Source organism: Eleutherodactylus coqui, chromosome 8 (assembly GCF_035609145.1).
Source record: "Eleutherodactylus coqui strain aEleCoq1 chromosome 8, aEleCoq1.hap1, whole genome shotgun sequence".
Taxonomy (NCBI): domain Eukaryota; kingdom Metazoa; phylum Chordata; class Amphibia; order Anura; family Eleutherodactylidae; genus Eleutherodactylus; species Eleutherodactylus coqui.
The window spans coordinates 105,193,740-105,337,918 of NC_089844.1; the positions used below are offsets into that span (position 1 = coordinate 105,193,740).

At 45.0% G+C, this 144,179-nt stretch overlaps 2 protein-coding genes across 3 annotated transcripts in view; one reads left to right on the forward strand and one right to left on the reverse strand.

Annotated features, from left to right (window-relative positions):
- LITAFD (LITAF domain containing) overlaps window positions 1-24,582 on the forward strand; it is a 25,709-nt gene extending 1,127 nt beyond the window's left edge. The window contains exons 2-5 of the mRNA XM_066576164.1: window positions 12,867-12,938; window positions 15,335-15,394; window positions 20,737-20,899; window positions 24,246-24,582. Coding sequence (XP_066432261.1) covers window positions 12,884-12,938; window positions 15,335-15,394; window positions 20,737-20,899; window positions 24,246-24,354 — 387 coding nt within the window. The 5' untranslated portion in view covers window positions 12,867-12,883 and the 3' untranslated portion in view covers window positions 24,355-24,582. The remainder of the gene's footprint in view (window positions 1-12,866; window positions 12,939-15,334; window positions 15,395-20,736; window positions 20,900-24,245) is intronic.
- Window positions 24,583-47,022: 22,440 nt separating this feature from the next.
- On the reverse strand, window positions 47,023-114,599 carry USP7 (ubiquitin specific peptidase 7). 2 transcript variants are annotated; one of them, XM_066576167.1, is made up of 31 exons: window positions 113,949-114,599; window positions 92,221-92,325; window positions 89,337-89,535; window positions 86,777-86,915; window positions 84,564-84,652; window positions 78,733-78,841; window positions 75,917-76,047; window positions 74,318-74,372; window positions 73,411-73,491; window positions 73,242-73,332; window positions 70,722-70,804; window positions 69,555-69,664; window positions 68,975-69,131; window positions 68,164-68,308; window positions 67,385-67,515; window positions 64,851-64,985; window positions 63,377-63,478; window positions 62,221-62,326; window positions 61,831-61,923; window positions 61,677-61,744; window positions 60,310-60,410; window positions 58,475-58,628; window positions 55,624-55,691; window positions 55,213-55,321; window positions 54,763-54,840; window positions 53,984-54,084; window positions 53,178-53,277; window positions 51,357-51,476; window positions 51,126-51,197; window positions 50,835-50,925; window positions 47,023-48,396 (listed from the first exon to the last, which is right to left on the reverse strand). In XM_066576167.1, the coding sequence occupies exons 1-31, from the start codon at window positions 114,022-114,024 to the stop codon at window positions 48,290-48,292; spliced, it is 3,306 nt and encodes a 1,101-aa protein (XP_066432264.1). In that variant the 5' UTR covers window positions 114,025-114,599; the 3' UTR covers window positions 47,023-48,289. The 2 variants fall into 2 exon arrangements, with proteins under 2 accessions (XP_066432264.1, XP_066432262.1); XM_066576165.1 differs by having other exon boundaries at window positions 62,215-62,326.
- Between the last annotated feature and the right edge of the window lie 29,580 nt (window positions 114,600-144,179).

A 144,179-nucleotide genomic window follows, 5' to 3' on the forward strand; every position in this document is an offset into this window, starting at 1 on the left:
ATATTAACAACTACAGGGAGATATATTTCTTTAAATTAAGTCCTGGCAATCATATAGGGATTTACAGTATGTCTGTTGATAAGACTGTTTTCACATCTGCATTGTAACCTCTGGCCGAAGATTCTATCACAGTTCTGGCTTAGAATACCTGGCAGCTGAGTGGAAACTGAACGGACCCCATTATAGTCAATATGGTTTGATTGGCACCAGAGGCGTAACTTGAAGCTTCTGGGCCCCAATGCAAAACCTGTAACAGGGCCCTCAACTATAATGGTTTATTCATAGTACTGGGCTCCCTATATGGAGAAGAGAGGCCTTATGGGCCCCCTAAGGGTCCTGGGCCCGGGTGCAACCGCATCCCCTGCATCCTCTATAGGTACGCCAGTGATTGGCATTGTTCGGCTCTGTCCTGAGATGGATCCGGTCAGCCATGGAAATTCAACATTTCTGTTCCCTGAACAGAGCAGAAAAGCAGAGTCCCAAGTTCAGGGGTGAAATCACCATTATTTATTTATGACTACTAGCCTTACACTTTATTTTCAGCTCAGAATTAAATTACATAACAGCAAATAGTCAGTTGGAGCCATAAACAAATATGATTGCACTGAACATTTGTTAATGCATTCCTATTTGTTATCCTGGAAGGCCAGCAGCTATAAGAAATAACCCAGCATTAGGGCTCATTCACACGGGTGTATGTAGTTTAGGTGCATGAAAATTGCACCATTTTCACAGCATGTACATGTGCATATTAAGTGCATATTTGGTGCTTTTTTTGTGCACATATTCACAACAGTTTTCAAGCACACAGAAAAAAACACGAAGTTGAATACATTTTTTTTTACACTGTCTCCTGGTTTAATGCATAAAATAACATAGAATATGCATGTGAGGGTGTATTTACACGAGCGTATATCGGTCGGCATTTTCACGGCCGGCCAATATACGCTTCAATCTAAGCAGTCCCCCTTCCCTCCCCCTCACCGGCTCTCTGCCTCTCTCCTCCACTCTGGCGTTTGCAATGGGAGGGGACGGGACAGGGGTAGAGCTCCGTTCCACTTTGTCCCGCCCATTCCCATTGCTGACTGCGAACAAGGGGCGGGAGCTTAGCATTGCAAACCGCTCAGAGGGGAGGAGAGAGACAGAGAGCCGGTAAGGGGGAGGGAAGGGGGGACTGCTCAGATGGAAGCGTATATTGGCCGGCCGTGACAATGCCGGTCGATATACGCTCGTGTAAATAAGCCCTAACATGCATATTCACTGTTAGTTTTTAACACTCCCATAGAATTGAATGGGCGATTCGGTAATACAGACTAAAACAGGAGATGCTGCAATTTTTTTCAAGTGTGTGAAAAATGCATGTCAGAATATGCCAATGGTACTAACCAATGTTGTTCTATGTTGTCCGTATTATGTCCGTAAAAATTTGAATGCAAAACGGCCGTAAAGTATGCCCGTGTGAATGAGCCCTTTTAGGTGTAGTATTAGATATGGAGTGGCTGCAGGTGCAGGAGTAAAAGTGGGAGCGACTGTAATCAGCAGCAAGAGTTAATTATAAGTTGTAACAATAAGGGAGACACATTTGCTTATGGAAGGAAAATGGGCCATCATTCAGCAGCAGTGATGGAGCAAGGTAGGTTGTTGATTGGGCAATAGATGTACAAATCCTTGTATGCATACAGGGGCGTATGCATATTACTTCATGAGGGAGGGGCACCAAACCAAAGCTTTGCCCCACATCAAAGTATTCCTACAGGAAAGAGATCCAAAAATGCTTTGTCCAGAAGAACCCAGTTGTTGTCTTCAGTACCCCACCATATACTTTTAAGCACTGATAACTTAGGGTAACTTCACACATCGCGTGATGCAAAAGTGAGTGAAAATGCATAATTATGGAACCAATGATTTTCAATGGTTTGATTCCCATTTGCGACGTTTTCACTTACATGATGTTCTGTGGCAAAAAAAAAAATCGCAGCATGTCCTATCTTTTTGCGATATCGCCCATTGTCCTCAATGGGGCTGTATATTTATAGTGGACATTGGAGATGAGGTTATAGGGGGTTGTCCGACTTGGAAAATCTCAGTACAACCACTTCCTAATGCACTAAGATAACAAACCCACAAATACTTGCCCCCCCCCCCCATCACACACACCTTTTCGCTGTGAGACGTGCTAATGCCCGGTCCCCCGCTCTGGTTTGTATTCACAGTTGCAATTCTACAACATGCAAAACTACATATCTTAAAGAAACTAAATACCGTATGCTGAACAATATTTTAAGATAAGCATAACATTTGGACCTTATAGCCTCCTGTCCATGGGCGATATGTCATTGCATTATCCGCAGCGATAATCCAGCCGTGGGTAAGGCAGTGAACGCTTTCCATAGACTTAAAGTCCACGAGCGGAAAATCATAGCGACTCTCTGCTCGTGGGATTCAAATCGCGGCATGCTGCGATTTGCCGCGAGTTTCTGCGGTCAGCCTATCTATCAAATAGGCTCACCGCAGAGACCTGTCAGTTCTCCCCCCTGCTCCCCCGTGGCGGAATATTGCTAGCAATATTCCGCCTAGACCTTGGACAGGCAGCCTATCTGAAACCAACTGTAAAACGAGCACACCCATCTCATAAAACTAGCCAGTTTAATATGTAACCTTTTCTGTATCACCTGGTTATTGGAGCCTTGTACATTTTACTGCAAAGTTATAGTATACAGTATTTATACTTTTATGGAAAATTTGTTGAAGAAGTCATTTTTGACTATAGATCATATCACTATGATGATTCATTAATGTGGGAATGTACTATGTGTACTGGAAATGTACAGGGCACAGAGGAGGGGATTTTCTCTTGAAGAGGAAGTTAGCCCCCTACTATTAAAAATACAGAGGGCTTATTAGCATGTGAAAGTAATAAGCTGAATATACAGTTTCCAGTTAAGTTGTTTTTCATCTCAGAGATACTACACCTATCAAACAGAAGAATAAACACCTATACATTTATGTGAGTTTTTAGAGTATGTTCACTTTTACAACTACCATATTTTTCGCTTTATAAGACGCACCTGATGATAAGACGCACCTGGGTTTTAGAGGAGGAGGCAGTGAGGGAAGTATTACAAGAGGAATAAAGAGCAGTATTACCCCCTTAAAAATTAAGTATATTCCACTCGTCAACCTGCCATTCAGGATCCAGGCACAGCTGAGTGTAGATGTAATGGTGATCTAATTACTTGTCACCCATCTTTCCAGGAGCTCTAAATGCCAATTTTGACTAGTTATAGCAATGTATGTGGTATAAATGCTTGCATAACTCTGCAGTTGGTGTTCAGGATTCTGGAAGAACTGAGTGACAATGTAAGGATGATTCTATTACTTGTCACCCAACTTTTCAGGAGCCCTGCTGGCATGTCTCATTATGATGGGGTATACATTTCAGTACAACTGGGCACCAATTATCTGTACCTACAGACGGCTCTCCTCCCCTGGAAAGGACCCCACAGCTGTATGATAATGATCGTATGTCCGCTCCATAACAGGGGAGAAGAGCTGCTTATAGGTACAGCTGATTGGTGGAGGCGGGGGGGGGGGGGCAGCGGCAGTTCTCACCAGAGCTCACCAATCAGCTGTACATAGGGGCAGCTCTCCTCCCCTGCTCTGGAGCCGACATTCAATCCTTATCACACAGTTGCCAGCTCTATAGCAGGGGAGGAGAGATACACATACGAACAGCTGATTGGTGAGCACAGGAGGGAACTGCTGCTGCTCCCCCATCCCACCAATCAGCTGTTCGTATGGGTGGCTCTCCTCCCCTGCTATGGATGCGATCCTGGCCGGCAGCTGTGTGATAAGGATGTGTGATCCTTTTCACACAGTTGCTGGTCGAGTCCGAATTTCGGCATGTTCGTTTTATAAGACGCACAAACTCCCCACCACCACCACTTTGGTGGAAAAAAAGCGAAAAATACACTAATTGTTTTGTTAATCTAATATTAATTAAATAAAAATGACTCAAATTTTGCAAATAGTCATCCCTGAAGGAGTTTTCCGAGTTACAGAACATTAGTGGAAGTGGGGAAATGAGTTGCATTAATAAAACCAAAACACCAATACTCACCTCCCCTCTGCTGTGCTGCTCCGCTGACTCCACTCCCATCCTCTGGTGCCTTGTTTACTTGCTCTGCAGTGGTCACATGGGTTGCTCATGCACATAACCGCAGTAGCCAATAGGAGGCCCAACAAGGATGTCATCAGTGATGTCCCATATACCTATGTGACAGGTTAACAGGACTTCATCAGGCCAGAAGACCTGGTGATGTCAGATGAGGGGGCAGTGAAGCGATGCCCCAGTGAGTATATTGATTGTATTTAGTTTTGGGCACTTTGTAGTCTCTGGGAAATTCATGGGTGTTCCTAGCAGCAATTTGTAGATAATCTAAAAATGTCCAGACTCTCCTGTTGGCACCACCAACCCAGACAGAACATAGGCAAGCAGTTCGAGATTGAGAGAGAAGGATCCAGGAAGAAGAGTTTCAATATTGCACTACACTATATAGTTCTGAAAGATCTGCATGCTGTCATGTGGGGCAAGATATAAGTCAGCCCCATTGACTAGGGAGTGCCAGGAAGCTTGTCACCTTGACTGAAGAAACAAGGACCACCTAGCTAGTTATGGAAAAAAAAAACATGCCACATTTTTTATTTTGGAATAATCTTACCAATTATTAATTACTTCAAATAATATATGCGGTGAGACAAACTCTGTAATATAATGTGACCAACCCCTTCAACTGCACACACAAAGGGAAAGCAAGTGGAAATCCTACAGCATTTTAAAGTTCTTTTCCTCTATGCTCAAAGCTTATAAGCAGAAAACCTTCTTATCACGTTTGAGGCTGTTCATATGTGACGGATTTGCTGTAGATTTTCCACAGTGGCAAAATCTATAGCAGATCTACACCAAATGCTGTAGGGGTTTTGGTGTGGATTCGTTATGGAATACACTATTTCAATTGATGGGGTGAAATCCACAGTGAATCTGCACCAAAATTTGCACCATTTGTGTGGATTGCTGCTGTGCTAATTTTGAATAGTGCTCAGAATGTCGTAAAACATAAAAGTTACACTTCTGATCCCTCATGGCTCCCTTTCCATCAGTGCCCAGTCAATCACCGCTCTCTACTTCCTGCCCCAGCAATGACAGCCCAACATAGAGGCATTTGATCACCGCAGCCAATTACAGCATTCTGAGTGATTTTCAAATTAATTTTCTTTCTAGGACAACCCCTTTAAGTCAACATCATGGCAGTGCTTGGGTGATACTGGACTGTAAGGGCTCTGTCACAAGAACATTTTTTACCGCGTACTACACATGCGGGTTTCTAACGTGTAGTACGCAGTAACTAACTTTACATTACTTTCAACGGTGCCTCGCTTGCACAGCGCCCGAAATGTGCGTACAAAAAAGAATGCAACATGCACTATCTTGGCACATGACCATATTACATGACCATACATGGCAAGATAGTGTATGGGGATTTGTTGACACGCAGCAGTACCCAATGTATTGCATACTGCTGCCTACTCCCCACGCGGGGAGATACACGCACGGTGAGCATGGTAAAACACTTGTGTGAGAGAGCCCTAAGTGTCCTAGTAGGAACTTGTTTAGGTTAAGGCTATGCCTTAGTTACTAGAGCTGCAACCTTAGTCCTCTGTTCTTACAACATATCCTTTTTTTTCATGTGAGGTTTTGATGTAATTTATCTGTAATTGGTTAGACCAATCGTTTTATAGCTGAAGTGCTATTAAGTTGTAACTTTTATAATCATGCTAAAAATAAGTTTTATAAAGCTCTATTGCGTAGTTGCTGTACCTTGTTAAGCACATACCAGAGATTACATGCACCTGACTCACAGGAAGAAAGGAGGAGGTGTGGCTAAGATGATAGGCTAAGTAATATAGAAATTTATCAACGGAAGAGCAAATAACACAAGGTGGTCAGGAAACATTTGCAGGTTTCTCAACTGAGCCAATACCCCTTTTAAGGGTGGCCCTAAACATTAGATGTATATCAAACAAACCGGCCAACTTCAGCAGATCCGGCTAATAATTTAATGTGCATAGTGCCTTCCCGACTTTACCGCAATGGCAAGTGTTGGGGGAGATAAAGGTCGATCCTTTTGTTCTCAGGGAGATAAGCTGCTGCCAGAGGTGTCAGGCAATGGCTCTCTCCCCACACCACACACAGAGCACACGCATACTTGGATGAGCTTAGCGTGCATTTGTATGGTTGTAAAGATAGCTGTTGGTCGAACCATCAGCTACCTTTATCTATTGTAGATACATACTGTATGTGAACTGTAAAATGGTGTTCATAGGTGAAACATATACAATAAACTTTTCTCTTTGTAGTTCTTTAAGGGGTTGTCCAATTGCCAGACAGTACTGCCTATGAAGCTCCAACTGAGTTGAGATAACAAAAGGAACAGTACTTACCTCTCTATTGCGGGTTTCAGCTCTGTAGCCCCAGTGTTAGAATTATAGAATGGTAGTGTTGGAAGGGACCTCCAGGGTCATCGGGTCCAACCCCCTGCTCAGTGCAGGATTCACTAAATCATCCCAGACAGATATTTGTCCAGCCTTTGTTTGAACACTTCCATTGAAGGAGAACTCACCACCTCCCGTGGTAACCAGTTCCACTCATTGATCACCCTCACTGTCAGAAAGGTTTTTCTAATATCTAATCTGTGTCTCCTCCCTTTCAGTTTCATCCCATTGATTCTAGTGTTTACTTGTACAAATGAGAATAGGGCTGATCCCTCTGCACTGTGACAACCCTTGAGATATTTGTAGATAGCTATTAAAACTCAGCTCAGCCTTCTTTTTTGTTAGTTGTGGAAAACAATGTCACCGAAAGACAACTGATCGCTGCAGCCAATTAGAGGCTGCAACATCACTCACTGCCCATTCTCCTGGCATCAGTTGCTCACATCCTGAGTACCATGATGTCAGGAGTTCAGAACAGTGACACTACAACCTCTGATTTGCTGCAGTGGTCAGGTGACTTACGGTGATGTCATCTTCCACAACACATATCGGGAGGACAACGGGGCAACAGAGCTGGATATCCACAGCAAAAGAGAGGTAAGTATGGCTCTTTTGTTGCTTTTTTTAGCACAATTAGAGCTATTGGGGTAATGTTGTACTGTAACCAGATAACTCCTTTAAGCCTCATTTTCTACACTTTATTGTATTCAGATTTTAAGGGTGAGAACATAACAGGAAAAACTTTGTAAAGCAATGACTAAGGGCTTAAACACTTAGTTGTGATTTTGTTCTATTTTGCCGCCGTGAAAATCATTGATTTCAATGGTTTCTTTTTCACTAGCGGGATTCTCACACAATATTACTACGTGCAAGAAAAGATAGGACTTGCCCTATAGCTTTTCTATGTGCGAGAAAGATACAGCAGCACCTATCTTCCCGTGTTTAAAAGCGCAGAGTTTGAATAGTCAAAGCTAAAAACACTGGTTCATGCAGTAATAGACTCCATAGCGGTGAGCGTGTTAGCTCATGCGCCCATCTGTTTAAACCCCAAAACTGACCATACACCTTAGCCAGCTGACAGCTATTCCTTCCCCAATACACATGCACACATAGCAATAGAGGTAAGTCACTGACAGACCCCTCTGGCAGCGGATCATCTTTCTTGAGAACAAAAGATGTTGGAAAATCGGGACAGCGCCATACATATTAGATAGTTCGGCTGACATTCCTCTAATTTTTATGGCCACCTTTTCACCTACATACAAAAGTTGTTTTACAGGCCTTAGTCACACGGGCGTTTTTTGCCGCGACTTGCGGATCGCATGACGGATGCGCATCCGCAAATCGCGTGACCGGGGCTGAAAAATCGCCCGAAAAAACTGCTCCTAGGCACGTTTCAATAGAAACGGGCCGGAGCTGTCCAGCGCATTGAATTCAATGGAGCCGGCAATACAGCCGGCTCCATTGAAAGCAATGCGCTGCAGGCGATCGCGGGATGAATTGTCGGGAAGGGCTTAAATATATAAGCCCTTCCCGACAATTCATCGTGCGATCGCCGGCAGCCCATTGCTTTCAATGGAGCCGGCTGTATTACTGGCTCCATTGAATTCAATGGGCAAACATCGTTCTTCTCTGCACAGCTGTTACAGCTGTGGCAGAGAAGAATGATTTGTCTTCTATATGTTCTCAATGGGGTCGGCGCTGCTGCCGCCAGCCCCATTGAGCGCATATACAGAAGAGAACAGGAATCGCAGATCGCAGATAGGTGCGATCTGCGATTTCTGTTCTATAATTTATCGGACGAGCGCATAAAAAGCGCTCATGTGTCCGATACCATTGCAAAGCAATGGTTTTATAAAGTCGTCGGACGCATGCGCATGTGCAAATCGCGCGAAAAAACGCCCGTCTGACTAAGGCCACAGAGTATCTGGCACTTTGTTGACTTTTCATTTGTTTGTACACTCCATTGTTCAGAGTTATTAGTCAAACCATGACTCCCATGGAATTTCCTCTTTCTGTAGTATGTCAATTAAAACTGGAACATTTGAGCATTGACATTTAGAACGTCACACGCAGAAATAAAGGTCACTAAGAAAATATAAGTTCTAATACAACAAGCAGATTTTGGTATTGTGCAATTGGTAAAAACAATAAGAAGCTTTATATTCAAATATGATTAGATGAAGTCCTCAAGCACTAAAGCTGCCCATAGAGAGTAGGTAAATGTCATCAAAAACTTGCCGTGTTCACCTGTGGCAATGTCTGAGGCCCTGACAATAATTACATCACCTGTACAAGACTAAGGAAACTTTGAAAACCTGGCCTGTTGGGGGGTCATGAGGACTGGAGTATGGGAAACACTTATTTAGTGTGCATGTGGGTCACCAGACTCTCCCTTGAGAGTAGATGTCAAGGGAAAGAACAATTGGGCATGTTGGATTTTAACATTCCTAATTCCTTGTCTGCAGAGCTACGCTACTGCTAGAGGGACCTAGAAGCTGCTTATTCCACTCTCCCCATTAAAAAACACGAGCGCATGGGCAAACAGATATCTTAAACGCACGGAGATACATGTTCTCAATTACTGACAGCAGAGATCGTTAACATTAATAGGAATCAAAGCACAGAGTAGATTAGAAAACCACATGTTATTTATTTCATATGATATGCTTTATTACTTAAAACTTGAAAACTTTCTTAAAGGGGTTGCCTGAGATTACAAAAAAAGCCTCAGTTTTTTTTTCACAGAAATAGTTCCACTCCTGGTCAAGGGAATATGACTGAATTATAATACTGGACGCAGATCATGGGGACAACTGATGCAGTTTCTTGAAAATAGCAAGCCCAATTTTCTAAGCCACCTGTTAAACATCAAATCTTCAGTATCACAAAGACACCAAAACGGGCGTAACTAAAGAGGATGCAGGGGATGCGGTTGCACCCAGGCCCAGGAGCCTTAGGGGGCCCATAAGGCCTCTCTTCTCCATATAGGGAACCCAGTACTATGAGTAAAGCATTATAGTTGGGGGCCCTGTTACAAGTTTTGCATTGGGGCCCGGGAGCTTTAAGTTACGCCTCTGCACCAAAACGTTTCCTGTACACAGTGAGGATCTCTGCTGTAACTGTATATGTATCTTTGTTGATTCAACTTGTTGTCCAATGAAATATTGCTTTGTTGCATTTCGTTGTGGGCGGCACCTAGATGAAACTATAACATGTCCATGTGCCGCCCGCACCGAAATAAAACTAAGTAATATTACATTTGAGTTGGTTGGGAGACGTGACCATTTGTTGTGTAAGGCTGTAAACTATCCTTTACATTTTTTATCTAAATTCCAGATATGTGTAACACAACCAAGAATACCACTCACACAATCAACCACAAATAGCAGAATTAAAATACATAGCAATAGCAAGGGGTTTTGACCACCTAATTATTTTTTGTTGTCCACTACTAATAAACACAGATTCATAAGGAGTAATGGGACTCAGTTTAGGAGAGAAGGCATTATCAACAGAGGCAAGCAGGATCAATATTGTGCTTGGTTGCCATAGGAGTAAAGGCATACATCCTGCATAGGAGGCCTCTATGCCAAGCAGGTGTTTACATATAATCAGGTCAACTAGGAGGCAAGTAGCTACTTTAGAGCTCATGCATATAGGAAAGCCTGTATGGCAGCATATGGAGTCCTTATGGGTCTGTGTTATTTTGCCTCTATACCTTGACTCGCCTTAGGATCCCTGGAGGATCCATAAGGGATCTTTCACACAGGACGGAATTAATCCACATGGACATTTCTGCATCACAATGTTATCCCTATGGGGCTTGAATTCTGCACCTGTTAAAATCCATGTCTTTACTTCAAAACCACAAGATTAAATTCTGCTGCAGAAAAGCTTTCTGCTGTGGAATTAAGGATGTCTTACGGAATTATTGTTGCAGATTTCTAACATACTGTAGATGTAATTCCGCAATTAAAGTCTCCGTAAAAAAAGCAAAACATTCCACAAGATGTTCCACATTTAAAAGCACAACAAAATCCAAACTAATTGACAAAATCCGCATCTACGCTGCGTCCTGCAAACAATTCCGTCCCATGTGAAAGGTTCCTTTAGACATACTCATAGTACTGTGTTGGCCTCATAGTAATAGATGTAATAGAAAATGTATAAAATAAATTAGCTTCTATCAACACATCATACAAAAAGCCCATATCAATTTTGACCAACAGATTTGAGTACAAACGATGCAGCATATGGAGCCTAGAGAAATAGTAGTTAGTGATCTAAAGTGTAATATGGGAAAAGAAGTGGGTAGGTGTATTTATGCACTCGTAGACACAGAGAGGAACAGATGGACCCGACTATTATACTACCTGCTCTTGGTGTTTGGCAGCTGAAGGTGGTTTAACAAGTTCAAACGTGTGATTAGACTTTCTTGTTATTTTCAGATAACAAAACATGTATTATGTTTCTTATAATGAGAAGTATATTAATAGATTAATTACATAATTGCACACTCGATACTGTTGAAAAGAATAGGTGTGTTAGGTCCAACCTACAAATTCTACAGTGTGGATCCAGGGTAAATAAATGAAAAAAAATTAAATCTCTAGATCAATGATCGATCTCTAGGAATCTAGTGCTTATAATTTAGGATATTATATCTTTGAGGAAAGGCAGCCAGACCCCTCTTGAACATATTCAACAAATCAATCATCCATAATATTACTGTTCTTACATCAAAGAATCCCGTCTATAATGATAGTGAAAGCTTTTTTCCTGTCGATGTACTGGATGCCCTCTTGTCATGGTTACAAGACTAGGTATAGAAAAATCATTAGAACGATCTATGTATTCTCCATTTCTATATTTGTATATAGCAATTATAGTAGATCTTCTCTGTATTCACTCATTCCAACCACCAAAAATGGATAAAAGTTATACAATACATTATATGCACCCCAAAATGGTGCTATTAAAAAAATACAACTTGTCCCCACACTGTCAGGCCAGGAAGTCAGCATCCGGTCTGTTAGTATGACTCTTTTGTTCAGTCAGTGCATGCGCACTCCTACGGTTCTCTATAGGAATATCAGGTTGACAAACCAGGTGCAAATCCTCCCAAGGTGACAATGATAAGTATAAAAAGTACATCGATGCTCTGAGTCCTCGACCACTTAGTTTATGGTGCTTATAGGATGTGATAAAAGTTTTGCAGCGCATTGTAAAAGTGATAAATCTGCATTGTTTAAAATACCTTGTTTCCTTAGGTCAATGCAATTTGTAGTTACTAACAATATCAATCCCAAAGAGGTAACAGTTACCCGCCCGTGGACATGAGGCCTAAAATGAATCGCTGACAGAAATGCTATATGTGTTGTCAATCAGTGATAGGATGGCTATCGGGTGTTGTCAGATGCTGATTGGTTGTTGTTATTTCTCATTTGTCTATTTATAATAAAATACAGAAGTTCTTTTTTTTAGAAGAACTCCAAACTGTGATTCAACCACAGCAGAGTTTTTCTCCAGCGCACTGTACAAATAATTAGACATACCTGATTGATAAGGCCACAATACCCTTTGAATATTAGCCAAATTGAACCAAATACTACGTACAGTGCCCCCATGGATGTGTTATTCAGAAATGCTGCAGCATTCTAGAATAAACACACCGAAAGTCTAACTTAGAATGTAGCTCTGAGTCAAATAGGCAGACCGTGCCGGCCTCTCCCCATCGGTGGCATGTTGACTGACAAGTCTCTCCATATACACAAAACAGGAGAGAGCTGTCACTCTGTATACTGTGGCGGGGATGAACTGGTGTGCTAAGCCCCCGTAACTCAGAGTTCCGTTCCCAAGTTAAATTTCAAAGTGTATTTACACTGAAATTACACTGGGGTCAATGGTGCTGCCCATCATTCGACCAGCATGAACCTGGTGACAGGTTTGCTTTAAAAGTTTTTTCCATTTCAAAAAATGATTGCATATTGCTAGGCTTGGTGGTGAGGGTCCAACTTCTGTGACCCCCATCAATCCTTTGAATAAAGGAGCCATAGCACAAAAGTTTTTGCAGCATAGTAGTGCTCTTGGTCACAAGCTGGGAAGAGCTGGGAAGAACAGTGAAGGGGCCGCAGCACTATATCATTGTTGAAGCCTCCAATTTTTTAGACTTGGTGCGAGTCCCGGAGATTGAACTTATCAGAAAGTGATGACATATCCTAGGAAAATGCAATCTATTTATGAGATGGGAAGCATAAGTAACCATGTAATTAGGATTTTTCATATGCTGATTTTTTTTTCTTCTTATGCAGGTAAAAAATAAATAATCATGCATACATCAGATAAGGGGTACCCATCATCCACTCCGGCTTACTCAGAACCAAGTAGGTTTACCAATGTTTAATGCTTCAAGTGTTTATGTAAGTTATAATGTATCACTCACATTTTAGAGGATGAAAAATATTTATTTGCAAAGTTGTAAGTACCAATAGCAGCAGTGGTAACATATTGGCTTCTCGGTCATTAAATGGGTTTTCACACTTTTAAATGTTTTTAACAGCTGAGCATGGTATAAGACATAAATACAAAAGAGGCAATATTCACCTTTCTTCAGGCCCCCAGGAAACTGCTTAGCGGCTCTAGTGGTCCTCCCATTATGTACCTCCGATGGAAGTCAGGTGACCACACTCCCATCCGGTATGTATTTCTAGCAGAAATCAAGTGGCCACTGCAGCCAATCAGAAGCCACAGTATCACTGCCCCGAACTCCTGGCATCATGGCGCTAATATTATGAGTGCTGCTGCAAGAAGAACAGGTGGTGACGCTGTGGCCTCTGATTGGCTGCAATGCTCACCTGACTTCCGCCAGACATACATACTGGGAGGATCATTGTAACCACTCAGCTGTTTCCTAGGGAGCTGAGGAGAGGTGAGGTTTTTTTTTGTCTTTTGTTGTTTTATGTTCTGCCCATGGAGTTCAGTCTATTATCTATTAAACTGTACACAATATTCCATGTGTGGTCTGACCAGTGACTTGTCAAGAGGAAGAACAATATTCTCATCACGTGCCCCTAGACCTCTTTTGATGTACCCCATAATTCTATGTGCCTTGGCAGCAGCTGCCTGACACTGGTTGCTCTAGTTGAGCTTAAAGTTAACTAAAATCCCCAATTCCTTTTCTTTGTCAGTGTTACCCAGTGGTTTCCCATTTAGGGTGTAATGGTGACATGTATTTTCCTGCCCATGTGCAGAACCTTACATTTATTAATGTTTAAACCTCATTTGCCACTTTTTTTTGCCCATGTCTCCAACTTAAGCATGCATGTGGAAACAAGGTGTTCTATTCATCTTGCATAGTAAGCAATCAAAGAAATGCACTTTTTGAAAAAGCTTGATTTTCAAATGCTTTATATCTTTATAGCAACACAAATACAGGTAATTCCATATATGTGCACCCAAGTGCTCACAATGATTCTTGACAAAGGTTGTACTCCAACTAGTCTCGGTAAAAACCTTGATAACACCCTAGAACTTTGGGGGGAACTCCCCCTTCTTCACCCCGTGCCCTTTTTTCTGCTTCCAACACAAACTGCAAGAGCTAACTGTCCACTTGCTGTCTAAGAGCTCAGTCAGACGGGCGTTTGTTTGATGCACATTTTTTTCGTGCAAAACTCAAACGCACTAAAATTCGCATGACCGTCACGCTGAATAAAAAAACGCACTTGGCTGTGTTTTTGCGCACATAAAGTGTGCTGCCCGCTATCCCCTGCTGCGGCTGTGACAGCTGCAACGGGGGATTCCTTGGATGTGCAAGTCCTGGATGCTGTCACATCCAGGGGTTTCACCTTGTGGTCAATGGGGCCGGCAGCAGCAGTGGTGGCCCCACTGACATACAAAGAAGATTGTGATCCTCTGCCACAGCTGTGACAGCTGTGGCCGAGGATTTCTCCATCTCCACGGGGAGTCCCTTCATCACTGAACACTGTGACAGCATTGTCACAGTGTCCAGTGACAAGGGGACTCCCCGCGAAGATGAAGAAATCCTCTGTGACAGCTGTCACAGCTGTGGCAGAGGACTGCAATGCTATCCCATTTGAATTCAATGGAGCCGGCACTACAGCTGGCTCCATTGAAAGCAGTGACATGCTGGTAGCCCCCCGTTGTGATTTTCAGGGAAGGGCTTTGAATATAAGCCCTTCCTTGAAAATCCTCCCTGAATGTGTAAAAAAATATATACTCGCCTCTCTGCCGCTGCCGTGGCTCAGGTGCGTCCAGCCGCGTCTTCTGCTGAACTGCTCTGAAGTGCTTTCAGCAGGCAGGGATTTTAAATCCCCGCCTGGTGATAAAGCTGCCTCTGATTGACTGAGCACTGTGACCAATCAGAAGCAGCACTCAGCCACTGAATGACAGCTGAGCGCTGCCTGTGATTGGTCCCTGTGCTCAGCCAATTAGAGGCAGCACTCAGCCATTCATTGAATTCAATGAATGGTTGAATTCAATGAATGGCTGAGCGCTGTCTAAGATTGGCTGAGCGCAGGGACCAATCACAGGCAGCGCTCAGCTGTCATTGAGTGACTGAGTGCTGCCTCTGACTAAAGCACTTCAAAGCAGTTCAGGAGAAGACGCGTCTGGAAGCACCTGAGCCACGGCAAATATATATATTTTATCATGTTACGATGATATTCCCATTTAATTCTTGCTTGGATACCTTGGAATCTTGTAGTTAATCCTTGCATATCCCAGTCTAAGTATCCTACTTTCGTATTTGTTTTTTATGCAGATTTTGGAGGAGCTTACCCACCGCCACCAGCATATGGAGGCGGAATGGCACAGCCCACAGGTATAATGCAATGATTATGTGCACATACATATTGTTTTATTAGGGAGGACCATATAATGTACTAAAAAACTTTATGGGTCGTTTCACATGGGTCGGAATTACAATGGAGGACTCAGTCAAATCCGCAGTTGCAGAATTCCGCACCAAAATCCGCAGGTCTAACTGCAGATTTTGATGCAGAATTTCAGGCAGGTTTTAGGCTATTTTCAATTCCGATTTAAAATCTGCAGGTAGCCTGCAGATTTTGGTGGGGAATTTACCTCGGCTCGCAGTGAGTCATGTGTGAAAAGTCCCTAACATTGTTTTTTTTATGGAATGTTAAAAAATGCAACTCCTCCATTGTTTGTTTTTGGGGTTTCCATCTTACAGCATTCACTGTGGTAAAAATCCCTAGTCAATTTTATTCCACCGTCCGTACCATTATGGAGGTATGAAATTTGTACAGTTTGTTATTTTTTTTTTGCAAAGTGTACCATTATTGGAGTAAATACGACTTTTTCATCACTTTTTATTTTATTTTTTGGGGAGTTGAGGTAACCAATAAACTCCATTGTGTTTTTTTAACCAGCATTCCCCATGAGGAATTAATAAAATGATAAAATGAACTTGAAAATGATTTAGAAATGCTTCAATACCAATTTTGTTCATTTGTTTATTGTTTTGATTTTTAATGTAATAAACAGAGAAAGAGTTTTTAACTTGTAATATTTGTTTTTTTAAATTTTTTTACATTTATTGCAATAATATGAAACAATAGTGAAAAGGAATTTGTGAACACCCACTCACTAATCGCATTACCTCCGCATTTTTGCTGCATGTACTCTTCAGTATCTTTTAGCTGTGGTATTATCGTGTTTTCTCCTTCATTGACTTGGATGGGAAAAAAACTCAGTATTGAGAAATCCATATAATGCACATATATTTTAATTAAATGTTTCTAAATAGGAGTTGATTGATGTTGTTAGATTCCAGCGCAGCCCCCCAGAGGTGGGGGTTGATTGAGCTAGCTGGGTGTGGATTTCTCCAGCCAGCCAGATCACTGGTTCTCATACCCCTGTGTGTTGGGTGCCTGTGTCTCCAGAGGTCCCCTTGTAAGGGGGAGGTAGTGTTAGGGTGTGCTGCTGATGCAGCATCCCATAGGGAGAGCCCGGACACCCGGCATATGTGGGGAGCTGGGAGGGTAAAGTTCTGACTTGTCACAGTGGAACTTACCAAGCTGCTTCCCGGAGGGACACATGCAACAAAGGCAAGAGTATCACTGCAGTCCACCTTGGACACCCCTAAGATAGGGAATACCCACCAAACTGGAGAACAGGGGGTAATTGTCGCACGTGACACCACCATTCCAACACTCACACCGGTATGACCCTCGGCGGATAAGTAATTCAACCACAGACAGTTCTTAAGTACTACGGGTCTCTGGGAATGGTCAGAGCGCAGTATAAACTTTACTTGAATAAAGAATAAACAATACAAGGCAGTTCAATTGTAGACTTCACTGTGCCGGCAAATGAATAGACTTCAGAACTAAGTACCTCCACATAGCTCTTACAGGCTCAAAGACGCACATGTGTGAACAAAGATTATTATCTTGTAGTACCTCCACCCAGCCTTGAAGATGCATGGGTGTGAAAAATGAAGGGTGTATCTCTACATGGTGATCCAGATTTCAGACAGCTGTGTAGGAAAATCAGAAGAGATAGATAGTACCTCTGCACTGGCCTTGAAGAAACACACATTAGAACTTACACATTCTCTCTCTCTCTCTCTCTTGGAGCTCACCCTCCTCACATCCAGCTCACATCCAGATTGGGAAATCTCTCCTTTTCCTCTATCTTCAACAGACAAGGGCTGAAGGTGCCCCCATGTGTTTCTGTGTTTTCTCTCTCCACTCCAAAAGATGGAACCTGCAACCACTTCCCGCTCTCAATCACTCACTTTTATAACCTCCTCTCATACTGCATGACATGACATACTTGATATATTTACATGCAGGCTTTGGATTTTATTTTAGGCTAACCTCTCAAGTGCTGCAGCTGTGCAACACACATACTGGAAATTACAGGATAGCTTTGCACAGTGCATCAACATAAGACATGCATGTATGACATTTATGGAGGGGACCAGAATGAAGTACTGGGATCTGTTGTTCTACATGGGTTTCCAGCAGTGCAGCCCCACAGGTCGGGGTTGATCGAGCTGGCTATGTGTGAATTTCTCCAGCCAGCCAATCACCACCAATCTGCTCTTCATATGCTAGAAGCTGCTGGGTTTATTGCTGTTTGGTCGGTGTGTTCAGTGTAAAAGTATTATGTTCCTGCGTGTTTGTGCAGGGTGCCGGACATGAGGTGCAGACAGCCCTGTTCATGGTGCATGGTGTTCAGTGTTCTATGCAAATCCCTGGCATGTTGGTGTAAGCTGCATTTAGTCCTGCTGTGTTTCATTTGTGATCTAGGTCTAGGTAGGTCCCTAGGTTCCAGTGCTCGGCCGTCCCTGTTGGGACAATTCCCACATACAGGCAGATTTCATGTGGAAGTTATCTCGTTAGATAAGGGACCCGAAAGACAATGAGGACCCTTGAAGTGGGCTCATAGTATCTTGGCCAACATATGAACCAATACCTCACATTGTATCTATTTACATCTGTTTATGCATCCGGGTATGCTTTGGTCATGTTTTGGGCGTTTGTCAGTCAGTGTGTTATGTATTTCCGGGAGTTATGTCTGCTGTTTCCGAGTTCCGCCAGAATTTGGCCGTTCGTGAGTATGAATGACCTAACAGATGTTGTGAGCCCCATAATCAGGTTAATTGATGTGTCCTCTACATACAGAGGAGTGACCTAGTAACTTTTAAGAGATACAGTTGCAGTCAAGTTTATTAACATTCCCCCCCATCCACATTGCAAATTAGGTTTATTTGCCAAATTTACAAGCTTTCGTGTGTTTGCAAAAAGACAATCAAGAAAAATTTTAATAGTTCAACATGATTAAGGTAACTGTGGTTTCTGCAAATTCAACGCAAAATGACACTTTTAATGATTACTGCAGCCTCAGAATTATTTAATGATCCCAAGCATACTTAGCATACTTGCCCAACTTCTGCATGCACTGGGATGAAATCTTGAGATGGGACAATCCCTTTGACCAGGACGTACCGAAATCACTCAAACAGTTCCCAAACTCTGTGCAAGTGGAACAAAGAACATAAACCACCACAGGTCACGTGTAAAATAACAAATGGAGAAGAGAACTTTCCCTATATGACTCAAAATGAGAGACCGTACCTGTCTATAGCAGATGTTCCATCCTAATAAGAACACACCCAACCCACATTCCGCAGCCACTCACTGTCTCTACCTGTGACAGAAGTAAACTACTAAGTATGAATACAACTACCACCAATACCCTTAGTACTTAGCTTGAGTTATTTACTAGACAGGTGCAAGAGATAGCAGAACACTCCCATAGACACTCCCACCAGTGCTAGAGAAAGCGAAGAGGAAAATACGAAACAGCTCTAGCAAAAGCTGACCTCCATAAACAAAAAACAAAACCTGCCGCGACACCCTTTAATCATAACTGACTCAGCGTTTTGCAGTGTACATCAGAGTTATACTTTGGGAGGATTTCCTGTCCTGAACATACCTCCTATGGATGCCTGTCACATCCGTCCACTTCTGTTGAGGAAACTAACCAACTGATTCAGAAATGGGAAAGAGACAAGCTCAATGATGTGAAGAACACAGGGGGTTTCTGAGTTAGGCCCCTTTCACATGGGCGACAAAATTGTGTGATTTTCTCGCGATGCAACAGTGCTACAAATCGCATGCATGTGAAGCCCGTGCTTTCCAATGAGTTCGTTCATATTAGTGATGTTTTGTAGGCTGCTACATTGCGAGGGAAAAAATACTGCCGCGATTTGCTATGTTTTGTAGCCCATATTTCCCTATGGAGCCTTCCTTTGTGTTTCACCACATCACACGGTTAACACTAAAATAACCCCTAGCTGCTTAAAAAAGAAAGAATACATCACCTAGCAGGTGTTGTCTGCTCAGCCGCAGGTCCTCGGCACACTAGCTTGTAGTTTCAGCCAATTCTTGCTGGTCAGGGGTTGGCTGTGCGATGGTTGTAATTGGTTCATCGAGCGTTGCAGTTATTGGCTGAGCCGCAGGGGTCAAGAACTAATCAGAGCCAGCGCTTCCTAGAGGCAGGATTTTTAAACCTTTGACCAGGAAGTGTTGCCTGAAAACTACAAGGAAGTGTTCTGGAGCTACAAAGAAGTGCGCCGGAGCAGACAGCGCCTGATAGGTGATGTATTGTTTTTTTAAAGGCAGATAGGGCTTATTTTCAAGGTAGGGCTTATATTTCAAGCCCCCCCGAAAATCCCGGCAAAAAAGACTTTGTAGTGACAAAAAATCTCGATATCGCTGCGAGAAAACACAGCGATACTTTACAGAAAACACATGCGATATTGCTGTCACTTGTGTGAAAGAGGCCTTTCAAGCCATGCAAGACAATACAACAGATGGTGGTAGAAATGGATGTGAAGCTTCGGATGAAAACCTGATCTGCTCAGAAAGGAGCTGCCAATAAAATGGAGCACCCACCCTGAAAGGGGTAACTCCATGCCTGGAACCTAAATTGAGTATGGAGGAGAGGGAATATATGGAAATAGAGTGGGACAAAATGACTAGTAAACTAACTGAGGTCAGAGTATGAAAATGACAATAATTAGAACCAGAGGAAGAAGCAGTCAGACAAGGTACAAAGTCCATAAAAAGAAGGCACTAAGAGAAATACTCAGAAGCACAAGGGTAAACATGTCAAACCACTGATCAGGGTTAGTATTCAGATATATACCCAGCATCCTCTGCGAAGTAAGCCACTGGTATAGGTATTTTTACTGGATGCCTTTATATGGAATAGCGCAGCAGACCACACTATTACATACTGTAGAAAAAAAGGTATAGCAATGTGTACTAATGTATACTTTTTTGGCCTCTAACTGGTGAATAGGGGGGCTATGCATGTTTTTGACATACAATATGCAGCTTTCACAAAGCATAAGACAACACAGCAGTGGAAAGATGCACTATTGTAGTCAAATGTGTAAGTAATGTAAACTTACCTTTTTCCTATCTGCTGCTTTCTTTTGTTCAAGCGATGCAGCGGTGAGGTTTTTCTAACCTAATAACATTTTTCTTGAACTGTCTATTGGCTGGTATAATGGGGTTGTAGCTTGGACTCAGCTTTAGTATTGCTGTTATTACCCTATCGCAATTATTATTTTTGCGTATGAAGATCTTGCGTATTTCTTATCTTTCTTTATCTTCTCTTGCCCAGTGATTATAAGTCCTCTAGCTACGACAGTAATCGTGAGAACATCATTCGGGGACACACCAGTATCTTGCACCTGTCCAGCCTGTCACCAGAACGTCGTGTCACGTGTAGAATATCAGGTTGGGTTGCTAACCTGGCTTATCTTTGGCATGCTTCTTTTTTTTGGGTAAGCACTAAAATGAAACCGTATCATAATTAATCTCGCATGGGTAATGAAAAAAGCAAGGCTGTGTTAAAAAAATGTGGGTTTAGTGTATATTTTAAGCTTAATCCAGGACTGCATCCAACAAAAAGAATAAGGCCTTCTTCACGCATTATAGCCTAATATGGATCCATCTGCCAATCTGCAGCGAAAAGCTGACATGTGCGGGTTTGTTTATATATGCAGTTGCCACGGATGTGCGCACGGGTTAGCTCTTTTTTAGTGGAGCTAGTCTATGTGTGGATTTTTTGACGCAGAATCCCACGTAGAACCCGCACCAAGCAGTGACGTGTCACTTTTTTTTTTTTTTGCACACAAATTTAAGATCTGGATACAGAAAAATATCTGCTCTGTGTAGATTGCGGTACTGATTCTTACGAAATGAATGGAACACTAATTTGTTGGATTTCCCCACGAATTTGATGCAGAATCAGAACATTTGTACTGAAGGTTACTAGAAGGTTAAGTACACTTAGATATTGAACTGTGTACAGGATTAAGAACTAAGCCCTTAAGGACCATGCATGGTAAATATACAGCGCTTGGTCCTGGACTTCAATCCAGGCCTATAGCAGAAGTACGGCACAGAATTTAAGCCTCTGCTCCTGCAATTCAACAGGAGCAGGTCGGGTTCTCAGCTGTCAGATACAGCCGAGGACCCAGAGGAGACAGGAGAAGTGGTATTTAACTGCTTCTGGCTTCTCCTTTCCAGGCACATAGTGCTCAATGAGCACTATGTTCTAAAAGAGTGAAAGTGGAAGTATTACTTCCACTATGCGACCCAGAGATCACAGGTGCCCTCTGTCACAGAAAAGCTGCAGGGTCCTATCAAACCATGATCATCTCTGTTAGTGACCATTGTCGCTAACAGAGCTGTTGTTACTACAGGGGGAGGGATGCCCCAGCTACAGTGGAAAAGTATGAAGTAAAAAAAAACTATGTGAATGTCCCCTGAGATCTTATATGACGTCAAGGGGAACAGAGATGGTTAAAAAAATAGTTAAATAAGTTTTTAAAAAAATTACGGAATACAATGAAAAAATATACACATGAAAAAGAAAATGACCCACCACAGATGCCACCCAAACCCGTCGCCATATGCGCCCTGTAATCCAAAACTATACAAATTATATATCAAAAGGTCCGAAACAAAATGAGGAACCCATTCCCATATTTTATTTTCGTGTAAATATACTCATTTTTAAAATAAACAACTATAAATTAAACAAAAAAAGAAGAAAAAAATGTCAGTGAAAAAAAAAAAAATAGCTCAATATATCACGGAAAAAAAACACAGCAAAAATAATTTGGATAGCTGAAGAAAAAAAAATTGAGCAGTAAAACCACCACATGGGTAAAATCCCTAAAAATTGTCCCGTCCTTTAGTACCAAAACACCCTGGCCCTTAAGAGGCTAAAGTTCCCTTTATACTGGATGAGTGTCGGGGCATTAGCGCCGAGCAGATGTCCCAGCGACCATTACTTCTGTGCTTTTTCACAGGAGTGATAGTCGTTTTGTGAATGGAGAAGGAGCGGCTGCGGATCATTCTGGCCTGCCTGCCTATAATCACAGTAAATAGGCAGACGTTCCAAAAATTTGAGTGACTCTTTTTTATATGAGGCAACAGTTGCTTGGTTATCAGGTGAGCTAAAAGCCAAGCGACTCCAACAAATGAGTGATTTGTCGCTCAGTGCCACGTCGACAGCTGCTTATGCATTGGAACGACTATTGCCCAAATTGGCTATTTCCAATGATAATTTGGGAAATAATTGCCCCATCCATTGAGAAAGAGTATGCATCTGCAGTGAAATATATCTCTAAATGATGATGTGAGTTCTCTCTACATTTTCCATTTAGTGTTTGTCATAAATATAATTTGTTAATTATTGTACATAATGCATTGATAAAAGAACAAAGAATACAAAAAAATTAACGAATGTCAATTATGCAGGTGGGACATGGAAAAATAGTCCAGCACCACAGCTGTCTAAAAGGAAAATATATCTTTGTTGCCCATAGCACTTAATCACAATGCAGTTGTGCAGTTATTGGTTGCTGTGTAGTCAGTTGGAAAAAAAAAGTTCAACTAAATCAACTGATTTTTCCGGCAAAGGGATATATGCGAGTGGTATTAGTCCAGAAGTGTGGGTGGAGACATAGGTTGGCCAGGCTGAGTTGCAAGGAACGCCCAGGTCATGCCCCAAGTTGCAAATTGGCTACCTTCACGGTGGTGTACAAGCGCCCAAATCTGAATAGCGATGGCAGCAGTGACCCGGCGGTGAACAACCTCCATCTTCCTCCTCCCTGGTCAAGCGGCTAAATCTGAAGGCGGCGGCGGGTGAGCTCTGGCTGTCTACGATCCAGCAGGGGACGGGAGCAGAGATGCGAGCGCGGCTCAGAGAGGTGGCATGGATGGTGAGAGTGGGACCGGTGGCGGCGAGGGACAGGAGCGGAGATGCGAGTGTGGCTCGGTGAGAGCAAGGCCAATGGGGAGAGTGACAGCGGGGGACGGAAGCGTGGCTCGGTGAGAAGGAGGCTGGTGGGGAGAGTGACAGTGGGACCAGTGGCGGTGGGGCATGCGAGCGGTGATGAGAGGCCAGTGGGGAGATGTGTCAGCTGTCAGGGGATGGCCGGTACATGTGTGTCTGGGGAGGTGTTTGTGCAGGAGCCAATCCCTAGCTGTGGGAGTGACCTGGACATTCCCTGTAACTCAGTCCGGCCAACGAATTTGTCTCCACCCATACTTCCAGTGGAGACATACTGCACTAGAACCTATGCAAGTGACGTGGCTTATTTCTCCATCCTGCATAGAATGTAGTATGGCAGCGTTTAGGCTGAACAATTATCGGCTAGAAAATTATTAAAACAAGCAAAACTGAACTATAATCGTTCAGTTTAAACGCGAGTGACGACTGAATGCAAATGAGAATGATGAGGTTTTCACTCGTCATTCACTTTCAGCCAGCATAAAAACCAATGCAGGTTCATTAACTCATTGTGCACTTTAAACACTGATCTTCAGTATTTCACATAGGGATGTGCACTGAACGACTAGCACATGAGAACTGCACGATTTTCAACAAGAATTGGGCAGTTTAATTACGCCACCTGGTGATGACATCATCAGCTCGTTTGCTCGGGCAAACAAGAATCGTGAGATTCTCGGCCTGTGTAAAAGGGGCATTACTGCCTATGACTTTATTACAATGTGTGTGACCAACAATATCCTCATAGAAATAAGTCCCTTCCAAGACCCAGACAGCTTGCCTTATATGAACTCTTGATTAATGTATTGTGCTTTCTTCCATAGTTGCTGGTTAGGATGCTGCCTGATTCCTTTCTGTGTGGACAGCTGTAAGGACGTTGATCATTTTTGCCCCAACTGCAATCATCACCTAGCAAAATACAAACGCCTTTGAATAAGACCACTCAACTGTGCCGAAAAAAAAGATATGCACTATTTGCTCCAGAAAGTTTTATTCCAGCACATGTATATATTCAGTATATAAATGATCACCTTGTATGGTCTACCAATAATAATTCATCTGATTTACTAATCATACGCTTTGTAGATTGAGTTTTTCCCATTGTTTGTATTTCTTTATACGTTCATTTGGACATTTGATCCAATTTTTATAAAGAATTATCTATAACAATGTTGTCAGGTTTCTTATTTTGTGTCTACTAAATCACTTGAGAATATTATTGAAGGTGTATTCTACATATAATTTACACAATGGGGTAATTTACAATTAGGAAAAAATGGGCCCTTTACAGATAATGCATAGGCTTAAGAGCATGGCTGTAATTGTAACTTTTATTACATGGATCCAAAAAGTGTTATCCATAGCCGCCTGTAGACCTACAGGGTATTTTCATGCACACTTGAAAAAAAAACTGAGAAAACGTTAGCTTTTCCTGCTTGCACCGAGTTTCCAATGCCGGAGAGTGCACATGGATGCCCCAGTGGACCATTGGAGATATACAATTGTATCCAAGTTTTCTTTATAAAAATCCCAGCACTCCTGTTAAAAATTAACTTGTATTCGTTGCATCATAAAAAATGTTCCAGGTAGTATTGCTTTTAAAAAGGTTTTTTTTTCATTCACTTGTATGCCGTGATTAAGAGCGGTAACACTGGAAACATGTAGGAGCTTTTATGATCACACTACCTGCATCAGGTTTATGATGCTATGAATTAAGGTTAATTTTTAACAGAAGTGGTGTGATTTTTCTAAAGAAAGTTTGGGCACCTTCATGCACCCCTAACCTTTTACAGAGGCACAGATCATTTTTTGTTTCAAGCTTTCGTTCTGGAAAAAATTTGAAAGCACTGGATGCTCTCTACAAAGGTGTCTTACCACTCAATGGACTACCTATAGGGCCCAAGTCCTTGTAGAGATAGGCCTGCTGCTAGCCAAATATAGTTATCCATTCCCCCTGTTACCATTTACATATAGTGTATTAATTTCTATAAAGCTGAGAATGAGGTAGCAGGAGTGGTGGTGGTGGGGGTTTGTGACAACTTGCCTTTTCTCCACGGGCATAGCTGGTAGAGCAGTGTTGCGAATTGCTCTGCCATGGTCATGGTATTTAGATCCAGGACTCAGGTTGTTGTCATTAGGTTTAGATGCCTAGTATCATAAAGAGATATACATAATGCTTTTATATTTTGTTCCTGAAACCAGTAAATCCTGCCAAATAGTGGTCTGCTTTCTTGGTATGTCTGGAAGGCCTATTTACCCAGAAATCCCAGTAAGTGGACTATTACAATTTACCTGCAGAGCTGTTAAGCATCGAAGATCCAGTAAGATCAACTGCTGTCCTGGGTGGTCAAGTGCATGTCCCAGGCTCCATTGTAACCTTTCACAACGCCCTCATGTAAGTTGTTACAAGGCACTCTGCATGAGCATGCCATGCTTGGTGCAGGGCATGTATCTCTCTGCTTTTGCCTGTTCTGCCCTCCTCTATTAGTCCTGAGTTGGGGCAGCTGGGCTGCGCCTTCCTGCAGTCCAACGGGTCATAAATTGTGAAGTACTAACTAGGTCAGGGAGTATTACTGGGGGCATTCTTACTGTGTTTGATGCACTACTTGGCGAATTCTTACTGTGAAGGGGGCATTGTTACTTTGAGGGGGCACTAATGGGCGCATTCTTACTGTATTTTTTTGGGGGGACACTAGGGGCACCTTTCTTGTGTTTGGCAGGGGGGGGGTGAAAATAATATAGGGAGCTGGGTCACAGGGAGACTTGTATAGGAGAGCACACAGATGGGACTTTGAAAAGAGTCAGATTTTCATGCACTGTGAGGACTTCAGCAGCGGGCACCGCAGGAACCAGGATGCGGGTGGGTATAAAAAAATACAGTTCCTAGCACCTCACCTAACAGCACCATAAGTTAGTTCATCAGCAACCACAGTAGGGAGCAGAGAGACATACGGTACGTAAGAAATCACTCTAAGATCTCCTTACTGTGTCCATAGACATATCCAAAGGATACCAGGCATTATACTAAGAGAGAGCGAGAAAAAAAAAGAGGGAGAGAGAGAGGAAGTTTAATTATGCCATTTTCAATTCTGCATCCAAATACGCAGGCATGGATTTTAGTGCGGAATTTACTTGAATGCTTCGTGCAGCTTATGCCATCTCCTGTGAAATGTCCGTGAAGTGTTATAGTTCACACTTTAAAGGCCCTTTTACACGCAAAGATAATCTTTCAAACGACTAAGGGCTTAGTCACATGGGCGCATCGGCGCCCCTGTGAATGAGCCCTTACTTCAGGAAGAAGACGGCTGCACTTCAGGACGGACGACTCCCCGCAGCGCCGAAGAAAAAAACACATGACCGGCAATGGAGCTGGTCACATGTTCTTTCTTCTGGCGCTGCAGAGAGATGTCCGTCCTGAAGTGCGGCCGTCTTCTTCCTGCAGTAACACGGCGCCGATACGCCCGTGTGACTAAGCCCTGAGATTGAAAAATGTTGCAATCTATTTGCATAAAGTGTTAATGGTCATTAACACTTTATCATCTTCATTTGCATGTAAAAAGGCCTCCAGGAGCTGTTTGCAGAGCTCAGTGTGTGATTAATCACACATCCAGCTGTGCAAACAGCTGCATTGTTCTGCTGGAGGCTGACTGCAGATTCCATTGTTATCCCCCAGCTACTATAAATATGCCTTGGGGGTAACAGCATGCAGTCTATTGATAGATAAATGTGTTTGCTTAATCTCTTAGTAGCTGAAGGATGGATTTTTTGCCTGCACAAGTCATTCGTAATTCCGCACACTGATGCTCTCAGCCATTGAAATGACAAGTTAATTTAATGAGTTCAAAATGTGCTCTTTATAGAACATTCTGCGGAATTTTTTGTGCCACTGAATTGCACATGCCAAATACGCACATGTGAACAAAACCATTGATATCAGTGGGCTCGATTTTCTGTGTATTGTAAACGTAATTTTTTTGCGCGCAAATGTGTTAGTGTGAATCCAGTTTTAGGCATAGAATGCAAATTATGATTTGAAATTGGATGCAAACTATTCCTACAGATGTCTCAAATTTTATAGATTACAATGGCAAGAAAAAGACAATTAACTAAAGAAGACAGACAATTATAACCCTTAGAGTGTAGGTCAGTCCTTCAAAGAAATTGCCAAGAAAGCCAAGTTGGCAGCCAGTACAGTTTCCTATACCATCAAAAGGTACTTGGAAACTGGAAGAAACTCTGACAGGAAGAGGTCTAGCATACCAAAGGCCACCACACAACCAGATGCCAAGTTTTTGGGAGTTAACAGTGTGAGTGATTGGCGCCCCACAGCTAAAAGTAAACGCGTTTCCATTTCAATTGTGAAGAGAAGACTTCTATCTGCAGGCTTGACAGGTAGAGTATAATTAAGAAGGCCACTGCTAAGATTTCAAAATAAAAGAGACTTCCCTGGGTGAAGCAGCATCTCCAGTAGACTACAGAAGAGTGGAAGAAGGTCTTATGGACTGATGAATCAAACATCTTTCGTACATCACGCAGTGTTTTTGGGTGCTGCCGAGTAGATGAAAGGATGGTTCCTGAGTGTGTGACAGCAACTGTTGAACATGGAGGAGGAAGCGTGATGGTCTGGAGCTCCTATTCTGGATCCAGAATTGGAAACTTGCACAGGGCGACTGGCACACTGGACAAAAAGAGCTGTCACAGTATTTTGATATGCCATGCAATGCCCTCTGGTGCACACATAGACGGTCAGGGGTTCATACTGCAACAAAAACAATGATTCAAAACATACTTCTAGGTTATGTCGAAACTACTTAGGAAGACAAGAAGAAGCTGATAGACTTCAAACAATGGAGTAGCCAGCATAATCTTCAGTCTTATACCCCATTGAGCTTGTTTGGGATGGACAAAATGGTGAAAGCAAAGCAACCTACAAGTGCAGCACATTTCTGGGAACTTCTGCAACAATGTTGGGAGGGAATTTCCGAACAATTTCTGAATGCAATTGTAGAAAGAATGCTTCAATTGTGTAAAGCTGTTATATCAGCTAGAGGTGGCTACTTTGAAGAGTCAAAAATCTGGATTTGATTTGGTGAAACAAAATTAATCCATTATCCTTATTCAACTTAACTTGTTTATTTGTTCGAAGCGTTCATTTCAAAGTATATTTGAGACATTAAAGTCCGTAAATATCAATAAAAACTGGAAAAATAGTGCACCTTCGTAGCCGTCATTCACCTCTCACATCAATAGCATGTGGTGCTCCACAGTTTCCACGTCGGTTATCACACAATGGTGCAATTTGCCCACTCAATATACATTTTCACCACAGCAGCTTGCGAACACTTTACAAACTGCACTCTTTGGTAACTTTGGCCCGAAAGCCAATAATCATTCATTTTTCCAACTCAGATACATCTTCCCTCTTACCCATGACAACAACGAATGATATGTGAGCAGATAGCCTATCACACACCTTATGGACTTCATGTCAAACATAGGAGGTGGTCATAATAATGTGACTCTACTGTGTACAACTCCTATGCAAACCTATGTGTTTCCATGATAAGAGACAACAAAGAAACACTATGTTCTCAACCTCAGTCATACTCTCCTCTGTCACTCCCCTACTTCTTGATAATCTACTGAATGCATGTTAGCATAAGGTTGTGACCGATGGAAGAAAATATAACTGCAGGATCAGATTCTATGATATTGGTTTGCTAGCTGTTACAATAGTGATTCATAGGTCTACATAGAACTGTAGACTTAAAATGGAAGGAAACATTTCATTAAGATTTAATTAAGGTCAATTTGCAAAGGTAATATACCCTTTAACCCCTTCTCCACTGCATCATGTAAATATACATCATAAACGGTGTATGCAACATGCTCAGTAGCCAAGTCTGCTCCATACCTGGCTATCAGCTGTTTTTGCACTAACTCCAATCATGGCAGTTAAATATTCAGATGCTACTGTCACACCTGACCGTGCATCTGAGCAGTCAGACAGAAAGAGTGGAACCTTCTCTGGTGCCTCATTGGCTCCTCTCAAGATGGAATTGTGGGATGCTGATGGGTTAGCATGGCAGCCTGGAGTAGTGAAGGCTCCTAGAGCTGAAATGCATGGATGCCTATTAAGTCCTGCCTGTGGCATGGCCTAATTCACTGAAACTTCCTACTTTTAAATTAGGAACCACGTTCATTCGCCTGTACAAAATTGTGGAAATTTTTAATTCTTCATCTTTCAAGTTGGAGTTCCTACAGGCCTTTAAAATCTCCAATGTTTTCCACCAATCTCTGCTTAAGGACTATTCACACGGGCGTATGCGTTTTTATGTTGAAAATGCATGAACGGGCGCACAAATCTAAGGTTTGTGCACCCGTTCTGACAGCACGGACATGATGCATATACGCCGAGCCCGCAATGTTGTTGGGCAGGGGAAGACAGTTTAGCTCTGCTAAGCTGTCTCCTCCTTTCCTCCACCTCACAAACTTTTTGCAAGGGAAGGGGGTGGGAAGGGGTGGCAGCGAGTGGGCTAAGCTCCCGCCCCCTCGGTGGCAGCCAGCAATGGAAGGGGGTAGGACAGGGTGGAAGCTTAGCAACTAGCTCACACCCCCTCTCATTGCAAACAGCCGGCAAGGGGCAAAGAGGAGAAGGGAAGAGGGTGGGAGTTTAGCTGCTAAACTCCCTCCCACCTCCCTTCTCTGTCAGCTGTCATAGGCTTCCATAGGAGTCTATGCAGCTGCTCGCAGCATAAAAGCGCTCAGCCGAAATGCACTATCTTGGCCACCCGGGCGCTTTTACGCTGCAGAAATACACCCATGTGAATTGATGCATTGTAAATCAGAGGGGCAGTGCATATCGGCCGGGCATAAAAATGATGATTGTCAGCTCAGCCAGTCAATCAGATTCTTCCTGGTGCTATTTAGTCTAGCTCATCTGAACACAGGTTGCTGGTTATACTACTTGTGTAGAGATCTGTGCCAGAGATCTTTTAGCAAAATTCCTAGTAACTTAGTGCTTTGTATTAGGGTTTTAGTCAACTTTGTATCTTAGGTTACTCAGCGCCTGTCTATATGCTGTCCATGGATATAGAAGGTGCCATCTGTACAAGAGACCCTGTTTCTTCCTTTCTCTTCTAAGCCTAGAGCTTAACACTGATGTCAGGTGGTTTCTCATTGGCTAACAGTCAAGTTTAATTTCACTAGTGCAGAGCCCAAGGCTGGTAAAATCCCAACACAAGTCCCTATACAAGAGTGGGAGGAGTCCAGGAAGTGCGGGAATGGAACAGAGGGGATAAAAGGAGTCAGTGAGCAGTTAGGCAGACTCAGCCAGGTGAGAGAGAGAAGAGGTTGCAGTTCAGTCATGTCAGAAAGGAGGAGTTACCAGTACTAGAGCAAGCCAGCAGTTCAACACATATTCCCTTTCAAGATCGAGCGCAGGTGTAAACCCGTTCCCTTGGCATCCCTCAGCTGAGAAAAAAAACCTTTCTGAGGTCTATCTTCATCAAACAGTGAGTCATAGCTACTAATACATTTAAAGCCAGGATTAGCCATTCAGCTACTTGTCCCTCTGCTTCATTCACACTTAACTAAAATCCAAATCAATCCTTCATCTAAAAGAGTTAGTGGGGAAATTGTCTACCCAAATCAGTTCAGGAAGAAAGTAAAGGAGATAGCATTGAAGTCAGGTCTTTAACAAATCAACATCTGTGTATCTTCTCATCATGTGCAATTGTCTGCCTAGTACTGCATCTGCGTTTATCTGTTCCAAGTGCTTATCCACAGTACTGTGAAACAAGTAGTATTTAAAATACCAAAAGTTAGTAAATCTGTACACTCCCAGATTTCTAAACCATTGCTGGACTCGACTCAGTTATTTCTTCGGCATACCACCCTGAGGGTCCAGACTGCGTGTTGGCGTCACCGTGACAAACTAGGCCTCCGGCCATACCTACTGAAGTAAGTTCTTTGGGGTGTTACACTGGGGTCACCCTTTTTGGGGCGGGTGCTCTGCTTGAGGGACTGGTCTGGTTTGGGCAGCTTTGGCTGTTTAGTTCATGAAATCATCCGTACCTTGATATACTCAGTTTTGCTTGGTTTGTCCTGTAAGACTCATGTTACAAGACACTGGTTAGACTCCATCTTCAAATCTGAAGCTTGCCACCTCTGGTTGTGCAAACTAAGCAATCCAGACATGACAGTTGATTGTTCACTGGAGACTGGAAGGCCTTGATACATACCAGACTCCAAGTTGTATATCTACTTTTCACAATGTACATGTGACTCACATTGTTCTGATATAACAGTGCATTTATACATGATTTACTAAAATCACTGACACTGATAATATTGATAATTATACTGCCAACGTCATTCAGACCATTATCTATGATGATATAACACACTGCACTTGCGAAACACAGAAGCCAACACCATCCATAATTTTGCAACTGCTTTATTATGAAAGAGTATTATATTTTACTTTTCCATGATATGACACATGAGATCATCCAAGTGCTCAAAGTCCACAATTACTCACAATCTGGGGATTTCAGAGATTGTAGGCTTGTAGGCACTTGAAATGCAATTTAGATTCACTGATGTCACATATAATACAAGTCACTCACACTACATCCATCACTCACCTTCATGTAACCAAAAGCAAAATGCATACATTCTAAGATACGCAACATGCAGAATCCTACAGACATGACAGAATACTATTGCTGAACACAAGCCATAACTTCTGTCACTTCTGCTTACTAATGGGGTTCTTTAGGAGAAAATTAAAATGAATCCTGACCAAGTTTAGCCGAATGGCTCTATATGGCCCTTGGCTCTGGGAAATCTTTAATTTCCACGATAAGGGGCTGACAGGTCTTTGCTGTTCACCCCTTGCTCCGCAACCAGAAGACCTCGGTAGTGTTTGGACTTAGATATTACAGGAGACTATAATGTGACCTGGTGTTTTTTTTTAATGTCAAATAAGGAAAATAGGAAAACCTGGAAAAACCAGTCTCTTCAATGCAGAAATCAGAATCGGCAATACAGCAAAGCAGTTTATTGGACTTTTAGCCTTCCGGTCTGCACAACGGAGTTGGCGGTGGCGTTGGCAATAGGTTCACTTAGGCCATACATGGGCCCCTCTACTCAAGCTATCTTCTTGTTACACTACCTGTTTCTTATCATCTTCAGGCAATCGGTATGGCAATTCATAGACCCCAGTGCTTCCGTGCTCCTTAGGCTAGCACTCTTTATTGGCCTCACCACAATGCTTTTGGATTCAGCAGTTTACTACTTGTGTCCCTACTTGCTATCTCCAAACTACTCTCTAAACTGACTGTGCTGGTCAGGACTACTGTATACTGTATTTTGTATCTCTTGGGTTTAGTGGTCAGTATTAGTGCATCTTGATGCCACCAGAAATACAGGTGGAGCCAACATACATGGAATTTGACAGGTGTTTGACGCCCCCGTTACTGATTGGGTGTCCTTCATTCTCCCCGTCCTGGCTCTCACAGGTCCTGTAGCCACCGCTGGAGTATATGATGCCGGCCCTGCTGTGCCTCTTCTTGGCTGCAGTCTCCCACCTTCTGCTGCTGTGATTATCCCCGGCGGATCAATGCCGCAGCTGCTGTGCCTCTTGCCATGCCTCTTGCCGGAAGCAGTGTCCCAGCTTCGCGCACCCCGCAGTTTTGATTGCTGCAGCACATGTTTTGCCTGTGTCCGCCACCAGTCTCCCAGATTACTTGCATGCCGGTGGTTCGTCAGTTCCTCCCGCTGGTGTCCTTACCTCGGGCGTTAGCTGTCCTGCTGCTGTGCACGTCGGCATTCTGAGCGAGGGAGGTAGCAGCGAGGCAGCCGACAACGGAGGAGCGCATTGTCAGCGCACCTCTGCGGGCTGGGCTGGTGAGTCCATTCAGCGGAGGAGTGGTGGAGAAGCGGCGGAGATCAATGGAAATGGTCTCTTTCTGGCCGGCCCACCGGTTACCACTCCATCGCACAGCAGCGCTGCTGAGTGCAGACTGACCGGTGTCACGTTCCTGCACCGCCTCATCCGCTGCCCAGCAGAGTGCAGACCAAGCGCTCTGACCTTCCTGCACGGCGTTGTCCGCTGCCCAGCACCGCTCAGAAGGCCCGAGAGGCGCCTCTCACTTTCCTCCACGGCGGCCGGCAGTGGCTACAGGATCTGTGAGGGAGAATGCAGGACAGCCAATCAGTAACAGGGGGCGTCAACCCCCTGTCAAACTCCTAGTATCTTGGCTCCACCTGTACTTCTGGTGGTGTCAAGATACACTAATACCCAAGTGGTCAGCATGATCTAATGGCTTTTTTGCACCAATGTTTTCTCTGTGATTTTGATATTTCCTTAACAACCTGCCCGTACTTCACCTGAGCCTACAAATACCACCGCCTTACAATATATTTATTATGCATATTAAACTGCATTAAATTGTAAATCACAAGCATATTGGAATAAAGTATCCAATGCAATACGGAAGGATTTTTTCCCTTCCTTTACAACACTACATGAAATCTAGGAAAGTTTCTTTGCTCTTCCAAAGTCTGCCGTACTTTGTGAACTTTCTACACTCACAGTATCATAAAATCTAATTAAACAAAGAGGTTGTAGGCAGCATTAACGTTAAACCCTTATGGGCTGGACTCCAACATAGAATGCATAAGCCACAAACCAAAAACCCGGACCTTCGTTCCTCAATATCATATATATATATATATATATATATCATAAAATCTGCCAGCTTTGTGTTAGCTAATGTTTCTCAACAGAATCCCAAAGATGACAGATCCCCTTTATAAAAGAAATTCCGTGTCAAAATCTGCACCGTTAGTGCCGTAGCATACTTCACCCCCTCAACTGAAAAGGTGAAATCAGATGCGGATCCACATCAAAATCAGCACCAAATAGTGTAGATTTGAACATGTACTTTTGAGCAGATCAGAACCAAAATCCACAAAGATTTTAATGGGAATCTGCACCAAAATCCACTATGTGTGAAGTACCCTTATCATTGGTTTCTACATTCTGAGCTCTTCATATGAGAACCAATTCTAAGTATATGTATGGATTATTGCTTTTGTGTGTTCTGGTGATCTGGATTTCATGACAATTTCATGATGATTTTTTCCCCAAAATACACAACATTGACTTGAAAGGATAGTAATAAACTGCCATCTAGTGGTAACAATTAGTATTCTTCAACATTGTTTTGTTTGTGCATCATCACCATCATTATCAACTGTAACTGACATAGAACAATGGACAATGCTCTTTTCATCTTTAGCATGCTGTAATTATTGCTCCTATGCAGATTCATCACGAAGCTTGTCTTTTAGTTGGATGGAATCAGCATTCTTCACAAGCTTATTGATTGTTATATGCTGCCACAGAAACAAAGCAGATTTTCTCTATACTGGTGAATGGAGTGCTCTACATTGAATTGGCCACTTTATTAAAGACGTCTATCTAGTGCATTTGACTTTATTTGACCTTCAGAACAGCAGTAATTCAATATGATATACGATTCCACTTGGTGTTAAAATCGTTCTGTGGGAATATTGGCCCTTACAGACAGTAGAGATCCTTTCAGTTGCTGCAAGTTAGATGGAGTTACTGAGATCCACTGAACAGCTGACAGGAAGGGTTCATCTAGTCATGCTGCTTGTACCAAATTCTGACCTTTCCATCAGCATGATGCAAGAGAATTATGGATCCATCTGACAAGCAATGTTTTCCTAATGCTCAGTGATCCAATTTTTGCGCTATTTTGCCCACTGCAGTGTAAAGGAGGAGGGGGGGATTAACGTAGGATAGTTAGGCCGCCTTCACACAGGTGCTAAAATCGTGTGACATTTGTGCACAAATATGAACCCCTATTCTTTTGAATGGGGTCACACACGAGCGATGTTTTCCCGCATGGCACCGCGATGCGATGCAGGAAACAAATCGTGGCACTATCTCTCTTGCTGCATGCTCTCGCATCGCAGCCCATGGTTTTGCTTCTTCCCTGTAGTGAATCAAGACTGTTTTGCCATGAAACCGCCTCATATCCCTGGGAAATTCACATAGTGGGGAGCGTGATATGGGGGTGGAATTTACGGTCACCTGTGTGAAGTTAGCCTTAGGGCTTATTCACAGGAGTGTATATACGCTGTCATATGAGCTGTCTTCCCCCTTCCCTCCCCTTCACCATCTCTCTGCCTCTCTCCTTCCCTCCCGCTGTTTGCAATGGGAGGGGACGGGGTTGGAGCTAAGCTCCGTCCCGCCCCCTCCCATTGCTGGCTGCGGGGAGGGAGCAGGAATTACATCTGCCTCCGCTCCGCCCCCTCCCATTGCAAACAGCCAGAGGGGAGGAGAGAGGCAGGGAGCCGCCAAGAGGGGGGAAGACAGCTCAGATTGTAGTATATATATCGACCAGCCGTGAAAATGGCAGCCGATATACGCTTCTGCGAATAAGCCCTCAGTCAACTGTAAGCCCTGCTAGAGTATAGTTGTTGGGATAATGTAGTACGTCTTTTGATGGTGGCCACTAAGGGGCTTTAATCTGCAGCGCCACGCTATGTTCTCTATGGAGCCTACTAGTTTATCGAATTGCACAAACTTGCGACTCCCGTGCGATGCGATAAAAATGCAGGTTACTATGGTGATGGATGGAAATCTCAAAAGTCAGGCTTTTCAGGCTCAGAGCTGAAGGGGGATTTCCCAGCAGTGTGGGGGTTGGTGCTCAGAGAAGGTATTTGTGTGAGGAGCAGACACTGACAAAATGGCACTTCCAGCTGCCAACAAAGAGCATTTGATTGTTGATGTGCGTGAGTGCCCCAGCGGGCACTACAAAACACACACAGCACTCTGTCCTGTCTGTATGCCATCCTTGGATGCAGAAGGTGCCGTCTGTGGGAGAGACCCTGTGTCTCCCCCTTCAGCTCTAAGCAATGAGCTCATCCCTGATGGCAGCTGGCCTCTAATTGGCTGACAGTCAAGTTTAATCTTACTGGTGCAGAGTCTAAGGGCAGGGAAGCAGCACCCCAAGAACAGGATAGTACCTTCTGTCCCTTAAATTCAAGATGTCGGTTGTTAGAGATAACCCCGATGGCAACCGGCCAACCACTAATGTCCCTGCAGATGTTGTTGCGCCAGCATATGCTGCTACACCAGTCATTGCGCTTGCAGAATCAACCCCAGTAGCTACCAACAGCGCTAGCTTTGTGCCGCTAACTATGCCCTATTGCCTAGGCGCACTATGGCTACCTAAATACAGTGGTGAGCTCAATACCCTTAGAGAATTCAGAGGGAAGATGGTAGCAGTGTTCCGCTTGTATGCACTAGCAATGGAGCAAAAGATAGAAATTCTCATGGGTCAGCTAGAGGGTCCCACTGCTAGGGAGGTCAAAACATGGCCGCATGAACACAAAACGTCTGTAGAAGATATTTTGGACAGGCTGCAGCCTATCTTTGATAAGCATACCCTGTCAGAGATAAAGAAACGGTTCTGTAATAAGAAGCAAAAGATTGGAGAGACTCAGAGTATGCACTGTCCCTGCAAGAGGACATACAGGCCGTAGTAAGGGTCGACCATAAGGAGGCCGCTGGTGCAGACCAGACTTTTAGGGAACAGTTCATTGAGGGCTCATTAACTCTCAGGAGCCAGTTGAAGATGCTGTCAGTGCAGCACCCCGATAGCAGATTTCTACAGTTCAAAGGATTGTCCATTACTATTCTGGGTACGGAGCCCCAGATCGCTGAGGGGGAGGAGCTTAAGACGGGGATGAATGTGTTGAGTGATGAGAGCTTGCCCCGCCCCCACAAGAGTGACGTATACAGACAGGCGGAACAATCTGGCAGTGATATGTCTGCTCCTCTGCTTGAGATGCAGAAACAGATGACTGAGCTAACCTGCAGTGTTGCCGCACTGTGCCAGAAAGTTAGTGAGCTAGAGAGCCCACACTTCAGGCTGTGGTCGCTACCACCTGAGCGCCAGTTAGCACCGGGACCGCATCGGTCGCTCGGAGGCTATCCACACCCCTCACGGTTATTCTGTGAACTGTGCCGCTTGAGTGGAAATGCGATAAATAATTGCAGAAATACCGTAACCCGGGAGGACAGACAATAGGTCCACACATTCCGGGTTAGAAGGGCATTTCTAAGTATGTCTGCCACCGTCCAGAAGAGATATTATATGTGGACAGTATGCCCCTGCCTGCACTCATTGATACAGGATCACAAGTCACTACTATCCACATACTATTTGACTTTGAGAAACATTGGTCCCCTGATGTTCTCAGCTGTCCGCCCAAACTGTTAATCAATGTTGTGGCGATAAATGGTCTACCCGTACATATAGTGGGGTACTGGGAACCGACTGTAATAGTGGGGAAGGCAGAAAAATGCACCAATCATCACACTGGGCATGAACATCCTTAAAAACTGCTATGCAGAGATGTTGGAAGCGCTGCAGAGTAATATGCCCGCAGCGTCCCAGGCTCAGCGACCTGTGCTGAAAAACACTATAAAAGCCCTCTCAGCTCAGCAGCGGTTTGCCAACCCGCAGGGCCCTGTGGGAAGAGCCCATGTGAAAGACGTCCGACTGGCTGTAGTCCCGCCGGAGTATGAGTTTGTTTTTTGGTGCCAGACCCGTCCAGGCTTATGAGGCTATAGTGGAGCCCATGCTAATAGATGGTCACCCATATTTAGTGGCTGCCCATTGCCTAGCTACTGTGACTGATGGGAAGGTGCTAGTCCACCTCATTAACATTAGGAATATCCCTGCACAGCTTAATAAGTATACTGCTGTGGCACAAGTGTCCCTACTGATGTGTTTTGCAAGTGAAACTAACAGTGTGTTGCAAGAGTCACAGTCAATACAGACAGTTTCCCCTCAGTCTCCCCCCTGGCTCTCTGAGCTACAGCTTGGAGATGCCCAGACATCTCTGAAACAGGTGCAGGGAATTAAGAATGTGGCGCTAGCAAAGAAAGATGCCTTCAGCAAACAAAGCCTTGATTTTGGCCAGGTCAAGGACCTCTGCCACTCCATTCCTCCCACTAATGGTCATGCACCAATTAAAGAGCGGTATAGACCTATCCCACCTTAATCCTACCAACAAGTCAAAAACACGATTCAAGAGATGAAGGACAATCATGTCATCCGGGAGAGCCATAGCCCGTGGGCTGCTCCCATAGTACTTGTGAAGAAAAAGGTTGGAGGCATACGCTTCTGTGTAGACTATAGAAAGCTTAATAATGTTACGCATAAGGATGCTTGTCCTCTCCCTCGCATTGAGGAGTCCCTGACAGCTTTAGGGTCTGACGCATATTTTTCCACTTTGGATCTGACCAGTGGATATTGGAAAGTGCCCATGAGTGAGGCAAATAGGAAAAAGACTGCCTTCACTACTCCTATGGGGCTGTTCAAATTCAATTGCATGCCCTTTGGCCTCTGCAACGACCCAGGCACTTTTCAAAGGCTCATGGAGAGGTGTGTAGGACATAAAAACATTGAGTCTATCCTACGATATTTGAATGACGTAATCATATATTCTAAGAATTATGAAGAGCATGTCCAGCACCTCAAGGAAGTATTTCAAACCCTTATTGACCATGGCCTAAAAATAAAACCCTCTAAGTGCCATTTACTGCAAACCAAAGTGCGTTATTTAGGATGCATTATTAGTGCTGATTTTACATTACACCAAGCCCACCAAAACTGCCAAACCAGTTCCCATAGTCGCCCAGCAGAACCAGAAGATGCTCTAAAAAAAAAATGGAACTGGCTACAGCAAGACAGTAGGACCTTTTGGAGATTTTCAAGAACATCTACTCACAGGAGCTATCCCCAAAAGCATATTGCGCAAAACCATGGATCCTGTGCTCCAACGGTTATGGAGACAAAGAAAGACTGTTCTTAAAGAAAAATGTGATTTACATAAGTTCTATTGACCCCGTATCAGGACATCGCCTGCATCAAATAGTCATTCCCCGCGGGGATGCCAATCAAGTCTTACTTTCCTATCATGACCAATCTAGACATTTCGGAGTCCACAAGACAGAGGCTGTCATTCCCGAACGATTTTATTGGATCAGCCTGAGGATTGATATTGAAAAATGGTGCCAAGAGTGCACAGTCTGTGAAACTAAAAGAAGAGCCCAACATGGCCAGAGAGCCACATTACATCCCATCGTCACAATCAAGCCCCTGCAAATTCTCGCCATTGAGCACCTAAAAATTGAGCCCAGTAAGTCCAGACACAGTTATGTACTCTCTTTAATTGATCACCGTACAAAATTTTCCGTTGCAGTCTCTGTCAAAGATCTCACTACCAGAACCACTGCTGCCATCGTATGGAAGCATTTTATCCTTAGCTACAGCTGTCCAGACCAAATTTTATCGGACAGAGGACCAGCGTTCGAGTCACAACTCTTCCAGGTGTTGTGACACATATGACTTCAAGAAACTTTGCACCACAGCATATCACCGCCAAGGCAATGGACTCTGTGAGAAGGCCAATCAAACCATATTGAAATTACTCAGAACTATCCCTCCTAAACAAAGAGAATATGGGCCCACATTACTCCCTGAACTCGGCTACACCTATAACAATACCCCACATTGCTCCACCGGATATACTCCCTATTATCTGATGTTTGGCCGCCAAGAAAGACTACCCTCAGATCTCAAGCTTGGAATTCAAGTAACAGATGATTACAATCCATTCCCCAAATCTGACTGGATCCAGGACCACCAAAGATGATTGCAAGAAGCTGAAGAAACTGTCAACACCCGTTTGGAAGAAAAAACAGAGGAAAACATGCTCATGCACCAGACCTACAAATTGAAGACCAGGTCTGGTTGAAAAAGGAATACCGTACAGGAAAATTAGATACCCGTTGGGAACTTACCCCTTACACAATTGTCACAGCTATCGCCCCAGAAAAAGGACTCTATCGCATAGCTCACCCTGATGGAAAAATCCAGGTCATCCACTGCAACAGCCTTAAGATTCCGACAGAGAAAAAGAAGAGGAAGTCATCCAACCTACTACCCCCCAATCTATCCAAGAATGTCCATCTCCTTTCAGTCTAGAGAATCAAGTACTGTGGCATTTGAATACTTTCTCCCGCTTAATGTACCAAGTACCATTGCCCAATTCTGTGGTTCAAGGAGAGCACCCAGAAAGGGTGTGGAGACTTACAAGGCTATGCATGCGCATCTGGCTAATATATGCAAATAAGGATGATGGGATAATACCTCTGCAGCGCCACCCAAAGGATGGCAACATTCCTTCAAATCCATTTACGACTCTTTAAACAAGCGATGCCCTTCCGTTCCCCCGACCCACTGACCTACTATGTGTCTCCATACACCTTCTGGTTGCTCTCCTTAAGGAGAAACACCACCCCTTCCGACCTACGTCACAGGCCCCCACCAGCTAAGCCAGAAACCTACTGCACTCTGAGGGGGCAAACATCCCGAAATAGCTATCTGTGTATGGATTTCTGGCGTAGTTTCCTATTCCCAATCTATTCTTCATGAGCAGTTAGCAAAGTGTACAGCTCTCCTGGTTTAAGGTTTTGAGGCAGAACTTGAAGGTGTGAATTTATTTTATATATTTAAAAAAAAAAAAAAAACCTGACCATAAGCAGGGCAGAGCACTTACTTACCTGCCTCAGAAACACACCCATCTCCTGGAATGCAAACTTAAATATGAAAGCCAATGCTGTATAGATTAGGGTAGAAGTCTATCAATCTTCCCGCATTTTAAAGTCAGAAAAACTATCGCCTAAAGCTCGTTAACCCCTTTGCGACCAGCTTATTTTGTACCTAAGGCCCAAGCATTTTTCATTGTCCCATGGAAAGAGCCATAACTTGTTAACATAGTCATATAAGGGCTTGTTTGTTGCAGGGCGAGTTGTGCTTTTTCTTAAATGGCAAACCTTTAGGGTACATGTGTGTTGGAGAACCTATTACATTTTTGGGGAGATATTGTGGGAACCCGCCCCACCCCTGAAATACCACCAGCGGTTTTAGGTTTTGTTTTTACAGTGTTTACTATTCAGCACGATTACTGCGATACCAAGTTTATAGTTTATTTTTACTATTTTAGCACAATTCAAAAATACATTTTTAAAGAAAAATAATGGATTGGCCAAGCCGTATTCTAAGACCCCCAACTTAATTTTTCTAGCAACAGAGTTTTGTGAGGTCTTATTTTTGTGGGAAGTTTAAATTGGCACCTTTTAGGGGTGAATGACATTTGCGGTTTTTGTTTTTTTTTATGTGCGAGTCATACTAAAGAAAAACAGAAATTGCGGCATTACTTTAAATTATTTTCACCATGCAAGATCAAATATTTTCATTACTTGGGTTCTTACAAATGTTAGAATAACTATTGTGTTGTCTTTTTTTGCCATTTTATCCATTTAAAAAAGGGTTTTTGTAAGGAAAAATGCAGATTAAAAAATCTACTTTATCTTTTGACACACTCGTCCCTCAAGGGGACCTGAAGATAGGCTGATGTCATAGGCTTAGTAGAATGTACTACATACGTGATGCAGTGTACTATTCTAGCGCTTGAACCATCACCTTAGACATGGTCATACGTTGGGTCTAATAGGCAGAGCGACAGCAGATTGTGGCATGAAGGGGTTAAACTGTCAGAATTCAAGGTTTCTCCATTCCCGTCCGTTAGAGCAGGAACCTGGCTGTCAGTAATCAGTCAAGCCATCACCTTAATAAGATCTATGTGCAGGTTTAATGCCCTAATTAGTCAGTAAAAAATGCATATTACCATTGGTAACAGGTTGAAATCTATTTCAGGACCAATGCAAACAAGAATGAACTTTCCAACTCCGTAAAAACTCACCTTATTAAATAGTATTTCATTAATATGCAATCCATACACCCAACCAGCATTACTTGTATGAAGAAGCAGTTCAGCATTTGCACTGCTACTCTATAGGAAGTATGGAAATCATCAGCAGCCCCAGTGGATGAAGCTCTGCTAGTTTGCGGATAGGTGATATCTTAAGGCATAACTCATTTAAATTTTTATTTAAACAGACCATTAAAGACTTGTGATATGTTTAATTAAAGGATCCTGGCTGCTGGCAATATTCTTGAACTGCTGCCCCCCTCCTATCCATCCTCAGAGTACGGAGTGAATCACACGACTCTACCATAGCTTCAGGGTAGGTACAGTTCATGAGAAGTGATTCATTAGTCATGGCCTTTATCCCTGCAATTACTTCAGTTCACTCGGCACTGTAATATCTATGGGTGGCTTTACATGGCACGACTAAGGTTTAAAAAAAATGGCTTGGAAGAGTAAATGCAAATGAGTTTAACTCTATATAAACTCAAGCTGCAGAAGAGCTAGGTGAAGAACTGCACACCCACCCGCTGATAACGTATTTTGTACAAGTCTTCAGCTGAACTGGAAGGGTAGCAGGTTAAGAGTGATTTTCTATTAAAAGCAGCCTGAATCTGTTACATTAGAGAGAATAAAAGGCTTAGTCACCCAAGTTAAATAACAATCGCACATTAATGGCTGGAATAGACAGCAGTTGGAAGTTTGGCTTACTGACTCCACAGCTATTTTTCCATACTCTGCCGCCTTCATAAATGGCTCATGTATAATTCGTAGTTTACCGGAGTAAAATGGTACAAACATGCTTAGTTTATATTTTGAAGCCAGAATTGGCACATGCAACCCTTCCACTTCTTTTAAATCAATGTGTTTTTGGACACTCTCTCTAGAGACACTTCAAATTGCTTGATTTCTGTGCTTGTATTATTTTGAAAGGCACTGCAGACTGGAGGACTCAAATCTTACCAACTTCCATCAGAGTGAGCGGACGGCTCCTCTCCTGTTGGGAGCATGCATTCACTACCGTTCCGCTGAATATTAGGCCTCCTTTACATGAACGTATGCGTTTTATAGTGTGACCCGCATGTGCTGTAAAATTGTGTGAAGAAAAAGCACGATCAAGTCCTGATCTTAATTAGCGTTTTCTCATCCAGGCACACGGCTGGGTGAGACATCTGCGTGTGTATGGAGGAGGGGGGCGCCGCAGTCTGTAAATCCCTTGACCAGCATAAATCCTCGAAATGACTTCTAATGCCTAAAGACAAACGTAAGCTTTTTCCTGTATTGGACGCAGCTAAACTCCCTCCCTTTCCCTTTTTTCCCCACAGCTCTCATAGGAGTCTATGGGAGCAGCTAGTGTATATTGTCAAAGGACAGGGCAAGACCTAGCTTTTCAAGCAGCATATAAATTCAGTCGCATAGGTTTTATTTTTTTTTCCAGTGCAACGTTTTTATGCAGCAACAATTGGACATCTGAACAAATACATTGGAAACCAATGCTTCAGATGGTTGCGATTTTTGGCCGACGTATAAATGCGGGTAATAGCCGCGTAAAACCGATCGTGTGAAAAAGGCCTTACAGATGGTTTTATGACACTACTGGGGGATGGAGGAGGAGATCAGAAAAACTGACAGCAGAGAAAGCTACTATTACAGAGGACTGCAATTCACTCCAGCTGAATTTTCTGCCCCTAGCAGTGAATAGACTAGCAGCTACTCCAATAGCTGTGCAGTATTGAGTGGGTGTGGTTATGCTACACACCTTCTGAAAGAGGGGAGCTGAGCTTGTGTTCCTTCATGAGAGAGAGAGACCAGCTAAACCATGCTATGAATGTCAGAGCCAGAAACGCAAATGTAAGCTACTGCAAACCAAGTATTAGGCTTAATGAATGCATAAGGAAAACTTAAAGGGGTTGTCCCGCGAAAGAAAGTGGGGTTCAGCACTTCTGTATGGCCATATTAAAGGAGATGTCCCGCGCCGAAACGGGTTTTTTTTTTTTTAAACCCCCCCCCCCGTTCGGCGCGAGACAACCCCGATGCAGGGGTTAAAAAAACCACCCGCACAGCGCTTACCTGAATCCCGGCGGTCCGGTGACTTCAATACTTACCGCTGAAGATGGCCGCCGGGATCCTCTATCTTCGTGGACCGCAGCTCTTCTGTGCGGTCCACTGCCGATTCCAGCCTCCTGATTGGCTGGAATCGGCACGTGACGGGGCGGAGCTACACGGAGCTACACGGAGCCCCATAGAGAACAGCAGAAGACCTGGACTGCGCAAGCGCGGCTAATTTGGCCATCGGAGGGCGAAAATTAGTCGGCACCATGGAGACGAGGACGCTAGCAACGGAGCAGGTAAGTAAAAAAACTTTTTATAACTTCTGTATGGCTCATAATTAATGCACAATGTATATTACAAAGTGCATTAATATGGCCATACAGAAGTGTATAGACCCACTTGCTGCCTCGGGACATCTCCTTTAATGCACTTTGTAATGTACATCGTGCATTAATTATGAGCCATACAGAAGTTATTCACTTACCTGTTCCGTTGCTAGCGTCCCTGTCGCCATGGTGCCGTCTAATTTCAGCGTCTAATCGCCTGATTAGACGCGCTTGCGCAGTCCGGTCTTCTCCCTGGTGAATGGGGCCGCTCGTGCCGGAGAGCTGGTCCTCGTAGCTCCGCCCCGTCACGTGTGCCGATTCCAGCCAATCAGGAGGCTGGAATCGGCAATGGACCGCACAGAGCCCACGGTGCACCATGGGAGAAGACCCGCGGTGCATCGTGGGTGAAGATCCCGGCGGCCATCTTAGTAAGGTAAGGAAGAAGTCGCCGCAGTGCGGGGATTCGGGTAAGTACTAAACGTTTTTTTTTTTTAACCCATGCATTGGGTTTGTCTTGCGCCGAACGGGGGGCCTATTGAATAAAAAAAAAAACTGTTTCGGCGCGGGACAACCCCTTTAATACAAAAAAATAAAAATAAAAGCGCATCTTTTTTTCTGTAGGGGTTGGTATATATTGATTTCAAATACAAATGTTGCTATAGCTTTTACAGCACTAAGCAGTATACTACTAGTGTATTTAAGGATGAACCATTTTATCTCGAAACATGTCACATACTAGTGGACAAGATTATAGAAACTTTAAAAAAAAGAAAAAAAGGACTTGACTCATAAATCCAACTTACCATAAAAGTATACCTCACTGGTAAAATTAAATGTAGAAATAAATTGTTCAATTTCCTGAATTCTAGCTCAATAACCAATCAACGAAAGTACATCCTCAATTTAATAAGGAGCTTTAATTGACAATATTACAAATTAGCAGAACTGTTTAGAGAGCCAATCAGGTATTATTGTGTTGTGGCAGGGAGCTTTTGTGCAGTAAGCTTGTAGAACATGGCAAAACGGCCAAGAAAAAAAAAAGTGTGAAAAGGGTGACTGAAAACCCAGGTAGTGCTGTAAAATAGTTTTGCGTTAACAAGACTAGACTTATGATAAAGCTTTTTTTTTTTTAAAATTAAAAAAAAAACATGCAAACTGGATATAGGACATCTAGTGGGTCAGAATCACCTGGAGTGACAAGACCAGAATCCCCCTATTCGGTAATGATGGCATAAAAGTATGTAAGGAAAAAATGAGGTTTACATTCTGCCTGCTTTATTGTTGTACATGTTTGACTCCTAACACCAATTTTGGCCACTGATGTATTTGCTGGATTCAATAAAGAGAAGTTGAGCTTTTATTCCTTGCCTTCGATCATATTTGTTACTTATATATAGTCACGTCACCCCAAGTTTTTATTCCGAAAAATTCTAGCACCTCCATCTTCCTTACATTGAAGCAACTTCCTAAACACTAGACTGTCCTATGAGCACACATTCACTGTAGCGGGACCCGCGCTACTTCTGCCAATCAAAGCAGCGCTCTGCCATCGTTTTTACTCTGTACTGGATACTTCTAATGGGAAGTCCCTGATAGCACGCTTTCACGCGATCATCTCGAAATAATCTCCATTACCACCACAGAACAGTCTATACTACTGACCAGTAGCTGAAGGGGCTTCAGTTAGGCAACATTCGGAAAAGGTGGCTGTCTGTACAAGCAGCACCCCCGACTCGTCCGCATGACAAAGAGTATCAGGACCCATGTCTGAGAACACGCCTGTATCCGACATGATAAACTGAACTGTGAAGGGACCAGTATGAAAGGGATGTCCTGCAGGAAGCAGACAGCTATGTACATTGCACAGTGGCCAAGGTTGGTACTGCAGGCCAACTCCTACTGAAGTGAACAGGACTCAGCCTGCAGTACCAACTCAGGCCAATGTGCACTATATGGAGCCGTTTGCTTCCTGCAGCAAAACCCCAATAAAGCACTAGGTGTTCGGACAGGGAGAACAATACGTTCTCAGGCAAAGCATTTGTAAACCCAATAAAGTAACCAATACCATGAAAATGCAGCAATTTCACTGCTAATCTTTAATTCTAAACTACAGAAGTTACAAAAATGTCTTGCTTGGCTCACACACTATTTTGCGTGGCTTTTTTCTTCTAACATTCCCCTATATTTACACCGGATGATAAACCCAGTCACAGAGAAAAAAAAATAGTTAAATCAAATACAGAAATGCAGACAAACCATTTCGGCAAAAAAAATGTTCCGGCTGATTCTGCAGAGCACTCCAAACAGCGTTCACATTGTATATCATTCACAGAAATATTTTTATAGAAAATTTTTATTCAACAGACAACATTTTCCAGCAAAAAAAGGCAATATACAGGTAGAGTTGTACACTGCTGCTAACAGGAGAAAAAGAAGAGACCAGGAAACAAAGTAAAATTCATTTTGAATTGCTGTAACCTATTTACCGCACTCAAACTAGACACGCTTCTGTCCTTATGTGTGATGGGGGTATAAAACCAAGAGATGGGGGTGAAAAAACAAAAAATTACAAAATAAAGCAAAAAAATAAAAAGATAGGAAAAACTGGAATAGGAAATAAAAACTACACACAAGAATATCAACATCAGTGAAAGACTGAGACTCAACCAACAATATGAACCTCCATGTGTTAATTTGTACATGATCATTAAATATACATTTTAGGTCTGTAGTTTTTGTACAAAGTTATCCTACTAAACACTAGTGAGCATGCCCTCTGTGCTCAAGGCGGTTAATGAAAATGGTGTTTTTTCGTTTTTTCAATCGATCTGCATTAACTATATATACACACACACACGTGGGTATACATAGAATTCATATTTCTTATATCCCACCCACCCCCACCCCCGGATGTCTTTCTACATTGTAAACAGACGGCAGGGAACAATCGACTTACTCCAAGCAATTCATGATTTCATCTGAAGGACAGCTTGACAAAATAGAAAGACACCTTTTGAAGCTATTGTGCGGTAGGTATTTTGACGACTGCCGAAGAAGTGCCAACAATGTACACAATGAAGTAGAGATTGCTATTTATTGAAGTGAGGGTTTCTGAATTTACAAATGCACAAGGATGGAAATTTAAAGGGAGGAGATTTGTGAGTGTAAACATAAGAGTTACTTGCTGCGATGACGGTAGAATAGGAACACCAGGGTTGGCGTGCAGCCGGCCATCTTATGCCTCATACAGTATATTCTAGGAACAAATTGGGCCAAATCCTTTTTTTTTTAAATGTGTGTTTTTACTAAATTTTACCCCACGTTCTCCTTTCTGCCTTGCTTTACAGTTACCATAAAATATTACATTGGCATTCAAGCTTTATAAAAACACCTTCATTTTCCTCAAAAAGGGCAGTCAATAGATACAGAGAAGCCAAACGGAACAGCCTCAACAAAATAAAATTAACATCAGCAGCAAATCTTCTTGCTGTAGACTTCAAATATAGTGCACGTGTACCAAAGTTCTAGCTTTGTTAGAAAGGTGCACACACACACACACATTTATATGTCCCTTGGTTTTGGATAAACTTGGTTACGGTGAGTCAGTTATGGATCTTAATTGCTTTCTCAAGGTACGTGTAGCGGCTTCTCTTTGGGGCTTTATTGAAGTGGTCAAGCCCTAGCCAAGGCCTTGGATGGGACATGTTGCCTAGAGAGAGTCGGAGACACAAGATTTACAGTCATGCAATGCAATACATTGATTTAATGGTAAACTAAAGCAGGGATAGGAGCGTACATCCGGTCCAGGGCATGTTCACACAACTCCTATTTGGAGGCAGGAAAGTCGCATTATGGATTTCAGAGTACAATCGGTGACAGAAACCAGCATGCTAAAGGGGTATTCCCATCTCAGCAATCACGCTTCATATAGTCTTATGTAGAATTAGTGAAGTTTACAAATACTGAGAAAATGGAGCAGAAAACCCCCAAAAACTACTATAGTTCACTTTTGTCCTTCAGGTTGTTGACATGTGGTTGCCACTGCTGCTGGCCAGACTTGAGCAGTGGCATCTCAGTGAGCAGCAGTCAGACCAGGTTCTCCGCAGTGCACACTTTGTGTGATCATGTGTATTAGCTTCCAGCTTCGGCCATTTCTGTCTCTATAGGGGACACATCTGACGCATCAAATTCTCTCTACTTGGGATGGAGCTTCAGACTTAGGACTCTCACACAAGCGTTTTCTCTTGCGGGCTGCAGGCATATCTCCCATGCGGGAAGTACACAATGCACTTGTCGTGTATGTGTGCGTCACCCACACGTGTAATGTGCAGTAAGAAAAAAATAATACGCTCATGTGAGAAAGCCCTGAGTACTGCAGAGCCCCTATCCAGGGCTGTCACAGCATGCAGCCAGCTCCAACACACAATGTTATCTGCATGCGTATACACAGATAACCGTGTGTACTTTGGCGCAAGGATAGGGAGGGATAGTAGAAACACAGAAGATGCCTTGCTTCACATTCCTCATCTCTGAGGCCGCCAGAGAAGGGGAACCTTTCACAAAAAGTGGTGGGCTGGGGTGGGAAGAGACAGGGAAACTTTGACAGTTATGTTCGCATCCAGCTTCTGCTTCTCTGTACTCCATTCCTCAAAACAGGGCAGACAACCCCTTTAACCCTTTCCAATCCACTGTCTGACGTCTAAAGACAGTATGATTTAAGGATGTACAGCTCCGATGTTTGAAGACGTCCATCAGGGTTCTCTTACTGTATATTGCCAGCCTCTCTGCTGTCAGAGCCTATCCAACGTGTCACCTCATGCAGTACTGGCTTTAGCCAGCATATAGCGCCGTTGTATAACAGCAGAAAAAGAGTAAGCCCCCTAGGAAAACCAGAATACAAATTGGATTGGAAAGGGTTAAGGCCCGTTTTATATGAGCATATTGCTCTGCAGTCTTCTATGCAGGTAACTACAGAAGATGTATTAACATAGCCTGCAGCTACTTTAAACAAAGGAACATTTTTCATCAGTATTACATCAGTTTTCCCCCGTCTGTATTATGGAGGTAACAATCTATGGGCATACAAATAGACATTTTACTAATGCATCAGGTGTTCTGGTCACACATTTAATGGTTGAAAACACCAACTGAAGTCTAAGGAGGACGATTAAAATAAGGATCCATGTGCGAGTAGTATTACAACTGTTTTTTGGGGCAGTCTTAAGTAGTTCAATATACTGCCCACAAGACAGGCTACCAGCATTACTGATGTAATCTATCTGTATAGCAGATGTTCACCAATGCGCCCATCTGAAACACTCCAACCTCCATTTAGGATTCTGCCAGTTTTCAACAGCATGGCGATAAATACTACACTGTTTGAGAATGAATGACAAGGGTGAAAACTCTCGCCCAGCCGACCACACCATGGCCTGATGTGGCAGACAAAAGTACACACGAACGGGTCGGATTCCGCGCGGGAACCAACAGCGGAATCTGGCCCCAACCGCAACCAGGAACCCTGTGTACCCGTCATCTTTCTTCATCTGTATTGCAGATGGCTGTGGTGGCTCGCTGAACAGAAGTCCAGAGGTTTTTTTTTGACTGGCTGGCGATAGATGGTAAGAATACCCTGTCGGACGTCTTCTGACATTGGAGCTGTACAAGCTTCAATTAGAATGTAGGAAGACGTCAGACAGTGGATTGGAAAGGGTTAAGACTTCTGTAGACAGGCATGAGGGCGAAGGTTTACTTTCATTAGTCTGCAGTTAGTTACTCAGTGAAAGTTTTACAAAAATGTAGGGAGGAAAAGAAAAGCTGAAGCATTCAGGTGAATGTCAGGTAGGTCATAACATGGCTATGAGATTACTTGAGTGGAATGGCGATCATGTTGTAGCCATTAGTCCGTATGCAAGCAGCTGAAACTGATCTGATGAGGCATGTTTAATTCTGGAAGGTTTTTCTAGGCGAGTGAGAAGTTTTATTGAGCTCCTAATCTGTTCACATTGGTTTTCATATTTCTAATAAACAACTTTGTCAAATGAATTCTACTTTTCTTCTGCTGCGTAATTCAGTAATATTCATTTTAGCGCAGACAGAAGGACCAGCGCAAGCAATCATTTACACGTGACTATCAAACATACTCACCAGGCTGGGGCTCAAAGTCCTTTAAATTCACTTCATAGTCCTCCTCATTTATGTACTGATGCCGGCCCATCATTACAATTGCAAACTTGAACTGTAACAAAGAAAACAAGAACTGAAGTTGCAGAATATCTTATTGTAGATCTACAGGATATTTAATGTCAAACATGCATCAGTGTAAAGAAATAATGCCAGGCACAGACTAGGACAGACAGTTAGCACAAAGAATTACTTGTTGGGTAAAGACAGATGCACCCAGCATCCCTGAAGACTGAATATTCTGACCTACAGTACCTTTTCAAACTCTTTTTCTTGGATTTCCAGCATGGCCTGAATCCTCTTCATCACCTCTCTGAACGGCTCACCCTAATGGCAAAGGACAAAAATAAAGAAATCTTTAGCCGGATGCCAATGTCACAAAGCAAGATATCTGCCAAAAGGCAGTCCACTAATAAATGTAAATAAGTGCCCCTAATGAGCCAACACTGCTGCACCAAGTATAATAATGGATCCCCTTCAGCATACCTGTTGTATCCTAAGCAAAAATGGAATCCCAAATGTGCCAAACACCTCCTTGTGAAAATGTGCCACGGTAATTAGCATTTCATTCTCTTTATCTATGTCCACCTGGTCCAAAGGTATCTCCTGAAATTGAATTAAAAATGTTAAATAACCTCAAGCTTTTCTGTTGTTAGAGGTTAGTGTATATTATAGGAGAAATCCATGCGCACGCTGCAGCACATCTGCCATGTGTGAACGTACCCAAGGTTAGGTTTATATGGGATGTGCTACTGATTTTCCACATGGAAAATCTATAGCACTTAGGCCTCATGTCCACGGGCCCGTACGGTTTCCCAGTGCAGAACCCCACAGCGGATTCCACCTGGCCTGCAGACATGAGGACAAAAAATACATTTTACTCACCTGTACGGATGCTGCGGGGCATCCCTCCGTCGCAGCCCGGATCATCTTCTACACGGCGGAAGCGCTTGGAACGCTGGCAACATGCCACACACATGCACAGGGTCGTCTTTGTTTTTTTTAAACTCTTGCTTTCCCACGGTGCGCAGCATGGACGCAGTGACAGCTGCATCTGTGCCGCGGTTTCGCACGGCTTCCATTGCCTTTAATGGAAGCTGTTCATGTGGGAAAACCACATAAAAATGGAGCATGCTGCGTTTTTTCCCGTGCGTGTGATCCGCACGCTGGGGGAAAAAAAAGACATCCGCAGGTATTTAAATACCTGCGGATGCCGAATGATAGTCTATGGGTAATATTGAGCTGCGGATCATCCATGTGGGAGAACCACGCAGATTCTGCAATTCAATTATGCCCGTGGACATGAGGCCTAACTCATTAAATCTCATTTACTCAGCTTATACTGTGTGTGCTTACAGGGCGGAATTCACCTCAAGCCACATCAAAAACCACAGCTTTTTGGCACTGATCTGCATGCGGTATTTGCTCTGTCAATGGGAAGAATCTGAAGGCAGAATTCAGATGCAGAAAATTTTTTTTTTTGCACCAAAAAGGGACATTAGTTCTCGAAGCGGAAATGCAATTTTCTACATTGGAATTCCAAATGTAGATTTTGCCCACTGACAGGGCAAATTCCGCAGCAGATCTGTGCCAAAAAGCCATGGATTTTGACACTGTTTTTGAGGTTAAGTTCGCCGTGGAAAATTCTGAAATTTTTTGTAAACGGAACTTTCTACAAACTTAACATGTCAGAGTGATGTGTCCAAAGCTTTCATTAGTTGGGGTCCTGCTGCTGAGAACCCTGCTGATCACTGAAACGAGGGGGCTGCAGAGCTCACCCAAGTGCTATGACCACTGCCTTCCGGCAGCTGAAGATGCCACACAGAGGTCTATGGAAAATGTATATAGACCTCTATACGCCTGCTTTTAGCTACTTAGAAGAGCCAGCAAGTAACGACGATAGCTATAGGAGCAGAGCGTTCGGGGGAGAGCTGCACCCCTCTTGTTTCAGCAGTCGGGGGTGAAGGGGGGATAGGATCATCCGCAGGACTCCCACTGATCTTACACATTTGTGACTTGTCAGAAGTTTTAAAATGCAATTACTCTAGTTAGCCTGATCTACATGGTGTGGAAAAAGTCTGCACTGAAACCACAGCAGATTTTAAATTCTCAGAATGTCAATTTACTGTGAATTTGAGTGCATATTTAACCCTATGAAATGCCAAGGGTGCAAATCCATGGTAAATCCACACCAAAATCCATGTAGGTGCAGATTTTTCTACAACAAACACAGGCTGTGTGAACATATCCTAAAGAAAGGGAGAATTTCTGGAAGAAAACAGTTTGATATAAAACAGCAGAAATTACCTCTATTCGAAATGTTCGACTTGTGGCAGGTGATAAGCACTCTAGTAGCTCCTCCTCCTGATGTACCCCAATTATCTTGTAGCTTACAATTTCTAGCAGCCTACGGAATAAAAATGGAAAGTATATAAGTCATCTGTCTGTGCTAGAGCGCTTACCTTCCTTAAAAAACTAATAAAGCCATGCGATACACAATACACTTTGATACTTCAGTGTAAATGCCAGGAGTCTAGATTAAGGACGGTCTCAAACACGTCATTTTCCAACGACGTTTGACAGTATTTTTTAAATGCACCCCATCATTGCAATGGGTAATGTAGTGCATCAAAAAGCGATGCAACACACTAATATAGAACAGATGGCGTTCGTTAGAAACGTTGTCCTAAAATGCTCTTCTGAAAAGCCCCATTGAAGTCATTGGAGGCTCAGTACAGCGTTTTTTGCAGGAGTTTTAAACGCCTGCTAAAACGCTGTAGAAAATGCCCGTGTGAGAGCAGTCTTAAGAGTAAACATGGATTGGCACTTGCACATCCGAAAACTGTATTGCTCCAAGGTCCCTCAGGTTTTTAAATTGATTACGTGTCTGATAAAGCACAGCTGGTTGAAAAAGCAACTCGCAAGCAGCAATAAGACCACATTCACTGGCACTTTATTGGATGCAGACAGGGCAGGCTGTGATCTTTGGCCATGTTGCACCTAAAGTCATCATGTTGCCCCTAGCCTTATTCTACTGTAGCGGTAGCAAACCTTCCCCCATGTGGCAATACCCTGTCTGCACCTTCTGCAAAAGAATGCACCAAGTCACTTACCTCAGTTTACCAGATCCCTTCTCAGAGAGTTCAACAGTTCTTTTACATTCGTCTAGAAGATCCCTTACACAACCGTGCTTGTCTGGGTATAGTGTTATTTCCTGTACAAAAGGTAAAGGTACTAAGAATGAATATAGTAATATACGGATTTATAACATACAAGATGAAAAGTTTGGCTCATGCAGCATAACTACTGTACTTGGTTTTCTCTTATTGCCACAGCATGTGAAGGGGTTTGGTAAAGTCTCTCACAAGCACTGTACTACACAAGTGTGCGCAGATGCATCTCATAGTAGACCTAAAGTAGGGGGTCAAACTAGTAGTTTTGAACTTTGATACGGGAAAACAATGGTCCACATTAAAACTTGCTTACAGATATTCTGGGTGCATTTTACTCTTATATGCAATGAGGCATTAACTATATGCACCAGAATTCATTTGTGGCATACGTATCAGTTTGTAACAGAGGGTGTGACAACAGCACGACAAAGATATAGATACATTCAGCGCTTTTTTGCAGATGACCCTTTTCTGGAAAACGGACTAGACTAAATGGCCGAAGGAGTCCATGGTACAAAAATGATTAAGAACTTCCATGCTAATGCATTGTGAACTATAATAAGTACACCTACATTTTCTTCCATTTTTAACCAGCCCACGTGTTGGACTCCCACTGATCATAAAGCACTGGTCGTATCTCAGAGATACCATACCATGTTGTAAGAAATATCCAACATTAATTCTGATAGTAGAATGATTAAGCCAATAAGAATGCTTACCTCTTCTCTAAATTGGCTATTCAGCCATATACATTTGAAGCTCCTCCTGTTTTCAAAGTCTGTAATTTTCATTTTAAGCTGAAAAGAAAGTATAAGTCACAAGAGTTGCCAGTGCTATAGACTAGCCAAGACTCTTCACTTGACTTTATTCAACCTAGCACTAGTTCCGCAGCCTATGTAGAATCCTGTAAGCCAGGCCAGGCCGAAACCACAGAGTCAATATGTGAAACCTCTTTGGTCTCAATTTCACATGACTGGGATGGATAATAGGAATTGGAGACCAAAGGAGGTCTCCATCTCAAATACTGACCCCTTTGACTCCACAAAGGTCCTGGTTTCCGTCCCTATGCAGTTTTCTGCAAGGGAGATGGATAGCATGGATATAACTAGTACTGGACTGAACAGTGCAATGTGAAAGAAGCCCACGTTGCCTTTTATATAAGAACATACCTGTTGATAGTAGAGTTTCTTGGGTTGCCTAGGCTTGAAGAATTGCAGAAGGTCCCGTAAAGTTCCTTCATAATTATGCCTAAGAGGGTTTCCAGGGCCATCCCTGTAACTAGAATTACCACCAAGTTTTACGTAACAGCACACAAGCATGTTAACTACAATTTCCTCATAATAGCATCCACATCAATCATTTGCTGAGCTGTGAAATTTCAACTTTGTTTACCTTGCTACATAAAATCTCCAACTACCGCTTACTAGATTACAGAAGCAAACACACAGGTTTCCCCAATTTACTAATTGCATCACATAAGGTAAAATGACTGTTGCAGTCTGCATTCATACCCGGTAAATGCACCTAGTCAATTGTGTCAACCATGGGCTAAATTCCAGCTTTGTGAACATCGCACTTACCCTTGAGATTTAAAAAACTGTAGAAGCATTGGGTCGGTGTTGAGCCTCTGTGCAACAGTCTTTGCAACCTGAAAAACAGTAATTATACTGAATATTTCATTTTTCACATTTTTAAACTAGGTCAGTGTCCCTAGAGAGACTTAAAGTTCGATGCCAGTAAGTGATTCTATATAATCACTAACGCTTAACAACATGAATCCAGTTATAAGGCTTTTCTGATGTGTCAGATATGTGAGGTGGAAAAAAAAATATGCAAGCTTTAACTAAAATTCACACATTTCCAAAAGGGAATCACACAGGAATGACAATGCAGAGATCTATGAAAAGATGCTAGAGAATGGTTATTTGATGGAGAAAACAATTATTTACTAAATCTGACTTATTAGGAGATGACAGAAAATTAAAAGGCCATGTTGCCAAGAACAGCTCCGAAGGAAATGGGCTGCAGTAATGAAAGGAGCAAAAACAAGGTTTCTTCCTCTTGCCACTGTATTGATGAGTGGATCTATTTTGTGAAAGATGGTGATTCTTTCTGCTTGTGGCTTCTGAGATAAATTTTGTCCAGGCAACTGCCAAAAAGACAACATCTGGTAACAGGAAGGCTTGTTAAATACCCTTTAAAGGGTCATCAGACCAACATTTAGCCACAGTGAGTGCGGAGGCATGAGCTAGGAGTCTGGCGACATCCAAGGAGGCCTCACAGATGAGTAGAGAGCTGAAGAGCAAGTTCAGCCAACTCCTCCGGGGGAGCACTGGATAGGATGCCTCAACGCACTTGTTTTGCCTATTCAAATGAACACCTACTAACCCACGTCTGACTCCACTCAGTCCTTTGCATGCACTCTCCCATGGACTTGTATAGAAGAGCAAGGGTATGGGACTCTGAAGAGAGTCAGATTTTCATGCCGCATGCCAACTATTCGCGAGAAACACCACTGAATCATAGGAGCAGGCAAATAAAAAAAAAAACAAAAAACCACCACCCAGCTCCTCCATCACCTCTGCTAACAGCACTACAACTTAGTTTAAGGTGCTGTGGGGACGTGCCAGGTTCCCTTTAACCACCTCTATGCGATTGTCCACCATGGTGGAAACTTTGGAGAAATGTTCCTCATCTAAGGTCAGAATCCAAAATGATGTCCTCAGAGTGAGAGCTGTCCCTAGAGGGAATAGCAGAGTAGGATGCTGTAACTGGAAGCAAGGTAAAGGAAGGTGGCACCAGAGTATGACCGAGCAATCTTGGAGACCTGGTTCTACCAGAACGACGCATGGAAGAAAAGATTCCTCATCCTCTGACCCTTCAGTCGGATTCTGGATAACTGTCCCACCCAGCATCTCCACAATGGACCTGGAGGCTTTCCTAAGGTCCAAAACTGGCAGTGGGTATCCCTGGGAGGGAGTCACTGGCTGGTCTGTCACGCTGTGAATCTTAGAAAATCCAAGGACTTCCAGGATCTTGAAGACTTGCAGCAGGAAGGTTTGCCTCCTGTGAGCACCAAGCTAAAACTGCTAGAGGAAGGGAATAGCTGGTAGAAGTTTAACTCTTTTGCTTAGTGTCTCCTCCTAGTGGCAGGAGCTATACCCGAGGTCCTAGCTGTGTCCCACAAAAACACAGCAGGGATAAAAAAAAAGACTTCTGAATGAGTTTTCTGCAGAGGAAGTGTAGTACTACATGCCAGTCATTCAGATTACTGCATGGCCAGCTGGCGTCTGCCAGAACACAAGCTGCTTATTCTCGCTCACAGAGCAGTGCAGAGCAAGAGACCTCCCTCTAAGTCCAATAAGACATGCAGACGGGTTGTCTTCATGACACAACGCCTTTACAGCTTTGCTCCTGGATTTGAAAATCCTACATTTTAAAAAGCAGCTCTCTGGGGAAGTTTTAGCAGTGCAGTTAATGTACTTCACTTCTGCTTTACGGTGACCATACATATGAGAAAGTAGTAAGTTGATGGTGAAACAACGGTTGAATCAACGATTGTCTGGTGCATAGAGGTAGCCACACACATTTTAGTCCATAGTGGCCGTTGCGATCATTCAAACCAGCCGTGCATGTTCAAGGTGATGACTGAAAAATCTTTCTTAAAAAAAACACTTCCAAAGAAGACCGGAAGAAAGATCTATCAGACAAACTGAAGCGCGGCCGACTTCTTTCCAGATGATTATTATCTGCGAATTCAAATGATTGTATGGTGCTAAATTTCACCTGAAAGGCAATCTATATTGTTCATTTTCATCAACTTTACCGTAACGTGTATTGGCACCTACAGTCATTAAATGTTGGCTGCCATCTGGTCTCAGGTAGCCCCCCCTGCTGTGGCTATCTGCATCTGTTGTATGACCGGAAGTTATTTTCCCTATTCATTCCAATGAAAGCAGCAATGTGAGTCACACAGGAACAAATAGAGAAAATGACTTCCTCTTGTAGGATTTGGTTAGTCATAGCATGGACGCCGGAATGGAGGGACTATTTTATGACTAAAGCAGCTGTTAATTACATTAGCTGCACTATTACATTGATTGAGTTTCCCCGGAGTGCTTCCTTAAGTACGCGGTTGCAGAGATCACCAAGTACCAATGTTACATCTTGCAATATTAGATGCCTCAGCTTAATAGTGCAATACGAATCAGTTGAGCGAACGTTCTCCGAGGCCTCCCTGTGCATCTGCATTCACTGGGTGTACCTTATATTGCGCATCAAGTTAAAGGGAATCTGTCACCGAGGCAGGCTCCGTTAACTATACTACTACAAAACACAGTGAGGTCTACTTTAAATAGATTCTTTAACCCCGAAGACATTGTTTCTAAGAAAGAAACTTTGCTTAAACATAGTAGCAAGCAAGATACATACATGAGAGTAATTCATCCTGTTAGACAGCGTAACAACAAATCCCGGATCATTAGGAATTGTCTTGTCGCAGAAGATTACATCAACACGGTGATAAAGGTCTCTGAAGTATTCTTTAGCCGTGGCCAGTTCACTGTTCTCATTCTCTGGGTCATCTCTAGACAGGAACAACAAAATGGTATCAAGAGAAGACAATTCTATTGAATATTTAACATTACAGATAGCATGTAGCGGCCATTTGTGCAAGTCAGCATTTCCTCACTTAATATATATATATATATATATATATATATATATATATATATATATATATATATATATATATATATATATATATATATATATATATATATATATATATATATATCACGAGTCGCAGAATTCAGCATCAAGAACACAACCCGAGTTCTAAATTGAATATCTTGAAGTTTCTTTTTAAGAGGGAATGTAGTTGATGGGAGGTCATTTTATTCTTTGCTTGAGCTGCAGCTGTAATCTGGAGAGGACTCATGGACTTCTAAGGAAGTGTGCTCTAGCCAGGATCTGTGAGTATCACTGTGAATGCTGGATCCCGTGTTATCTCATCACAGACAGGATTACAATAGAAGTAGACACCTCTATGTAGCGGGCTGCTGACAAGTGTCAGACAATTAGGTGCAGCAGTGGCCAGAGTGAGAAGTGCAAAGTTTTGATTTTTTTTTTTTTTTTTTTTAATCTAGGTAGTGATAGAATTACTTTAAATAGAAAATCAAAAAGAACTAGACAGCTGTGTGTCCAAGGACATGATGAAAATAACTTGTGAGGGTTAAACACCTAGAACCCTGTGGTTGGGGAATTAAAAGGGGTTGTCCAGTTATTAACTACTGATGACCTACTTGCAGAATAGGTTATTAATAGTAGATTCAGTGGAGGTTTGTCACCTGGAACCCTTGCTAATTAGATGTTCTCTGTGGAGGTGCTATTGTGCAGAAAGCAGATTTCTGCAGAAAGCAGACAGCTCCATTCCCACTGCAGTGGTCAGGCTTGGTATTACAGGTAATTCACTTCAATGGGATCCAAGCCTGGATCAGTGCGAACAGTGTGTTAAAAGTACTGCAATGCTGAAAAATAGAACAGACATTAACACACTTGTCTGAGAAGCCCCACTGAAATGAATGGAGGCCTAGTGCAGCGCTTAGCGGGGGTTGCAAACATGCGCTTAACGCTCTAAACGCCTCCGTGAATGGCTTGTAAATTTATAACTGAACAATCCCCTTTAAAATTAAAAAATTGTGTGTGTGTATAATATATATATATATATATATATATATATATATATATATATAAAATTCTATGTGTATACAGTTTCTGTCGACAGCTCATAGGGCTCTTCTACATCATGGAGCCATGCACCATGTCTAAAGAGTATACAAACCAACCTGTAGTAGCATCTGAGATATAAAGGTTGTGCTTGTGAAGCATAGCTTCCTATGGACTTGTTGACACTACAATGATAGCTAGCTGGTTCACACTGTCTACCCTGAGATTAAGTTCGAAAAGCTGAAGTCCATATTCGGACGGTACCAAGAACAAAACATGTTAAACAGAGACCAAAAGGTGCAATTCTCGGTCTCAAAGAACAAATATACCACATTTTTTTTCTTCAAATAGTCTCATTGGGAAACTTGAACACGTGTTGGCTTGTACAGCAGACTGCAATCCTGGTGTATTGCACCCATAGCGTCATCTTATTAACCCTAGCAATAGAAGCATGAAGACGGCAGGCCTAGAAGCCTTCACCAGGGTGACAGCTGACACTACAACCAATGTGGAAGAACACAAGCTGTAAATGTACTCACTTCTGGAATACTATAATGTCACCATCCATAAGCTCATCAAGTGCTTTATCAAGGGACACATCATAATCTTGAATGCGTTCAGTTAAATTCGGTTTGACTTCCTGCAATCAAACAACATTCATTACAAAAAAAAATCCCAGAACAGTTTCAGAGGCAGCTTGTACAGTTGAAGTTAATGATCTCCAAGGTAAAATGTAAAACTCATTGCAAGCTCATAATTTTTGGAAAGGTCTACAGATCTCGATAATGATTGGAACTACAAATAAAAGTGAAGAGTGATTTCCCCCCCCCCCCCTTTTAATCCACCTGAATGAACTACATTAGTACTGTATGTACTGGTCCCTAGAGGAGAAATGTGGTATTACAAGGCACACATTCAAATCAAAAGGAACAGTGTAATACACAGGGATATTGAGTTCTCCAAAGGGGGAAGCTGCTTGTCGCAGTAGCTTTCTGCTCTGGCTAATAGAGGAAGTGTCCCAAGAAACCTTTGGCTTTAATAGGGTGTATGGCTATGAGTTGCTCTAATGAGAACACCGGCAAACAGAAGTCCTGAGAAAAAGCCACTGCTAACTTACAAGCACGTGTGCCTCCTGTCCTACCGTCAGTGAATTGGACTGCTCTCACATTGGCATCAGTTTTTTAAATATCCAAAATATAATGGATTATAAAAGAATAAATCAATCAAGCCTCAGAATTAGGCAAAGGTGGGTATTGTGGCAACTGCAATAGGTTGTATGTTAAAAAAAACACACACAAAAAAAATTGTTTATTGCACCCTGGTGTTTAATTTAGTGAACTGCACCAACTGCAATATGTTGTATGTTAACCGACAAATGAGAAACTGTCAAATTCTCTCTTTCTATTGGAGGAATCAAGGTGATGGGGGCAAAATTAGAATGTTTGTCTCTCCTGGGAACCTATCACCTCCACAACAGCAACATAAACTAAGATGTGCTATTCAGGGAGGTGATGGGGAGCCGGGGGATGTACTCCTTATACTCCCCTGCTCCCCAATTCCTGCAGTGTAGGCCACTGAAGATCAGACTCCCTTCAGAGTGCCATGAGCGCACTCTCCCATGGAATTTCAGACTGCATGCAATCTTCAGCAGGAAACACTGTGGGAACTGGGAGAGTATAAAAAAACCATTAGCCCAGAACAGATCAACAAGGGTCCACACTGCCCAGATAGAAAATCAAAGGGGTTGCCCGAGACTTTCTGACTTTTTATATTGGGTAGAATAGCAGACACTGCAGTGTGAACAGCATATTAGCCAATGTCTGCTGGGGGCAGCGGTACACATTCTGGAGACTAAAACATTTGTTTGCTGCAGGAACATACTAGACATGGTAATCTGTTCTCTTACCTCATAGAGGATAAGGTTAGTTCCTTGCGGAAATCCAGCTCTCTCACACATAACTGGCAGTAGGTCTCCTGTGGGGTTCAAGAAACATTAGATGTAAGACTTCAAGACGGCATGCATATAATTATTTGGGACCCCCCACGTGAAGCCAACTTACGTATTTTACAGGAGATTGGGGTGTAGATATGCCCACAGTAATTTAGGCTCCGGCTTTTTGGATCGTACATTTTTAAAAAGAGCATAACATCGTCTGTGGGGAAAAAAGAAAGGCTTTAATGAGAATGAGCTCGATGCAGAAGTGTTCAGCTTTCTGCTGGAAATGAAAAAAGGAGAAAATAAATCAACTAATCTTATTACTAGGAAAGTAAATCATATAATCACAAATGTTCCAGGATGTAAGTGTACAGAAGACCGTTACTGGACCAATTAAAATCCAACCAGCAAAATACATCATTTTGTGGCACCTAGGATAAATAAGACCCAGTCCCCAAACCAAAAATGTTATATGTGGAAAGAGAAATATTTAGAGAGGATAGCCTACACTTACGATCTTTGTCAAACTTGGGAAGCGTCGCCCCACTAGCAGCCATTTCTGGATCTACAGTTTCCAAAAATATAGTCCACGGATTTTCATTATCACTCAGCTCAATCATCTACACGACAAATATAATGCAGAAATACAGCAAAAAACAAAGTTATTTTCAGTCGTATAACCAATGTCATATCATTTGCAAATAAAGCCAAGACAATGAAGTGATACACGAGGCTGTAGTCACACGGATGAGTGCCGTTTTAGGCATTGAAAAACTGACAGTTTTTCATGTGATTTTAATGTAGGTTTTTCTCTGTTCTACACTTTGTTTTGTTTCTCCCCTCCCCATGGGGTCCCCATTGTAACCTGCATTAAGAATGCATTGTATGCAAATCCCATGCATTTTTTCCTATACACTCCCATAGAAAATAGGCAATTCTTCAAAAACACTGCACAGATAGGAAATGCAGCAATTTATTTATTTTTTTTTAACTCAGACTGTCAGTGAGAAAGTTTGCTGGTGTGAATTAACCCACTCAAATAAATAGGTTATTTTCCAATGTATATCCTCCGAATAGAACAGAGCTTGCACAGGAAACATCGCCCGTGTGAATATACCCCAAGGTCAATTTACATGAAGGCATCGTCGTTTGGATCCAAACCGTGAAGAATGTGCATACAGAGAACACCTCATGTAGACAAGAAAACATTTACAGATTTAAAACAAACTATTCGCTGCTTCAGATGAGGGGTCCGACGCTGCACCCCGTTGATGAGCTGTTTGAAGGGGGTCGCAGCATTCACCTTTACCGTTTACCAGGCACATCTCGGGTTGCCGTGCCTCCAGTGATCAGTCAGACCCACCACTGATTGATCATATGCTGCTTTGATCATTCCCCAATGTCTGCAGCCAGATAACCCCTTTGGTACAGAGGCATATAATGCGCCTTCACATTTCAGTTTCAAAGTAACAGCATATAAAAAACAAACAATTATGCATATATTAAGAAAAAACAAACAAACACAGGCTTGACCTTACTGGATAACTGTGGACTTCTACAAGTCCATGATCTATCGAGACCATCAATAAGTTACAAAAATACTACACTAATTACATTCAGCAAATGAATCCAGGAGAGAAGCGAAGGCTCTCAATATATTGAATATTTACAGTTTTGCTGCAATCCGCTTCATAATCCAACATTGCTGGCCTTTTTGTTCCATTACTCCGAGCTTGCATGGGCCATAATCGAATCTGGTCCTGTGGAAATCCCTGTAAAGGGTTAAAAATAAAAGTATGCTTATTTCCTCTGAAATCAGACTATATATATATGCACTAAAAGGAAGAAAAGTCCCTAGACAGAACTTTAATGAGTGCAAATTGTAAAGAAGTGCGGGAGGAGGGGGGGGGGGGGCTGCAGATATTAGATGTAGTGCAGCCAAAATTGTTTCTTTTGTTGTTTCTGTGCATGTATATTTTCTCTCTCCATGCTTGCTCGCACTCGTGTGCTCTAACCCAGTGTCCCCTAACTCCAGTCCTCAGGGACCGCCAACAGGCCATGTTTTCAAGATTTCCTCAGTATTACACAGGTGATGTAATTATTGTCGCTGCCTCAGACATTGCCACAGATGTTCCTACCATAGGATATCCTGAAAACATGACCTGTTGGTGGTCCCTGAGGACTGGAGTTGGGGACCCCTGCTCTAACCTTTCCCAGACATGTGACATACATGTACTGAGCCTGCTTCGTATGCCCCAAGTGTTGGATGTGTTATACAGCTGACACCCACCCCCACCTGCAAAAGCAGACATTGGAGATATCTCCAATCCTGGCCATTTAACCCCTTGGATGCAGTGTTTCAACAAGCTCAGTGGGGTACCAGGGAGTTGTCATGGCAGTAGGGGCCTACTAAAGGATGCCAGGTCTGCCATCCTCTAATTACGCTGATAAGTATACTACCCTGCAATACAGAAGTACTGCAGTGTATTACAAGACAAAAGGCCAAATGTACAAAGCTCCTAGTGGGACTTAAAAAAAACAAACAAAAAAAACCAAAAAACTTCAACCATTCATCATGCAAAAACTATTGTCGTAGAATAAAATTTGGTATCATCACATAAGAGTCAACTATTAAAATAGAATTTTAGCTTGCGTGGCGAACACTGGGGTAGGTTGATCCCAAGCCAAAACTGCAGTTTGTGAGGCACCTTACCCCTCAAAGTTTGAATAAAACATACCCAAAATGATACTAGTAAAAAACTACACCAAAAAAGTCTTTCACAAGACCCCATTAATGAGGGGTGGCGGTGATCTTGGTCGCAGAATACAGCAACAAAAAGATTGTTGCATGCATTTTCTTCTTTAAATAAAAGTCTTATATAGCTTTTTTTACTTATTTTGTAAAAGGATGCAAGTCTGGCATCCCTGTGATAACGCTGAGCCACGGAATAAGGTGAACACGTCAAGGGCCCAAGCCCTTACAAAAGGCATTACCAGAGATCTACAGAAACCAGTCATTTCATTCAGTATTTGTCAGAGCGTCTGTCAGCTCGGCAGCCTGGATATGCTTTCTGACTAATCTGCCTTGAGATGTAATGCCAAGCTGGTAACAAGACACGGACATGCTCTGGCAGATTTCCTTACCATAGTTTGTGAGAGATTTTGAACAAATTCGGCAAGTGTGGAGTTTTTTAATACTTTAAACACAGTGTATTTAACCTTCTCCTCATCATACATGTCATTGCCCTGGTGACCGCAGAACTGGTCCTCTGCGACGATCTGAAAGAGTATAAAGGACTATTACATTTGGAACATTTTTATGCTCAGACGGGTTACAAAACAATAAATGGAGGGGGAAAAAAAATAAACCGTAGATTCCTAGTAGTTATGAAGTAAGATCAGCCAACACATTACAAATATATCTGATAGCATGAAAAACATACCTGTTATCCCCTACAAATGTCAGCTACTTTAAGGGTTTTTCTAGGAGCTTTCTATTAATGACCTGCCCTAAAAATTGGCCATCAATATCAGATCATTCTCAATATCAGATTGCCAACACTGCCGCCAAACCGTTCAAGAGGGCTGCAGCACTATAGCAAGCACTGCCTCTTTGATATTACGCTCAGTCACGTGGCCTTTGTGCATCCTAGATTCATTTAATTCAGTTGCAGGACCAGGCATGGCCACCACATAATGCAGTGTGTCATGTCTGGTGTACAATAAAGAAGGGCCCCCCCCCCCCAATGCACTGTAACCCCTTTAAACAGCGGATTGGATATGGCAGTCAGACACCCACTAATCTGATACGGATTATCCTAAAAGAACATGTCATTGACAGAAAACTCACGGAAAACTTCTCAAAGAAATTTGATTCTTCCAAAAAAAAAAAAAAAAATGGAATTGCCTTATATGTCTGGACAGACGGACCCGACTATGGATTACATGGACAGCTAATCACCTTTAGCTTCCTAAAACTACCACAGTGGGTCTAAAAAAAACAAACTGATAGGTCATCAATAAATAAGTGAACAACCCCTTTAAAAGGGGTTGTGCAGGTCTTTAAATTTCTTTCTACTGTCCTCAGGATAGGCCATCAGTAGTCCACCGCTCGGATCACCGGCAGTCAGCTGATTACTAGTTCCGCTGTCACTATGGTAAGTGAAGGAAGCAAACTGCGCTGACCATAGCACAGATGCCTATTTTGGTACTGCAGGCACAGTTCCTACTGATTCCAATGGGAGCTGCACATGGAATACTAACTCGGGCACGTTGTGCTGTGGTCAGCGTGATGGGCTTTATATAGTGCTTGCAATCAGCTCATTAGCAGAGATCAGAGTGGCAGACCCCCACCAATCTATTGATGACCTGTCCTGAAGATGTAGAGCAGAAAAAAAAAGTCCCTGAAACCCCTAAGTCTTGGATTACAAGGATTTCCTAGGAAGTAGGCTTGCAATACCATTTCTCAGGATAATGCCGGCTTTATGTCAGCATGGACACATTAGGACGACTATTCCTGCACAATGGAGTTACTACTATACAAGACTGCCAGAGTAGTAGGTTGTGAGCAGGAAGAGTCAACAGAACATGGTGAATTACCAAAATACCCAATGCCCTATAATCAGAAGTTGAGTTAAGATCTTACTGAGGTCCAGGTAGTAAAATATTGAATGACTTCTGTTGGTCACAATGATTCTTGAAGGCAGCAGCTGAATGACTGGCGCTGTACATTCAGAGCGCCACCTAGGCTGTCACACAATCAGCAAGATCTGTTCATTGGCACTGCGTTGTGGAAAAAAGCTGCAGAAGTCACCCAACTTTACAGAAGGATTTATGACGTTTTCCTTGCAAACAAAAATGCTGCCTCTAAAGCAAATGCAGATCATAAGCAAGCAGATTTTCACAAGTCTCAAGAATTCAGACAAACCATCTGAAGACTAGCACTTTATCGCATTAGGATTACGAATGACAATTTGACATTTGAAGAGCAACGCGCCAAATGTCCTGAAAATTCAAAGACCGGGAAAAAAGTTCAAATGGGTGCGCATCAGCAGGGAATGTAGCAACCAGACCCCGTAGTCTTTAATCCGTGCACATCAAAAAAACACATACACCAAATGCTTCTTTATATTAAACAGCATATTCAAAGAGACATGTAAGTGTTTGATGCCATACATTTTCTGATGTAGTCACAAAATAACCTTCACACATTACCACACAGGTGTCTGAGGGTAACTAGAAATGGGGCAAATACAACATTGAACTGAACAGCGCTTTCTTCACTGGTGTTTATGGAATGTGGAACCTCTAACGTCTTTGTGTAATGGCGCATACAGGAACATGAGTGCAAACTATGGCGATGACCAAACAAATGGTAAGAGATGAAGTGTAATGTCACATAAGTGTTTTCCCGGACTAAGATCAGAAGGTTTTATCCTCAGAAAGGGAGAAGACACAGATTAGATATTAGACAGTGAGGGTGATCAATGAGTGGAACATATTGCCACAGGAGGTGGAGAGTTCTCCTTTAATGGAAGTGTTCAAACAAAGGCTGGACAAATATCTGTCTGGGATTATTTAGTGATCCTGCACTGAGCAGGGGGTTGGACCCAATGACCCTGGAGGTCCCTTCCAGCTCCACCATTCTGGGATTCATATCCCTTAAGAAAACAGCCTACCTGAACCTGCATGTAGAGATGAGCTTCTTGGCGCTCTTTCCTTTTCTGAGCCTCTATACGCTTCTCTTCTTGTAGCCGCTCTACAAGCTGCTGAGGGATATCATGATCTGTGACAGCTTGTAAAACTTCATCTAAAAGACAAAAAACCTTTTCACCTTCAAATGCACCAAACGCAGAAATACAAAAATTTCACCAATCCCCATTTAAAGGGGTTGTCCCGTGAAAGCAAATGGGGTTATACACTTCTGTATGGCCATATTAATGCACTTTGTAATATACATCGTGCATTAAATATTGGCCATACAGAAGTTATACACTTACCCCCTCCGATGCTGGTGTCCCCGTCTCCATGGCGCCGACCGAAGCCTTCTCCTTCCATTAGACGCGCTTGCGCAGTTCGCTCTTCTGTTCTGTTGAATGGGGCCGCTCCGGCGTGCGCAGAAGACCTGTGCGGCGCGAGCATGCCGGAGCGGCCCCATTCAACAGAACAGAAGAGCGGACTGCGCAAGCGCGTCTAATGGAAGGAGAAGGCGGCTTTGGTCGGCGCCATGGAGACGGGGACGCCAGCACCGGAGGGGGCAAGTGTATAACTTCTGTATGGCTCATATTTAATACACGATGTATATTACAAAGTGCATTAATATGGCAATACAGAAGTGTATAGCCCCACTTGCTTTCAAGGGACAACCGCTTTAACTCCTAAAACTAGGTGACTATCTATGCCCAGCATCTATATTCAACACTACTTTTATATGTGAAAATGTCATATAGGCACTCACTCAGCTTGGATTCCCTGATGTACACCAGCATGTAGGCATTCGTACAGTGCCGTACAGACAAGTCATCATCATGACCTCCGTAGTTATGTTCAATAGCTTCCTCCTTTGTACATCTTGACACTACATCATCATCAAATTTACACCACTGCATGGGACAGGACAGAAGAAAAAAAAAAAAAAAAGTGTCAATATCAAAATAATCAAAAAGGGAATTAAAGGGATTATCGTACCAACAGAAGTTAACCCCTACCCGCAGGATGAGGGATAGTTTGCTGATTGGCGAAGCATTGAGTGCTACGGCTTCCACTGATCCTGAGAACTGGAGCTCAGAATGACCAAAAATAAATGTGGTCAATCAATACATGCTGCTGCTTCTTCCTTCATGTCAAAGGAAGTGCTAGAGATAGCAACCGAGTGCTTTACCTCTGTCCCCAGCACTCCCACTGAAATGAATGGGCATGGTATGTATTTGCAACCATTGCTGCATTTATTCCTGGACGATCTGGACCCCTGTTCTTGAAATCAGTGGAGGTCCCAGCGGTCTGACCCCCAACATAATCCCCCGTGGGACACACCAATCGTTCATTCTGCCATTGTAGTATGATACGAGGATACAATTCCCATAAAACTGTTCCTGACATGTCTTTGTGAATCCCATTTTTACAAGGTGCATTGCGATGGCAACAGTAATATTGCAATGTTTATCAGATCAGAGGCGATCCTTAACATTTATGAACTGATTATTAAGCTAAGCTGAATGCTTCCCGTATCGTAACTCATGCCATTTCCCCAAGTTTGGATTCACACGTACTTTGCCCTCTCCTTTAGGATTTAAATAAACAACGTAGTGTCCTCCATGGTTGTCTCCACTGTGCACCAACACAGCATGTAGTATGTAGTTAGCAGGGTCTTTGACATCAGGCTTTTGCAGGAATTCATCCAGTGGTAACTGTTCTGGAAACTCAAACCTGAAAAGCAACAAGAGATGTATAGTGGCAGAACCACCACTCAGCATTATACAGCTTTACTTCTACACTGGGAGTTCTTTATAGCAAATGTCAACCTTTGGATTGTTCCTGAGTGGTGGACTACAAATCCTGGAGACGCTGGCCGTTTTAGACAGACTGCGCCTGGGTCATACTTGGATTTTCAGCGTATGTGCGTGAACAGACCAACGTAAGCAACTGTGCATGCGTCAAATTCACAAGTCACCTGGAAAGCACGGCGTCACCAGCATACTCCTGTATTGCAGTGCATTATGCCCATCAGCCTAAACCCAACAGGTGGCTCATAGAAGTGAAGTGGCAAGGATAGCTGTTAACTGATCCTGACCATTATAACTTACACCCGCACCATATAGTTGACTGTGTGGAAAGGGGGTTATTCAATACCTGTCATTAATCTTGATGTTCTGGTCTGTCTGAGGATCATACATGAATCTCATTAGTTGAAGATGTAATACAGGTGGTAATGTTAAAAATTTTACACCTTTTTCTGCTTCCTGCAAATGGATAAAAAGAGACACAAATTAGCTACAAATATATGAAACACAGAGCTTATTTACATGGGTGTATGCAATGTTCGTCCGTGAAAAACGCACGTCTGAATACAGACCTATTGAAGTGGTGTATTCAGTCAGTAAAAAATCTGGACTAAGGACAGAAAATGCGCCTGTGTGAATTGGCCCTTAGAGGGGTTGTACCAGAATTATCTAGGATAGCTGATGAAACGCTGATCGATGGGAGTCTCATTGCCAAGAGCCCCACCGATTGAGGATGGTTGACTTGTATCCCCTTTTCTCGTCAGTGTGGGGATGCTTCTCCCACCCACAGTGATGTCACATCAAACGGAGCGATGGCAAAACATATGCCATTCCAGTAACTTTAAATGGAGCTAACAGAAATAGCTGAGCGGTTGTGTACTCCTCTTCTGGGAGTCTCATTGAAAATGAATGAGCGGCACTGCGAATGTGCAGCAGTTGTTCCATTCACTCTCCTCCTCACTGCAGGGGTTAAGGAAATAGGACCACCAATCTCAGGAAATATGGTTTCTCCACAGTGGTACCCCCACGATCAGACTTATCACCTATCCTATGGAACTTCTGAAGACTGATACTCAGCACCATCCAAAGCAGCGTAAATTGCTTCACATCTTGTGTCTTCAGGAAAGCCCTCAATGACTGCCATGCAGAATCATCAGGAAGCAGTACAGAAGCATCAAGGCTCGTCATCTAGTTACAACATTTCATATAAAAGCTGCTGACCGATATTACAATCTGTAACATCCTTCTAACTTGTTAAACTAGTGTTAAGAATCTGAATGCTGATCAAAGAAAGCTTTAAGATTGTAAGTTTCTTCCATCGGGCTCCTTCACACAGGTGGTGATCTGTCTCTAGAGACAATGATGTAACTCGTCGCCAAGGTAGCCATTGTAGTCAAGTATCATACAGGTCAGATCAGGGAGAACATGGTCTTAGAAATTCCTACCTCCCTCTGTGCAATAAATGTCAAGTCAGGAGAAGTAATGACGTCTTTGAGGAAGGTAATTATGAACTTACTTGCAAGCCGTGTTCCCCTGCATCATACTTGTTGTCACCATCTAGTTGCTCCACTGCAACATAGTCAATAAAGGATTCGAAGACTAGAGAAAACAGAGTCAATGCACATTAGAAGATCTAACAAAAATCATGTTAAAGAATACTGATAGCACTTCCGGTATATGCTCTCAGAACGGACCCCCCCCCCCCCCCCCCTTATCATGTTGGCACTGCGAAGTCCTCCCACCCTATCACAGAGGAATAGGAACAATGGTTTATAGTCTAAGCAAGGGTAATTTGCGTTAGGCTATCATATTGGCCAATGCTGAGCCAGCCATACCCACCCAACATCCCGATACACCCATTTTCACTTGTAAAGCAGCAGCTGAGCATTCATGACTAACCGTTCTAAGACTGGCGGTGTAGTGCCATGTATTCTCAGGATTTTCAAAACTTGAAACCTGCAATGTGTGGTCAATGGCAAAAACTAGCCGATACATCAAGCTTCTCAATGTCATACGAAACTAGGCCCACAATTAAGACCGTTCCATGTTTACACTCCAACAAGACTAATCAAACAAGCTAGTAGAAATCCTGTGAAAGCGCACCCTGTTGGTTATGATGGAGTGTGTTAACATTATACGGCTCAATAGAAGCAACCGAACACGTTGCCAAGAGCCGACCTAGGAGTAAGGATTCAGCTGGGGGAGCGGGACCCCAGGTCTCTGGTGTATAGCATTGTGACGTTCCTACCCACTCTTGCATAAGGAATCGCTGTACATGCTTTTGCCTTAGGTACAGAATATCAAACTTGTTCCATGTAGTTTGGATACTATTTTCAGGAATTGCGGTGTACATGTTTGCCTTATTTAAAAAGTTAAATATAAAATGCCCTGGTATTCTTTTACGGCTGGGTTCACACTTGCACCATCATTTCAGTTGTTCAGCTCCATCATAGGAGCTGAACAACGAAAATAACTAAAGTGCCGTTTCCAGCACATGAACACCGGGCACAGTGCTCAATGGACTCCATTGACCATAATGGTGATCAATGGGTTTTCATTAAGGCGTCTGACATTTTTCTGGACAGTAGTGCCATTAGCAGTAGCACAGTGCTCCACCATTTTTTTCCCAAAATTCTGTGCCAGATCTGTTTCAGAGGCTCTGAATGTAGCTTCTAATGCAAAAGGCAACAAAGCTTTAGGCTGGGTTAACACGGGGCAAAAATCTCGCAAAATGACCGCACCGAAAAATGGTGGAGTTCTTCACGGGATAAGCGCAGCTTCAAAACCCGCAGCCTTTAGCCGCGGGTTTTGAAGCGGCTTCACCGCCTGCATTTCCGCTGCAGCCATCTCTCTCCATAGAGAGAAGAGAGGGCGCTGCAGAAATATAAGAAGAATTGATATGCTGCGTCTTTGTTTTCCGCGCCACCTGTCAGTTTCCGCGCGGCTCGGCCGCAGTGTGTGGATGAGATTCTAGCAAAATCTCATCCACTTTGTTGGCTAATCCCGAGATTAGGAGCCGCGGACGGAATTACACTGGAAGTAGGATTACACTGAAAGTTAAAGGCCCATTTACATGGGATGAACTGTTGGGCAAACAATGCCCAACATCGGGTCCCAGTGATGCTCACTACTGTGCTAAAACACAGGAGCAAGTATTGCTGGCATCGCTCTGAGCACAGACAGCATGAAGGTGGGCAGCTGGGGAGCAGTCTCCCCCGCCCGCCTCCATTCACTCCAAGATAGTCCAAGAACGGTCAGTCGTCCAGGTTTCTGCATGCATCTACACGGGACGACTATCGTTCAAATACCCATGGGAGCGCAGGTATTTGACAGACTCTGAATGATAATCGTCCCGTGTAAAAAGGCCTTAACACCTATATGTAGGCAACACAGGACCCACCATTCACAGTAGGTGATAAGTGTGCCTATCGACTCATGTCTAGACAACAGAATACAGTTAAAAAAATTCTAGTCATAAAATTAAAATAAATTAGAAAAATGTAATGTTTCTCTATCTGGCTTTAATAAAACAAACATTTTTTGATTATCTAGTTTCTTTAAGCTACATCACTGGGATGTACCAATACATCCTAATGCGGTGCAGTGACTGCTTCTACAAAGTATTAGCACAGCCATTTGTAGGAAGACATTAGGATGGTAATTATGCCAAAGAAACAATTAGAAACCCTGCAATCAATCTAGTGGAATTACACAAGCTAAAAGGTTGAATACCAATAAAACTAAGGACAGTGTACATCCCCGTGTGCAAAACATCTACTTATACAAAAAGTGTTTCACAGCAAAAAAAATGAAAGCCCTTTCAGTGCAGCCCGAGTAGTTGTAGAGAGCGCCACTATGTGCTCTATATTTTATTATAGTGACCATATCGCTGTTACAATCTAACCCTCCAGTGATCATCTACTGAGGACCCAACTTGAGGATAAGTAATCAGTAGTGAAGTCCTGCAAAACCCCTTTCAACTAGTAAAAGATAAAAAGGAGGAAAAAGGAATAAAGTAGCCCCCACTTGTACTCACTGTTCTTCTTTCCTTTTATACTGAGCTGGATATCGTAATAGTCTTCTATCCTTTCAGACCGGTAGTCTACATGCTTACATTGGATGTAGGACTGAAACAGAGGGAAAGAAAGTCTTAACAACTCGGCAGTTACAGTTCTTCCCTCCGGTCAGTGACTTCAGACACGTACCACCATCTTTCCTCTGAATAGCTTTGGAATCGTCCCCTCTACACACGTTCCTTTCATTTTGTTTTCTACGTTATCCAGTAACTGCAAGACAGAAAAAAAAAATCTGTGATCGGCGAAGCCAAGTGATGCACCTTACACTTCACTAACACTATAGACCAGGCTTGTAAGAGCTACTAAATTGGATACACTGGGGCTTACTGTTCCAAATACACCGGTTTCTGCACAAATTATGCCAGAAAACTGTCGCACATGCTTTGTGCTACATTTACGGTGTTTTTAAACACTTTCAGACTGTTTTTCTTCAACCTGTCGAAAGCAGCGTGGCCTAAAGGCCACCAAAAACTACGCCACAATATTGGGAACCCTTTAAACCAAGCAAACCCCAGGATAAGTGTGTGGTATCTGGTCAAAGTCTCAGTCTGTTATGCTGTTGCATGCGTTCTTCCATGGAAACTGTCTATAGGAAGGGGGTAGGGGCTGCAAACAGACACTCCTGTCAGTTATAAGAGGAGATCAAAACTCATCCTCTTTACTATGTATATCTCTAGTCTGTAGCTTATGCAGAAAGCTATATATATAGAAGGTAATAATTAAACTTCTTCCCAGCAGGCAGAAATGGTATAGCCTCCTAGTTAATGCTGTGCTGATGCATCATGGGAATGATTAAAAGTGAATGTAAGAAAAGGTCACAATTAAGATGGTGCCTGATAAACATCAGACAGGGGCTGCAGTGCATGAAAGGGGCTGTACTATACAGAGGGGACCTGTAGAGCGAGACAGATGCAGGAGGAGGCACGGAAAAATGTGTTAGTCAGAGTTGCCTTTTAATATAAGCAGTTTGCAAAGGTTAGGCAGCAATTGGGAGGACATTGTGGCAGCCTCCACTGACAGGATGGGGATTACTTACCACTCTACATAGTTCTTGGACATCATGTTGCATGAAGCTATCTAAAGTCTCCCACCTAACAAGAAAAATAAGTAACAAAAGCAAGACTGTTTGATTTAAGGAAACACAACATCAGGCAATTAATTCTGGCTCTAGTGTAAAATGCAATCATCTAGTAAAAACGTTTATGCCATAAATGAATGTTTTATTCTAGGGACCACTATAGGATCACAGTGCCATGCTGACAAATTTAAGTATTGGACATGGTACTTTTTTTTGTCTTTAAACCCCTTCCCGCTATAGGACGTACAGTTACGTCCTGCGGGGTCGGGGTATGTATGAAGGCAGATCGCGGGGTGACCTATTGTCTAATCTAATGGGTTTCAGCTCCTTCCCACCAATGTAAAGATCTGGCTGCCGTCAGTGGATGGAAATATTCCTGTTTACATCCACAGTATGAAACCCCAGTACCCATCTCTCAGCTGAGCACACACAACTGTATGAAGCCTAGGCAATCCTCGGAGCTAGTTTCATCAGTGCATAATAAGCCTTTTGCACATCTTGATCACTTGCTATAATGAATCAAAATGTATCAAGCCAGCGAGGCAAGTATTGCCTAGACTAGATTCATCTAGTCCACAAGTCACCAAGAGTAAACAGATTTTGAAGGCAAGTATATTTGAAAACCACAGAACTTTTTATCCCAGGATCCTATTTTTACGTAGTCAGCCGCACTTTTGCCTGATAATCTGCTAGGTATTTTTTTTTGGTAAATTCCTTCTTTTTTTTTTAATTTACAAGTGCAGCAGTTTGAGTCCAACATTGGTTACATCTTATGAAACTTGTATCCACATTTTATATACAATACAGCTATCAGGGAGCGGATTTGGATCCTGTTTTATACCCTTTGTTACCCCCCTCCCAATACTCCACACTAGGAGTAACACGTTGTATTAAAATCTAATGCACATTACGGAGACAATAATTAGCCCGCTGCGTGGGGACGCAAGAATGTTTTATTCTAGTATCATTTTTGAAAATATCTTAATAAAACCCATTGAAACTAAAAAATACATGCATTTTAAGTTTTTTCCAAGGGTTACAGTAAGAAAAGGATAAGGAAAGATAGACTGGTTGGGCGTGTGTCTGCGTTGGGGTGAGTAAGAAAGGTAAGAAAGGGGGATTCCATGCCAGTTGAGAAGTCACACAACTTGAGGGTAAGCCTCCAGAGACACCAGAGGTACAGACACATATTGCATATATATATTATGGACATCAGACTCGTCACTAATTCTCCTTGACTGCAGTGGAAGGATGAGGAGTGGGGGTTCACTTTAGCCACCCACTGGTTGATTGTTGGAGCTAGAGGCTGAAGCCACATTAGGGGAATTAAGGATTTGGCTGCTGTAATGAGGTGAGTGATGAGGTTAGCCTTGGAGGGTCTATACCCTGGAGAGGGTATCTGCTAGGTCATTTTGATTACCTAGCACCTATTTAATACTCTTGTTTTTGTGCTAAAGCTCTTTTTGCATACTACTTGCATTTATACCAATTGCCTGTTTAGATTAGCCTAAACTGGTTCATAAAAACTATTATCTCAAGATATTACCAATTGCTTACCCAAAGGATTTTGTTAACTTTTTGGTTCCTACAGGTTTGTCACTGTGTTGTAATTCATAGAACACCCTCTGTAATGCTAGAGGGACACTCTTAGAGGAGTCATCTCCTTCCGTTGGCATCATGTATACAGCCTGCAAACAACAACATTTTTTCAACACTTGGATAACCTCTTTAAAGATAAGCATTTACACAAGTAGTCCCACAGGCTATAACACTGTTCACATGAGGCCCAATGTCCACAGGCAAACTTGACTTGCGAGATCCACAAATCAAGCCACCCGAGAAATGCATGGGCTTCCGCAAATTGATTAAAACATGCAAACTTGATGACCTTCTGGTTCGGACAACAAATCGTACTGTGCTCCATTTTGGTGCGGTTTCTACATGGACGGCTTTCATTGAAGTCAGTGGAAGCCGTCCAATTCATGGCACAACTGCAGCTAACACTGCAGACATGACGCTGATCCATGGGAAAGCAGGAGATTTAAAAAAGAAAAAAAATATTAAACTGCACTGCGCATGTCTGTCGGCGAGCCATGAGGACCATGCGCAGTAAAGCAAACCTGGGAGCAGAGGGATCTGCGCTGATGCCGCTGCCAGGGGAATGTAGGCAAGCATGAGTCACTGGCCACAAGCAGTGCGGGATCCCGGGCGTGCCGTGGACATAAGGCCTTAGTGTTATGGCATCCATTTATTAATATTGGGAAGAATTTCTTCTGCCGAGTTAACAGGTTTTTACCGATAATGCAGGTAGAATATGCAAGCTAAGAGTGCAAAAAAGACAGGCGTCAGCCATGCCTATTGCCCAGACAGTACTGTGTGTCTCAAGCACCACATTAAGGCTCCCACAGTAGGTCTGGTTGAGGATTACTAGCCTAATACTTGCACTTTAATTTTTCAACAATGTACAGAATATGCAATTTAAAACATATATTGCAAAAATGCTTGTATCAGGCTATTCTGCACATTTTCTGTGGAGAACTCCTTTTCAGCTAGAAGACAGTGCTGAGAAGTCGGTTCTCAGCTAACTCCATACGGAGCTCCAACTGCACATGCATTTCCAGTGCAGGCACAGGAGTTGGTAAAGATGGGTCTGCTTTTGGTTTTATTATATTTATATATAGATTTTCCCCATAGTTTCTTCTCCTGACGTTGTTTTAGACAAAACATTTCGTCTGTTGGCCATTGGCACTGTGAAGAAAAGCCGTACTGTGTTACAGACCGCTTGCCCCATGCACTGTCAGGGTGTCAGTGCATCATCACACCTTGATGCACCACAACCCAGACAATGCATGGGGTTCAGCATGGAACAGGCATGCTGTGAAGAGGTGCTGGGGATGAATGCAGGAAGGCTATAAGAGAGGCTACAACACTATGGGAAAGTTATAGAAAATTTAATAAAACAAAGGCAGACAGACCTTTTATTATACCGCTCTATGTAAGCTGCTGCGCCTGCACTAGAGATAAGTGCAGGCACAGCTGGAGCTCCCTGTTCAGCTAAGCAATTAGCTGCAAAAGGATTTCTCTGCAACGTCTTCTCCTAAGCTGCATAGCTGAATAGTGGTTTTCTATGAAAAATTACAGAATAGGCAAATAAAACCTATTGCAAAAATGCTTCTAAAATCGCCTATTCTATACATTTTTGAAAAACAAAATCCAAGTGCGGTTACTCCAACTTTGATGCAGTATAGAGATGAGCGAGCCTACTCGGCCACGCCCCTTTTTTGCCCGAGCGCCGCGATTTTCGAGTACTTTCGTACTCGGGCAAAAAGATTCGGGGGGCGCCGTGGGTGAGTGGGGGGGGGGGGGAGAGGGAGAGGGCTCCCCCCTGTTGCCCGCTGCTCCCCCCCGCGCCGCCACGCCTCCCCCCGAATCTTTTCACCCGAGTACTGAAGTACTCGAAAATCGCAGTGCTCGATCGAGTAATTACTCGAAACGAGTATACTCGCTCATCTCTAATGCAGTACTTATTTTCCAAAAGAGATCAGGAACGAAATAGGAACATTGTCATCTCATTTTAGGATCCCTAAAACTTACAAGATGCCAATCTCATATGGCAAATTAATCCAAGAAATATAAATAACTTTTGGATAGAAGATGAAAAAAAAACAACAAAAAAAACACCATTATGGAAAAAGGATGTACGCTAGTGAGGTATCTTTAAGGTTCCACCCCTCCCTATTTTCCTACCCTTCTTATCCCCCATTCTCCTGTAAAGTTGTTAACTGCATACAATGTATACTGATGTACATTAATCAATACATGCATGCATAGATCTGCTTTGTATACTTTGGAAATGCCAATAGAAATGTAGTTCTTTTTATTTTTTAATAAACAAGGACAAAACAAAAAATGTTTTGTGTGAGAAAAGACTGAAAGACAGCCATAGTGTAAACTAATGGCCCTTTTACACACGATTATTACTCAAATGCCACCTTTTGAGCAAAATCGTTTGTAAATGTGCGCCCATCATGCACTTACCGCGCACTTTTCGTCCATCGCTGACTTTAGGTCCACATGAAATCATTGTCCTTCAGGACGATAAGATAAGACAGACCGCATGCTGTGTTCTCCCCAGCCAGCGCTGATAACATTCTTTAACAGCTGCTGTGCCGCTGAATAGTGATATTTAGAGAACAGACCATCCGCTGTTCTCCAAATACATGCACATTCAGTACTAAAGGGCTGTTTAGCAACCTAGTACCTATGCAAAATGATTGCTCAGAACTATTAGTTTTTGACGAATTTTGAGCAATCGTCTGTGTGTGTAAATGCATCTTGACATTTATAGAAGGAAAACATCCCACATAACGTACCTTTCGGAGTTGGTTTGTGAAAAACAAGGTTTGCAGCAGACTGTTCATGTAACACGTGGCACCTTGATTCTTTAGTCCAACGTAACCAGTGTGCTTCTTTGAATCCCAGCTACAGAAAAGAAAAACAAAAAAGGAGTGAAGATTGAAAAATATGAACATATTACCAACACAAAAATGTGCCGATTAAGCAGTACAGTGGATACAAGCGTTTGTCTCCTAGGCCTCATGTCCACGGGCGGGTCGGATGCTGTGGGTGGGAGACCGCAGCGGAATCCCACCCTACCTGCAGCAAGCGGACATTACTTACCAGTTCTGATCATCTGCGTGGCTGTACGGGTCTTCCATCTTCTCTGCGAATATGGGCGAGCGTGCCGCTGCACGTGCAGTTTTTTTAACCTTAAATCTCCTAATTCCCCGCAGGATCTGCGGCCTGTCTGCATTGTCAGCTACAGGCGGATCGGACGGCTTCCATTGACATCAATGGAAGCCGTCCGTGCAGGAATCGCAGCAAAATGGAGGATGCTGTGATTTGTTTTCCGGACCAAAAGGTCCAAATATCAAATCTGCATGTTTAACTTGAGCTGCGGGGGCCCAGGATTGTCTATGGGCAGCTTGAACTGCGGATCAATTACGCCCAATAAAACAATAGGAATGATTTTTCATGCTTCACATACTTCTACACTTCTATATCCTTATGGTTATTAAAGGCTTCGACATTGATATCCTTAGGATACATCCTCAATAACAGATCGGTGGGGGTCCGACTCCTAGCACCACCACCACAAATTAGCTGTTTAAAGATGTTGCAGCACATCACTAAGTGCAAATGCTCAGGCCCCTTTATTATGTACCATGCACATTGCTGAAGATTGTAATGCAACTCCATCTCATTCACTTGAATAGAACTCAAATGCACAAAGACCAGGTAACCGATGGGTGAGACATCAGGCCGAGACACTCAGACCACAGCCTCTTCAAACAGCTTCACTGCCAGGGTGACAAGAGTCAGACCCCACTGATCCAACACTGATGGCCTATTCGAAGGCTAGGTAATCAGTAATAGAGTTTCATATAACTCCCTGACATTAACCCCTTAATGACATGGCCTATTTTGGTGTTGAGGACCAGACGATTTTTGGTATTTTTCCATCTCCATTCTTCAAAAGTCATAACTTTATTTTTCTGTCGACGCGGCCTTATAAGGGCTTGTTTTTTGCGTGGCGAGCTGTAGTTTTTATCGGTGCCACGTTTGGGTACATAGGCTAGATCGTAAAACTTTTATTATTTTTTTAATAACAGGGAGAGAAAACGCATCAATTCTGCCATAGATTTTTTTTTTACAGTGTTAATCATGCAGCATAAATGACACTAATTTTTTTCCGCGGGTCAGTAGTTACAACGATACCAAAATTCTTTTTTAGGTTTTTACACTTTTTTGCAATAAAAACCCTTTTGGAAATCTTTTTTTTCTCTATAGCTGCATTCAAAGTCCTGTAACTTTTATTTTTCTATGTACGGAGCTCTGTAAGGGCTTATTTTTTGCGAGACGAGCTGTAGTTTTTGTTGGTTCCATTTTGGGGAATGTACGGCCTTTTTGATCACTTTTATTGCATTTTGCCTCTGTTTTTTTAGCGTTTTTTGTTACGCTTTTTGCCGCACAAAATAAAAAGCGTGTTCAACCTTTTGTACACGTCGTTACGGACGTGTCAATATCCAATATGTGGGGTTTAATTTTTTTTTACATTTATGCTAATATTAGAAAAAAGCATAAAAAAAGGTTTTTTTACATTTTTCTTTTTTACACTATTTGAGTCCCTCTGAGGGACTTGCAGCACTGTGCCTATGATCGCTGTCATAAGGCATGGCAGAGCTACTGCTTTGCCATGCCCTATCGCTTATACAGCGATCATAGGCATAGGCAATACAGGCCAGTGCCTGGCGTCCTGTTGCCATGGTGACAGGCCGGGCTCTCGCGATGACATCGCAGCAGGGAAGGGGTTAACAGTGTGTGTGTGTGTGTGTGTGTGTGTGTGTGTGTGTGTGTGTGTGTGTGTGTGTGTGTGTGTGTGTGTGTGTGTGGGGGGGGCATCTCTGATGCCGCCCCGCTGTTGCAGCAGGACGACGGCTGTGACTGACAGCCGGCTCCCGCTGCGGGATAGCGCGGTATCTTATGTGATCTTGCGCTATCCCCAGGACATACCGGTACGTCCTGTTGCGGGAAGTACAAGGCTCCCAGGACGTACTAGTATGTCCTGGAGTGGGAAGGGGTTAAACATAGCAATGTGAAATAGTGGCCATAATATAAGAAATTTCCACTTGTTTTTCAATAGAGCATTATCAGGGAAACAGAAAAATACTAAACTTTAGGAAGGCAAAAGTTTGTTTGGTTCAGAGATGTCCTTAACCTCATCGGCTAGGACAATGTCCTCAAAAATAAGAGTACAGACAAATGGCAAATATTTAAAAACATCTTAAATACTTCCTGTGAGCGGGTCATACCTTACAGGGATAAAGTGATTAAGAATAGAAGTAAACCAATTTAAACTACTAAAACAAAACCCTATGAGGAAAAAACTAAATTATGTAAAAAGCTAATAAAAGCAGCAAAGGTGGAGAAAGACTCACTGCCAAAGAGTTAGGGCTCATGTATACGGGCGTTTTCCCACCGTGTATCAGGTGTATGATGTACGGCCGTGTGACACACAGTTAAACAGGTAAACACTGCAGGTTCACATTCAATGGGAAGCGCTGAGCATTTACACCCACCGAGACGTCAACGATCCAGCTATGATTTTCATGCTGGTTGAAAGTAAGCGACCAACGAGTTGTAAACAAATAGCGCACAACGGCTGTGAATGTAGATGTGTTGATAGTAAGGAGGGGCAGCATGTACCACTCCCTGTAGAAAAGTATGCACTACGGTTTTGGAAGCCAGGACTGATAGGTTGTAGACTTGACCCTTTGAAAAGGAGCTGAGGCTCAAGTCTATATCAATGCCTGATTGAAGGAAAGGGTTCTGGGAATGGAAAAATGCACGGATTGAAGACAATGCTGCTCACATTATCCAAAGAAAGATTTCCACACTCAAGGTAGATACATGATGGTGGTGGTTTTCTGGCCCTGAGCACAGTCTGGACAACTGCGTCTGCAAATTCCTGCGCTTTTAGGACTGTCGATTCAACACGCACACTGGCAAACATGGCATATGAAAGTGCAGGTGAAGAGTTGGGCCCTGCCACAGTGGGTCCTGGTGTGTACCTGTAGGGACATGTGATCAGTGGACCAAGAACGATATGGTCAGTCTGGCGCAATAAGGATCATTGTGATGCTTTCCATCTTGGCCTTCTTGAGAAGCCATGAGATCATACAAGTCTGTGGGAAGGCGTACATGAACAAGAACTGGCTCCATGGGATCGCAAGAGCGTCGGTTGCCAATGCTTGAGCATCACGAGTCCATGAGATGAAGAGTGGGAGCTATTGAGCCTGGATGCCAGTAGATCCACGTTTGGCACACCTTATTTGTTGCATATGTCCGCATAGACTTCCTCGTGTAGTGCCCATCCCGAGTCTACCATTTCTCTGTTAAGTCCACCATCCAATTTTCCAATCCCAGAATGTAGATGCAGAGACAATTTTCCGCTGGGCAAACTTTCAGCAGCCTCCCCAATCACCGTTGTGCTTTCTGTTGCGCTATAGTTTATGTACATGACAGCCATTGCATTGTTCATCTGAACACGGATCGGGTAACTGTGACCAATGAGTCAGGGACACATGGATGGCTCTGAGCATCAGTATGTTGATGTGGAGAGATGAATTCAAGTTGGACCATTGTTCTGGCACTGCACGATTGCCTATGTTTCCCCCTGCCTACTATATCATCCAGGCGGCAGCCGCTGAAGAGGCGAGTTCCTATACAAAGAAGTCCGGTAAGAGACTTTTTGAAAGCGAGGTCTGCGGACCAACACTTGAGCACAAGGTATGGTGGATTGCCACATCAAGCCCAGAGGAACAAGCAAGTTGCATAGCGACATCCAAGGAGGCCTTGTCTGCCTGGGATAGCTAAAGTGCCAGCTCAGCTATCTGCTCCTGTAGGGCCCCAGAAGGATGCTTCAGCGCAGCCGTTTTGCCCATTCAGATGTGGCCTTACTGACTCATGATGGGATAAAGGGCGGACGAAGGGCTGACCTGGTTGACTTAAAAGATGGCACTGTATTCAAGTAGTCCATTGTGCTGGTACTAAAAGAAAGATGTATCTGCCAGGAGCAGAGTAGTGTGTTTGGACAGGCGAGACACTAGCATCCACAAATGGTGAAGACCACCACTTTTTCCTCAGAAAATGGAGACTTAACATCCAAGCACTTAGGCGTACATGAGGGGCATAGCTAAAATAAGGAGTCAACTCTTCCTTTGCTTCATGCCCACCTCCCGGCGGCAGAAGCTATACCCAAGGTCTTCACTGTGTCCAATGACAGCCCAGAAATGTAAAGTTATGTACATGGGCAGGAAAAATACGTCACCATTGCACATTAAATGGGAAACCACTGGACAAAACAAACATGCAAATGGACTTGCGGATTTTAGTTAATTGTAAATTTAACTGGAGCAACCAGTGTCAGGCAGCTGCTGCCAAGGCAAATAGGATCATGGGGTGCATCAAAAGAGGTCTAGGGGCACATGACGAGAACATTGTTCATTCTCTTTACAAGTCATTGATAGGACCACACATGGAATAGTGTGTACAGATTTGGGCACCGACACCCAAGAACGACAGAGCTTGAGCGGGTAGAAAGGTGGGCAACTGAAGTAATAAACTAAATGGGCGGACTACAAGGCCCAGAGAGGTAATCAAAATTGGGGTTAGTGTGGGGGGTGGCAGGGTGACAGCTGAGGGGCGACCTAATATCTATGTATAAAAATGTAAGGGGACAATATACAGATCTGTTCCAGGATCTATATGTTCCAAGAACTGACTAAGAACAGCGAGACTTTGAAAGTGCACATGTGAAAGTGCAATATGTTGGTCGCTGCACTTTCAATACTGCTGCAAGTACTTTTTTTTTTTTTTTTGGTAAAACAAAGGGAAGAAAAAAAAACAAACAAAAAAAAACAACTTAGCTCTGCCCCCACCCACCTCCTCTCATTGCATTTAGTGCCGAGAGGCAGAAGCTTGGGGCACTGTTCCAGGCTCTTACAGCCTCCTCCCCCTGCAGAGAGGGACGCCGTATATCGGCCGGTCTGAATACCCGGACGATATACGGTCATCTGAATAAGCCCTTTGGGCCTGTATCAAACAAACATTTGTGCAGCATTTTGCAGTGCAATACACAGTGAATACAGCCCAATGATTTTAATGGGTTTGCTCACATAAGTGTATTTTGCGTACGCATTTTGTTTTTTTTAAAAAAACAAACAAAAAAAACACAGCATTCTCTATTTTCCTTCACATTTGAGCAGGGAAAGAGCAAATACTGAATTACACTAATTGTCAATTTCCATGAATGGGAACAGTTGTGTCTTTCGCATGTACAAAGCGTGTGCGTTTGCACACACAGTACAGTAAAACACTTGTGCACAAATAGGCAACACCCGTTGTGCAAATAAATGCATCAACGTGCTCATGCCCGTGGGACCCCAGCCTCATGAATAGTTTTTCACTACGTCGTTACAGATCATTATGTCCGGCCATGGTCACCTTTACCACAGTAAGGGCAAAACTATTCAGTAAGCCAAATAGCTTTTCAGGAGTTTGGTAAAACAGAAACCGTCTATCATGAGGAACGTAAAAAACTATTGCATACATATTAGCAGTAGATAGGAAGGCAGCTACTTACGCCACACCATGAGGAGCATCAGCTTGCACATAGACTTCAAAAGTAACCTTGTCATCCTCTATGAAACCTTTATCTGGATCTGTAACTTCCTGCAAAAGGAATATCACAATAAGTCAGAATTCCACAACAGAGTGACAACGTACCTAGCAAATCTCATATGGCTAATGCTATTACCCAATTGCGTCTTGATTGCAATAGATCTATCAGTGTTTCGTTTCCATCATGAAACTAATCGGATTTATAAAAATTTGAAATTAGGTTTTATTTTGCAGTTAAAGATGAAACTTAACATCCAGAAAAAGTGTGACAAACGGTTGATACAGTACAATGCTTAGAAACGTAATCAGATCCGACAGATGTGCATATTGAACATAGGAGTATGTAGTAGCTAGAAGATGCTAATCTTGTTTTGTGTGGTCACGGTTTGCAACAATGACCATAGAACAAAAAAATCCTACGCAGGAAACACTACATTAAACGTTATGCATGTGCCGGGCTGCACCCCAACAAACTCCCATTAACCCATTGCAATCCAATTTTGGATTCAGGGTTTCCTAGGGGGCTTTCTCTTTTTGCCATTTTACAATGGCACCATCTGCTGGCTAGAGCAAGTACTGCAGTATGTGACATGCCAGAGAGGCCCTCAAACAGAGCGGCCAGTAACATACATTAACACCGTGCCGGATGTTTCAACCAGAATTTTGGAAAAAGTCAGACAGTGGATTGGAAGGGGTTAACCCTCAACCCTGTCAGCAGAGGCTGGTGCACTAATCATTCACTCAGAATAAAAGTTTTCGGAGGGTATTTCCAGGACACATACAAAACGTTATAGTGGAAAATAGATGCTAACAAAAATTGATTGATTGGCCCAGAGACGGGAAATCTGATTTCCGTGTCATGATTAATACCTTAAGGGCCATTATCGCTCATACACTTTAGATGGTTAATTGGTCCCAGTTTTGCTAACGTTTCTCTAACTTTAAGGAGTTTTCACAGCATTTTCCTATGCAAGTGGATGGGGTAATGCTGCAGTATCCGAACGGCCACTACAAATAGTCAGTTGCTCCGAGTACGAACAGGATTGTGCTCACATGTAACCCACTGAAGAGGCTGTGGAGTTCTTAGGAGTACTGCAGCCCTTTAAATCAGCTTGGGTCCCGGGCATGGACTGCAGACATCGATGGCCTATTTAACGATGACCCATCAATTTTTAATAGTAAACTGTGAAAATGTAGAAATCATGGATGCCAGCATCCTCCAGAGCAGAATAGAAAAGCATTGAATTAGTAGCTTGTATATTGTAGGTCTGAACAACGTATTTGCTTCTCCTCTATAGCGTCTGATTTTCGGCTTGGTCATGGTATTGTGCCATCACACTGGCCAGAAATGGCCATGACCATGACTATGCACTGAGCCTTTCCCAACATATACTGCCAACAAAAGCCTCCAATGCACGCTACTGTACAGCCACAAATCTTCAACTGGCCACAACGTCTGACACATTTACACCGCGCCGTTCACTACTTTGCCCCCTTCCTCCCTTGCAGTGGTTTTCCGTATTGGAAAGAGCAGGTTGCTGTACTTTCCTACACAATAAAGGGTAAAGGGGGGGGGGGGGGATGTATTTGTTTAACGACAACTTATTTTGCAGCGCTTTCAGGTAATGATTATCCGCAGCAAGCTGAGTACTCATTTTACCGACCTCGGAAGGATGTACGGTTGAGTCAACCTTGAGTCTGCTACCTCAACCAGCGGGGATTGAACTCGCAACCTTCAGGTCGTGAGTGAGAGTTTAACACTTTGTGCCACACAAGGCCCCTATGTATACCAGTCCAATATTAGGTTAAAAAAGGCTTTTTCTTGCCTATAAATAAGTTTGATGTATACTCCGAGCGCTTTTCCCATGTGAATGCCAAAACTCAGTGCACAACTCCTTATACGCCATCGAATCCTTCCCTATCTGGTTGTTAAAAACTTGCATATCTGCACAACACCCATTAATTAAAAGATGGGAGGAGGACAGAAGGCAATTATGGCCATCTGCCATACGTGACCTGCATAGAGCATATAATTTGTCATGCATGTCTATACAGACTGGTTAGACCTTTTTTCCATAGAACTCATCCCAAGGGGTAACATCCCAACCTTTTCTTATAAGCAACTCATTCTGCATTTAGTCTAAAGGCACAGACTACAGAAAAGATGCTACTTACACTCCACGCCATGAAATTGGAAAATCCCCAATCATTCTCCTTGTGAAAAAACAAGTGACTAATGCGTCTGCTGAAAGATTTCTCGTCATCCTTGTAATTGATTATCTTGAGCACTGCCTGTGCGTGGCAGGACCACGACCTGCAAGACAAAACACATTGAGGAATCAGGCAAGCACGGAGCAGAGTTTGTCGCCCACCAAGTGACCGCTGTAGTCCGCTACCTGGCACACAACTCCGTGTATTTCTTAGGACTGCAGCTGTCGCCCAAATCTATAAATCCAAGGCGTCGTGCTATAAAATCCTCCGTATAGCCCTGGCCTAATGGACATGGAGGTTGCATCCACTGACCTCACAATAACACAACTAGGGATTTTGATGCATTTTATTTACTTTGTTGCATAAAGCAGTTGAGTCCAAATCTCTATTATGCAAGAACGACTTGTCAGGTCTAAACGAAAAATGCTTCGGCCCATCGATACTGAAAATCTCACATTATAATCTAAATTATGGACCATTCAATTACATGGTGCATCAAACATGGTCAGATCTTAAAAAAGTTTTTTTTCCGGAACTGGACAATTAATGATCAGGATAGGTCATGAGTAACTGATTGATAAAGACCTATTAACTGGGACTCTTGCCCACCAGCTGCTCGTTGGCAGTGTACACAACTGAAAGCACACTGCCCCATGCACAGAACAGTGGCTGGGAGTGGTACTACAAGCAGTTCCCATTCACTTGTGGATAAGGTCATCCATCATCCAGTCCTGGAAAAGGCCTTTAATAAAACAGATCTAAGGCAAGGCAAAAAGGGTTGCAGGACTACTAGCAATTGATCATTTTGACAGAATTTTTCTTTTAAAACCTGAGGAAAAAAAACTTTTTTTGTGGAGCTTTAAGGCCTCATGTCCAATAGCAAAATTGAATTGCGGATTCCGCGGGTGAAATTTTGCCCATGGGAAATCATTGGCCATCTGCAGGTCAATTAAATTGACTTTTGCAACCGCTGATGGCATTTTAATCGATTTGCGTTTTTCATGCACAGGAAAATACCGCAGCATGCTCCATTTTAGTGTGGATTCCACGCGGATTGGCCACATTGCTATCTATAGGTGGGGATATCCGCATGAAAAAAAAAATTAAAGCCAATCCACCCGGAATCTGCTGCAGAAATCTGCGCGGATTGTATTTTTCTACTGGACATGAGGTTTTACAGTAATTTCATGTAAACAGCTTGTTTACTACAGCCTAATGCAACCACCCCTCCCCCACTGAAGAAACATGTAAACCCAGTTTCCAAAAACATACAGTATTCACGCCCAAGTGTTGAGGTCTAGTCTAATCAGCCAGTATGGTGAATAATATTGCCCAATAACAAGCAGCAATACCAGATGGTCTACACTTCTTGCTCACATTTGTTTGGCTTCTGCCTCATTGGATGTTTTGCCTTCCTCTGGATCAACAAGGGGTGTGGAAACCGGCTGAACTAGATGGACATTGTCTCCCTTCAGCTCTACATACTATGACCATTTTAATTTGCAATGTGGAGCTCACCAAGACAGATTTAAAACAACTTTCTGGCTACACCTGCAGCTGCCACCAGAGGGAGCATGGAAGCTTAGTGTATACGCAGCCTCTAGTGGCAGCTGAAGGTAGCTAGCGAGTAGAACAGATTGATGGACCTAGTGGATTTCAGAAATGAAGCAGTCTACAGCCTAGTGTAACTACTTTCTATATACACTGAGGGTTGGAGAGAGGGCTTGCTCTGCAAATAGCGCAAACTCTGGCTGCTGCATTCTAATTGGTCAGTCAGCGCTGGTTAATCACAACGACTGCTGGGGCAGAACCGCTATGATTACTTCTCCAGCAGCAAGTAGGTTTGCAGCCATCACTACAGTCTTGCCATCGTGGCAACAATTTAAACATAGGAGGTAAGCTTACAGTCTGTTGCGCTAAGCACCACGCACCCATGACAAACTTACGTCCTGAGGGGTTAATAAAGCTTGACACTCTAGGCGTGTTCCTTAGGCTCTTTTTAAACTTGCATCATTGCTATCGGTCACTACTAGCTAAATGCAAGGACCATAAGGGCGAGTTTATACAGTGGAATTATTGCAGAATTCGACTATGGAATGTATGGTGAAATTCTGCAACAATGGACTGGACCATGTAAATGTACGGGATCTTAAACCCCACTTACAGCAGGAGAAATTTGCACTAGAAAATAGCCATGATGCAAATAAACTGCATGCTCAGTCGCAGAAAAGTGAAGGATTTTCATCCCGGATTTCATTTATTGTGATGAAATGAGGAAAATCTGCAGTGAAAATCCACAAGTCATATGAGTTTTGATGTGGCAAGACTTCGCTAGGTGTGCTCATCATACAGTAACGGATCACACAAGCTAAACCCCTCCTCCCCCTTTTTAAGGACCCCTGCCCAACGTAGGCACCAGCTCATACTTGTTAATTGTCTTCTCCATTTTGAAAAGACAGAAAAGATCTGGTGTAAAATATCGTACCACATTACAGCACAAGCACCAGTAAGAAAATGGACTTACGTGGAATCTGATTCAGCGTTGCACTGAAGGAAAAAGCCCACACTTTTCTGATGTGGTCTATCCGGGTAAAACCGTGGCATCACCATAATTTTCCAGGGTAGATTTCGTACAAAGCAAGGAGGGCTCAGAACAGATTCACTAAGTCGGCTGAAACGTTCCACAGTGAACTGAAACGTTGCTTCGGATCGCCAACTGGTATCTGAAAGCAGAAAGTTACAAGTGTTATCTTCATATGTATAGAACACCGTGCACGAAAACACGAAACATTACCCCAAACCACAAAGGTCAGTGGGGTGTGAGTGTCAGAGTCAGTTTGCATAGAATTAATCTCCTAAATGCTACTTAACAGGGATGGAAGGTGTGGTGCCTGATGTGTCTCCGAATAGATGAATTGGCTATAAAGGGTCCAAGTGCAGTCTATGGAATACGCGGTCCAAAAATACACCCGTCTGAGTGTGCCCTAAAAGGGGAGTGCTACTGATTGCAGCATAAGGCCTCATGTCCACAGGCAGATCAGTTTCCACATGCAGGTGCCCGCAGCGGAATCCGACCCTGCCCATGGCGGTGACCCGGTGTACCTGTCTGGGTCTTCTTTTTCCTGTACTGCGGATGTGTGCAGAAGTGCAGATCATTTTTTTATTTTTTTAAAACTCCTGCTTTCCTGCAGGATCTGTGGCCCAGCTGCAGACAGGCAGCGGATTGAAGTCAATGGAAGCAGTCTGTGTGGGAACCGCACTGAAATGGAGCATGCTGAGATTTGTTTTCTGTACCAGAAGGTCCACAATACAAATCTGCATGCTTAAATTCATGTGCAGACGCCCATGCTTCCCTCTGGGCAACTTAATTTGCGAATCTTCAGCGTGGGCGACCTTCACGGATTCCGCAAATCAGATCCGGCTGTGGACATTGGGCCTTAGACTTTTAGGGCAGATGCAGATCTGCATGTAGAAAACATTCAGTGTATTATAGCACAAGACAAATGGATGAAATAAAGATATCGCATCCACATAACAAAAATAATGTGCAGGGTACACCGACCTGCAAAGCGGATTTTAAAGGGGTTTACCACCCAAATAATACTAATGACCGATCCTCAGGACAGCTCATCAATAGTTGACTGGTTGGGGTCTGCGGCTCAAGACCCCAACCGAACAGCTGATCAGGCACCCACTGTCAGTGCTGCAATTCACAGGAACTGGAGCAGAAAAACGTAGCTTAGACCCTTGTGAAGAGGTTGGCGCTCGAAATTGCAGGCATGGCTCTCTTTAAAATAATTGACAGGTGCACCTGCAGTTACAAGTGCCGGCCACTACTAAGGGGATGGGAGCGACAGCTTCCGCTTCGACCCATGTGTATTGCAGCACTGACAGTGGGCCCCCAATTAGCTAAGGTCCTAAGCGGCAGACCACAGCCCAACAACTATTGATGACCTATCCTTAGGATAGCTCACAAATAGTATTCGGGTGGAAAAAACCCTTTAAAATCCTCAGCATGTCAATTTATGATGTGGATCGATTGTGGATTTTCCCCTATTGGATCATCACTGGGGAATTCAGAATCCATAACAAACTGTCCCGACTTCTGCTGCAGATCCACAGCTGGACCTACAGGTAGGAACAGTATGGTGGAGACGAACGCAGTGGAATTAGTTGCAATTTTGCTGCAAGGAAAAAAAAAAAAAAAAACACACAGCAAACCCACCACATGTGAAATCTCCTTAATCTATCTTCTGATAATCTAGACGGTGACGAATACGCATTGGTTTTCAGTGCAGAACTGCAATATGTGGAATTTTACAAGACCAGGAAGAAAATACTATAAAAAGGACCAAATAGGTCATCAAAGGACCAAATTACCTATCAGGACAGGTCAAGTCAATAGTTGATCGGCTGGGGTCAGTCACTCGAGGCCCAGACCGATCAACTGAGTGGACACATGCTGTCAGTGCCGCAACACCAGAGGTTGGAGCAAAAGCTTCCACGCCAACCTCCCTATAGTGTCTGGCAGGGCTTTCACTGAAATCAATGGGAGCTGTGCCTGCAGTTACAAGCACCAGGCACTACAAGGAGGTCGGCACACCTCTTCTGCTCCAACCTCTATTTGGATTGGAAGGCTCCCTGCCGACCTCTGTGTAGTAACCGGCGCTTGAAACTGCAGGCACAGCTCACGATGCTTTTAATGAGAGCCGTGCCTGCAGTTACAAGCGTCGGCCACTCCGACCCGTTTTATTGCAGCGCTGACAGTATGCGCCCGTTCAGTGAAGTAAGTTACCCCATCTTTCCTCTTCTATAAGTAGCACAAGGATTATTTTGGAGGTTCACTGAAGTGACCGCTATTCTAAAATCGCTCAGCTGATCGGTCGGGGGTCCCAAGCAATGGACCCCAGCGGATCAACTATTCATGGCCTATCCTGATAGGCCAATCAATCATATTTACCTGAAAAACCCCTTTAAAAAAGCAAAGTTATAAGACAATGTCAACATATTGTATCTGGCATTCAATATTTTCTATCCTTACAAGTTTTATGTCACGCATCTGTTCCAACTAATAACGGATTAAAAGGAGCTAAATTCAGCTGGACTAAAGTTTACTGTACCATCCAACACCAAGGACTATGTTCCTAGATCAGGGACATTAAACATAAGGATACGCTCACATGGGTCTGAAATCCTATGGATTTTCCACAGCGAAATTAGCAGCACTTCCAGTGTGGACATTATGGATCAGATCTTGAGAGATCCCACCCGCACGCTGCGGCGAAGATCTGCAGAGTGAACTGACTTGTTACAGATCTGAAATCCACAGGATGTCAATTTGTGCTGAGGATTTCACTCATTCTAATGAGAAGGTCAAAGCTGTGAAGACATTTGATATATACCCTTACCGTCTTCCATATCTTCTTCTGTGTTATTGTGGCCATCCGCCATAGCAACATTGCCATTTATTACAGGATTAGGTGTGATTCTTGGAGGGTCATCAGCATCTCCAGCTGAAAGACAAGAGAAAGAAGTGAAAAACCACATTTACCTAACAAAAGAAAATGAAAAAATTAAATGTACGACCACAACCACCCTTCGTATGAAATTGGAGATAAAAGGACCCAAATCTGAGACTGACCGAGTGGACATCAGTCAAATCTGAGCTACCAAATGAATCTCTTACCATATGCCTATAGCTGTAGACTAGGGCAGCACACTAAGACCTTCAATGAGTATTCCCATCTTAAAGAGTCATGGCATATCCAAAGGAAATGCAGCAAATAAGGGGAAGTGGCCACCCATCGGAAGGATGGTGACCTGTGACCCCTGCCCAATCTACTACCAGCAGAAGTCAATCTCTGCACAAGCCCAGTGAACAGCTGATTGGTGAAGAGTTTGGGTGGAAGACCCTCGCTGGCCTATCTTGAAGATCAGCTATAAACTATTGATAGCCTGACAATCTTTTTAAAAGGGGGGGAGGGGGGACCCAAAAACAACAAGACTATAAGCTAACATTTATTATAAATCATAAGAACAGCTAAGCAGACTGAGAAGTATTCACTGCTCCAAACAAATGTGCCAACACACGGACAAGTACAGTGGCCGATGAAGGTGCCGTCCCCTCCGAGGTGTACCTGCTGCTTTATAACACTCAGAACATATGAGTCAGCCTTACAATCCTTCACATCAGGTTATGAAGAGCTCTGTGTCAGAGGCTCCATTGGGGGTTATATTATACCCATAGAGCAATAGCCGAGCCCACCAGTTCTGGGCATTAGATTTGTAATTGGGGCTCATAAACACAGGAACAATGCACCCGGCTGACAATAAGCTGAACTAATCCAGCTCATGAAGTTCCCATGTTTACTAATACATGCATCAGCATGAAAGTGCTCACTGCACATGATACCGCCAGCAGGAGATAAGAGGGATTGCATGCGTTGATATAAACACACCAATGTGTAACTAGAGCGAGAACCAAAAGTAAACTTTACAAGTCCTCTGCCAGAACCACAAGGCAAACCTCTGATTAAAGAAGCAAGAACACATCAGAGGTCGGTACATTAGTACAACAAAACAAAAAGTTGTTTGACCATGCGGAATACGTGAGGTTATTCTTACTCTGTGGGTCACTGCAATTCCAGCGATACAAAATTAATAATTTTATAGCCTATATACAAACATACACACGATTATAAAATATAATATTCACCTCGGAAGACAGCTGCATCTAAAAGGGTTAAATCACAGGCATCGGAGATGGAGCCAAGCGCTAGTCCAGTGGTTGCAGCATACGATCCCGCTCGGATTACTTAGGGCTCAGCTTCTAAGCTGCCTGGTAATCAGTGCCGTACATGTACAGTACAGTAACTACTGGCCCGCTGTGTCGCACATATACAGCGTGTCAGGAGGGGATTAAAGGAATTGTCCTGCTTCTATCCGTTTTGCTACAGGAAGCAGACATCTCCGTACGCTGGACAGTGGCCCAAGATGGTACTGCAGGCCGAGACCCATTGAAGTGTATGGGGCTCAGCATTCAGTACCATTCCGGAGTACTGCGCAAATTCAGTAGCACTGCTGGAAGTGGGACAATGCCATTTAATTCATGCAAAAGTAAACAAGATAGCGCTCCATAGCTGCAGTAATACAGCGCTGTGCAGAAGGACGGTATTCAGTGCCAAGAATGGGATTAGATCCCATTATACAGAAAAAGGTTTCCCAGTTTCATCCAAAAACCTTTTGAAATGGTTTTTCTGCTTTGCCCCATCCAGATCACATTCCCATTCTTGAGGTCAAACACCTTCAGCACCAAGCCGTATGGTGATGGAAAGTCAGAAGATGGGCCACATCCAGACCATCAGCAGCGTCTGGGATCCCCCTAGAGGAGCGGCTGGACAGGATCTCCAGTAGCCAGAAACATGTTTTTACACTTGACAAGAACATAAAGTCGCAAATTAAGAACGCTTTCACAACTTTCCTGCTCCATTCTGGGAGAACACATGGGGAATCCCCGCAGCTGAACGGCTCCGTCTCTAGAAAGAAGTGAAAAGCTTTACAGCTTTTGGAGTGCTGCATGCTGCGTTTTCTCTTCGGGTATTTTCAGCCAGAACTGCGACGGAACCTCCGACCGGATGTTCCATCACGGATGTGAACTGACCCGAATTCTAATAAAACCCTGAACCCATATATTTTCTAAAATAGTCTGATAGCAGTAGCTCATCTGGGCACCTACAATGTCCAATTTCATGCATCTTTGTGACTAAAGTAATGCTCCCCCCCTCTAACAACCAGGCTCACATGGCCATAATTCGCGGTATGCTGTACGTTATTATGACACGAGTACTTGCTGCATGCCACCAACTGCCATGCACCACCTTGGCGTGTACGCGTGCGTAACACACGCCAATATAGAACATGCTGTGATCTTTATTGTGCACATATTTAATGCAATTTATGTAAGTGGCAATATGGGAGTCTATGGGAGATTGGTACAGCATATTATACGTGCAAAACATGCCGTGACCATACATTCATGTGAGATCAACTTGCTGCATCTCAGGCTCTATTGCCGATAGGGCATTAGCCTTGGTGGCATTTTAAAACAAGGCCACAATCAAACCTCTACCTGCAACAGAAATATTCATGTGTAAGGCTAGCTTTACTCGAGCCGATAGTTGCCTTTAATTGTTTTTTTTGAGAAACTACTCAGGTTGTGTAAACCCTGAACCAAGCGACTATCAGTCCATGTAAGCAGGCAGTTCATCTATAAACGATAGCCGTTTGCACTGAATGGAGGCGGATGGCTGGAAGAGATCTCCTGCGCGCTCAGCCTCAATTCACTGAAATGTCATTCCTGTGTGAGTGCAGGAGCAATAGTAGTTAGAATGGCTTTTGAACACTTAAGGCCCTGACAGTTGTCCTGTGTAAAGCCACCCTAAGATCAGATGTTATATACAACTCCCATTTAAAACAGTTGTATCTCATGATTTATTGCAGAGCTTTGGTTGTGGTCTTGTTTTTAAACCACGATTATTAGCTTTAAAACAAGACCACAACCAAAACCCTGCAATACAGCATGAGCTGCAACTGTTTAGGGCAAAGACCTCTCTCATAAGTCCTTAGCTGCCAAAGTGCCTCTCTGGAAGGATGTAGAAGATAGGTCCTTGGCAGGAAATGGATTAAACATTACACTCCTGCATAGTAAGATCTTATCCCCCATCTCTCCAATTCATTGTGCCTTCCCACTCTTTCCCTGGTTAGTAAAAAGCTATTAAAATTATGTAACTAGCAAGCGGTGCTAGGACACCTGCCGTCCTGATGCAGCCATTAGTATTTGGCTGGGTTCACGTGGGATGGAATTGCCGTGGAATTTCCACACAGCAATTCTGCCCATGGCTTTTAATTTCGGGATTAGCCAGCAAAGTGGACGAGATTTTGCAAAAATCTCGGCCACACGCTGCAGCTAAGCCCTGTGGAAACAGACATGAATACAATACCGCAGCATGCCAATTCTTTTGTGGTTTTCGCAGCAGCCTCTCTTCTTTTTGGGAGAAAAAGCCGCAGCGGAATGCCGACGGCAAAACAGCTCCAAAACTCGTGGCTAAAGGCCGCTGGTTTTGAAGCCGTGCCCTTCCAGCGGAATTCTCGCAGTTTTTCGGTACGGCCATTCTGCAAAAAGTCCGCTGGAATTCCGTCCCGTGTGACCCCAGCCTTACAGTGTTGCGTCAGGAATAGAGCATGGTGAAGGGCGTGATCAGCTATTGGACAAGAACACCCAAGTAAGAGGGCTCTTGGGTTACAGCACTTGTGCAGGAGCTTTACTATTCACTCCTACTGCGGTACGGAGGTGGCACTACTGCACACTCACTAGATGCATCACAGCGGGATAACTGTGGTCACCGTGGCGGGGCTATAACCACTGTAACCCCTGCAGACACAACAGAAGGGACCTGAACGCAGCAGAGATTTTTTTTGAAACCGTGAACAAAAAGTTTTTAAAAATACGTTGCGAAAAAAAGATATTTAAATAGAAACCGAGATGATACGTCTTTATTCAGAATAGCAGCACCTAGGCAATCGGGACTGAAATCACTGAGGAGGCGATTTCAGAAAATAGTTAAAAAGAAGCTCACTAGCAGTTATATACACAGATGGCCTGATATTTATAACACTGTCCCTTTAATTTGTAGCTGCACAGAGTCCGTTCAGCAACATGCCCGTATAATGGAAGGGAAGCAGCCCAGTATAGCGACAGACGCCGATTTCAGCGGTCTGTCACTTATTCCAATCAGTTTAGTGATTTTACAAATCTTACTTATGAAACTTTGCAGTATAACACAGAAGGACCTGCCAATCAGCATCTGAAGGGAGGCGGAGGGAGCGAGAGCCGGCAGACTTCTCTCCAGGCCAGCCCTGCAAAGTTCAAAAAGAAGGATTTGCAAAACCACTAAACTGATGAATGTAAATGACAGACTGCTCCCCGTAGCCCAGGGGACCTGACTGGCTGCAGTACATATGCAGCAACCACCTCACCCACTGATAAACAACTCTGTGGGCAGTTTCTCCTACAGGGGTATTCTGGGACTTCTTACTTTTTTTCTATTGTTAACAGACAGGTGACATCAATCGATGATTAGCGAGGACCCACTGCTGGGACTCCTGTGAATATGATCAGCACAGGAAGCAGAAAGCGCTGATAATAGCGCAGAGGCCTGGGTTGGTATTGCAGGTGCAGCTCCCATTGAAGTCAACGAGAGTTGTGCCTGCACTACCAACTCAGGTCTTTGCGCTATGGTCAGTGCTTCCTGCTCTGTTCGCAGTGACAGCAGCCCCAGGAATCAGCTGCACAGTAGGGGAGCAGCCGGTCCCCGTCGATCATCTACTGATGACCACTTGGACATCAATAGAGAAAATTAAAAAAAAAAAATCTTGCAACACCCCTTTAGGAGCAGCGAATAATTCCATACCATCATGTACCCAAGATAGGGTAAGTATCAGTAACCATGTACACACACAGGAGCTGTATGCACAAAGTGGTAGGGCATCCTAGACACACCATTTACAAAACTTGTATCATTTTTAATCTAGATGCATTGGAGCAATAAAAGGATTGCAAGCATGTAAGTAGCTGTGAAGTACTACAGGTAACAGCTTGCACCGATATGTCCTGAACAGCCATCAGACATTGGGATCTACCATGGCTGCATAATAGTCAGGGCAATATTGGAGTCCTCCAATCACAACTAACCCAAGTAGTAAAAGCTGCAGGTGACACAGGATTGTCAATCTGGTTCTGCAGGTACATTAATCTCTGGTGCTACCCATTCATTACTCAGGTGATTCATAGCATGTTACATTACTGTATCCTACATTACAGCCAGAAAGCTGAAGCCTGAGAGTCTGACGACTAAGGCCTCCTTCCCACGAACGGATTTCCGCCGCGTAATTCGCGGCGAAAATCCGCTGCGTTGCCCGCAGCTATTAGGTTCTATTGAACCTAATAGCACAATGCTCACGATGCGTAATTCCACCGCGGAATTACGCACCGCGATTTCTCCCGTCCTCACCCGCAGCATGCTCTATTTTCTGCGGGTGAGGACGGGCTGTACGCACTGACGGCTTCCATTGCAGTCAATGGAAGCCGTCCATTCACGCTATCTCCCGCTGTAACCAGCGGGAGATAGCGTGAAAAAACGCTTTCCCGCCCACCGCCGAGCGTCATATGACGCCAAATGACGCGGTCCGGCCGCGTCACGTGACACGGCCGGCCATGCACGTGACACGGCTGGTGACGCGAGGGCGGTGGGCGGTGACGGGCGGTGACGCGCGGCGGTGGGCGGGGAAGCGATTTCACGCTATCTCCCGCAGGTAAGTATAGGGGCTCTGGGGGGCGCCGTGACGGGCTTCACAGCGGAATATTACGCTGCGGAGCCCGTCACGCTCGTGGGAAGGAGGCCTTAGATAGTTTACAGCAGACTAGAGATCCTCAAATAATCCCATCCGTGTAGCCAAAGGTGTGCGTCAAATCACATGACAGCACGATTATATACCCTGGATGGCATCACATTGGCCACTTAATGCTGGTTATGGAAGTCTGAGGGAATCGCCTCGATCACTGGGCCACGTAAGAGTGCAAACGTTCAGCAGAGCAATAAGCAAACAGTTGTTAGTCTGTGATTGGCTCATTTTAATTGGGCATAAAAATGGCCGCCAGTTGGGATTTCCTTGTAAACTGGGAGATCTGCAGCCGCGCCTGGGGATGAACAATTATCGTAGCGATCGTTCATCCCCATACTATCAATCTCCCCAACTGGTGTCCACAGCTGAACTAGTGCCAACTAACATGCCATTATGTCGATCGACACTTGTTCAGAGCGGGAGAGGATTGGCAGGTGTAAAAGGGCTCTTAGGGTCCTTTCACACTGAGCAATTTGCTATGGTAGACGAGAGCCAATCAACAAGATCGATGCTTGTCAATTTGGCCTTTACACAGGTTGATTCAGACCCGGTTACAGTTTATATGATGGTTTGTCCCCCTAGATTGTCATGCTTGTTGGCAGGCCCTCCCCCACCCCCTGGTGAGATACGTTGCAGCCAACAATGATTTGTGAGTCATAAGAACGCTTTCGCGGGCAGAAATTGGCCACAACATGCAGTAAAATTCTGCACAAAAATCCACGTGCCTTTGTGCAGATTTTGATGCGGAATTGAAAATGGCTTAATTCTGCCGGCATTTAGATATACGGGTATTGTGTGGATTTCAATCGCCGCAGATTCCGCTGCATATTGCAGGCAATTTCCCGCACATGTGAAACCACCCTAAAAACACAGCTGCCCAGGGGCGGATGTCGCGTGCAAAACTGGCTGCGGCGCCTTGTACACGTACCTGCCCTTCTGCATCTTCATCTGTACAGAAGATGGTCCACACAGCTCGCCGTCTGACAAGTGCAGTACAGATTTTTTTCTTAAATGTCTGCTTTTCCTGCGTCATTGCCTAGCGATGATGCGGGATCCACAACCTTTCCACAAGGTCAATTGTGGAAGGGCTGCGAATTTGGATGGCTTCCTTTGACTTCAATGGATGCCATCTGTGCAAGAATGAAGCATGCTGCAATTTCTCCTTTGCGAGCGCAATTGGTTTCCACTCGTGCGCAGGAAGAATCACTTTTCCATAGCATGCCATGGATGGTACTGGCTGCGGACCTCAGAGGCGGACGCCCGCTCCGGATTCCACCATATAAATCCGCTGGTGTGCAGCTGATCCTCTGCAGATGTTGGTATTTTGGTTGGCGATGGTTCTGCTGTCCACCAGCGCTCGTTCGGAGCGGCAGAGGACCAGCAGGTGTAAAGTGGCCCTTATGGTATCTCACAAGTAAAACCACAACGCACTGTTCTATCCACCACAAGGACTTAGTGGTATAATACGTGACCACACACAATTATTATCCACCAATAGAACCTCAGGAGCTTCTATTACAAATCCCACACGGGTAAACCATAAGCTTTACTGTGAAAGCACACAAACCAATAGATAACGGGCCGGCAGCTGGATTGTATGTACATGTTCTCACACTAAATTTCCCTCATTTGTGGCCATGGAGAGAATGTTTGAGGGGGAGCGGTCACCAAGTGTTACCCCTCTGGAGCCCTATAGCAGTCATTCTAGATTTGTGAAAGGTTTCCTTTACTAACCACAATCCTGGCATGGTTGGAGAACAAGGCTTTTTAAAACGGCCAACTCTGTACTGTAATAGCACCGGTCTAGTATAGGTATCCAGAACATACAGCCCACCTGGGAAGGACATGCCCACATCACCCACAAGCGGCTCCACATGTCAGGATGTGCGGTGCTAGCACTAGAATGCTGCCTGTGTACAGTAGGGCTGGTTTCATCATTTGGGTTAAACGGCTTTTCTAGCTTCTGGAAACTGCTTAAGAACCAGTCTGTCCTTCCCTGTTGCTGTTGACCAGGACATGTGACTGCGGCAGCCAATCACTGGCTATAGGTGGTCACTGTATAGCCAATGGATGCCTGCAGCAGTCACATGTTCTAGTCAGAAACAACCAGGGAGGACAGAGTGGTTGTAAAGAAATTTTAAGTCACCGAAAGACTCCTTTTAAGGGCCACTTGGGTGATCTATTCATTATGTAACTATCCCCCCCTCCCCCCATATATATATAAGCGAGCCAGTATTACCTTGGTTAGTTATTCCTTCCCTCAGATCTACTTGGGGTTATGTGCTCAGTTTCTAGTCAGTTTCTCACTCTGTGTGATGCTGTTACATGGACCCTACCACAGATACGGCTTAGAGGGGGGCACAGACACTCCTATTATAAATGAGGGGCGCTGTGATCATAGATCATCCTCCTGAATGTATAATACAGTCTGTAGCTTATTTAGGCGAATGCAGACTATAGAAGGTAATGGCAGTGGTACAGTAATAGTACAGGCCATAGCTGATCATGCAGTGCTGTGCTAATGCATCATGGGATTGTAGAGGAAACATCAAGAAGATGCCTGATAGGCATCACACAGGGAGGAACTGCACGGAAGGGACTGCAATATAAAGAGGAAACCTCCAGACTGACACGGGAACAGGGATGGAAAATATGTTTTTGCCAGAGTGGCCCTTTAAGGAATTGCTGTGTATATAATTCCCTTGCACAAAAAAAAAAGTTGAAAATTACAAAAAAAAAAAACAGTAAACTCCTAAAACCCCTTGGGGGTATATTCTTTTTTATGTATATATTTTTATTATATCCTGTAATTTGTTCTACCATTTCTGTCCCCCATGATGTCATACAAGACCTCTGGGGATCATGCACTCTCTTTTTTAAGTTTGACATTTTCCCACTGCAGCTGGGGCATCCATAGGAGCCCACGTTACAGGGAAAACATCCCCTGTGGTGACAATAGTCACTGGCAGAGCTGATCAGGGTCTTCTGGGACCCTGTAGCTCTGCTGTGCCAGGGGACCCCGGCGGTCACATGACCGCTGGCTCATGTAGAAGAAACACTTCCACTTTTTAGTACATAGCGCTCATTGAGCGCTGTGTACTAGTAAAAGGAGGAGACAGAAGGGGTTAAAAACCACTTCTCACCCCTCCTCCGGGTCCTCAGCTGTGACTAAGCACTAAAAACTCCATAGAACAAGTGTTTCAGTTTTTCGGTCAATAGATATAACCTGGGCCTTGGAACTCCATTGTGCCATTCCGCTGTACTAACACAAGACCTTTATGAATACACCGACTAGCATTAGCAAGAGTTGTGCTCCTACATACCGGCACGGTCCAGTCTGGGCCCGGCCAAGGACATAGCTCGGACAAGTGCTGCTTACGATCCCCCTTGATGATTATTTCCTACATATTGAGGGGAATAACAGAGGAACGGATCAAGCCGGAATTATGTGAAGAGATGCGCCAAAGTTGTTATGGAGAATACATTTACTAAACAGACGTGTCAGCAGAGGAGACAGCCCCGCTAATCATGGCCGTATGAAATGTGCGACTCTAATATATACCTGAGGGTTCAATTCATCATCCTTTTCAAGACTGGCATGCCGTCAGAAAACAGGCACATGTATAAACCCATAGGTGGGTAGATGGCAGATTCCACTTCTCATTGTGAGTGCAGAGACCCGGATTAGTTGCCAGGGGCCACTACTTTTTCATAACTCTTTCCCTTAGTTTACATCCAGACTGCTAGTCTGTACAGACCCAACACCTCTACTAGACGATGGTTACTACATTGGTATTCAGTCTGTACAATCCTTTATGAACCGAGTAGACTTACAACAGAACTCCATTGTTCTGACCATTTGCTACAATGTATCAGTTCAGAGGATTGATGCGATACTATAAACTCGGCTGTGAAGAGTAGCAGGTCTGAATAGGATATTATATCTAAAAGGGGGCTAGTGAGTCGGTACAAATACATAAGTCACATAAATGCAACATGCTATACATCAACCAAGGTGGTGACCCCAAGTGTCTGGGATTCTGTACCGAGCGCTGGGCCTAAATCCACACTGTTCCATGAAGGAGGCTGAAGGAACAAAAACACAAAGCAAACAGACCCCCAAAGTTGTGATGAATTACAATTTTAAGAGAAATTGTCAGACAGCTGCTTTAACTCTCCCTGGCTGCGGAATATCGCGGATAGGGGCCTTAGTCTGCTTACCCAGTCAGCAGGTTGACATGACATGTCTATGGCCAGCATGAGGTGGAGGAAGGTCCCAGCTTTAGTCCTAAAGAGGATCCAGGCCTCGGACCTGCTGGGACATCTTGTACACCGCTTATGGTTTCCACCGCTAAAAACTCCTGACCCCCCAGCGTGTGATATTCTGCCACATAAAAGGCTAGTATATAAAAGAGTGAGAAGGCTTGGTCGTCATATTTATCATTATGGAGGGATTGTATAGCAAAATATCGATGTTTGCACATAACACAACTATGACGTAATTAACCCAGGAGAGGACAGAATGCAGTCAGTTGTAAGAGGATCTGGACAAATTGGGGGCAGAAAAGTGGCAAATGAGGTTTAACACTGATAAATATAAGGTTCTGCACATGGGCAGGGAAATGCATGTCACCATTACACCCTAAATGGGAAACCACTGGGTAACACCGACATGGAACAGGACTTGGGGATTTTAGTTAAGCCGGCTTTACATGGGCGAGAAAATTGGAATATTGTATAGAGCTTTGGGCACCGGTACTCAAGAAGGACATAGTGATTAAAAACAGACACTCATCTGTGTGAATAAAGCCTAAAAGGGGTTGTGCCAACATAAGTTAGCCCGTACCCACAGCAATTCCAAGAACTGGTATCCTGATGGCCTCCCAACGAATGGAACAATTGCTCATGCATGCTAGCGCTCCGTTCATTCCAATGCAAGCGGTCATTGCAGAGTTTTTAAAAGGGGTTGTCCCACTTCTAGCAGCAAACTGCTCTGAACATTGTGCAGTGACCCGGGTTGGTACTGCAGGGCGAATACTACTGAAGTGAATGGAACTCAGCCTGCAGTACAGATCTGGGCCACTGCGGGATGTACGGAGTGACCCATTGCCTGCAGCAAAAACCAGCTGGAAGCATGACAACCCCTTTACATGACAACCCCTTTACTGAAGTGAGTAGAGCAGCAGCACGCATGCACGACCGTTGATCCAGTCATGTAGGGACCTCAGGATTCCGGTTCTCAGGATAGGTGGGGGGCCCAGTAGTGGGACTCCCACTAATCAGAAAGACACCTCCTGTTCTGGCTCCCAAGGCAGTCTGGGCATTTGTCACTGGATGGAGTGCTCTTCTGCAGCTTGGGAAATATAGTGAAAGTAAACCATAAGCCATTTCACATGATAGGGAAGGGGAGGTTACGCCGTCACGATGACCTACGGGAGTCACATCAGTCCCCGCACAGCAACGCCCAACCACCTGCTGCACAGGAGCGCTGCGGTATTGTTCCACTCCAACGCCGTCTGCAGCCCCTTCATTCTCTGCATCGCTGGGGGGCCCAGAGGTCAAGGTTCACAATCAACATGATGGCATGTTCTAGCAATGACATTATGTGGGAATACCCCCTTTAAAGCTGGCTTTAATATATAAAATGAACTATTTCACAATAGACCCTTCTTCTGTATTGTCTTTAGGGCTTCTTCATACGGGCATCTTGTGTGCCCAGAGAATACAGCCCATCAATTCCAATGGGATCGCTCCCATTACTGTATTTTGCACATGCATTTCAGGCGGTCAAATAAAAACCCAAAACACAACATGCTCTTTTATGCACATTTTCACACCAAAGGTCTCAATAGAAGTCAATGGAGAGGTGTGCAAGTGTGCGCCGTACGCAAGGAGATGCGTAACACACTGCGCAATTCTAGAAAATACACATCTGGAACGAATTAGCCGCCTCAAGTGCTGCGTCTTGCTTGCCGCGTGCAAATTAACATGTCGTGTGGACGGAAAAAGTACAATAAAATATGCCTACATGAGCGCAAAAAACAAACAAAAAAAAACAACAACAAAAAAAAAACACACCTATTCTGCTTCCCCATGATCTGCTATGGAAATTGTTATACTCACTGATTAAAAAATTAATCAATCACACCGGCTCCTAAAATCTTCTAAGTGGCTTCTAAGGCTACTTCAGTGGGATAGGCTAATGTATACGGGGGCAACCAGACAGCCTACAATGCCACCGGACATAGAAAAGATAGAGCAGGTTGGAATTAGTAAGGACAATCCCTCCCTCTGCTAGGAGATAAGCCGCTGCTAGAAGTATCTAGTGATGGCTTACCCCCATCCTTATGTATACTCAACCACAACTACAGAGTAATTATGGGGGAGTCAGGAACGTGTAAACTGTATATCGGGGATGTTGTCAAGACTTAGGGGTGCGACATCAGACCACATACTTGTATTGGGTACAACCAACACAAAAGTCTGCAGGTAGAAAATTGTAGATTTCAACCCCTTAGTGATGGACGATTTTCCGCCTTAAAGGAGATGTCCCGAGGCAGCAAGTGGGTCTATACACTTCTGTATGGCCATAATAATGCACTTTGTAATGTACATTGTGCATTAATTATGAGCCATACAGAAGTTATAAAAAGTTTTATACTTACCTGCTCCGTTGCTGGCGTCCTCGTCTCCATGGTGCCGACTAATTTTCGCCCTCCGATGGCCAAATTAGCCGCGCTTGCGCAGTCCGGGTCTTCTCCTCTTCTCTATGGGGCTCCGTGTAGCTCCGCCCCGTCACGTGCCGATTCCAGCCAATCAGGAGGCTGGAATCGGCAATGGACCGCACAGAAGCCCTGCGGTCCATGAAGACAGAGGATCCCGGCGGCCATCTTCAGCAGGTGAGTATGAAGACGCCGGACCGCCGGGATTCAGGTAAGCGCTGTGCGGGTGGGTTTTTTAACCCCTGCATCGGGGTTGTCTCGCGCCGAACGGGGGGGGGGGTTTAAAAAAAAAAAAAACCCGTTTCGGCGCGGGACATCTCCTTTAATGACCAAGCAATTTTCTGTTTTTCTCACTGTCATATTAAAAGAGCCACCCCAATGGTGAGCTGGCGTAGGCCGCACCCAGCTTATCAAGTAGGCACATCTCTGGCTGCCCACGTGCCACAACCTGACGTGTGTCTCCTAGTAGAGCTGGCGTAGATTTCCACTAAAATGTAGGCTACCTCATGGGCAGAATGTTATAGTTTTCAAGTTCAGGGTGCGTTCACACAAATTTGCACAAAATCGGCAATGTGTGAACGCACCCGTAGAGAGGAAGTTATCTAAAGTAGTGTTGTCATGCTATAGTAGCAACACCACAGAATCTCCGGGACACACAGATCTGTCCTCTGACCAAGTCACAGGGCCCCGCACAGACCCATTACTATAACGGGGTCTGCTCTGCATTAGTAACAGATCAGCAAAATAGGCCGAACAGAACCACCGAGACGGATGTGAACAATCCCAAGGCTAACCTCACACGGGCGAGCGCAATATGGGGCCGTGAATCCAGACCCCATATCCCGCTCCTCACCATGTGAAAGCCTGTAGATGCGAGGAGTTGTTACGGGAAAACAGACTTACATAACTTTGGGGATACAGGGATCCTCTGCCGGACGGCGGAGTTCTCCCATTGCTTCCAACGGGGCCGGCGCAGCAACGCGAGAGCACTCACCGCAATTTGTTTACCGTATCGCGGTGCCGTGCAAGAAAACATCGCTCATGTGTATGACCCCATTCAAAAGAATGGGGTTCATATTTGTGCTTTTCAAAACGCACAAGTCTCACGCGATTTTATTGTCCGTGTGAAGCCGGACAAAGTCTCATAACATTATGCATTTTTTTCTTTTGGAGCCACTGGCTTCCAGGTTTTTTAAAGCCTGCAAGATAGGGGATAAGTTGCTGATTGGTGGGGGTCATACCGCTGAGACCCCTGCTGATCTGGGGAACGTGACTCCTGTGTCACCTGTCAATGCGGGGGGCGTTTCTTCACTGAATGCAGCGCTGGCCTGTGACTAGGGGATAACTTGGATATACCGGTACAACCCTTTTCATTTTTTTCAAGGGGGTGGGATGAAATTAATTTCTTAATAATTTTTTACAGAGTTTGCATGCAGAGTAAATAAATGTGAATGCCTTATCATCTACGTCAGCACGATGACAATATCAAGTTATTTTTGTGTTTATGAGCTCGTGTTACCTTGGGTATTCCTATCTGCTACTCCTGGCTTCCTTCTCCTCAGATGCTCATGTGATTTCCTGACCAGCTCAGATCTACTTGGGTTATGTGTTCAGTTTCTAGTCAGATTCTCAGCCTATGTGATGCTCTTGTATGGATACTACAATAGAAACTGTCTAGAGGGGGACACAAACACTCATGATCACACGGGTTTTGTCACACAGTTATAATAGAGGGGATCACAACTCATCCTCCTGGCTGTATACTTAAAGTCTGTAGCTTATTGGTGAATATAGAAGGCTGTACAACTGTGTTGAAGCATCTTGGGATCGATATGAAAGCAAAAAAATCTCAATCAAGATGCTGCCTGTTAAGCATCACACCAGGGGCTGCACTGCATGAAAGTGGCTGCAATACAAAGAGGAGACCTCCAGAGTGTGACAGGTAATCAGATGAAAGGGACACAAAGGGGGAAAAAAAAAAAGGGTTTTCGCAGGAGTGACACATTAAACTTTATCATTCCCAGCAGTCCCACTTCTCAACCACCACTACCTTGATACAGAGACCTTCAGGACCCTCATTCTTGAGATCCGTGGGAGTTCCAGCAGTGGGACCACCACCAATAAGAAAGTTATTCCCTACTATCTGGGTACAACAACTTTCAATTCTGACAACCTCTTTAAGAGTGGTTTTACAAGACTCCAAAAAGTATATGGCCATAAAACGCTGTAAAAAAGCACTTTTCCTTCTTGTTAAAAAAAAACAAAACACAACTATGTTGGGCATTACCACAATAAATTGAACACTCTGCACGCCACTTTATTATTGTTTGTTTTTTTTTAAACAAAAAAAAAAAAAACACAACTCATTTTGCTCCCGACCACCCCCCACCCCCTAAAAAAAAAACTGCAATAAAAAGTGGCATAAAGTCACATGTATCACAAAATGGTACCAATACAGCCTACAGCTTATATATATTAAAAAAAAAGTTACACCGCTCTGCCGATGAAAAAATTAAGTTTCAAGTCTTTGAATGTAGCGATAAAAGAGAAAAAAAGGATAAAAAGATATTTTCAGAAGAGGATATTTATTGTAAAGTGCAACACAAAAACAAGTGAACAGCGAAAACAAAACATACTGTTTATTTTCTGGGCTCTTCCAAAAGTTATGAGTTCTACATTACATTATACGTGCCCCAAAACGGTACTAATAAGGCCCCCTTTCCACAGGCGCTGCGGAGATCCGCCGCCCTACAGCTGGAGCCAGCAGACGAATCTCCCCAGAGAATCGCGGCAATTGGCAGCATGCTGCGAATTGCCGGCCGCGAGTGGAGAATCACAATGGTTCTCCGCTCGTGCACATGGGGGGCTGCACTTTCCATAGCAACGCTATGGAGAGGTTCGGATGGCGTGATTCGCTGGCGATTTACCCCAGGCGAAATCACATCCGTGCACAGGGGGCCTAAAAGTTACAATGAACAAACTCCCACAAGGCTATGTTAATGGAAAAGTAAAGAAAGGAAATAAAAACCCCTAAGAGCTAATGCCCACGGCCGGATTTGCGCCGTGCAAAACGTGTCGGAAATCTGCGGCGTTTCACCGCAGCTATTAGGTTCTATTGAACCTAATAGCTCAATGTACACAGCGTGAAATTACCCGTGGAAATACGCGCTGACGGCTTCCATTGTAGTCAATGGAAGCCGCCCGTCAGGCTATATTTCCGCTGTAGCACAGCGGAAGTAAAGCGTCAATACGCGCCCCGCCCACCGCGTCATGTGACGTTGCCAACGCGTCATGCGCTGTACTGCGTATGCGCTGACAGTGTAATGCGGGAGCTATGCAACGGATCCGGAGGAGAGTATGGGGTCTTTGGGGTGGCGCCGTGACGGACTCCGCTGCGCAAAAAGAAAAAATAGTTGCGTCCTTTATTACCAAACCCTGAAAAATGTAATAGATTTGGAACAGATCTCTTCATAACGGTCAGGTGTAAACACAGAAGATCCCTACAGATCATGATGAGTATTGATGTAATCTGGTAGAGGTGCTCAGTGATCACCTGCACATACAGGGGGCGCATTCACAGGACCGTCCCACCAACCCATCATCTGTATATGTAGAGGTCTGGCCAAAAACACAGACCTGGCCAGAGAATGGAAACCGTTCCTAGAAGCCCTTCCTGCCATAACGGACGGGGTCTACTCTAATGCTTGGAATGAAGTGCAGACACGGGCGCGAAGAGGTAACTAACCCATGGGAATATACAGGGCATCCCCACCAAATAAAACATACCCTAGAGCCCACCTGGCCACAACTATATACAACACAAGGTGAGCACATTGTATCCCTCCAAGATCAATTGTCTAATTTATATTTAAAGTATATTCCAAGATATTTAACTATTTCTATTGATGACCAAGAGGTCATCAATAGATGAATGGCAAGGATCTGCCACTCAGATCCCCGCCAATCAGACAATCGTGGGGGTCATTGTCACTAGGTCAGCACAGGAAGCAGAAAGTGCCGACCATAGTGCAGTGGCCCAGGTTGGTACTGCAGGTGCAGCTCCCATTGAAGTCAATATGAGCAGCACCTGCAATACCAACACAGGCCATCGTGCCATCAGCATTTCTGCATTAATAGCAGCCCCTGGAAATCAGCTGCTCGGCAGAGATACAAAAGGGTGGGTCCCTGACCATCTACTGAGGGCCTGTCAGTCAATCAAAAGAAAAAGGTCCTGAAATACTCCTTTAATAGCCGAATTTGAGCTTTCTCATTTGGTGAACTAAAGGGGTTGTCCTGGACTTTAACTACTGATGAGCGATCCTCATAGGTCATCAATAGTTGATCAGCGGGGATCTGATGCCACAAATCATTGCCGATCAGCTGATTCCTTGGTCTTCTGCCAGTGCAGATAGTGCTGGAAGTGGAAAATGCTGTCAACACTGCAGTGGCCTGGGTTGGTACTGCAAGCAGGGCTGCAACTGAATTCAGGATAGGTCATCAATAGTAGAAGTACCAGTAATCCCTTTAAGGGGGTTGCCTGCTTCTGCTCAAATTTCAGGAATGCCATACACTGCTGTTTATAAGAGCTTATTTTGTGTGGCAAGTTGTAGTTTTTATTGGCACCATTTTTTTTTTTTGGGGGGGGGGGGGGTTTGGGGTACATATAATGTGTTATAGAACATGTCAATTTTTTTGGGAGGGGATGGGGAATGCCATTGTCTTTTTTGAGGCGCGATAGGGCGCAGTTTTTTTTTTACATTTTTTTAAATGTTTATGCCCCTATAGGGGACTTGAACCTGCAATGCCATGATTGCACTGATCATACATTGTAGTACCCCTATGCATTATTACTTCTCATAGCAGGACAGGCCATGGCAGACCCACATGCCATTGTCTTTTATTCGGTTACCATGGCCCTCCCTCTATGAACACTTTAAATGCTGCGAACATGAAGGGGCTGCCATGCTTGTGTAGCGCTGAGCCCCCTTCACTGGTTTTCCTTGTACAGCAGCACCCCCCAGCCACTCCCTGGGCACTGCAGCACTTCCACTCACTTGGATGGAGCCACGCAGCAGTTCCTTGCACAGCCGGTGGCCACAGTGCTGCTGTTCCCTTAAAATAAAGGAGTCCCCGATGATGTGACCCCTTCCATTCTCAGGGTCAGTGCAGGTTCCAGAGATCGGACCCCACACATCAAAAAGTAACAGCCTTTCCTTCACCAAATAGAAACCCCTTTGGACGTATTGTGCCCTGATGAAGAGTTATACCCAATCCACAGGGATAGGGGATATCTTTAAAACCAGTTGGGGGGGGGGGGGGGGCGGTCCAAAAGTTGGGACCACCGATGACCCCAAGAATGAAATTGTAAGTCCTGAAGTGAGGGCACACACCTCCATGCCAATGGGATGGCCGAAGACAGATCAAGGGGTCAACTACATCTGGCAGACCCATGGAAATGGAGTAGCAGTGTGCAGGTACGACCGCTGTACCCCAACATCAGGACACTTGGGGGGCCCCAGCGGTTGTACCCTCACTTATCTATTCTGCAGATATGGATAACTTTCTATCCCAGCACTTTAATGGGAAGAGCGGGGATCCCTGATCAGAGCAGCGCTTCCCATCCAGCCCTCACCTGGGATCTGGGGCTTCCAGAACTTGGCGAGTGGTTCCCCAAAACCGAGCAGTAATAACCATCCCTTCCACAGCAGAGGTTGTAAGCCCATGTAAACTTACCCATTAAACGGCTTTTCCAAGTTAAAAATACTGTATTTTTTGGACTATTAGACGCCCCCCCACCCCACCCCCAGGTTTACAGAACGGGGGAAAAAAAAGACTTGATTCTAATTTAAACATCTCTGGGGTCCAATGTCATTAACGTTGGCGTTCAAGTATAGAAAAAGGGGTTAACAGTGGTCCGCTCCTACTAAGCCTACTATGTCCATTCATACAATGGTGCAAAAATACAGTTCACATACACCTACACAGCATTGTACATGTGCACCACACACATACTGCTTAGCTACATGCGTGTGCCCACACCAGCAGCTGGCATCCTAAACACAGATATTAACACTGAGGCCCTTTTACACACATCTGCATCTAGCAAGAATCTGAACAATTAGCGTTCTGTGTAAAAAGCATACCCGATCGTTAAGATAGCGGTCAGGGATGTCTGGATCTGTCAGACCCCCCTGCCACTGCACAATAAGGCGCAGACGGTTTTTTAGCAAGATTCATCTTGCTGAAAACTGCGTCTTAGTCATAAAAATATGGTGAATTAACTTGTAGGCAATGGTGAAAAATAGTAATAACAAAACCCCTCTACTCAGCATCGCTAGTCCCCCGCTCATTCCAGTGTCCGATGTTGTATCCACAGCCTGACCTCTGCAGCCGGTTGCCCTGCAGTGCTAAGGCCTGTGATTGGCTGCAGTAGTCAGTCTGTATACAGAGTGTCACCAACCACAGGATATAAACAAAGGCTGGCAAGGCGAAGAGGAGATGCAGTGCTGGAGCCGCCGAGTCCGGACATAGCAGATATAGGTTTAATGTTTTCCACCATTGCCTGAAGGTAACACAACTAAGGGCTTACTCCCGCCGGCGTATTTGTTCTGCATATTACGCACTATTATTACGCGCACGATACACAATGCTAAAATCCCACTGATTTACATTGGGCTGTCAGACCGGCATTGTTCATGCACATGTAAAGCAAAGTCACAGCGTGTCCCATCTTGGTGCTCATCACACAGCGGTATAGCCCAGGGAATCAATGGCCTAGTGACTATGTATGATAGATGTGTATTCATTCATCAAGTCAATGGGGCATCCTTGTGTTTAAAAACGCAATACGCAGGGAATGTGCTTTGTTCGCTAGCGTAAATACACCGAGTATTCACGCAACCGAAATACGCAATATGCCCACGTGAGTAAGCGCTTTTTCAAGAAAGCCCCTTAAAGGGAAACGGTCACATCCTATAAGCACCATAAACAGTTATGAAGTACAGACAGGGGACGAGGAGTCCAGGGGTGTACTACTTATACATACCCGCTCCCGTTTCTGCGCGGTCACCGGTGGAGGTCGGTACTCGGTCAGTAAGTCTTACTCATATCTGCAGTCTGCGCAGACATCCTCCAGCAGCGAACATACACCGCCTGCGGAAAGAGTCTGACTAGCGGTGATGGAACGGGGAGGCTGGTACGTATAATGAGCATGTCCCGGGACTCCTCATTCCCCTAAAGAGTGTATGCTGCTGATAGGAAGTGACAGATTCCCTGTTAAGTCAGAGCGAAGCAAGAACTCCATCAACTGCCAAGGATCAGTGTCCGGGGATCTGCTGCTCACAGGATTGGGAGTCGCTGCTTTACAGCATCCTATCATTTCCAGCAGGTAGTAATTACTTTGGGTACTTCTACATGGGTCATCGCTCAAAAGAACGATTAAGGGCAACTGCCGCCCCGTGTAAGCCCAAGAGGGCAAGCGAGCGAGAATCGGATTCACTCATCTAAAAAACAACTATTGTGAACAGGCAGTCACTCAGATAGGAACAACTGCCTGTTTACTGATAATGGAGGCGGCTGGAAGAGGTCGCCATCCACTGAGCGACCAATGCTCTAGTGTCAAGGAGTGATATCAGGAAGCCTGTGGGGCACTGAGGCGCCGGACCGTCGCCCAGAGGAGGGGGCACGCCGCGGGGCCCTGAGGCGCCGGACCGTCGTCCAGAGGAGGGGGGCACGCCGCGGGGCACCAAGGCGCCGTCCAGAGGAGGGGGGCACGCCGCGGGGCGCCGTCCAGAGGAGGGGGGCACGCCGCGGGGCGCCGAACCGCCGTCCAGAGGAGGGGGGCACGCCGCGGGGCGCCGAGGCGCCGGACCGCCGTCCAGAGGAGGGGGGCACGCCGCGGGGCACCGAGGCGCCGGACCGCCGTCCAGAGGAGGGGGGCACGCCGCGGGGCACTTTGGGAAGGTCATGGCTTCCAGGCTCCCGCACTAAAAGAGCCCTAGATGTCTTCTCCCGCCGTTTCTTCTGTCAGGCTATGAACACACAGATGATTTAAATGTTGCGCACAAGATTCTCATTGCGCAACTCGCAATGGCCACCCCACGTGTGCGCTGTCCGATAGGTGGGACATACTTGTCTCATCCGAGAATCGGGCAAGAACAGGGGATGCTGACATTTTTAAATTGGGCTATTTTTCCAAAGTAGAAATAAACAGCTAAATGAGTGGATTTCCGCCCAATTTTCGGACAGGAAAAAATAAAAATTGGTTGGGAAAACCCGTGTGCGTATAGCCTTAAGGGGGCGGTGTGGCGCTGCAGGCCCTCCGCGGTCCCGGGGTTATGACAGATGTCAGCACACAGCCCTGCCAGGAGTTAGAAAACCTGAGGCCGCGGCCTCCGAGCGGCTGACCGCTGCCACAAGAATCACCGGGACCACAGCGGTAGGTAACCCATAAGAGCACTACCACTTAGGTTAGTACTGCGGGTGCTAAATAGGGGGTGTTGCCTGATAACCGGGCAACCCCTTTAATTCACGAAGAATCTGACCCCAAAGGGAAAACCCTCCGTAAACCACAGCTCAGCGGCAGCGCAGACCGGAGCCCCCGGGGCGGGCACAGACTGGCACATGAGCCGGGTACTTACAACCCGGTTCTGAGCCCCAGCTGTACCACATCTACAATACAGACTAAGTATGCTGTTAAAGCATCCCCAATACTGATAAAGTTCCTACATCACAGGCCAGGTAACCGGCTAGTACTACAAGTCCCAGCATTACTACATGTATGGCCGCCCCCAGGGCCAGCACCTCCCCCTCCCGGCAGGAGGATGACTCTGCACCGCGGTGCTGATAACAATGTCCCCGGCCGCGCAGATGAGTCAGTAGCCCCCTGTGCCCGGGTGTGGGGGCACGGTCACGTGGTCCTGTCCCACCATGGAGGGTGATGCTGCCGCACTGACCTTCCATCTCCATGTCCTCAGGCTCGCTGAGCTGCTGCTCCCCGGGCTTCTGCTGCTGCTGCTGATGGTGGTTCATGTCTCTGGCTTCGGCCTCGGAGGCCACGATCAGTCCTGCTCGCTGCGCCGGCGTAGATTTGGGCTGAAGGCCCGGCTGGGATGGGGCGGAGAGCGGCCTCGGCAGGGCCTGCGCAGCGGCTGCAGCCTGGGCCTTTCCCGCGGGCGCCTGCAGATGAGCCGGAGGAGGGAGGGCGGAGGGAGCCGGCGGCAGGGATACGCGCACGTATTTGCTCGCTATTCGCCCAATTTCGGCGCCTGTGGAGGGTAGGCGCGGGGGAGGCTGCTCCCCGGGGGCCTCGGCGGCACACGCTGCACGGAACCGTCAGTGGGCCCCGCAGCCGCTGCTGCTCTCAGGTGTCGGCCCCCTGCTCATGGGGGTGATGAGAGCGCAGCCAGTGCGGCGGGAGCTCTGCGGCCTGTGCGGGAGCCCCGCGAGCCTCACACGGCCGCCTCTATCCCCGGTGCAGGGCGGGAGCAGCCGGCAGCCTCCGTCACACAGGCCGTCTCTTCCTGCCCCTTTCGTGCTTCGCTCTTTCCCTCTCCTCAGCCTGTGTGTGGAGACGCCAGGCTCTCAAAATGGCGGCTCAGTGAAATGTCACATCCGCATGGGGCAGCGTGAGGGGAGGAGGGAGGAGGAGGAGGGATAATCAAAGCGTGAGACCGCCACATCCCCTCCTCCTCCATCACCTCCCGGGGTTCACTCAGTGCAGGCGGCTGCTCGGTGAGGGGAGCCCTTGTGGAATGCCCCGTGTACCCTATGCAGTGCCAGTGTGTGCCAGCTACATGTACAGTGCCCGTGTGTTCCAGCCTCATATGCAGTGCCCCCATGTACTCTATACAGTACCAGCCACATATACAGTGCCCCAATGTACTCTATATAGTGCCAGTGTGTGCCAGACTCATACAGTGCCCCATGTACTCAATACAGTACCAGCCATATATACAGTGCCCCAATGTACTCAATATAGTGCCAGTGTGTGCCAGACTCATATGCAGTGCCCCCATGTACTCTATACAGTACCAGCCGCATATACAGTGCCCCCATGTTCTCTAAACAGTGACAGTATGTGTGCACCACATATTCAGTGCCCCCATGTACTCTATACAGTACCAGACACATATACAGTGCCCCCATGAACTTTATACAGTGCCAGCCACATATTCAGTGCCCCCATGTACTCTATACAGTACCAGACACATATACAGTGCCCCCATGTACTCTATACGGTGCAAGCTATATATACAGTGCAACCATGTACTCTTTACAGTGCCAGTGTGTGTCACCCTAATATACAGTGCTCCCATGTACTCTATACAGTGCCAGCTACATATACAGTGCCCCTATGTGCTCTATACTATGCCCGTGTGTGTCAGCCATATAAACAGCTCCCCCATGTACTCTATACAGTGCCAGTGCGTGCCAGACTCATATACAGTGCCCCCATCTACTCTATACAGCACCAGCCGCATATACAGTGCCCCAATGTACTCTATACAGTGCCAGCTACAGTATACAATGTCCCCATGTACTTTATACAGCGTAAGCTACATATACAGTGCCCCTCTGTACTCTATACAGTGCATGTCAGTTCCCCCATGTACTCTATACAGTGCTAGTGTGTGCCCCTATTTACTCTATACAGTGCCAGCCACATATACAGTACCCCCATGTACTCTATACAGTACCAGCCACATATACAGTACCCCCATGTACTCTTTACAGTACCAGCCACATATACAGTGCCCCCATGTACTCTTAACAGTGACAGTGTGTGCCAGCCACATAGTGCCCCCTTGTACTCTATACAGTACCAGCCACATATACAGTGTTCCCATGTACTCTATACAGTGCCCACATGTACTCTATACAGTGCCAGCTACATATACAGTGCCAGTGTGTGCCAGACACGGTGTACAGTGCCCCCATATACTCTTTACAGTGCCAGCTACTGTATACAGTGCCCCATGTACTCTACGCAGTGCCAGCCACATACACAGTGCCCCCATGTACTCTATACAGTGCCAGCCACATAAACAGTGCAGTGTGTGTCAGCCACAGTATACAGTGATAGTCATAGTATACAGCGCTAGTTTATGCCAGCTACAGTATACAGCGCCAGTGTTTGCCAGCCACAGTGCAAGAGTGTGCCAACCATAGTACACAGCACCAGTGTGTGCCAGCCACAGTATACAGTGCCAGTATGTGCCTGCCTTAGTGCCAGTGTGTGCCAGCCATAGTATACAGAGCCAGCATGTGCCAGCCACAGTATGCAGTGCCAGCGTGTGCCAGCCACAGTATGCAGTGCCAGCCACAGTCTACAGTGCTAGTGTGTGCCAGCCTCAGTATACAGTGTCAGTGTGTGCCAGCTTTATATATAGTACCAGCTACAGATACATAACACAGTCCTGCAGCCATCACCCCTAATAACTGGAATACACTTACAGTTATCCCAGTCTGAGATTTATAAGGGCCCTTTTACACGGAATGGTAAATCATTAAGATTCCCGCATCCAGTGAGAACGATTATCATTCATTCTAAATGCACGCACGGCTGAATGGCAAATAAGAATCCGTTCGCTTCTCATTTGGCGTTCCGCTTAGGCATGCGTAAATCTGAACAACGGATCGCACCATATAAACAGACCATTCATAGATGAATGACGGCCTGTCTACTGTGAATGGCAGCCAGAACGTCCTAAGGCCCGATCCGCCGCCATTCACTAGCGATTGTCGTTCTAAGCGCCGGAACGGTCATCGCTGGGATGGTCTGTCAGGCATTTGCGCCCAACAGCTCATCCCGTGTAAAAGGGCCCTTTTATACGGAATGATTAACGTTCAAAAAAATCGTTGGAACGTGCAAATTTGACCGGTAATCGTTCCGTGTAAAAACGGCCAGCGATTACATGATGAGCGATAATTCGTTCTCTTATTGTTCATTTTATGCAAGACGTAAAAATCATAGTTCAGTCGTTCGCAAGTTGTTACGTGTAAAAAGTGACCGCGATGCTGTTCCCATTCGCTTGTACAGTCCCCTGAATGACCAACCATCAAGTGAAGCCAGTTTTACGCAGAATCTCACACGGGTTTGCTGCATTGCAAGACTCACACAACCCGCGCAAATATCAACCCCATTCTTCTGAATGGAGTTATGTACATGCACAAGGTTCTCCCGCCATGCATCACTGCATGTCCTATCTGTTCGCCTTCCTCGGAACACATCGACCATTGTTTCGAATGGGGCAGTAAAAACACGTTGCAAGCGAGTGCAATGGGCGGTTTAAAATCGAAAACAATGGGAAAGATTTGCCGATCTTCTAACACGCCTGAAAACCGCGCCAAAGGATCGCTACTAGAGATGAGCGAGCGTACTCGGAAAAGCACTACTCGCTCGAGTAATTTGCTTTATCCGAGTATCGCTGTGCTCGTCCCTGAAGATTCGGGTGCCGCTGCGGCTGACAGGTGAGTCGCAGCGGGGAGCAGGGGAGAGCGGGCGGGAGAGAGGGAGAGAAAGATCTCCCCTCCGTTCCTCCCCGCTCTCCCCTGCAGCTCCCCGCTCCGTGCCGGCACCCGAATCTTCAGGGACGAGCACAGCGATACTCGGATAAAGCAAATTACTCGAGCGAGTGGTGCTTTTCCGAGTACGCTCGCTCATCTCTAATCGCTACTTTACAGAAGTAATGGAAAGTGTTTTTTCCAGAAAAACCCCTCGCATCAGTGTGAAAATGCAGCTTGGTGAGCACCATAGGAGGCTGTTTCTCGGCCTGATATTGCGCCCTCCCGTGTGTAGGTAGCCTGAACGAGCAAATGACAACAACCGTTTTTTCGATCGTTGATCTTTGGTGGGATTGTGCCAGGGAATGGGAACCACTGAAGAATTGCTTTTTACTCATGATGATTTTTATGTATGCACAAGCTGAACCACCAACGATAAGCCAACAAATTATCATTTGTCGTTCAATCGTTGGCCGTGTTTACACTTAACGATTATAGCTAAAATTTGCATGATCCAATGATTATTTTATATCCTGTGTAAAAGAGCCCTAAAGTGGCATCTGCCCTGTTCACGCTCCTAGTAGTAGGTGGCGCCACATTTATTAGTTCTGTCACAGTACTGTAGAGGAGTTGGTGGTTACATGTTCACAGGCTCACTGGACCCAGACTTTTCCACCACCTCTTGCTCGGGCTTGCCTCTACAGGCCAGTACAAGTCTTTCCCCCATAATGGGTAATGCTGCCAACTACAGCTCCAGCCTGGGATTGGGCTATACCAGGCCCACCGGACACCATGACAGAAACAGAGCTCAGCTGCACGGGCTGCATCGGAGAGTCTGGGGAAAGGATTTGGTAGACCAAGAAGTCATGCTGCTAACTAAATAACTATTTAGTTCCAAGATAACCAGAACAGTTTTTAACACAATGAACTCAAGCTCGCTTTGCCCAACTGTACGGTATTCTTTGTAAGGATAAGAACAGATAAGTCGGTAAATCTGTCTACTTGGGTCAACTGGTTGCAATGCAAAGTCTGTTGCTTATTCGCTCAGATGGCAAGTGATCTCTAGGACCAATTCTGCGTACACTGCTCAGCATTGCTTTGAGGAGTTACTCCATGATGCCACTCCTGCTTCTCCCTCCACTTCCTCTGACCTAAGCCCCTAAATCCTAGCCCTGCCTTGCCTCTGTTTCCATCCCTCCTTAACCCCCATACAGTTTAGGACATGCTGTGTTTGTTCTGCTTAAAAATAATATTTCAGTTTTGAATAAATTTAGCTCATTCTACGTCAGGCGGCTATAGCTCTGGATTAGAGATGAGCGAACACCAAAATGCTCGGGTGTTCGTTATTCAAAACGAACTTCCCGCGATGTTCGAGGGTTCGTTTCGAATAACGAACCCCATTGAAGTCAATGGGCGAGCGGAGCATTTTTGTATTTCGCCGATGCTCGCTAAGGTTTTCATGTGTGAAAATCTGGGCAATTCAAGAAAGTGATGGGAACGACACAGCAACGGATAGGGCAGGCGAGGGGCTACATGTTGGGCTGCATCTCAAGTTCACAGGTCCCACTATTAAGCTACAATACCGGCAAGAGTGGGCCCCCCCCTCCCAACAACTTTTACTTCTGAAAAGCCCTCATTAGCAATGCATACCTTAGCTAAGCACCACACTACCTCCAACAAAGCACAATCACTGCCTGCATGACACTCCGCTGCCACTTCTCCTGGGTTACATGCTGCCCAACCCCCCCGCACGACCCAGTGTCCACAGCGCACACCAAGTTGTCCCTGCGCAGCCTTCAGCTGCCCTCATGCCACGCCACACTCATGTCTATTTATAAGTGCGTCTGCCATGAGGAGGAACCGCAGGCACACACTGCAGAGGGTTGGCATGGCTAGGCAGCGACCCTCTTTAAAAGGGGCCGGGCAATAGCCCACAATGCTGTACAGAAGCAATGAGAAATATAATCCTGTGCCACCGCCATCAGGAGCTGCACACGTGGGCATAGCAATGGGGAACCTATGTGCCACACACTATTCATTCTGTCAAGGTGTCTGCATGCCCCAGTCAGACCGGGCTTTTTAATTCATAGACACAGGCAGGTACAACCCCCTATTGTGAAGTCCCTGTGGACCGACAGCATGGGTGGCTCCCTGGAACCCACCGGCGGTACATAAAAATATCCCATTGCATTGCCCAACACAGCTGAGGTAGTAATGTCGTGCTTAATGCAGGTGGGCTTCGGCCCACACTGCATGCCCCAGTCAGACTGGGGTTCTTTAGAAGTGGAAACAGATGCATTTACAAGTCCCTGTGGACCCACAGCATGGGTGGGTGCCAGGAAGCCACCGGCGGTACATAAAAATATCCCATTGCATTGCCCAACACAGCTGAGGTAGTAATGTCGTGCTTAATGCAGGTGGGCTTCGGCCCACACTGCATGCCCCAGTCAGACTGGGGTTCTTTACAAGTGGACACATGTAGGTTACACTCCGTGTGCACCTACAGCATGGGTGGCTCCCTGGAACCCACCGGCGGTACATAAAAAAATCCCATTGCATTGCCCAACACAGCTGAGGTAGTAATGTCGTGCGTAATACAGGTGGGCTTCGGCCCACACTGCATGCCCCAGTCAGACTGGGGTACTTTACAAGTGGAAACAGATGCATTTATAATTACCTGTGGACCCACTGCCTGGGTGGGTACCAGGAAGCCACCGGCGGTACATAAATATATCCCATTGCATTGCCCAACACAGCTGAGGTAACGTCAGCTGTAATGCAGGTGGGCTAAAAATTAATTTGATTACACTGTAGGCGAGGGCCCACAAAAATTGCTGTATCAACAGTACTAATCTACATCCAAAAAATTGGCCATGGCCAGCCAAGAGGGCAGGTGAAACCCATTAATCGCTTTGGTTAATGTGGCTTAAGTGGTAACTAGGCCTGGAGGCAGCCCAGTGTAACGAAAAATTGGTTCAAGTTAAAGTTCCAACGCTTTTAAGCGCATTGAAACTTTTAAAAATTGTTCAGAAAAATTATTTGAGTGAGCCTTGTGGCCCTAAGAAAAATTGCCCGTTCAGCGTGATTACGTGAGGTTTCAGGAGGAGGAGCAGGAGGAGGAGGAGGAATATTAGACACAGATTGATGAAGCAGAAATGTCCCCGTTTTGGATGGTGAGAGAGAACGTAGCTTCCATCCGCGGGTGCAGCCTACGTATTGCTTAGGTATCGCTGCTGTCCGCTGGTGGAGAAGAGAAGTCTGGGGAAATCCAGGCTTTGTTCATCTTGATGAGAGTTAGCCTGTCGGCACTGTCGGTTGACAAGCGGGTACGCTTATCTGTGATGATTCCCCCAGCCGCACTAAACACCCTCTCCGACAAGACGCTAGCCGCAGGACAAGCAAGCACCTCCAGGGCATACAGCGCTAGTTCAGGCCACGTGTCCAGCTTCGACACCCAGTAGTTGTAGGTGGCAGAGGCGTCACGGAGGACGGTCGTGCGATCGGCTACGTACTCCCTCACCATCCTTTTACAGTGCTCCCGCCGACTCAGCCTTGACTGGGGAGCGGTAACACAGTCTTGGTGGGGAGCCATAAAGCTTTCCAGGCCCTTAAAGACTGTTGCACTGCCTGGGATGTACATGCTGCTCGATCTCCGCACCTCCCCTGCTACCTTGCCCTCGGTACTGCGCCTTCTGCCACTAGCGCTGTCGGCTGGGAATTTTACCATCAGCTTGTCCGCAAGGCTCCTGTGGTATAGCAACACTCTCGAACCCCTTTCCTCTTCGGGAATGAGAGTGGGCAGGTTCTCCTTATAGCGTGGGTCGAGCAGTGTGTACACCCAGTAATCCGTTGTGGGCAGAATGCGTGCAACGCGAGGGTCACGAGAAAGGCATCCTAACATGAAGTCAGCCATGTGTGCCAGGGTACCTGTACGCAACACATGGCTGTCTTCACTAGGAAGATCACTTGCAGGATCCTCCTCCTCCTCCTCCTCCTCCTCAGGCCATACACGCTGAAAGGATGACAGGCAATCAGCCGGTGTACCGTCAGCAGCGGGCCAAGCTGTCTCTTCCCCCTCCTCCTCATCCTCCTCATGCTCCTCCTCCTCCTCCTGTACGCGCTGAGAAATAGACAGGAGGGTGCTCTGACTATCCAGCGGCATACTGTCTTCCACCGCCCCCGTTTCCGAGCGCAAAGCAGCTGCCTTTATGCTTTGCAGGGAATTTCTCAAGATGCATAGCAGAGGAATGGTGACGCTAATGATTGCAGCATCGCCGCTCACCACCTGGGTAGACTCCTCAAAATTACCAAGGACATGGCAGATGTCTGCCAACCAGGCCCACTCTTCTGAAAAGAATTGAGGAGGCTGACTCCCACTGCGCCGCCCATGTTGGAGTTGGTATTCGACTATAGCTCTACGCTGTTCATAGAGCCTGGCCAACATGTGGAGCGTAGAGTTCCACCGTGTGGGCACGTCGCACAGCAGTCGGTGCACTGGCAGCTTAAAGCGATGTTGCAGGGTGCGCAGGGTGGCAGCGTCCGTGTGGGACTTGCGGAAATGTGCGCAGAGCCGGCGCGCCTTTACGAGCAGGTCTGACAAGCGTGGGTAGCTTTTCAGAAAGCGCTGAACCACCAAATTAAAGACGTGGGCCAGGCATGGCACGTGCGTGAGGCTGCCGAGCTGCAGAGCCGCCACCAGGTTACGGCCGTTGTCACACACGACCATGCCCGGTTGGAGGCTCAGCGGCGCAAGCCAGCGGTCGGTCTGCTGTGTCAGACCCTGCAGCAGTTCGTGGGCCGTGTGCCTCTTATCTCCTAAGCTGAGTAGTTTCAGCACGGGCCTGCTGACGCTCGCCCACCGCTGTGCTGCCACACCGCGCGACACCGACTGCTGGCGACATGCTGCTGCTAACACATCTTGATTGCGAGACAGAGGTTGCGGAGGAGGAGGAGGGTGCTTTAGTGGAGGAAGCATACACCTCCGCAGATACCACCACCGAGCTGTGGCCCGCAATTCTGGGGGTGGGTAGGACGTGAGCGGTCCCAGGCTCTGACTCTGTCCCAGCCTCCACTAAATTCACCCAATGTGCCGTCAGGGAGATGTAGTGGCCCTGCCCGCCTGTGCTTGTCCATGTGTCCGTAGTTAAGTGGACCTTGCCACTAACCGCATTGGTGAGGGCGCGTACAATGTTGCGGGAGACGTGGTCGTGCAGGGCTGGGACGGCACATCGGGAAAAGTAGTGGCGACTGGGAACTGAGTAGCGTGGGGCCGCCGCTGCCATCATAGCTTTGAAGGACTCCGTTTCCACAAACCTATACGGCAGCATCTCAAGGCTGATGAATTTTGCTATGCGGACGGTTAATGTTTGAGCGTGCGGGTGCGTGGCGGCGTACTTGCGCTTGCGCTCCAACAGTTGCGCAAGCGACGGCTGGACGGTGCGCTGAACTACACTGGTGGATGGGGCCGAGGACAGCGGAGGTGAGGGTGTGGGTGCAGGCCATGAGGCGGTAGTGCCCGTGTCCTGAGAGGGGGGTTGGATCTCAGTGGCAGGTTGGGGCACAGGGGGAGAGGCAGGGGTGCAAACCGGAGGCGGTGAACGGCCTTCGTCCCACCTTGTGGGGTGCTTGTCCATCATATGTCTGCGCATGCTGGTGGGGGTGAGGCTGTTGGTGGTGGCTCCCCGGCTGAGCTTTGCGCGACAAAGGTTGCACACCACTGTTCGTCGGTCGTCAGGCGTCTCTGTGAAAAACTGCCAGACCTTAGAGCACCTCGGCCTCTGCAGGGTGGCATGGCGCGAGGGGGCGCTTTGGGAAACAGTTGGTGGATTATTCGGTCTGGCCCTGCCTCTACCCCTGGCCACCGCACTGCCTCTTGCAACCTGCCCTGCTGCTGCCCGTGCCTCCCCCTCTGAAGACCTGTCCTGTGTAGGCGTTGCACACCAGGTGGGGTCAGTCACCTCATCGTCCTGCTGCTCTTCCTCCGAATGCTCTGTGCGCTGCTCCCTCGGACTTACTGCCCTTACTACTACCTCACTGCAAGACAACTGTGTCTCATCGTCATCGTCCTCCTCACACACAGAAAGTTCTTGAGACAGTTGGCGGAAGTCCCCAGCCTCTTCCCCCGGACCCCGGGAACTTTCGAATGGTTGGGCATCAGTGACGATAAACTCCTCTGGTGGGAGAGGAACCACTGCTGCCCAATCTGAGCAGGGGCCCGAGAACAGTTCCTGGGAGTGTTCCCGCTCCTGAGCATGTGTCATTGTAGTGGAGTGAGGAGGCTGGGAGGAAGGAGGAGCAGCAGACAGAGGATTCGGATTTGCAGCAGTGGACGGCGCAGAACTGTGGGTGGACGATAGGTTGCTCGAAGCACTTTCTGCCATCCACGACAGGACCTGCTCACACTGCTCATTTTCTAATAACCGTCTCCCGCGTGGACCCATGAATTGTGCGATGACTGTCGGGACGCCAGAAACGTGCCTGTCTACTAATCGCGCAGCAGACGGCTGCGATACACCTAGAACAGGAGTTCGGCCTGTGCCCACACCCTGACTTGGCCCTCCGCGTCCTCGGCCGCGTCCACGTCCTCTAGGCCTACCCCTACCCCTCAGCATGCTGTATTACCAGTGATTTGATTTCACAGGCAGGAAATAAATTGGCGCAAGACTGCAGGCCAAATATAATTTTTTCCCTTTTTTGAAAACGAAACGCCCCACTGCCTCTAGTGAATGAATAATCTAAGTTTAATAACTGTGCTGTGGCCCTGCTAATGTGTCACAGAACTTGAGGGTAGCAGAGTTATTAACTCTGGCAGAGCAGGTATTTTTTTCCCAATTAAGGAAAGCAAATGGCGAAGCCAGCAGTAAACCGTAGCTGGGTGCGTCTGATTTTTTAACGTTGTACACGCAGCTCACACGTGTCCACAGCCCTTAGGACGGACAGAGGCAGGACAAATAGATTTCTTTTCCCTTTTTTTCCACCAAAAGGACCCACTGCGTATATTCAATGAATAATAACTGTGTTGTGGCCCTGCCTACACAATTCTTTCCCTGTAGTATCAATGGAGGGTGCAATGCTCTGCAGAGGCGATTTTGAGAAAAAAAAAATATGCAGCACAGCTAACAGCAGCCAGCACAGTACTGCACACGGTTAAATATGGCCCTAGAAAGGACCGTTGAGGTTCTTGAAGGCTACACTCACTCCTAACACTCTCCCTGCCTATCCAACACTTCTGTCCCTAATGCCGGGTGCAACGCTCTGCAGAGGCGATTTTGAGAAGAAAAAAAAAAAAGTCACTGCTAACAGCAGCCAACACACAGGTATTACTGGCCCTAATAAGGACCTTTGGGGTTCTTGAAGCCTACACTAACTGCTATTTCTCTCCCTACAGCAGCTCCGGTACGAGCAGCACTGTCCCTCATCTAACTCACAAGGCATCTGAGGCGAGCCGCGGGAGGGGCCGACTTTTATATTCGGGTGACATCAGATCTCCCCAGCCACTCACTGCAGGGGGGTGGTATAGGGCTTGAACGTCGCAGGGGGAAGTTGTAATGCCTTCCCTGTCTTTCAATTGGCCAGAAAAGCGCGCTAACGTCTCAGGGAAGGAAGTGAAAGTAACCCGAATACCGCATGGTGTTCGTTACGAATAACGAACATCCCGAACACCCTAATATTCGCACGAATATCAAGCTCGGACGAATACGTTCGCTCATCTCTACTCTGGATCTAACAGTGCTAAGACCGCACTGTGAGATCCGCACCGATAAATCGTCCGCAGACATCGCATGACACGCTTTCCATAAGCTACCTATAGAAAGCGCAGCCTGATGTCCATGAGCGGAGAATCTTAGCGATTCTCTGCTCTCAGGATTGAAATCACGGCATGCTGCGATTTGCCGCAATTGTCCACGGTGAGCCAATCTATTAGCAATATTCCGTCACGGCGATGGACAGGCAGCCTGACAACATGTTTTTTGTGTCACTCTAAAGCCAATATTCTAGGCTTTAGCATTAAAGGAGATGTCCCGCGCCGAAACGGTTTTTTTTTTTTTTAAACCCCCCCCCCCGTTCGGCGCGAGACAACCCCGATGCAGGGGTTAAAAAAACCACCCGCACAGCGCTTACCTGAATCCCGGCGGTCCGGCGTCTTCATACTCACCTGCTGAAGATGGCCGCCGGGATCCTCTGTCTTCATGGACCGCAGGGCTTCTGTGCGGTCCATTGCCGATTCCAGCCTCCTGATTGGCTGGAATCGGCACGTGACGGGGCGGAGCTACACGGAGCTACACGGAGCCCCATAGAGAAGAGGAGAAGACCCGGACTGCGCAAGCGCGGCTAATTTGCCCATCGGAGGGCGAAAATTAGTCGGCACCATGGAGACGAGGACGCCAGCAACGGAGCAGGTAAGTATAAAACTTTTTATAACTTCTGTATGGCTCATAATTAATGCACAATGTACATTACAAAGTGCATTATTATGGCCATGCAGAAGTGTATAGACCCACTTGCTGCCTCGGGACATCTCCTTTAACTAAAACAGAGCTACAGCTGTTTGAAGTGGGGTTGGGAGTACTGAATTTACAGCTATCATTTTTCAGTCAGTATGCAGAGCAAAGGGAAGAGGAAGAGGTCCAGCCGGCAGCAGTAAATAGCTCCTGTCTCTCTCCCTGTCCCAGGGGAAACTAACATGAATTGTTTTTTTCATTTTATCACCCCCACATCAGTCAAAGTGCATATATATATTTTTTCCAGGAAAGTAGAGAAAAGATGAGCACTCTACACTGCTTAACCCTGCAGATACTGCTGTCATTGCGGACCGAGGCACCTAAACATTTTTACAGAATTTTTAAAAAAGTTTTTTCCTTTACACAAGTTTTTAAATATTGAAAAAATAAAAAAACAAAAGAAAATTACTAGAGATGAGCGAGCATACTCGCTAAGGACAATTGCTCGATCGAGCATTGTCCTTAGCGAGTATCTTCCCGCTCAGCAAAGAAGGTTCGGGTGCCGGCGCGGGTGACAGGTGAGTTGCGGCAGTGAGCAGGAGGGAGCGGGGCGGAGAGAGGGAGAGAGAGATCTCCCCTCCGTTCCTCCCCGCTCTCCTCTGGCACTGCCTGCCCGCCGCCGGCAGCCGAACCTTTTCTCTCGAGCGGGCGGGTACTCGCTAAGGGCAATGCTCGCTCGAGCAATTGCCCTTAGCAAGTATGCTCGCTCATCACTAAAAATTACACAAAATTGGTTTCACCACATCCCTAACATATTATTATATAAATATATTATTTATCCAATATGGTAAATTCTGTAAAAAAAAATGCAAAAATAACAATTTTCTGTTCATCTTGCTTCCCCAAAAAAGGAATACAAGTAATCAAAAAGTTATATGTACCTCAAAATCGTACCAATAAGAACTACAAGCTCTCATTCAGCTCTGTCATCGGAATACTAAAAATGCTCCTGAAATGTTGCACCAGTCTTTTTGTAAGAAAAAAAAAGTGTTCATATTGTGCAAAAGTAGTAAAACAAAATCTATCTAAATTTGGTTTTGTCATAACCGTACTGACCCGTTGAATAAAGATAACATAATATTTACACCATATGGTGAACAACATAAAAATAAATTTAAAAAAACAACAGAGACAGTGCTTTTTTTCTATTGCCTTAACTGCTGCAGCGTGCTGTAGGGTGACCCCAGACACAAGGCACACGTTGAGGAGCTGGGAGGGTAGAGTGGTCACTTGTCACGGTGACACTTACCAGGCATCCTCCAAGAGAGACACACGTAGCCTCTGCCAGAGCAGCGCTGGGCCTCTTCTGGACACTCCAAGGATAGGTGTCAGAACCAGCAACTCTCGGGGCCGCCGTGCCCACACCACCGGTCCTGCCACCCGGGTTACAGGAGTGCGGCTTAGGGGAGCCCCGGTTTTAGTGATCTCCCCTGGCCGCTGTAAATCTGGTCACCGCCGGGTTGCTAGGGAGGCAGCAGTTGCTTCTCTATTTCCTTGACTACCAAGCATGCTTCCTTGGTAACTGTCTGTTCAGCAAGGCTGGGGGCGTGTCCCCAGCACCTCCTTGATGGGCCCGGCTGCTGTCAGGCTCCCCGCCCAATCAGCTGCTGGGGCGGGAGCTCTGATAGCTTTTAAATGTGTGTGTTTTCCTTCCAGCCCTTGCCAGTGTTAGTTTGGTTCTCCAGCTGCACCCGCGTATATTTTGACTGCTCTTGTGACCCCGGCTTTTCTGACTTCTGCTCTTGGACTTTGACTACGTTTTTGCCTTCCCCTCTGTACTGCGTACCCTCCTGTTGCCGACCCGGATTGTCTGACCATTCTACGGTTTGTTTGTCTTCAGTGTCTGTTTGTCTTCCCGTGTCCCGCTTCTCTAGTGAGGGTAGGGACCGTCGCCCAGTTGTTGCCCTGGGGGTTAGCCCAGGTAGGGAAGTAGGCAGGGACAGGGGTTGCGGGATTTCTCAGGGACCCCCATATTCCGGACACTGTCCTGACAATAGGGATGCCGAATAAACTGGAGGACAGAGATAGCAGATGTCACGGGTGCGGCCACCATTCCGTTACCCACCGGTATGACCCTCAGCGGTAAATAATGGAGCCGCAGACAAAAGTAACGTACCTCATGTCCCTGGGAATAGTCAAGGCCTGGCAACACTTTACTTAGCATTTGTTCCAGAAGATGATACAGTTTACACAAATTGTCAGTGCAGGTAAAGAAGCAGACTTGAGATTACCTCCACCTGGTGATCAGACTTCAGGATGACCGGATGTGAAAACAAATTGGTGTAGCTCTACGCGGTGATCCCAGACTTCAGGCTGGCCGTGTAGGAAAAATAATCACGTAGTACCTCTGCACTAGGCCTGGCTGCATGTACCTTCTCTTGCTCACACTCTCTCTCAAGGGACTCACTCTGTCACGGTTGCTGTCACACAGGTAGTCGGGAATCGCTCTTCCTCCTCCATTCTTCACCTCATGGGAGTTAAAGGTACCCCCATGTGGCGTGACTCTCTCTCAGGAACCCAGAAGAATGGACCAAGACCCTTTCCAGCTCTCACACACTCCTATTTATATTCTCACTCATACCACGTGACAAGACAAATTGATACATTGCAAGCATCTCCCAGGCTCATACAAACACTTAACTCCTCACTTGCTGCAGCTGTGCAATACACATAACAGAATTACAAGACTCTTGCACAGCGCACCAACAGATTACATTACGTGTGTGACATTTATGGAGGGGGCCAGGAATAGATGTACTGGGCCACTAAACTGCAAAAAATAAAAAATAAAGTTATTCAAAGCATTATATGTACCCAAAATTGGTTCATATAAAAACTAAAACTCTTCCTGTAAAATACAAGGTGTCATACAGGTACATTGCTGGAAAAAAAATTTAGGACTGCAGGAACACAAAAGGGGAAATGATTTACTGGTTGTTATGGCTAAAATGAGTTATGTCACTAATAGGTTACAAATGCACTTGAGGCGACTGAGTTCTGCGCCAAGTATATTTACAAGAGACATAAATTCAAAATGTGCCGTAAAAGTGACATTTTTAGGAGGGTTTTTCCAAATGTAATTTTAGCCCTTTCCAATCTACTGTCTGACGTCTGAAGACATTATGATTTAAGGCTGTACAGCTCCGATGATGGAAGACATCTGTCAGGGTTCTCTTACTGTATATTGCCAGCCTTTCTGCTGTCGGAGCCTATCCAACATGTCACCTCATGCAGTACTGGCTTTAGCCAGCATATAGCGCCGTTGTATAATGGCAGAAAAAGAGTAAGCCCCCTGGGAAAACCAGGATACAAATTGGATTGGAAAGGATTAATGTAAGGGCTCACTCAGATGAGTGTATTTAGCCTGCATATTACTTGTGTATTTTTTTATGCATGAAATATGCAGAAAATGCACATTTATCATGCATATTTTATGCACCCGACTATAATAACGGTGTGTATTAGGCACAAAAATAATACATGCTGCGTACACAATACATGCACGTGAAAAAAGTGGGTCTGAATGTCCCAATGTAAATCAATGGTCCTTTAGCACTGCGTATTATGTGAAAAAAAATGCGCGTAATACACAGGCTGAATACGTTTATCTGAGTGAGCTCTTAGGGGTTTAAAGATGCAGAACTCAATATATGTTTCGTAAAGCCAGACATGGTATAACCAATTGTAACCCACCCCTGTTACATTACATCACCCAAGCACAAGGGGAAACTTCACCTGGGGCCGCAGCTTTCCCTGGGTCGAGGGGGACACTCATCACTGCATTTTCCATCTCTAGTTTGGTGGGCTGAAACTGTTTAGTTTCTCATGCTATATCCTCGATGGCACAAGATGGGTTAGCTGCAAATAAGGGAGATGGAATAATACCTCCGCAGTGCCACCTATTGGAAGGCAGCATTTCTTCAAACCAAGTTAGACTCTTTATACAAGCCTTGTAACAATGACTGGGAATTAAAAGAAAAAATAGACTCTATGTACAGACAGCTGTTTCAGGGTATTTGCCCTTAATCAGTGTGCAGTAGGATTAGAACATGTGCTTCGCATAACCCTGGCCCTACACCAACAGCTATCCCTCCCGATTGCCCCATAAGGAAGCACACTTGAATCTGCAGAGTGTACAGGTTCACATCAATGAGTAAGGGGGAAGTGGAGGGAGTAAATGATGACAGATTCTCTTTCGTGTTTATGGGCGCATTTAGAATGCAGGTTGATGCCAACTTCGTCATGTGACTGTTGTGTTCTATAGAAATGCGTAATACATACTTGATGCATCAGATGACAAGAGTTGCAGTCAATGATAACTTTTTGTTCAAGCCAATAATTTCAAGAAACAGTCACTTTCTATAGAATTTCACAGAAATGAACAATATTAGAGCTCACACCCACTGGCGATACGATATCCTTGCAATGTGAGAGTGAGTGAAAACGCCTGATAATGAAACCAATGATTTTCAATGGTTTCAGTCTCATTTGCGATGTTTTCAGTGTAACCTCGCATCCCAAATAAGAATCTGCATATCGCCTATTGTCTTTAATGGGGCCAGCGGCAGCAGCGCTAGCCCCATTGAAAACATAGGGAGTACAATGTGTAGGGGATTCCTTCATCCCCGCAGGGACCGCTGAGCGCACAGCCAATCGGAGGCAACGTTTTCTGGAGGCAGGGATTTTTCAATCTCTGGCCTCCAGAGAACAGAAGACGACTGCCGGGGCCAGAGAGAAGAGCCAGACGGCTCTTCTAGGTCAGTTAATCTTTTTTTACAACTAACCATGATTTTCAGGGAAGGGCTTATATTTCAAGCCCTTTCCCGAAAATCATCGCTGCACACCCACTGCTTTCAATGGGGCCACAGCAGTGCGGGACCCATTGAAAGAAATGGGATAGCATCATAGACTTCTGCCAAAGCTGTGACAGCTGTGGCAGAGGATTCCTTAATTCCTGCCGGCCCCACAGGAATGAAGGAATCCCCTGCCATAGCTGTCACAGATGTGTCAGGGGAGCGCAATGTACTCCCTATGTCTTCAATGGGGCCTGCGCTGCTACCGCTGGCCCTGTTAAAAACAATGGGCGTTATGCAGATTCTTCTTTGCGATGCGAGGTTACACTGAAAACATCGCAAATGAGAATGAAACCATTGAAAACCATTGGTTTCATTATCATGCGTTTTCACTCACTCTCGCATCTCAAGGATATGTATCGCCAGTGGGTGTGAGCCCTTACAAGTATAAATTCTCTCTCCCATTAGCGGCTTTGCACAATGCCAATCTCTGGTGCCTGACATAGCACATATGGTTTAGCCCAAGTTTTTGAAGATTGCCCGGCAACATGGAATGCCACTGTTGCACAGCGTCTTTCTCTTAGCAGCACCATATACAGTGAAATATGTCATCAGTGGGCATCTTCTCTTGCCAGTATGTTGTGTGATATTTCCCCTTGCTCTTCCTAATTTGCACTATAGGCAGCACAGTGTTATTCAGGCATCTTGGACATCAAACTAAGCCTTAAGGGTGTTGTCCAGTTACAAAGTCCCATTTTATAATAAGATCAAAATGACGTTAAACGATAAAACAAATGGTCCTTACCCGCACTCAGTGATCCAGTGCTGCAGACCCACAGAGGCCGCAGTATCACTATTCCGAACTCCTGGCATCATGGCACCCAGGATGTGAGCGCTGATGCCAGGAGAACGTGCGGTGATGCTGCAGCCTCCAAATGGCAGGCAGCTGTCAGCTGACTTCCGCTGCCAACACATATCATGAAAATTACATGGCTGCAGCGCTGGATTAAGTCATTTGGATCTGGTTTTATAATGTGAACTTGTAACCAGACAACCCCTTTAAAAGTAAATCAGAAACTGGCTTCATTATGAATAATTTCTCCTAGCACTGTGTTTGCTCTGAAGCGCAAAATAGGTTAGAGAAGCTATCGAGCAACGGCACACAACACCAGCACTCCTTGACATGAGACACCATCAGTCTACCATCCAGACTGACACTTTACCTGTTTGTTATTTTGGTATACTTGACATGAGGCAACATCCCTTTTTATAAGAGCGAGGTTTCATTCCATCGCCTTCAAGTGGAAGACGGTAACTATCATGATTGCTGGACTGCTGATGCTGAAGAGGAAACACTTATTTTTTAATTATAAAGTGTTTAGGTAAAACTAGAAGTGGGCATGAGCAGGGACGACACTGGTGCCATATTCACTAAAATTGTATTTTTGGACCAAATACTATAAAGCAGATTTAGTACTGGTGTAGCGCCAGAAAGAAAGTGTAAATTGCATGTTCATTTTTGTATAAATCAATTTAGACAAATTTGCTGCTGATTCATGCCAAAAAGAACAGATGTTACATCTCACTAGACATTTTTCAAATAATGTCTAGAAAGGGGGCGGAGTTTAGAGTGAAGTGAGGATTTCAGACTAATTTATGAATTGCAACTTTTTAAAAAATCACCAAAATTTCGCACAATCTTACTTTGGTAGGTAAGTGGCGTAAAAATTGTAGGAACATCTCAAGACATATTTCAAAATGTGACAAATTTATCAACATCTTGTGACATTTTGATTCATTTGTCATAAAACACTACAATGTTGCCTCCATTAAAACTGACTTAAAAATGCAGCAAATTATAGCTTTGCCCCCTATATTACATGTTGTATAATAAATGAAGAGTCACATCTCCTGTACTTTCCAATAGGAACTCTTTCTACAATGTACATGTGGCTAAGCCGGGTTAACTTAAACTGAAAAGTATGGGCCAAGACATAGTAGCCAGACGCTAAATAAATGTTACTGGTCATCATATGACATTGTCTCCTACAACTTTACTTCCAGAAAACTTTAGGACAATTTTTAAAATGTATCTCAGTGAAGGCTTCCTTAACAGAGCACATGTAGTTTTCTAAGACAAATACCTGGTTAATAGAGTATTTCAGTCATTAACCCCTTAATGACATGGCCTATTTTGGAGTTGAGGACCAAGCGATTTTTTGGTATTTTTCCATCTCCATTCTTCAAAAGCCATAACTTTTTTATTTTTCCGTGGACGCGGCCGTATAAGGGCTTGTTTTTTGCGTGGCAAGCTGTAGTTTTTATCTGTGCCACTTTTGGGTACATAGACTATATCGTAAAACTTTTATAATTTTTTTTATGATAACAGGGAGAGAAAACGCATCAATTCTGCCATACATTTTTTTTTCTTTTTTTTAGAGCGTTAATCATGCAGCATAAATGACACACAAAATTTTTTCTGCGGGTCGGTACGGTAACAACGATACCAAAATTGTTATATTTTTTTAGGTTTTTACACTTTTTTGCAATAAAACCCCCTTTTTTTTGGAAATCTTTTTTTTTTCTCTATAGCTGCATTCAAAGTCCTGTAACTTTTTTCTTTTTCTATGTACGGAGCTCTATGAGGGCTTATTTTTTGTGAGATGAGCTGTAGGTTTTTTTGGTATCATTTTGGGCAATGTACGGCTTTTTTGATCACTTTTATTGCATTTTTTGTGAGGCAAAATGTTAAAAATTAGCATTTTGCCTCTGTTTTTTAGCGTTTTTTTTACGCTTTTTGTCGTACAAAATAAAAAGGGTGTTCAACTTTTTGTACACGTCGTTACGGACGTGTCAATACCCAATATGTGGGGTTTTAATTTTTCTTTACCTTTTTTTATGCTAATATTAGAAAAAGCATAAAAAAAGGGGGTTTTTTACATTTTTTTTTTTACGTTTTTCTTTTCTTTTTTTTACACTATTCGAGTCCCTCTGAGGGACTTGCAGCACTGTGCCTATGATCGCTGTCATAAGGCATGGCAGAGCTACTGCTCTGCCATGCCTTATCGCTTATACAGCGATCCTAGGCATAGGCAATACAGGACGCCAGTGTCTGGCATCGCCATGACATCGCGAGAGCCGGCCGGAGACACAGAGGGAGCGCGATCCCTCTGTGAACTCTTTCCCTGCCGCGATCTCCGATGCCCCCCCGCTGTTGCAGCGGGACGCCGGCTGTGATTGACAGCCAGCTCCCGCTGCGGGATAGCGCGGGATCTTATGTGATCTCGCGCTATCCCCAGGTACGTCCTGTTGCGGGAAGTACCAGGCTCCCAGGACGTACCGAAACGTCCTGGAGCGGGAAGGGGTTAAAGGCTATGGAAACCTTTGTGCATGAAAAATCAATAAACAAATCTTACTAGGCCTCTGTAAAGAGATGCACTTTTCTGTACTTTGAATAGAATTTTTCTTGTCATGCATTCAGAAAGCTTAAAGGGGGTGTCCCGCGCCTAAAGAGAAAAATTTTTTTTTGCCCAGTCCCCCAGTACCTGTAAAGGAATACTGCTGCCAGGTGTTATTAAAAAAAAAAAAATTCCCTTACCTGAATCCACGTTCAGCAACTTCTCCCACGGTGCACTGCGGGTCTTCTCCCATGGTGCACCGTGGATGTTCTTCTGCTGTCTGCGCTCCACTGCCGATCCCAGCCACCTCCTTGGCTGATCGGCACCATGTGACGGGGGCGGAGCTACGCGATGACGCTGAGAAGGGGGAGGAGCCAGGATGCAGCTCGTGAGCCCGGACCATCCAGAAGAGGATTCCTCTCTGCGCAAGGAGAGGAAGTTTGGTCGTCGCCATGGAGACGGGGACGCCAGCACCAGGAGGGGGTAAGTATATAACTTCTGTATGGCCAATATTTAATGCATGATGTATATTACAAAGTGCATTAATATGGCCATACAGAAGTGCATAACTGCACTTGCTTCTGCGGGACAACCCCTTTAATACTTAGTTTGTTGGCTCTCCTACATTCAAGTTTCTGGCTCCAGGCATTCTTAGTACTGATCAGCTGGTCTTTCTCAAGAATACACACAAGCTCCGCTTTTTCTTCTTCCCTCTCCTCTTTCAGAGGCTGTGTAGCATAATCACACTAACTCAATGCTACACAGCTATATCTCCGTCTATGGAGCTGTGACTAACGCTTTTTCATAGCGTTGTGCAGAGCTACTGAGAGTATAGAAGTGTTGTAATTATATATATATCCATTTTAAGTGTGTAATGATCTTGGGTGTCAAGAATTAACCCCTTCCCGCCACAGGGCGTAACTGTACGCCCTGGCTTCCTGGTACTTAGCGCAGAAGGACGTACAGTTATGCCCTGTGGATATCCTGAGATCAGAAGACATCAGGCAGCGGGAGTCGGCTGTCATTGATAGTCAGCCTTCCCCTGCGACAGTGGGGGTGCATCATCACACCCCTGCAGCAAGTAGGGGGGGGGATGGATTGCCATGGCAACAGGATGCCAGCTACAGGCGTCCTGCATTGCCACTGCTTATAATCACTAATACTAGCGATAAGTCATTGCAGGACAGAAGTTCTGCAATGCTTTATCATAGCGATCAAAGCTGCTATTGTACAACTTCCCTACAGGGACATAAAAGCTGTAAAAAAAAATTAAAATAGTGTAAAAAAAACTTTAAAAAAAACGTTTTTTTTGTGCTTTTTCCCATATTAGCATAGAACATTTTTTTTAAGAAAATTTAAATCCCACATATTTGGTATAGTCATATCCGTAATGACACGTACAATAAATTGAACATGTTTTTTATCCTACATGGCAAAAAGCGTAAAAGAAATACTAAAAAACGGAGGCAAAATGATTGTTTTATCATTTTGCCTCCCAAAAAACGCAGTAAAAGTGATAAAATAAGTCATATGTACCCCAAAATGGTACCAATAAAAACTAAAGCTCGTCTCACAAAAAATAAGCCCTCAGGGCTCAGTCACACGGGTGTTTTGTCGCACGTTTTTTTGTGCGCATAACTGATGCGTTCGAAAAATCACGTGACCAAAGCTGCTAGCAGCGTTTATCCGCACAGAAGGGCTCGGTCACACAGGCATTTTGACACTCAAAAAGAACGCTTCCAGCTGAATTCATGAATGGGTGAGTGCTACCTCTGATTGGCTGAGCTTCATAAAAATCATAACGGGATGTTACCAGCAGAAAGGGTGTATGTGGACTGTCTGCTGGTAACATCCCTGGCATAGGGGATATCTAATTAGTAGGTTCAGCCCCTTTAGGGGGGATTGTCTATTGTGATGGTAATGGATTGGCTCAGGGGGAACCACTCCCAGTTAGTGGGTGTGGCTTTTGCCTTTATATGATCTAAGGCTACACAGAACAGGTCATTTGCCACTAGCCTGCCACTAAGGCTAGTGATGCTACCTGTTTGTTATTTTGTTCCTGATAGGGATTGAGGCGGGGGTTCTGCATTTTAAGATAGAAGCTGCAGCCTTTGAATACCTTGATTGCTCCTCATACTCTATCAGTGTAGACAGCATTATCAAGCTAGTCTTTTGGGTATGAAGGTGTATCATTCATCTTTCACTCTTCCACTATTTAGAAAAGTTCCTGATGAATCTACCCTACGGTAGTGGAAACACGTTGAACTTAGGAATTCTTTTTTAAGCTGTTTTTTTTTCAAAACCAGTGCAGTATTTATTTATAGTGGAAACTTTTTTACATCACTAATGAATCAGTATAGATATAGCATACAGGCCTGTACCACTCAGCAAATACCCTCCAATATATGTGGTATTTTATTGCTATAGCCACTGGGGTATTTGACCAGAAGGTCCGAAGGCTGAATACAAGTGTCCAGTCCTGCTATTTTCTATCTGGCTTCTGTGATTAGGCACCTTGTTTGTGTTCCTTTTTAATCAATAAAGGATTTTAGATTATAATTTCAATAAAGGTTACATTTTAGCGCTACAGAATCCTTACAGTGAAACTGTCTACAAGTGATCTAGTTGATTCTTCTGCCCCAGTGAAAAACATGTAACATATGAAATTAGCCTGAAAGCCCAAATAATCTTTCTGCTCCACCACTATGAATGATAACAGTGTGATAATTGGGGGCCCTGTTTCAGATTCTGCATTAAGGTCCAGAAGGGTCACATTATTCCTCTATTTTCAATGATGAGTATACTGTAAACCTAGCATTTTAGTTTTTTTTTTCTAGGATTACATAAATAACTTTTTTTATGTTCAGCATTTTTTTATGTGCCACACACAATTATTGGGCATGTTGAATTTCTGCAAGCAATATCCTTGATTCTCCACTGAGATTAGCATGTGTCAAACTTGTCTGCCAGTGGCTTATCCTACTCTCCCCGTGGCAGTAAAAATGCTGATCCTTGGGAGACAGGGAAGATAACTGTCAGTCAAGCAAGGCCTAAAGCTATCATATAAGAAAGGCTAGCTTTTCCTTTTGATGATGTTTCAGGGGCACAAATCTTTTAATGTACATATCAAGACTTCAGGATGTCCCTCCTCTCAACCCCACTCAACTCTCTGTTCCTAAAGTTCAGCATGATCACTTTCTTCTACAGGTAAGAGCTGATTAGTAACAATCATGTGTGCCAAGTAGAGATGAGCGAACATACTCGTCCGAGCTTGATGCTCGGGCGAATATTAGGGTGTTCGGGATGCTCGTTACTCTTAACGAGTACCACGCGATGTTCGGGTTACTTTCAGTTTCCTCTCTGAGACGTTAGCGCGCTTTTCTGGCCAATTGAAAGACAGGGAAGGCATTACAACTTCCCCCTGTGACGTTCAAGCCCTATACCACCCCCCTGCAGTGAGTGGCTGGGGAGATCAGATGTCACCCGAGTATAAAAGTCGGCCCCTCCCGCGGCTCGGCTCAGATGCCTTGTGAGTTAGCTGAGGGACAGTGGTATCGTGCTGGAGCTGCTGTAGGGAGAGCGTTAGGAGTTAGTGTAGGCTTCAAGAACCCCAACGGTCCTTCTCAGGGCCACATCTATCCGTGTGCAGTACTGTGGAGGGTGCTGTTACCAGTGTTGCACAATTTTTTTTTCTCAAAATCGGCTGTCTGCAGAGCATTGCGCCCTGCAGTAATAGTCCAGGGACAGAAGTGGTGGTTAGGCAGGGAGAGTGTTAGGAGTGAGTGTAGGCTTCAAGAACCCCAACGGTCCTTCTTAGGGCCACATTTAACCGTGTGCAGTACTGTGCAGGCTGCTGTTAGCAGTGTTGCATTTTTTTTTTTTCAAAATCGGCTGTGCAGAGCATTGCGCCCTGCAGTAATACTACAGGGAGAGAATTGTGTAGGCAGGGCCAGAAGACATATATTATTGATTGAATATACGCAGTGGGCCTTTTCTTTTAAAAAAAAGGGAAAAATTCTATGTGCCCTGCCTCTGTCAGTCCTCAGCGTTCTGTGTACGTGTGTGGTGGGTGGAGATGGTAAAAAATTCATATGCAGCCAGCTACGTTTAACAGCAGGCTTGCGCCAATTTATTTCCTGCCTTCCTGGGAAAAATCACCGCTCTGCTGCACTTCATATAACTGCATTTCTGTGGAACAGATTTCTTATCTGATTGAATATAGTCAGTGGGCCTTTTCTTTTAAAAAAAGGGAAAAATTCTATGTGCCCTGCCTCTGTCAGTCCTCAGCGTTCTGGGTACGTGTGTGGTGGGTGCAGAACGTTAACAAAAAACATACGCAGCCAGCTACGTTTAACAGCAGGCTTGCGCCAATTTCTTTCCTGACTGGGAAAAATCACCGCTCTGCTGTAGTTAATAACTCTGCAACCCTGCAGTTCTGTGACACATTTGCAGGGCCAGAAGACATATATTATTGATTGAATATACGCAGTGGGCCTTTTCTTTACCAAAAAAAAGTGAAAAATTCTATGTGCCCTGCCTCTGTCAGTCCTCAGAGTTCTGGGTACGTGTGTGGTGGGTGCAGAACGTTAACAAAAAACATACGCAGCCAGCTACGTTTAACAGCAGGCTTGCGCCAATTTGTTTCCTGCCTGGGAAATCAAATCACTGGTAATACACCATTCTGAGGGGTAGGGGTAGGCCTATAGGATGTGGATGCGGGCGAGGACGCGGAGGCCCAAGTCAGGGTGTGGGCACAGGCAGAGCCAGTGCGGTGGCCAGGGGTAGAGGCAGGGCCAGACCGAATAATCCACCAACTGTTTCCCAAAGCGCCCCCCCGCGCCATGCCACCCTGCAGAGGTCAAGGTGCTCTACGGTGTGGCAGTTTTTCACAGAGACGCCTGACGACCGACGAACAGTGGTGTGCAACCTTTGTCGCGCCAAGATCAGCTGGCGAGGCACCACCACCAGCATGCGCAGGTATATGATGGCCAAGCACCCCACAAGGTGGGACGATGCCCGTTCACCGCCTCCGGTTTGCACCACTGCCTCTCCCCCTGTGCCCCAACCTGCCACTGAGATCCAACCCCCCTCTGAGGACACAGACACTACCGTCTCCTGGCCTGCACCCACACCCTCACCTCCGCTGTCCTCGGCCCCATCCAGCAATGTCTCTCAGCGTAGCGTCCAGACGTCGCTAGCGCCACAGTTTGGGCGCAAGCGCAAGTACGATGCCACACACACGCACGCTCAAGCGTTAAACGTGCACATTGCAAAATTGATCAGCCTAGAGATGCTGCCGTATAGGCTTGTGGAAACGGAGGCTTTCAAAAGCATGATGGCGGCGGCGGCCCCGCGCTACTCGGTTCCCAGTCGCCACTACTTTTCCCGATGTGCCGTCCCAGGCCTGCACAACCACGTCTCCCGCAACATTGTACGTGCCCTCACCAACGGTTACTGCCAAGGTCCACTTAACAACAGACACGTGGAAAAGCACAGGCGGGCAGGGCCACTATATCTCCCTGACGGCACATTGGGTGAATTTAGTGCAGGCTGGGACAGAGTCAGTGCCTGGGACCGCTCACATCCTACCCACCCCCGAATTGCGTGCCCCAGCTCGGTGGTGGTATCTGCGGGGGTGTATGCTTCCTCCACTAAACCACCCTCCTCCTCCTCCTCCTCCTCCTACGCAACCTCTGTCTCGCAATCAAGATGTGTCAGCAGCAGCACGTCGCCAGCAGTCGGTGTCACGCGGCGTGGCAGCACAGTGGTGGGCAAGCGTCAGCAGGCCGTGCTGAAACTACTCAGCTTAGGAGAGAAGAGGGACACGGCCCACGAACTGCTGCAGGGTCTGACAGAGCAGACCGACCGCTGGCTTGCGCCGCTGAGCCTCCAACCGGGCATGGTCATGTGTGACAACGGCCGTAAGCTGGTGGCGGCTCTGCAGCTCGGCAGCCTCACGCACGTGCCATGCCTGGCCCATGTGTTTAATTTGGTGGTTCAGCGCTTTCTGAAAAGCTACCCCCACTTGTTATACCTGCTCGGAAAGGTGCGCCAGCTCTGCGCACATTTCCGCAAATCACACACGCACGCTGCCACCCTGCGGACCCTGCAACATCGGTTTAATCTGCCAGTGCACCGACTGCTGTGCGACGTGCCCACACAGTGGAACTCTACGCTCCACATGTTGGCCAGACTCTATGAGCAGCGTCGAGCTATAGTGGAATACCAACTCCAACTTGCGAGGCGCAGTGGGAGTCAGCCTCCTCAATTCTTTACAGAAGAGTGGGCCTGGTTGGCAGCCATCTGCCAGGTCCTTGGAAAGTTTGAGGAGTCTACCCAGATGGTGAGCGGCGATGCTGCAATCATTAGCGTCACCATTCCTCTGCTATGCATCTTGAGAAGTTCCCTGCAAAGCATAAAGGCAGACGCTTTGCGCTCGGAAACAGAGCCGGGGGAAGACAGTATGTCGCTGGATAGTCAGAGCACCCTCCTGTCTATATCTCAGCGCGTTCAGGAGGAGGAGGAGGAGCATGAGGAGGATGAGGAGGAGGGGGAAGAGACAGCTTGGCCCACTGCTGACGGTACCCATGCTGCTTGCCTGTCATCCTTTCAGCATGTATGGCCTGAGGAGGAGGAGCAGGAGGAGGATCCTGAAAGTGATCTTCCTAGTGAAGACAGCCATGTGTTGCGTACAGGTACCCTGGCACACATGGCTGACTTCATGTTAGGATGCCTTTCTCGTGACCCTCGCGTTACACGCATTCTGGCCACTACGGATTACTGGGTGTACACACTGCTCGATCCACGGTATAAGGAGAGCCTTTGCACTCTCATTCCCGAAGAGGAAAGGGGTTCGAGAATGATGCTATACCACAGGGCGCTGGTGGACAAACTGATGGTAAACTTCCCATCCGACAGCAGCACCGTCCTCGATGACGCCTCTGCCCCCTACAACTACTGGGTGTCGAAGCTGGACACGTGGCCTGAACTCGCGCTGTATGCCCTGGAGGTGCTTGCTTGTCCTGCGGCTAGCGTCTTGTCAGAGAGTGTGTTTAGTGTGGCTGGGGGAATCATCACGGATAAGCGTACCCACCTGTCAACCGACAGTGCCGACAGGCTTACACTCATCAAGATGAACAAAGCCTGGATTTCCCCAGACTTCTCTTCTCCACCAGCGGACAGCAGCGATACCTAAGCAATACGTAGGCTGCACCCGCGGATGGAAGCATCGTTCTCTCTCACCATCCAAAACGGGGACATTTCTGCTTCATCAATCTGTGTATAATATTCCTCCTCCTCCTCCTCCTCCTGAAACCTCACGTAATCACGCCGAACGGGCAATTTTTCTTAGGGCCACAAGGCTCAGTCATATAATTTTTCTAAACAATTTTTATACGTTTCAATGCTCTTAAAAGCGTTGAAACTTTAACTTGAACCAATTTTTTTGTTCAACTGGGCTGCCTCCAGGCCTAGTTACCACTTAAGCCACATTAACCAAAGCGATTAATGGGTTTCACCTGCCCTCTTGGTTGGCCATGGCCAATTTTTTGGATGTACATTAGTACTGTTGATACAGCAATTTTTGTGGGCCCTAGCCTACAGTGTAATCAAATGAATTTTTAGCCCACCTGCATTACAGCTGACGTTACATCCGCTGTGTTGGGCAATGCAATGGGATATTTTTATGTACCGCCGGTGGCTTCCTGGCACCCACCCATGCTGTGGATCCACAGGGAATTATAAATGCATCTGAAACCACATCTAAAGAACCCCAGTCAGACTGGGGCATGCAGTGTGGGCCGAAGCCCACACTGCATTAAGCACAACATTACTACCTCAGCTGTGTTGGGCAATGCAATGGGATATTTTTATGTACCGCCGGTGGGTTCCAGGGAGCCACCCATGCTGTGGGTCCACAGGGAATTATAAATGCATCTGTTTCCACTTCTAAAGAACCCCAGTCTGACTGGGGCATGCAGTGTGGGCCGAAGCCCACCTGTATTAAGCACGACATTACTACCTCAGCTGTGTTGGGCAATGCAATGGGATATTTTTATGTACCGCCGGTGGGTTCCAGGGAGCCACCCATGCTGTCGGTCCACAGGGACTTCACAATAGGGAGTTGTACCTGCCTGTGTCTATGAATTAAAAACCGCGGTCTGACTGGGGCATGCAGACACCTTGACAGAATGAATAGTGTGTGGCACATAGGTTCCCCATTGCTATGCCCACGTGTGCAGCTCCTGATGGCGGTGGCACAGGATTATATTTCTCATTGCTTCTGTACAGCATTGTGCGCTACCGCCCCGCCCCTTTTAAAGAGGGTCGCTGCCTAGCTGTGCCAACCCTCTGCAGTGTGTGCCTGCTTTTCCTGTGGCAGACGCACTTATAAATAGACATGAGTGTGGCGTGGCATGAGGGCAGCTGAAGGCTGCGCAGGGACAATTTGGTGTGCGCTGTGGACACAGGGTCGTGCAGGGGGGGTTGGGCAGCATGTAACCCAGGAGAAGTGGCAGCGGAGTGTCATGCAGGCAGTGATTGTGCTTTGTTGGAGGTAGTGTGGTGCTTAGCTAAGGTATCCATTGCTAATGAGGGCTTTTCAGAAGTAAAAGTTGTTGGGGGGGGGCCCACTCTTGCCGGTATTGTGGCTTAATAGTGGGACCTGTGAACTTGAGATGCAGCCCAACATGTAGCCCCTCGCCTGCTCTATCCGTTGCTGTGTCGTTCCCATCACTTTCTTGAATTGCCCAGATTTTCACACATGAAAACCTTAGCGAGCATCGGCGAAATACAAAAATGCTCGGGTCGCCCATTGACTTCAATAGGGTTCGTTATTCGAAACGAACCCTCAAGCATCGCGATAATTTCGTCCCGAGTAACGAGCACCCGAGCATTTTGGTGCTCGCTCATCTCTAGTGCCAAGTACTGCTTCCTCACCAATGTAAATGCTCATTGGACCCCAGCATCAACAGCAGTAAACAATGTCAACTGGTCTTATAAAGAGAAGAGCATTGTTTTCTATCATCCATAAATTAAACACCTCCCTCCAAAACTCCCTTGTTGGATACCGACTCTTCTTACCCCTTGCCTGCTGTCAGACCTAAAAAAATGTGGCAAAAGCCAGGAATTGTCCTAAAATAACAAAAGAAGGTACTGTCACCCATTTAAAGTACTTTTTACAGACAGCGATTACCACTCAAAATGAGCTAAAAAGCCATCTTTTGAGCGATAATGGCTATTTTTCACTTTTTTGTCGATCAATGATTTTATGTTCGGCATAAAATCCATCGTTCGGCAGAAAAGCTGACAGCAGGGATTTCATGCTGTGTTCTCCGCGAGGAGCGCTGATCACATTATCTCAGCTATCACCCCCGCAGCAGAACAAAGGTAATATATTTATAGAACAGACGACCTGCTGTTTTCTGAATATAGCTCCCGAAAGCTCACATGCATTATTAAGCTACCAATTGGAATTTAGTACCAATTAGTAGTTTATGCAAAATGATCACTCAAAAGATCATCTTTGAGTGTGAATGGGCCATAAGGGGAACCTGCCACAATTTTTATGCAATGTGAACCACAGGCAACATGAACTCTGTACAGCCACCCACATTGCGGCCCTGTATGTTATTTTCTGAAATGCGTTTCAGAAGAAAAAAACTAATGAAAATCTGCTTGGAATGAGGCTCAGAGTCATGAGGGTGAGGCCTCGCCAGCCTCACGCCACCCACATCGCTGAGACTGATGGGTCTCTCACTGTTTGTGTTTCAGCAAAAACCTATTAGTCTAGGCGATGCGGTCGGGGAGAGGTAGGCAACGCTTGTTCAGCAAACAGCTGGTCCTCGAGAATCCCACACTCACATGAATGCTGGGTTCAGCTGAGCGTTCATGTTTTTTACATTGGGGAAAATGGAAAATACTAGTGCCAGGCAGGATTGGGTGTTGAAATTCAATGTGACCAATACTTCCTATCCCAACATCATCTGTCT

Bases quoted from the DNA above. Each gene is read 5' to 3' on its own strand.
- USP7 (XM_066576165.1), bottom strand. From the start codon at position 114,024: ATGAACCACCATCAGCAGCAGCAGCAGAAGCCCGGGGAGCAGCAGCTC. The intron at 53,278-53,983 runs GTAAGTGACTTG...TTTATTCCGTAG, and splicing joins AAGGGATCTGGTAAACTGAG to GCTGCTAGAAATTGTAAGCT. The intron at 51,477-53,177 runs GTAATTTCTGCT...ATTCAATTTCAG, and splicing joins GTCGAACATTTCGAATAGAG to GAGATACCTTTGGACCAGGT.